Source organism: Enoplosus armatus, chromosome 7, assembly GCF_043641665.1.
Source record: "Enoplosus armatus isolate fEnoArm2 chromosome 7, fEnoArm2.hap1, whole genome shotgun sequence".
In the NCBI taxonomy this organism is placed as follows: Eukaryota; Metazoa; Chordata; class Actinopteri; order Centrarchiformes; family Enoplosidae; genus Enoplosus; species Enoplosus armatus.
In genome coordinates, this window is record NC_092186.1 from 2,383,491 (window position 1) to 2,491,053 (window position 107,563).

The window sequence follows — 107,563 nt, forward strand, 5'->3', positions numbered from 1 at the left end:
GTCTGAGTCAGTCACTATAGGAGGAACATGAAAATATGAATATATTATCTTCTTCTCCCAGGAGGAAACTCACCTGCCATCTTTATTTCACTACAACAGTTTGTTTTGTTTGTTTTTTTTATTCTCCACCACATGTTCTTATTGCTAAATTGGCAGCAGGTGGGGAGCGATACATGTAGCTGCAATTTAACCAATTACAGTAATGATGGGTGAGGGCCGTGTCTCATTTCCCACTGTAATGGGCTAAAGTGAGCACACCTCACCAAACACACTGCATACCAATGGCACACCTGAATTTCAGCAGTTTCCAGCTCAGGTTCAGGAGCGGGGTGTTTGTACTGTTAAGTGTGTTGCAGGGAATCCCTATTTATTCCAGTTATGGTTGCCATGGGAACCGTTGGCCAAAGGTTAAAGTGAGCTATGCCCTTGGCCCCCTCAGAGATTAATGGCCCGTTCGGTCTACTACCGTTCAATTGATTTCCCCTTCTTCCTTCACATCAATATTGGCACAGCCGTCTTTACCGTCTTCACAGTTAGATTAATGCAGTCTTCAGCCCCCGGTATCAGCATCGAGGATCTGGACTCTGCTGCTCTGTGGTGCTGGCAGAGAAGATGGACAATTTCTATGGAGACTTTTCCAAATGTGATATGATCTGGTTGTGCACTGGTACTCCCAGGAAATAATCACAACCTCGCATGAGCAGCGTGACGTGTTTTAGCTTGGTTTAAACGGTGCGGGTGGCGTCTGAATCACACATGTTATTTACCGTGGCTGTAAGTCCACGTACTCGACCAGACCTGACTCGACTCAGCTGCTGGAGATACCAGCCCTCGTACTTACTCACTGCTCTCAGGGTTAAAGATTCACGGTTCAATTTATTCATCCATTAAAACATAGACAGACTGCTCCCATCCTAATAAACCAATGCTGACGACCAAAACATCAGAAATAAATACCCATAAAATAAAACCATAGATTAAAACAACTTCAAATGATAGTCCATAATAAAACTGTTCAAATTGTTAAAAAGCACCATCCAAAAAGACTAATATTAAAAACTTGTGCTTGTTAGCTTGTGGACACAACTGCTGCCAGTCGAGTTAGTTAGACTACATGTAGCACGTCTCAGTGTTAACGTGAACCACTAGCAGCACGAGGGAGGAATGTTTTTACGAGTGGGTCCGTGTTTTAGTTGCATGAGGACGCACACGCACAGTCCTCCCTCCGGTTTCAAGCCATTACACTGATCAGCAGCTGGTGGCCGTGACGTGAAAGGAAACACACTAACGCACCAACAAAGGCAGAGAAGCAGAAGACTGCTAGCTCCATTTGTTAGACCTCAAGGCTGCACACAAAACTCACGGCACCTTTAATAATTGTTTTGCATATGAATTTAAATATTTTCATCATCTCCATTTATGTATTAGCCCCTCTACTGTCATGATACAGCGTACATACATATTCATAAGTTTTCGTAGATTTACTGAAAACATAATACACAAGTAGATATACAACGAGGCAACATAACACTCAAACTTCCCGGCGCTGCTGCAGTGTTGCACTGTTTCCTTAAAATCAAAGGGAGCACATTATGGAGCGTGCGCTCAGTCCCAGACTGCATGGTTGCTGCCTCTACTGTCTTATATTGACTTTGTCTTTGCGGTAATCTCATTGGGATAATGGACTGTGCAGAATACTTTCAGTCTATTTTCAACCTGAGGCTTATTCAATCATTTTGTCCAGTAACTCGGTTAGAAGAGACTTGTTTTTTATTATCTTTATGGATCGCTATTGATGGGATTAAACGGGCAAAAGGTGTAACGGAATAAACTGATTCAACAAGACGCTGAGTGATGTTTATGTGGAAACTGTTTAATGAGGGGGTGGAAATTGAGCTCTTAAACAGTTGACGTTCTGGAGAGTCTCTCCCAGCTCTGACCACCGAGGCTGTAAATCCACAATCTTTTCTTCTGGTGTCACCGAGGCCACTTCATGAGAAAGACGACACCACTATCGCCGCCTCTGACTCCTCTGACTATTGAACTGGCTGGTGGAAATGTCAGGTGATGCATGTTAACGCACTGGCATTTCAATAAACAACAGGTCTGAAGAGGATCGTGGCTCATCATGTTCCGCGTCCTCAAAACGAGGTCTGCCGCCTGCACCGCAGCTACAGTATGTAATAAAATAATAATTATAATTGCAGCGTGTGGGAGGTCCTCCACAACATCACTAATGTGCTCTGTGAAACCACTGATAATGATATTTATAATGATGATAAGGTGTGTGAGCATACATTGAAACAAAGGGTATAATTTGTAGATGAGAGAACATGTAGCGTGGACTAATAATGATTTGATAATTGGATGATTCAGAATTACAATGAGTCTAATTTTCATTGTTACATGAGAGGAGGCTGGCTTTTCGTCTAGTCAGGTGGTTGAATCGGTTTATGTTTGACGGATTCCTCCGTGGAGCTGAGCTATCTGCGCTCAACCAGGCACCTCTCGGCTGGTGTAATTTTCTGTCGGATTGTTTGACTAATTAAATTGGCCACGCTGTCTGTCGGCAGTGACAGACAAAGATCAAAGCCCCGAGGCTCAGAACATGGAGTGCAGACATGAAACTCCAACGTGAACTGACTTGGGTGAGGATGTGAGAGAAGTGAAAGAAAGCTGAGACGACGGGGACAAGCGGAAATTAAATCAAGAAGACGCTGCGTTGATGAGGTATTCTGTTGAAACAGAATAAGGTGGGAATGAGCGGCGATGTGAGAGACATTTAAAACAGCTACAGAGGAACTCAAACCTTCATTAAGAAAAACACTCACGTGACAACATTACAAGTGGCCCTCGCAGGTGGAATCAATTAATATATGGGCTTGAAATCAGTGTGACATTAGTCTGAAGAGGCTGATCACATGATCTGAGTATAATCAAATCCCCTCTTGTGCAAACAGCTGAGGGAAAACACACACGAAGTAATGAGGATGGAAAGACAGAAGAATTAAGCTTTATGATTAGGAGAGGAGCCAAAGCAAGACAGCACTGAAAACCTGTCAAGTTCCAACACTTATGTATGAATATGAGCATATAGGAGCATGCTGAAGGTCTAGATCAGCTGTAACTACTTGGTTCAGGTTGGGGAAAGATCGTCTTCATGGTTCAAAGAAAGCAGTGACGACAAGAGTGAAGGATTTGGTTTCAGAAGTTAGTTTTTCTTTCTTTTTTTATTGTTGAAGAACCCCTATGTGAATGCTATTTATTTACATGTATTTATAGTAAATAGTTCTGCCCTCCAGAAAAGTCTAACAAATAATTAGAAATTGGACCCTGAGATGATGCTGAATGAGAATGTAATAAAACAAAACGTGCATTACAAGCAATTCTTGAAAAAATGATTTTAAGAAGTGGAAATTAGACCTTTGGCTGGTAGAAGTCTGTATGTCTTTAAACACACACACACACCACCCAAATACATCCCCCTTGAATAGAAGGACCAGCGTCGGGAAGTGGTTACGCAGAGTAAAATCATCTGTGTTTCATTTCACACCCCAGTGAAGATGTAATTGATGCTCCATGATCCCACTCCAGATGATGATGTCCAGCCTCGGGCTGCGGCGCAGTCGACTGCTGCTGCTTCTACTGTACGTGTCTCTGCGGGGCTTGTTCAAGCTGCAGGGGCGACTGTAACGGCAGCGAAACAGGAGCTCCGCTGAGATGCATCTCAATGAGAACAGAAGATGTTTTTCTCACATTTTCACTCAATGCTCACACCGGGAGCTACATATTTACCTCATAAATACTGCGCAGTGCCTGTTCCCTGCAACACTACCCAGTAAAAATCATCACCAGACTGAAAACCTCGAGCATAGGAGACTCTCAGCCTGTCGTCCGCATAAACATCAACATCAACAATGTGGAGTTTCAGTTAAGGCTGACTGGTCATGTTCAATGTGACGGTGAAGACGGTGTTAGCATCAAAATACACAGTTATAGACAAGCAACGGATACAGATAGTAGTGATGGCGTCCCGGTAGCCTCGCGGTTAAGGTGCACACGATATAACCGTGTGACTCTGGTCCCTCTCCATCTCCACATATTTCCTGACTCTCTCTAAATTGTGGATTGTCAATTAAAGGCCATCTTATCAAAGGATAGTGCAATAGTTCGTGTAAAATAAGCTGAATTTACAATTGTCATTCAAATCTGTTGACAAGTTGTTGAGATAACAATCAAACAAAGAAGATGACATTGACTGCGAATACAACATGAACAGGTTCTGTGATTTCCATGTGTGAACGTTTAGCTTTACCCGCTTTAGCTTTACAGTAAATATGGCATTTCCAAATATGGAGGCTTCAACTTGTTTAAACTAATCTGCTGTTATCTGAACCACAGGGACTGAAACGCATCCTGTTCGTACCTCCCAGCAGCAATAAGAATCGTTTGTACTGCCGACAGAAATCACATAAATGACACACCTCCGAGCAGCACCTCTCCCTTAAACACCTCTTGAACTGAAAGGAACCGGCATCACTAAACCCATTTAAGAGCAGAGCAAAATGAACAACTAACCTTCGAGCTTTCATGAGCCCAGAATCCCTCAGCAATTCAGAGCTTTTGTTCCCATGACAGCAGCAGGAGGACTCTGCTGTGAAATTTCACTGATGAGGCCGATATGTACCACGTGTGCCCCGCAGCACAGTGGATGCTCTCAAAGGTGAGTGTATATGTCGTGCTTCCCTGTTCATAAAACTAGCACCTCGCGTGAGAGCCAAATCAGGCTTTTATTTGACAGCCGCAGCTCGTACAAATTATTGAGATGATGAACCGAATGCAATTTTGACTCAGCGACGTGATTGCACCGCCAGCTTAGAGACGAAGAGGGAGAAAAAACAAATCAACAGGGTGGGAGTCGAGGGGAGGGAAAACAAGAATTCTGGGCAGCAACATCCCAGGAGTCTGGTTGGTAGACAGACACCGATGTTGAAATTCAGATCACACACACGCCTGCAAACCACGCTGCTCACCAGAGAGGGGAAGGATGAGAGACATAGGGGGGAGAGAGCAGAGAGGGGGGAGTCAGAGAGGGACAGAGGTAGAGGCTGTATGACAGCATACAGAGGAGGAACCTTGATGTACATGCTTATCACATACATATAATCAGACGACTTCCAGCCAAATCTGCATCAAAACAATGAAGAGTCCAGCTGGATTCATGTTAGAAATCTACCCAAATGAGAATTTACACATATAATCTAATAATCTATATAGTCTCACGTTGTACATTTATCTTTAATGTTTGGATTTGAAGCAGTGAAGCTAAACAGCAGAGGGACTCTGTCTTGATGAAGACTGAGTGGTGATTTAAAGGCCGGGTTCAGGCCGCACGATATCAGCCCGATATTAACCCGACCCGACAGACGAAGGGCGCCAGGAACAAAAAGGGGGCGTTGTTGGAATTTATAGTTTTATCCCGTGTAGAGTATCACAGTGGACGACAACCAACACCACCTCTGGATCGCCTCCCTACCAATGTGTCAGAATTGACAGCCAGTATCATACACATTTGTTTGCCTTCTCGTTGGAAGTCGGTCGCTTGCACCTCCTTCCTGATGACATGGCGTAGGTTGTGAAAGACTGCGGTTCACACCTGGTATTAACATGCGTCTAGGGTGATCTGATCACAAGTGGAGTGAATGCACCCAAAACGCATCGAGGACACATTGAGATCCGATCGCTCAGACCAGATTCGGGGGTGGTTATTTAAGGTGGTTATTTAAGCTTAAAGCTAATGCGACCGCTAGCTGCACGACTAGCAACACGACTAGCAACACGTACATCAGAGGGAAAACAGAAAATATTTTCTCCATAAAATATGATCCAGTTTCACCAGAATCAGTGAATAAAGTTATAAAGTTGTGATCAGTGAGGCACGGCCCCCTGAAACACCTACAAGTGGTCACTCGGAGACGCATGCGGAGACCTTAATGCTGTTATGTCTCTTGGTCAAGTTACGGCAAGAATGACAAGGTGACTGCAGTCACTGTCATGAACACCTTAACAGACGAAAATACTGTGTCGTCTGCGTAACTGAGATATGGGGGATTGTTTCCATATTAACAGCTGGAACATTCAGACCGAGCTCATTTGGATGTAAAATCAACAACAACTTTTGTTTCAGGCCAAGAAAGTCAGTGTCAGTAGATCAATTTGTCAGCTCAGTATTAGTAGAGTGGACACACTACTGTTGGGTCAGTTATGATTTAGGCTTCCCGAATGACCAGACCAAGCTGGACTGAGTCTGTTCCAGTTCCAGTTCCAGCTGGTGTTGACGGTATATTCATACAGGATTAACTGACCACTAAATCTACATTTCAAGTTTTGCATATTTTCCCTGCCAGCCACAAATACTCAGTTTACACCTAAAATGCAACCTGTATCTCGATATGTTAATGCACGCAGAGCACAGATCAGAATGAGATCAGATCAACCAGACCACATCTGGATTTCTTCTGGCTCGCGTTTTGATTGGATCTTATCAAAGATCTCATCAGTACAGCATGACCCCATTCTTTCATTCAGAAAATAATCCGACTCCATCTCTTCCTTTTAACTCAAGCAAGCCCGGCAAAAGCTACATCCAGTCGCAGTCTTCGCTCGCAAAAGATGATTTAGAAACCTGTTTGTGGCTCATTTGCAAATTGAGATCCAATCACAATGCAGGCACAATCAAGACAACGAGGACGCGTTTTGCCACCAGAACTGAATCAGATGCCATTATCCAGATACAGTGCACATTCCCATTCCCTAATTAGTCTCTCAGTATTTATTCCAGGTTCATATATTTCCACCTACTCCTGCCAAGTGTCTCTTGAGTCTTTCAGTCATGCAGTTTGAGCCTTTGTGCATGTTTCTTGCCTGCCATGTTTTTTTTTTAACCCTGTCGGCCTTTTTGGACTTTTGTCTGATATCTTACGCCTCAGTTATGGACCGGTTCTGATGACCTACCTGTTGCCAACCTCCGCCTGTCTTTTTGACGCAGTAAGACCAAATAAAAACTTCTGTGAAACATGTGGGAGCTTGCTTTGTACTCTACATCCCTGAACTGCAAGGTCACATCACTCACTCCAATCTCAAGCCCCCTTATCAAGACATATAAAACAGGAATCACTCTCTTGGCAGTGTGTTGGAGTTTACAATTGTAATGTGAAAAGAAATGGAAGGTGTGACAAACTGGGCGTTTAGTTGCTCTTTAACTTCTAATTGTTTTCTTCTGATCCAGTCACTTATTTTAAGAATATTTTAACTAGAAGTAGAATCAGAACCATTGACCTCACGTGGCAGAAGAAACAATATCTCAGCAACTGTCTGATAATAGCAAGCAAAACAGTGTTGTGTGTGTGTGTGTGTGTGTTCATCATGTTCAGGTGCAGACCTGGAGCTCAGCTGAAGGTTGCTTCATACAAATTCCAGCATGAACAGCTCCTTTCTTCAGTCTCAAAGGGATCATACCAGGGACGTTGCAGTTATGTGCATCTCAACCAAGTTTTCATGATCGTAGGATTAGTTGTCTGTCTTTGAGAAGATCCACTTGCCTTTTCAAAACCGTTGGAAGAGCGCTTCCACATCAAGACTCTGACATCTCAGTTGTCCTGTGTCACATTTTTATAACGTGGCGTGGTGACAAATGTGCACACAGAGTGAAGGTAAGTGCATACAAACACAGGCAGGTGAGAGAACAGGGAGGCTGGCAGGAACGAGCCGGATGAAGAGACTCACTTGTTTGCTTACTGACTAAGGCAGATGGGTAAATGAGTTTGCCGGTGCAAACACACACCCAACACGCACACACCTGAGAAGCTCTGAGTTGATCAAAATGTCGGTGTGCTCATGTCAGTCGCCTTCAGTTGCCGTGCGCTCACAACAGTTAAGCTTTACAGGCAGTAGCAAGCGATTGTCACACTTTTTGCGCCCTGGATTTTGCCTCTCAGGCAACATACAAGCAGCCCTTCCTGGTGGAGGTTGTTGGGGCTGTGGAAGACCCCCCCAACTCTTAAAATAAAAAATGAAAAATAAAAATAAAAGGACGCTAGAACTGATCATCCATCAAAGAGCTCTGTGCAGTAAAGATAGAAATAAAACATTATGTATTGATTTAAAGGTTCATTGTTGACAATTTTATATAGCATATTAATATTAATTATATTGTTTCTATCAAGGAAATAATAGGTGCTTACTGTGCAATTTGTGTCTGTGTTATGTATTATTATGGAAAGCATGACAACCAATTTAATAGTTTATTATTTGTTAGATGATATAAGTTTATAAGCTATATATATAATAGCATTTTACTATTTTTGTCTTTACGGTCAAATCCCTCGTCCATCGCTCGTCCTCTAGATGCTACATGATGTTGATTATGTGTAAACAGCTGCTCTCTCCTGCCAACGGTCACACAGCGCATTAGCTCAGCAGAAAAGGCAAGGCATGATGGGTAGGGGAGGGTTTGTACCAACCTGGCATGAGGCACACTTTGCCATTTGTACCCGCTATACATACCACCTCATCCGTGCCCCGCTCCCCCCAGCTCTTGTTTTGGTGTTTGTGCTTGTTCTTTCCGGGTCAGAGGTGGTTAACAAAAAGGGGGCTTCACTCAGAGCCCCACTCAATGCCCTCAATTGATCTGAGAGAAGGGGGGCCGAAAACACTTTTAGCTCCTTTGTCTGGAAGAACAACAAGGTTTGATCGTGGTTATTTGTTTACTGTCATGCAATATTTGACTCTGTGCCGTGTGTGTTGGGCCCCCGCATGAGATGCAGGGGCCCGGAATAAAAACGATGCTGCTATAAACAGAGCAGGGAGGAGGGAGGAGGGAGGAGGGAGGTATAGTAATGAATTTAGAAAAGAGAGGCAGAATAGAGGGAGGGCAGAGGACGCGGTGATTTGTAGGTGTGGTTGAAAAGAAGATAAAGAAAGTAGAAAGAACTCAGACTGAGTTGAAGAAGTAATTATGACTTACAGTTTCAGGGGGGCTGACCCAAGAAGATTCAGTTCGAAGAAATAACGCTGTTCAAACTGGAAAGAGAGGAGCAGATGCTCTGGGTCTGGGGGGGTCACTTTTAATTAGAAAGTGTCACTACACTCCAGTCTTTCAGTCAGATGTGAGCTCGGAGATAACAGTAGGTACAACACGGATCAGCAGACTGTCGGATGATGGCGCTTTCTCGAAGGCAAGAAGTGACTCATTTTGAGAATCTGTCCCTGTACTGAACACCTCTAGTTTGAAGTCATACGTCTTTGTACAGCAGCAGGGTTTGTAAAATCACTCCAACCACCTGTTTGACCATTCATCCGTTTATTTATCAGTAAACACTTTGCTCTCTTCCACGACTTAAAATGGGGGAAACTTGCAAGACACAATCAATTAAAATTTTGCTTTTACACAATATGTAGATGACAAAATCGTGTATAAAATGAAGGCTGTCGGCTGTTTTAAGGTGTTTGCATTGCTGTGGCTCTCAGCCTCAAACCCACTGAAGACGTAAAGTTTTGATTATTGGTGTTTAATATCTGCCAAGAGGCTCAGAAGCATTTAATGAATGAACTGTAAGCTGCCCATTATCCTGAGGTATTATATTTATGTTGATTCCACAACGTTCACTGTCCACGCAGGAGGAAGTGTTTCATTTATGTCCCTCTTTAGCGAGGTGGAAAGGTCTGTTTGGTGGACGGGTGTGCAGCACATTAGACTATCATGCAGTTAATGTTCTGTCACTGCAGGTCTGTGACAGATGTCCCACTTTTCATTTATTTTTTAACCATAGCTACAATCGATCTCCTTTCCTTAAATGTTGTAATTGCATATGTTTGTCAAAAAATGTAGAAAAGAAGCCAGAAGAGTCCTCAGTGTCCAGATGTTCAAGTTTGAATTTTTACAATCCAATTTAAACGACTTCGAGATCTGAATGACAGATTACATTTTTAACAACTTAAAATACTGTTTTTGTTCAGTTTTGGATAATTAAAGTATTTTTGTGAACCATAAAAAAAACTTTTTATACACAGTGAACATTGGATAAATGGTTTAAAACACACTTTAATATAGTTGTAAGGAGATATAGAGCAACCCCTTTCATACATTATTATAGAAATACAGATTATAGACACTTTAAAATCACATATTTGAAATAGCAAAACTTGTTGAATTCAGATGGATTTCCAAGTAAAATATTTGAATGCTCTGAATCCAGTCGAATACGATGGCTATTATTTGCTTCCGTACAAACACACACATGCGCACTGCTCAACACGCACTTGAACACCGTGTCACACTGCAGCACCTACAGGTCACTAATCACTATGGAAACTGACTAGGTCCACATTTTCCTCTGAACTGCCTCGCCTCGTTCAGAATAAGAATCATTTCCCAGCATGGCGTACTCAGCGCTCTGCCTCTCTGTCACACATGCACTCTGAAGAGAGAATATCGCAGCCATCAGTTGATGGTGTCTTTGCTGTTATTTGTGTTGCAGCGTTCGGCTCCGTGTCTGTCATCTAGCAGAGTGTAGCTATTCATAGAGGAGCAATCAATGCCAGCCAGCAGGAAGAGTGACAAAACAAAGCTTAATGACGTGTGAGGCTGCTTTTGATAGCATGTATAAATAAACTGCTCATCAGTGAGTCTGTTCAAAACAATTAAAGAATGAAAAAGGACAGAACTCAGTATTTATCAACCCCGAGAGAAATATGTCAACAGGTTAGTGTGAATGTATTAGTAAAAGTAATATTGATTATCAGTGCGCTACACTTCTTAATCTCAGACTGAGACTAAATGCTGCATTCATCTTTTTTATTTTACCACTGGGAGCACAATAACAAAGAAACAAAATGAAAAAAGCAATCATAAATATATTATCCATTAACTGTTCGGTCTGCACATTACCAAGTTACCAAGTTCCCATCGTGACACCGTAATGTCTAGTTTTGTCTGGCCAACAGCCAGATAATCAATTTATTTATAGATGATTCACTCATCAAATCATAACAGACTAAGAGAAAATATTCAAATTTGAGAAGCTGAAAACAGTGATTTATTCCAGCGATCAAGAGATTATCAAAGTGAAGATTCATTTTCAGTTTGAAACAAGACCAATTGTTTCAACTCTAATTGTTTGTCTTAACTCCTGGTTTCCCGGAATTGATCTTTTATATTTTAGAATGATCTTTTATTTTATATATATATATATATATTATATAATATTTATATAAAAAGGTCTATAAGGTAAAGTTGTGATGTATCTGAACAAAGTAAAAAACAAAAAAACACGATATGGATTAGAGAATGATAACATACTCTAATCTTTCCAACTGCTTTTTGTCCTTTTTGAGGACTTTTGTCAGCGTCAGATTTCATTGGCTGCAGGCTGATGAAGTGTGCGTGTGCAGCGTGAGAGAACTGCTTTGGTTCAATGCCGTCCGAGCGCACAAACAATTAAACTAATTCTGTGGGGAAGTAATGGCCGTATGTGCTCCCAGTGGGCGTTCGCCTGAGAGGATGATGGCTTGATAAGTCCGACACTGCACTGTCAGTGAGAAGGGGCAGTTTTACACTGTAAGCAGGTAGACATCCAGAATCCAGTGGTAGAAAGTAACTAAGTACATTTACTCAAGTATAGTTCTATACGTATAATGTTGAGGTTCTTATACTTTGAGTATACACTTTATACTTCTACTTCACGACAGCTCAGAGGAAAATAATGCACTTTTAACTGCACTACATTTATTACATACTTTTGTACTTTTACTGAGTAAAGTTTTGAATGCAGGACTTTTACTTGTAACAGAGTATTTCTACATTGTGGTATTACTGATACTTTTACTTAAGTAAAAGCTGTGAGTACTTCCTCCACCGCTGCCAGACTCACGTGTCTGTATGTTTCTGCAGAAACAGGCTGAGTGAAGTCCTTGTTTCTGTGTCGTGTCTGCGATGATCACTTTCCATGATGATCCTAATAAAACACAGTTAGAAACAACATCTAACACTCTCTTTTGCCCCAAGGAGGATCATTTTCCAACCACAACAACCACCTACTCACCCCCACACACACACACACAGTGAGCAGTCACAACCAGTCTGCAGCCCCCAGGCTGGCAAAGTAAATGAGGTGGAAATGTATGAAGCCTAAAACATCCCCAGGGAGACGTTATGTGAAAGAAACACCATTTCACTAAGGAGAGAGGCCACACAGGGCCGACAGGGAGGAGGAGGAGAAACAAAGCTGAGAGGAAAACAGAGGCTGCTTATGTTAGCTGAGAATTTACCATGTATGCAAACATTTGAGGCTGATGTGCACCACAAACCACTCAACTGTCATGGACTCTCATTTGGATTTGAAAAAGAAAAGCACACTCACTGCTGTCGCCTCGGTAAGCTCAGATGCATTGACTGGGGTTGCTGCTTGTGGGTCAACCCCGCCAGCAACGAAAGCAAATACCTGCAACTTGAATTACATCCACTGGCAACTCCTGCCATAAATACAACCTTTCTCTTACCTTAACCACAGAGCCGTTGCCATGCAGATACTGTAGATTCAAAAAACGTAATTCAAGGCTTTGCAGAATCGTCCAACACTGACCTTCTGCTCTGGTGACGGGGTTAATCTCTCTGTAGCTGTAACCAAGTTCGTAAACAGTTTGAACAGTTTGAAAAATGCATTAAATATAAGATTCAGCGTGCTGAACTGTGTTTTGTGTTTCTTTGTTGTCTCAACAAGATGAATGTTACGGGGGGGGATAATGCCGAACACTTTCAGACAGTCTCACCTTGAAGGCTTCATGGTGTTGCACTCACTTGTTCACACAGAAAGTGACATATGGTAAGTAGACCGTACAGTAACTGTCTGAAGATCCTGCCTACGTTCACACCTCCACGCATCAATCCAGTCTCTGCGTGAAGAAGACTGTCTGAAGATTGTTGGATTGTCTGTTTTGGAAAATCACAGAACCTGCAACAAAAGCTATTGCTAATGTAAATTAGCTGTGTAATAAAACGTAGCCAGAGATGACAGTGTGTTGCTTGTGAAATACAATTCAGTGACAGTTGAACACTTGCAGTGTGTTTCAGCTACAGATTCATGCATGGGGGGGGGGGGTTAGAAAAGAAACAAAGGATACTCTAGAGCAGATCGCAACACAACAAGAGGTTTAGAGGACCCAAAGTCCTCTTTGTATTTAACCAAACAGACACATAAAAGAAACATTTGCAAAACAGCCTTTCAGTCTCACAAGAATCTATGAAACAATAACCACTCCTGGACCTCTGACAGAATTTCAACCCTGCAGCCATCTGCGGATGTATTTCTCTGCTTCCTCTGACAGTAATAAGATTATGTATTCCCGCAGGCTTTGTGAACAACATGCTAACTGTCTAACCCCTGACCCCGGTCTCCAAGGTGCTCCTTTTTCACTGTCACTCATCTCCATGGAGCCTGCAGGGGCAGCTGTACCTGCCAAAGCCCCATCAACCCCCCTGCTGCCCGGCAGCCGGCACCTCTCACCCCCCAGCAACACCTTCCACCACCTGCTGGCATTCAGCAGCTCCAGCCAAGATATTTAGGGCAGACGGAGCTGGGAAAAGGAAAAGAGGGAAGTTTGTGTGTCGGTGTGTGTGCAGTTTGTATTACACTCAAATGTTTTGATGCCAAACTGGGAAATTATATATAAATATATATATATATAAATATATATGTATACACATATAACATAATACGTGTGTCCTAAATGTCTTTCATAGTGCAATAACTTGTTGCAAGATGAGACGGAGCGAAGCCCTCAGAGAAATAGGTATCCATGGCAACACTTAGTGTCAAGCATCACTTCTCAGAAGTTGCGAGCCGTGCACACCACTCAGCTCGACATGAGCATCCCTCCAACACAAGACGATTCTCCTGTCCGGTGACACTTCAGACCTGCTCCTGACCCGGCCAATCAGCTCCACGTGCATCCCCACGGAGCCAATCAGATCACAGAGAGACCTGCGTTGATAGTTTAAAGAAAACTAACATTCAGCAGTTGTTTATGCGTCTCCTTACCAAGCCATCCTTGGTGCTGCCTTCTGATAGAGACCTAGTCATAGTTGTAGTATTAGATTATAGATCGTTTAATAGAAAGCCACACAGAGAGTTGAGAAGTTGCTTAATTCACTTCTCACACTGATTCTCCATGTGGTTCTCATCATCAGGCACCTAAAGCAGAGTTTACAGAGAGGCAGCTGTTTTGTTTATTACGTTTTCCAAGATAAACAACATAATGCAGCACAAGGTCAATGAAGAACAGGAAACAAAACAAAACAAATCTTAAGATAACCAGAATAAAATAACAACAGACTAAAAGCTCCTCTAACGGTGGAGAACAGTAAAGCCTGCCAATGCAAGTCCACATCTTCTTATGTAACCACTCTCCAAAACCTTTTTCTTTCCCAGAAAGGAGAAACAAAAGAATCACACATTAAATTAAAGAACTACTTGCTTCCTTTTGACTCCTCCAACTGTAATTCAGTCCCATTCTTTGAAGTTCAGCTGGTGTGTTATAATACCTCTGTATCATTTGTTAGTGTGTAAATTTGCTGAGTGCATCTCTGACTGACCACCACTGTGTTGTGTTTGCACTTATTTTATAAAAAACTGAGGCTGACTGATTGACTCTTTGGTACATTTAAATCGGATAAATGTTTGGTTTCATTTTCACTTAAGAGGCGCTCTCTTCCTATTGGGCATTATAGCAAATGTATGGAGCCCCAAAACGGACAAAAACTCAAACTTGTGACTAAATAATACTGTTAGTTGTCAATTGTATTTGTTATCTTCTTGGTTTTACTTTTAATTATTTATTTGTTCCCTATTTTCCCCCAAGCAACATTTCACTTAACTTTGGGGATAACCTTTTACTGCCTTTTGTTGGTTTCTGGGTAAAATAGGTCATCAAAATTGAACTCAAGACCTTGAATAAAGTCCAAAAAGGTATTACGTGACACCGAGTGAGCTGATTCTAGGGAAAGAAAGAAATGTGGAGTTGACCTCAGCTTCGATACCTCTGAGAGAGTGACAGCGGGGGGGAAAGACAGATAGACAGACACAAGAAAAGACAGAAAAACAAGAGGTGCAGGAGAGAATAGAGAGACGAGGAGAATGAAAACAAGCAGCCTGTCCTGTCGGGTCGCCATGGTGAACATCACGACAGCTTGCGAGCTCCCGCTGTAGCTCCTTAGAGGAGGAACACGCCTCCTCTCTGACAGCAGATTTAGTTTGCTCCTGCACGCTTAGTCCCCGCTGATGTCTTCTTCTTGTGTTCGTATGTCACCTCCTGTTTGTATATCGTGTTTACAGGGAGGTGCATCCGATCCGGCGTACTGTATGTGTGTTACCGGCCGTCATGTCTGCGGTGGAAATCCAGGCAGGCAGGTCAGCAGGCAGATGGCCAAACAAGCAGACAGACCATCGGTGGCGGGGATTGGATTAACATGAGGATCTAATTGCATTTGAGAAACCAGAGAAAGCACATAAGGAAAAATGAAAAGCGGCATCCAAATGATGGCTCAGTTACATAGCAACAGAAGAGAACTTGTGTAATTCTGGACGTACTGGGCCATTTATTTCTGGATCGAAAACTACACATCCACAAATGGGGAAAAATGACTCGACTCCAAAATAAACAGGAGATAAAAAAAAAGTTTAAATCATCGTTTTATCAACAAAATCCTCAGATAATCTCGTAAAGCCCGGCGGCTGAGGCGGCTCTGCAGGCCAAGAGTGCACGTTCCTCCATGAAACACTCACCAACACAGACACATTTATTAAGTGTTACCAGAGGAAGACCTCAACTAACAGGCGGACTGCAAGTCTGTTAGAGCTTTAAACCAACATTCAACCTTGTCTGAACAATGTGTGTCCCTCCGTCTTCAGTTCTTTTGTCGCCACATATAAATACTTTGGCAAGCAACGCTGTTGTTATGAGGCATGACGGCTCTTACGTAACGTTTTACATTGAATCAGCGTTGATGGTTCTGTTTTGTCTTTTCTTGAGTCCTTTATCTTTCACTTTTGTAGTCCATACATCTCGTTAGACTACAATATCCAGGTGTGTCAGGGATACACAGATGTTTTGCATTAGGGCTAATTACTGCAATGTCTATATATGCAGTTAATTGTTCTTTCAGTCTGATTTTGTTCTGTGTGTCTGAACAAAGTCATGTGACCAAAGCGTGTATGTAATTAAATAGAGTGCAAATAGAGCCCTGAGGGTGTGGAGGCTCTTTTGGAAAAGTACGGATCAAACAAACATATACATGTTAGCGAGTGAGCTCAGACAGAGCCAGGCTAGCTGTTCCCCCTGTTTTCAGTCTTTGTGCTAAGCTAAGCTAACCACCTCCTGACTCTAGCGTTGTGGGTAGGTCTATTTATCTTTTACAATTTTAACATTTTAAAAGCATAAATGCACGCACATTCTTCATGCCACCCCTGCATGAGTCAGTGCCCCATTTGTGCCACCCCAGTCAGCCTGGACACGGCACTGCTAACAGGAAAGACATTGCTCAATAGGATGCTTATGTAATAGTGTCTGTCTGTGTATTTGTGCAAATGCACTTCAATCAAACTGCAATTAAACACTGAGTTTAATGTAGAGAAATGCACTGAATAAAAACATTACCTATGTAATCACGTAATCATCTGTGTGCACATGTACCTGCATTATACCTCCCATACGTTTACTGCCCCCCCTCATGTATGTGTGGGCTCCATGTGTGGAGTACAGGTGAACATTATGACTGTTTATTTCCTGCCTTGGTCTTCTCTCCTGTAATGCTGCTGATTCTGCGTTTCTGTGAAGCCTTGGAAATGATGATGTGGTCTCCCTCTGCCTCCTGCAGTGGAGCACCCTGAGCTGAGCCGTGGAGGCGGGAGGGAGATGGGGGAGGGTGGGGGAGGGTGGATTGTGTGGCTTTTGCTTTTGAGGAATGAGCCCTCTCTTCTCTCTCCCTGGAGCAACTGGGGTGGAATAATTACATAGCATGTGCAAAATTGAACTCCAGTCATTGTAAGAGAATAGAGAGAGGGAGCGACAAAGAGAGAAATGAAGCAAGAAAAAAAAAAAGGAAAATGGCCGCCAGTTCCTGTGGGTAACGCTGAGCCCTGCACAGCAGTTATCACATTATTTACAGCCGAGGATTTAATGCATCGTTCAGTAATGAGCAGCCAGCCAATGGCCTGTGATCTGAAGCTCACTTATTCACTCGCCGGGCTGAGCTCCAGGCCGCTGAGGGCTGGAGGAGTCCCCATGATATTCTTCACTTTTGCACATGTGCCTCGTGTGGATGTCTGTATATCTGTTCGTGTATATTTTGAGAATTCACCCCCTCATGTGTTTCTCTAAATTTCAAAGTTAGGTTAGGGGTTAGGGTCAGGCTGAGGTTCCTCTCTTTGTTTGACATCCCATCATTCCTTGTTCAGCACTGGATTCAGTATTACGCTCTGAAGCATATAATCATGTGAAGCGTCATTTGACTGATTTGATGAATGAAAGATGCTTTTTTTTTCTTTATGTTTGTGAGACATAAAGGGGGATATGAATGTTGCCCTCTTTCTCATCAGAAAACACAACCGGCACCCTTCACTCACATCTGCTCATTGACTGTAAAAGCTAACACTGACACCTTGTGGCCATCCACTGAAAATACACAGTGCTCTACAGACTGTACATCAACGTGTGTTTACAGGTCTCGGAGAGTACTACTGCATTATGTGAATACTGTAGAAAACCTTCAGTGTCGGATCAATGTCCTCATGTGATGTCACTTGAGTCAGTGTCAGTTGGAAGACAGACGTTTGCTTGTAACTTGACCCAACCAGTCGAGGTTTTTCCTGGCTTGCTCATGGTGGGAACTGTTGGGTCTCTGTAAACAGTATTATAAAGTACAGTCTAGACCTTCTCTATGTGTAAAGTGTCATGAGGAAACTTTGATTGGCGCTATATAAATAAAACGAAACTGAAGTGAAATTGCTATAAAAACAAAATTGAAAGACAACTGAGACATTCTGTAGTTGATTAAGTGGATTTATTGACATTAAAGTCTTCAGTACTGCAGCATCGTCTGAAAGACAGAAAGGCATCAAACAATGATTTTCTTATCTTATCTTCTTCTTGCTGTTGACGTCCCTCTTAAATGCAAATAGAGAAAAAGTGGTGAAACATCCTATCAAACGTCAAAAGCAAATCATGAGCAAAAACAAACCTGTTGTGAACTATACATGTTGCTTCAGCTCACTTACCAATGATGCCACTATAAACCTCTGTTTCACCAGGATCTACTCTGCATTTTAAAGTTGCTTTTATTAGTAAAAGTTGCTTTATGTTCATCCATCTGTACGTCACAACTGTGCTTTTTCTCTGACGGAAACTCACGTCACTGATCCACTTGGTGAAGGAGGAGGTGCGAGTGAACACCGTGGGCTTCTTGAGGGTGTTGCATCCTCGGGAGGAGACGAAGCTGGTCACCCCCTGCACGTACCACCTGCCGTCACGCCCCCTGCAGTTCAGAGGGCCTCCTGAATCCCCCTGCAGAGACAGACAGAAGACAAGTGAAGGCGAAAGACTAGAACAGTGTGAACCTGCAGGTCTCATCGTGTTGGGGTGACCGGTGCGTACATGGCAGCCAGAGCGGATGTCACCACCACCACAGATCATTGTGGGTTTCACGGTGCTCCCCCACCAGCCGCTGCTGCTGCAGACGCTGTGGCCCACCACAGGAAGGAGAGCCTGCTGGAGCTTAGAGGCAATGGGACCACCACCTGCAAGAAGGGCATAAAATTAAAAACCCAGAGCATCGTCAGATGGTGTCACATGACGCAACCAAAGGGACACCATCGAGTTTACAAAAACGCTTTAGAGCCTTTGACTTTTCAGATGCCAGGAGAGTCAACAACAACAAATCAGCCTCCAGATGTTGTCTGAGCTCCATACTATGATAACATGGTTTTAAATCTGAACCCAAATCTGCCATTTTACATCAACTTAATTACAGTAAAATGGTGAACATTCATGAAGTGGCTGAGACACTTATTGCTGCACTGCTCAGCAACATTTCATGTTTTAATTGGACTCTACAGCCACACGGTGGAGTTTATAAAGGACTGTAGATCAGCATCAGTGTGTTGTCCCATCACAAGCTCTTACTGTAGAGTCTCCCCCAGCCGGTGATGTAGCAGGGGTCATTGTGAGGAGCGACCTCTCCGCCCTTGGGCACGCAGGACGGCTGCACCTTGTCGTTCAGAACGGCAGGTGAGGCCAGTTTGATCATCGCAATGTCGTTACTGAACAACAACAAGATCATGTTAAAACACCGAGAGGCATCGCATGGAAAGAAACCCTAACCCCAAACATTTATACAGCACTTTTTAAAACAAAGTCACAAAGTGCTTTACATGGTTGAACCCAGATTAAAACATTTCAGGAGGAAATGAGGCAAATAAAATCAATTGAAAATAATAAAAAAGTAAAATGGAATAAAACTCAACAATAATAAAAGATTAAAAAATTATAATAATAAAAGAGACATGTTGGACATAAAACAGTTAGCATTAGCATGCTAGCATTAATAACAGCTTTTTTACAAAGATACGTTTTGAGAAGATGCCACTGATTCTGCAGCTTCAGATCTCCAGGGAGTTCAGAGCTGAGGGGTCCTGGTTCAGGACTATAGGAGACCTGGTTTAACAGTCAGGACCCAAGAATAGCCAGAGCCCTGCCTGAGGGTCAATGTATATGTATGTATGTGTTGCACTGAAGTGTATGACTATATATGTATTGCACTTAAATATGTATGTGAATATGTATTGCACTCTTTATCATATCACTTGTTTTTCAAATGAAAGGTCACTGTCAAATGTTTGTGGCTGCAGGTCTGACGTCTGTAGACAGGGAGCCGAGAGGTTTAAGTAAAACTGATTTCAGATTTGTTTTCTTTTACGGAGAAAGTTTTGGGACATCTAGCACTTTATTTCTGACAGACAACACAATAACTGATGAAAGTTGCCTTCTTCACTGGTTTATAATGAAACATACATCACGTCATCTGCACAACAGTGGCCGAAAAATATAATGAATGCAGCTTTAGATTTGTTTTTGAGATGTCACTGTCTTTGTGTGAAACTGTTTCCTGTACAGCTCTTTATTAAATATGAAACTTGAAGCTGTTTGGAGGAGTTATGTTCCCCTTACCCACAAGACAGGCAGTTATCATCCCAGCCGGGGTGAACCACGATCTTCTCCACACTTCTGATCTGCTCATAGCTCTCCTGTTTGGTGAGGTCGAACTCGCCCAGCACCACGCGGTAGGTACGAGGTCTGACACACACACACACACACACTTCAGATAAAACCTTCATCCCACATCATGAGATAAAACAAGCGCAGCGTGAGAGGAAACTGTGACCCACCCGATGCAGTGTCCAGCAGTCATGACCCAGTTGGGAGCCAGCAGAGTTCCTCCACAGGTGTGACGGTACGTGGAGCCGCTGAGATACTGCAGAGAGATCTGTGACACACACAGAGACACACGTCACTTACAGCCAATAATTAGCCGTCTTACACCTTAAATAAAGCTGACTTGATGACCCTGGTTCTCGTCTTAAAGGTGTTTACTATCAAAAAGTCTAAATGAGGCACAAAAACACTTTTTATTGTATGCATTTCTGTTATAAGCAGTTTTATATATAGTGATATAGAATGTTTTATGGAAATTTTGTAGAGAAACTGTTTATAGGTGAAATAACCAGACAGGAATAGGTGTACTGAATCCTGAATGTCTGTGCCTCATGTTATTGTCTTTCATTAATCACTCTGTTATTTCACTGTAACTGTAAACAAGGTGTTCCTTAAGACACAACTGCTTTAAGAGATATGAAACGGTAACATGTGAAGCAGTTGGCAAATCTTTATCACCTCATGGTAAGTTATTATCTACTCACCTGCCAGGGCCAGCTGTAGGGTCGAGCATCTTCCCCATTCACAACTCGACTCACGGAGGGCGTATAGGTGGGTGAGCCACACCCGTGAGCTGGGCCACAGAAAGAACTGCATGTTACAAAGGCTGTAACACTTGGCTACTGTGACCCCAGTACTTCTTTTTCCTTTGCAAACTTCAGGGGGAAAAAACTACTTGTTATTTGCAGCAGTGGGCTGCATATTCAAAGGTATTGCAGTGGTCTGAAAGACGTCTACTGTCTGCATGGGGAGTAAACCCAGCTTTGGTAGTCCGGTGCAGGATTCTGTGCAGAGAGCAAACATCTGCAGGATCACAACAACAACTTGCTGCTGGACAAAAGCTTTTTTAAAGACAACATTTAGCTTCCACTGCTGAAAATAGTCCCCAACCGAATTTTGTCTTGTTTGCGTAACCTTTGTTAAAAATGCACAGTGGCCAGCTGTTTTAGGAAAGTACCAAGCCTCTTCTTTTCAAACGATATACCTGTGGGTTTTTAGAGACATGGGACATGTTGGTAATAAGAAAAACACAGACTAACTCCACACTAATCCTTTAACTCTAACCCTGATAGGAGATATGCCTCTTTTAAATCAGGTAGATGAGACTCACCGTAGGCAGCAAACAGCAGGACAAGGGCCGCTTTAATCATGATTCCTCAGAGTGGACTGTCTGAGCGTGTCACATTGCTTTTATACTCTCCAAATTGAACAGTAATCAGACACAAACACACACACAGTCCAGTCCAGACCTGGGAGTCTACGTTCCCTGCTCCATCTGTTTCACCTGTCCTTACACAACCCCTCCAGAGCCAGAACGAATCAGCGGTCTGTACAGAAATATAGCAAAATATTTTACCCCAAAATACCTTTAAGGGTACTTAATACTAAGTACGAGGGAGTGGGAGTGTAAAATAACTATCCTACAGTAATCAATAAAATGACACCTTAATGTAACGGAGCATTAAAGAATCCACAATGCAGAACTGTCCAAACGGGATTTCATTTTATTTCCTTCTTGAAACAATCTTCAAACTGTAAGTTTTCTTAACATCATCTGAAGTAACGTACCACGTTGTAAATTTAAACAAATCTTACAATGAAACATTTGTAAAAAATACACGATTTGAAAGAAATACACTCTAAAATGTGACCACACAATCTGACATATAACCTTAAATTACTGCTGAGTTAATATGCACTTTATACACTTAAATTTTATGTTGGCATTTTATTCATTTTGTTATTTTTTAAGTCTTTTTTAACTATTTATTGTGTTATTTCATGTGTTTTTATTGAGATCTGACTGCTAGTTCGTTGTTTTGCACTAAACTCTTATGCTTATAAGTTGATTTATAGGTTGATGTGTATGTTTTAGCATGTTTTTCTGACAGTCCAAAGCAGCTTCCTCTCATTTTGACTGGTAAAAAGAGACTCAGGAGGCCTCAGTGTTCCTGTGTAGACTACGTTCTCAATGTAAAAGTCAGCGATTTAATAAAATGCACTGCAGCTACTTATTCTATGTCATGTCTGATGTAATATATGTTTGTAGTATTGGTTTTGTTGTTATTATACAGTATTAAAATGAGTTTGTGTACGGCTATATTATGTTGTCATGTTAGAGGATTTTAAGTATATTTTGGTCTTTACAGGATGAAGAAGTGTTATCCCTGTTATTGACAGTGTTCATTTAAAAGATTTACAGTAAAACAAAAGAGTGTTACTGTCAGTGGGAGATGTAACGTCATGTAAACCATGCTTTGGTATTTTTCCCAAAAGTCTGTGTCCTTGATATTTCTGTCAGGGAAATCTGTCCAGCAGGCGCAGGTGGAAAGAACGGAGGCGTGCCAGGATCTCCTCCAGGGTGGCAGGAGGAGCCAAAACACACAGCCTGGGAGGGAGAAGCAACACACAAAACACAGCATTAACATATGCATGTGGACACACCAGAGCTTAAAGCAGGAAGAATGGACCATTAATTAAACATTCATTAATATTCAACAGGCAAATACACGGCACTCATACACCAACATGGAAACACTGGGCTCCTAAACTCTTGAAAAAATGCTGAATTAGATAATAATCATGATAATGTCTTATCAGCTAACGGTTGTGACACACAATCACAACCTCACCATGAGAAAATGGAAATAAAATAGATAAAAATGTGAACAAATGCAACAACGGCTCTTAAAGGTCCTTCATATATAGACCTTTCCAGCACTTTCCAGGATGTCCTGATTTTCCCAAAATGTCCTCATGTTCCAAACAATACAATATCTTCTCTTCCCAGAGATGTCCTCTCTGTGAAGGGATAAAACTCTGTTTTTCTTACCGGATGTGGTGGTTCTGATCTTCTTGTCCGTTCTCGCAGCCCGCTCCCAAACACAAACCTTCCTCTTCCAGTAACCTCCGACAGTAGAGCACATCCGCCTCCACCCCTAACATCTAAAATTAAAAACAGCAACTGTGAGGGCCGCTGAAATGACAGCTTTTTAATGCATAATACGAGATTTGATGCACATCAGTGATTCATATTGAATTGTGTTTCTTATCTCCAGTGATATCTGTGACTTTAGAAATACAGAATGAAAGAAAGTCATTAAAAACACACAGAAAACATTAAAGACACAATCATTATTTTGCTGATCTGACCTTGGCCTCCTCTATCATCTGAGGTGGTAAATGCAGACGGGGATAAAGAAAGACTCCCGCCATCGCTGGCTGGCAGTTCATCCCTGGTAGATCATTCAGGAACTCACAAGCACGCTGAGCATTCTGGGACAGAGTGGCCTGAGTGTGAAGAATCTCCTTCCATTGAGAAAAAGGGCACTCGCTGGTTAGCAGTTGTAAAAGCATACAAGCCTGAACAGTCGCTTAAAAAACACCGACAGAAACTTAAAGCTGCACTAATGAATATTTTTATATTAACAACAATGTGTAATGTGGAAGGAGTCACTCGTAGTGACGGACCAGCAGAGAATTGCAGTTCCCCGCGGCTCTATGGAGCGTTTTAGCATCCTTCAGCTCATTGTTTTGGTTTTTCACACCTCATTGATTGTGTTAGTGACAAGCTGGGGAACATGTTGGAGCATCTAACAGCTTTTTTCCCTTGGAGCAAACTAAAACAGAGGTGAAAGTTGAGTGAATATTGAGGTTAGATTTGTACATTTATATGTTACAGCACCTGATGTAGGTAAAAAATAAATTAATGGAGCTTCAGTGTTAGAATAGCGAGGTTACTGATGTTAGAGAAATAATCAATTAATAATAAAAATACTGTGTTTGCCTTTAATCCTTTCTGATGACAAGTTCCTCTTACCTGTGTGTATGTCTTATAGGAAACATCTCCAGGTGAGGGTGGATTGACCATGACCTCCAGGGCGAGCTGTGGTAGAACCGGCGGGCTGGAAGTGGCCTGCATCTTTCTCAAATACGTATTGACTGCTGGGTCCATGTTGATGACCTCCATGTATCCTCCTCTCAGACCACACCTAAGAACAGTACAATGAGTCACCTCAGGCTGAACTTCAAGTGAATGTTTCACCTGATCTTGTTCCTTTTATAGCCATATCACATGTTTACTTGGTTCACTGGCACACACTTCGTATGCCCGACCATGTCCAACCATCAGGCTTGTTTGGTTGAATAATAGGAAAGAACGGGGTTTGGTTAGATACTTTAAAAGGAACCGTCTCATGTCCTGTTGAATTTCTTAATATACAACCCAGACCCAGTGTTACATATGCCTAAGGAAATGTAAAGGTGTTTCTTTTTCGTGCGTGTGCTCGTACGATCTACGGTCTTGCACAATCAGTGGGATGATTGGATCCAGACTTTGTTTCCTGGGTTGTCTGCAGACATCCTTGAGAGCTCGAGCGTGCCTGTAGAGGTGTAACCATGTCACGTTTGCCTTGTTCACATGAAGAGTCCACTGTTGTTGGATTCACAACTTCCAGAAAGCTCACAAGTCGTGACGAATCCTGATGTTTATAATAAGCTGAAGCACACCAAAATTTACATTTATTTTTCTATTAATTTCTTCCTCATTCCTAACATGACAAAGAAATCTTATGGAAAGGTATATATAACATCATCTTTCAAGGCTTTGTGAGTTCAGTATAGCAGAGTTTGGGTCACACATTGTGAGGAAAGGTATGTTCTTACAGAAACACCAGTGATACTCACTCTCCCGTGCAGGCGTTGGATATAGAGTTGAAGGAAATCAACTCCACGTTCTCTGAGTACTCTTTGTCCATCTCAAACAGGACTTTCTTATAGGAAATAAACTCTTTGTCCTGTCCATACACGCTGTCCTGATACACCTGGAGGGTGCAAGAAGACATGAATAACGGGAGCTTGTGTAAGACTGAAAACTGATTGAAGTCTTTTAGATGCCAGTTTCTTCGTGGGGCTTGTAATCACCTCTTCAGCCAACAGGACGAGGCCCTCGGCTGCAGCGAAACGAATCACTTCCTCTATTGTTTTCCTGTCTTGCACGTGACCTAGCAGGACAAATAATAGTGAGTATCAGAGATTATAGTGGGGAGATGTGTTAACGTAGCCGTTGCTTACCTGAGGGGTTTCCAGGATTGCTGATATAAATGGCTCTGGGCTCACAGCACCCCCTAGCGGTCTTTAAAGCGTGTCGCAGCTCGTCCAGGTCTACAGCCCAGCCGCGGCCCTCAATCAGCTGGTACGGCGCCAGTGTCACCCTGGACAAGTCCAGCAGCGTGGGCAGGGTTTGTGGGCACGGCATGGGGGTCAACACACCTGTCTGAGTCTTCCCCTCCCCACTGGCCATCAGGTGCAAAACCAGCTTAACACAATAAATAACAATACTATTAATAACAATATGCTTTTACTCCACATTTAAGTACTTTTTCTGTTGAGGATAAGTGTGTTCAACTTCCTGTCTTTATCAGTACTGTGTCAGTTACTTTGCAAGGTTATAATTACAGCATCGTAAGACAGATGTAACAGTTGAGGTTGACGACTGGTTTTTGAAAATTAAAAAGTAAAGTAAAAAAGGCAGTGGTTAATGTTGTAAATATTTTGCTAATAAAGATTTAAGTGGAATTTTCTTAACATTGTGAGTGGTTGTTATGCTAACATGCTCATCATGACATGCTGTTTAACATGCTGATGTTCAGCAGGTACTGTTTAGCATGTTCACTATCTTTGTTTCGCATGTTAGCATGCTAACATTTACTAACAGAGCATAGCTGCGACTGATGGGATTGTCATTTTGGGTGTTAGACATTTTAACTTGGCAATGGCACTAGCTAAAAAGTCCTAAAGTCCTCTTAGTATCCGTAACAAAGCACAGGAGGTCTGTCAAGCCTTCAATGGACATGCCAAAGAGCAACACACACAGTTTTTATCATACCATGATGATTGAGGCTCTAGAGAGGGCAATGTCAGTTGGTCGGTCCATGACTTTGGTCTAGTGTTGTTAGATTCACGAACAAATTTTTCTTTTTGAACAACTCTTAACTCGATTCACAAGCGGGAGTGAATCCAAAATCCTGCTTGTGTACTTGCATGTGCAGGTGTGCATAAGAGCCAGGTTAACCTCCAACTCTGAGAGTCTCTCTGAAAGGACCAAAAAACAGTTACCTCTCTGGGAATTCGTCGCTCGACTTTTACTCTATCACCACCACGAGGTTGATATTGAAAATGTTTTAATCATACCGACAAAGTCTTCTGAGAACCGCTAGAGAAGATGATGTCCTCCGGGTGTGACCTCACTCCACCATCTCGCCTGGTGATGAAGTCGGCGACACTTTTCTGGACGTGTGGTATTCCGCAGGAGGTTTTAGAGTATGAACCTGTCATCGACAAAATGGATAGATCAGCCATGAAAGTAGAGGCGTCAGTCAAAGGAGTTCTATGAAGTACTTTGGGCCAGATGTTTTCAGATCTATACTAATGACTTAATATTGTTTATTCTCACCCACGCTCCCTCCACAGGCCCCCAGAAGCTCCTGTGCTCTCTGCCTGACATCCAGAGGAAGGCTTTCTTCTTTGAGGAGCTCAGGGTACAAACATGCCGCCACAACCTGATTAAAACATACAGGGGACAGACTGATCACCCGGGGGCAGGAAAGCAGGACCAGCAGGTCAACAATCACACACACAAATAAGGTATAAAACACTGACCTGGCGAACAAATGAGATGGGGGCCATCCCTGCCCTTTGGGGATCACCTGAACTGATATCAATCACCTTCTGGAAGGGTTTCTTCACTCCCTGAGAAGAAAACCCAGAAACTGCAGAAATGAAGCTCTGTTTTAAACTCCCCAATCGATTCTTTGTGGATTTTAACTCTGCAGCACAGCCAACATATAGAAAACAACAACATATAGTAAGCATCTAACAGGGCTATGTTGGGAAGAACTAGCTGTCCGATCTGTAATACTTGAGCTAATTATCATACTGCAGGGACCTGTTAGCTGTGGCCTCAGTCTTTTAGCATGATATAATGTACAATACGTAGCCATTAAGTACAGCAGGAGAGGTTTTAAACCAGATAGACAAGCTATTTTAGCTAAATCAAGGAGAGAGCAATCCAAAGCATCCATAGGCTATTTGACTCATGTCAACAGTTCATTCAGGTTGGATCAGTTCCTTTGAAGTGTGAGAACAAGAGAAACTGTGAGGGGCAGGTGGGTATGGAGTAACTCTGGGTTTTTAATTATGCAATCAAAAAATACATTTGAGAGCAAGATTAAAAATGTCGCCCGAAAGCCGAGAGTTTTGTTTGCGAATCCAAATGTTGATCTGAAATCTCGGGGGTCTCTTGACAACTTGGCAACATCCACTAATCAACTGCGTGAATAGACGGAGATGGAGTGGCCAAGTATGAGCCAGTTTTATTTCTAAAGCTTTTGGAAATTAAAAGAACCCGTGAGGGCTGGGCATCTGTTGATACCACATTGATATCAGAATACAGACCTCCAGCTGAGGAGATTTTTTTGGACATCATTTAGGTTTAATCTTGGGGTTAAGGCAAAGATTAGGTTAATAAACTTTTAATTTTATTTTATAAAGTAGTTCAGATGAACTCAACCACCAGCAGCTCCAACAGTAAAATGCTCCCGATCAGTAACAACAATACTACATGTATATGAGTATTTCACCTTTGATACTTTGATACTTAAGTACATATTGCTGGTAATATGCCTACTTCACGGACAGTAGGAGTTTTGCCTGTGTTAGATGTTTTCACATCGCACTGCTGATAACTGCTGATGTCGTTTATATAAAAGATGAAACTCTGGAACAAGATCACACTGTGTGATGTGCGGTCTCCTTGTTCTCTGTGCTCCTGGTGAACTAAAACAGTATATTAATATTACACCTGCGACTCACCTGTGTGATCTCCTCTGTGATGCGTGCAGCCAGACTCTGCAGGCTCGTTGGGGCTCTGACCCCCCGCACCCTGGGGTTCACCTCCTGCACAGAACTCATCTCGGTCTCTGCTCTGTCTGACGGATGAGGTCTTAATGAGAAGCTCAACACCGAGACCTGAAAACACCGGGGGGGGGGGAGGAGCGCGTGCACACCGCGGGAGTGTCATCAGAACATCTGAACTAATGCGCCATAATATATAACTGTGTACTACTACTACTAATGATACTACTACTACTACTGATAATAATAATAATAATAATAATAACAATTTTATTTTTGGCTATGCACTCAGTGGTGAGAGAGGCATTGAAGATTTCACTTAAAAATACGAGTAAAAGTGAAAAGTATTCTCGAGTATTAAAAGTAAAAGTACTCCTTAGGCAGCAGGATGATCCTCGTTCCTGTTTTTATATTATTGGATCGGTGTTATTGACGCATCATCGCGTGAGAAGCATTGTAATGTCGCGGTTGGTGGAGATGGAGCTCATTTTAATTGCTATATATTCTGATTGGTGGTTTAATGTGTAACAAGGCATCATATTTTTAAGATGGTCATAATGTTGTGTCTCAATCTAAGAAGTAATCAGCAGGCGCATGTGAGTCATTCCTGCCAGCAGATTATTGAATAATAGACACGAGATGTCTCCGGCTTTGCTCCACGTGTCAGTTCACCAGTTAGTTTTCTAACATCAGGAAGATGTTTGACTTGAATATTTGATTTGTATATGAGGTTAGATTCTTTTTTCTGCAGCAGCAAATTTACACAGGAGCACAGGGAAAGGTAAAGCCCCCACTGACGTTAAAACTCACAGTGTACTGCAGACGGAGCAGAACCGGCTCTTCAGGTATCTCACTCAAATGTTAATGAATCTGTCGTTAAGTCCAGGAATGTTTCAACTATCAGCTGGTCTGATATTCAGCAGAAACATTTTAGTTTATTACTGAAATATATCAATAATATGTTTGTTTAGACATTGTGTTCGTGTTATTTAGACTTCCATGTTTAGACATTATTTAGGACACTCTTGTGTATCCATTAATGAGGGCACTCTTTTCTACATGTTTGTTAGTTTTTAGTTGATGTACAGTATACAAGAATAAACTATTTTATACATTTGAAAAGATTCTTTTATTTGCATTTTGCAGAAGACAATACTGGTTTTGCACATACATTTTATGCCTAAATAAACAACGTATGATCTGATCTGCAGGCTGAAACATTTGAAACTTTTATCTTAATTCAATTTGCTGAAGTCATGAAAGTTGGCCGCCAAAGGAACTGTTTAAGAATTTCAGTCTCCCTTCGAGCAAAAAAGCTCAAGCCTTTTAAGATTGTTTTCTGCGTGATTGACAAATCTAATTTCTGAGATTTACACTTGAGTTGAGGATCTGCTAATCTCCACAGAGGGCTTCATGTTGGGTCATAAGACGTTGCCCCATGTCCTTCATACCTCCTCAGCGTGAGGAAGTGCTCCCAGGAGGCGGAGGTGAAAAGAACCGAGGCGAGCCAGGACCTCCTCCAGGGTGTCCGGAGGAACAAGGACACATAACCTGAGAGGGAGAAAACACAACACAGTCACTTTTGGTGAAAGTGAAACATTTGGCTGATGTCTCTCTCTTCATGTCTCTGACCTCAGATGATGGTTTCCAGTTGTTTCACCATAGTGACATCCTGCTCCCACAAACACGCCTTCTTCCTCCAGTAACCTCCGACAGTACAGAACACCTGCCTCCACCTCTAATATCTAAAATCAGAGACACCTTAACTTGCTTAGCGGATATGAGATGCAATCTGATGTACTCATGAGTTTATTTGACAAAATGCAAATTAACTTCATATTGTAAGTCTACATTTTGGCGTTTGGGAATAACAATCAAAATGTATATATTCAATAACCCCACATCTTTTAACATAGATGGCACCCCTTATAAAATGCCTTTTACAATGAATATTAAAGTGAACAGAAGCTAACACGACCTCTAAATGGCATAAAGTTAAACATGACACATTTCTTCAAATTATAAAGCGATCTGTTACACTTTCAAAAAATAATTGGGGGGAAAAAAAGTTTGGGAACCGTGTCAGTTAGTGTAACTCCACCTCGGGTAACTATAACACATCGTGGAGCCACTTAAGAGTCTTTCAAGTCTTGCTTTTCCCCATTCTTATCTATAAATGCTTCACCCTTTTGTTTGTCCAAAGCAGATTGTTCCAAAAGGTTTGCTTTTGCACATATTCAGCCGCTTCATGTTGTGTTGAGGTTGCAGGAAAGGGTTTTTTCTTGCAACTCTGCAATGTAAGTCTTTGTTGTTTAAAGTATGTTGTATTGTTGTTCTGTGAACAAGTAGACCTGCTGCTCTTTTGCAGTGAAGTGTGGGTTCTTCTGAGGATTTCTTGCCTGTCTGACATTTTTCTTGGTATTCGAGATCTGGCCTTGACGTCATCTGTTCCAGCTTTCTTCCATTTCCTGATAATGTTTCGGACAGTGGAAATAATTTGTTTGAAACAATAGAGTTTATTGTAGCCTTGTCCTAGTTGGTGGACACCAGCTAGAACAGTCACCCTAGCTGGATCCTTTAGAAGGCATGGAGTTACTAAAGAATAAATACTTCAGCCCTGGACTTATATTCACCTGACTCATTAAAGCCCTACTGAGTAAATCACCTGGGTCTGGGCTTTAGTAATCATTGTTGTTATAAGTAACAAAGAAGAATCCAAAAGGCATCCCAAACTTTTCCACAGGGCATTTTTCTTTTTTGTTATTACTTTGAAACTGTAAAAAATTAAAATGAAAAGTAATATTTAATGTTTAACTTGACATAGAGGTCAGGTTAGCTTCCGTTCACTTAAACATTCATTGTAAAAGGCATTTTGAACTGTGAAGGGCAAATGTTGTGCATATTTTAGCTCATTTGCTAAATTGTGCAGTGAAACGTATAAATAACGTGACTTTGACGAGAGTAAAAGCAAAGATAAATGTGTATTAAGATAAAATGTGGAAGTCAAGAAAATATGTTGAATGTTATTTTGTATGGAAATGAATGGAAAAAACACTTTAAAACACACTAAAATTGCTAAAACATGCGAAACCTTTGGTGTAGTCCTCTAAATATCAACCGTCACCACATTGTTCTACATTGTGCAACATGTACATGAAGGTTCCTGTAACGTGTTCCCACCTCTGCCTGTTCTATAATCTCAGATGGTGAATGCAGGCGGGGATAGAGGTAGATCCCCCCCATCACTGGCTGACAGCTCATCCCTGGTAGATCATTCAGGAACTCCTGAGCCCGCTGAGCATTCTGGGACAAAGTGGTCCAAGTGAAGAGAATCTCCTTTGAAAAACAGAACAACAGAGATTTGATTGTAAGTATTGACACAACAGGACAGGGACCTGTACTGCAGGGGCAGACATCCTGATACATACGTCTGCCTGAACAAATGAGGCACCACTCTTTAATAATCAAGCCCGAAGAAGTTCTGCAGATGTGTCACCTGTGTGTATGTGTCATAGGAAGGGTCTCCAGGTGTTGGTGGGTTGACCAAGAGATCCAGAGCAAGCTGTCCTGTGACTGGAGTACTGATATCAGAACACAGCATAGTGTCAACAAAATGCATCACATCCGGGTCCATGTTGACCAGCTCCATGTATCCTGCTCTCAGACCACACCTGGGGCACAGATACAGAGGTCATTTGGTTATTGATCTTACAGCCCAATTTATTTAATACACAGTCACATCCACATTCATTGTTTCATGGTTGTTGTTGATGCTGATGATTCTGACTTTTGTAGAGGAGGTTTAAAATCAAGCGATCGGTAGTTCTTGCTTGTTGGTGTGTTTGCTTCTGCGGCGGGACGTTGCAAACTTGTGCAACTACTTTTCCATTGTCCAAATAATGAAAATGACAGAGATTCATATATGCAAGGATACAAGATGCTGTTGACAAGTATAAGAGACAGAACTCACTCCCCCATGCAGGCGCTGGACAGAGAGTGAAAGGAGACCAACTCCACGTTCTCTGAGTACTTTTTGTCCATCTCAAACAGGACTTTCTTATAGGAAATAAACTCTGTGCCCTGTCCATACACGCTGTCCTGGTACACCTGGAGTGCAGAGGAAAGGGTGAGCAGAAGGCTGCCAGTTACTGAATGAAATCCCAATGTGAAGATGCAGTTTGTGATCACCTCATCAACCAGCAGTAAGAGTCTCTCAGCTGCTGCAAACTGAATCACTTCCTCTATTGATTTCCTGTCCTGCACATGACCTAGGAGGACAAACAGCAGCATTCAAAAAGTGATGACAGCAAGGAAGTTTAAACAGGTGGCTCTGATGTATGTGGTTTACCTGAGGGGTTTCCTGGGTTGCTGATGTAAATGGCCCTGGGCTCGCAGCGCCCCCTAGCAGCCTTCAAAGCTCTGTGCAGCTCACCCAGGTCTACAGCCCAGCCTCTGTCCTCAATCAGCTGGTACGGCACCAGTGTCACCCCGGCCTCATCCAGCAGGGTGGGCAGGGTGTGTGGGCAGGGCATTGGGGTCAACACGCCCGTCCGAGTCTCCCCCTCCCCACTGGCCATCACCTTCACAACCACCTTCACACAACACATCAGTATACAAAACTCCATAATTTCACATTCTGGGCTTTAAGGAATAATTCCAACCAGTTACGACATGTGTCTTGTTTTTGGGGAGTTTTGGCCAATATTTCTATCAGTTATGGTGACATTTTACACTCCGAGATATTTGCTGGGAATTCAGCAATATTACTAAGAAAAAGTCCAACAGGGCAACAAACACAAGCAGTCAGATGATCAGAAAGGATGTATTATTGTGAGTGTGTAAAAGTGGACAGACTGACTTGCTAGTTTTGTCCACACGCAGTTTTCCTGTGATTTTTATCTTCCCTGTTAAAAATATATATATTACCATAACTGATAAACATGATGGCCAAAATGATCCTTTAATGTCCATATGCGTGTGATATCACCTCAGAGTGATATCTGGACAATGAATAGTGGCGGCACAGTAACAATGACAGTGTATTCATACCATCAGGGCCCTTTGAGAACCAGCAGAAATGAAGATGTCTTTGACGTACGAAGGCACTCCAGCGTCTCGTCTCATGATGAACTCAGCGATGCTTTTCTTGACATGAGGCATGCCAGAGGAGGCTGTATAGGAACCTATGGATCAATCATTGGATATGCTGTTTCTGTTTCATTTTAAAAGTCAGACAGATTTTACAGAAAAGACCTTTTTCCAGTCCTCACCCACACTTCCTCCATCGCAGACCTCCAGGAGCCTCTGAGCCCTCAGACTGACATCCAGAGGAAGACTTTTGTCTTTCAGCAGCTGAGGGTACTGACATACAGCCAAGACCTGAGGAAATAGGCCAGATTCAGAACAATATAGACAAGAAGCTAGAGAATATTTATACACATTTGTTTAAACAGGTCAGTGCCTTGCTGAGATGAAAAAAAGGAGTTTACAGGAATAGAAATCAGCAGCACAGAGAACATGGTTACAAAAAATATAAACTTATAATAACGTAGATAAAATATGGAGGGAGTAATTAAGGATCAGCTGATAACTGATAACATAACAGCAGTCAATAATCCATTACAATGACTACCAAAAAGATATGCATGAACGTAATAAAATTCTTAAAAGCCACCTCACACAATGGATTACAAAAAAAACAGCCTCCCAGTCATGAAGAATAGTTTTAAAAGTGTGAGAGGAGATCTGAAGTTACTGAATCATATAAAAGCACAATTGACAAAACTAACCTGGCGCACAAATGAGATGGGTTTCATTCCTGCTTTGTGGGGATCACCTGAGCTGACGTCTATCACCTCTCTGAAGGGTTTCTGCGCCCCCTGCAGGAGAACACGGGAATGCAGGAAAGGAGCATGTCCAGTCTGGACTGTATCTGAGACCCTGTGTCCTCATATGAAGACATTACATTTTTGGCTTTCTACACCATGATACTTCATTTTTGAAAACTTCGACCCATTGGCCTCATTTAGAGACGCTGCCCGCACCAGCTAGTGGTGACATAACGACATACACCCATTTCAGTGAAAGCAAGATGGCAGGAATACCAACAAGAACTTTCTACAGCAAAAATCCAAATCATATTTCATGGTTGAAACTAGTGTATCTTTGCACAATAACGTCTGTAGCTTCATATGGCATGCAAATTTTACAAATTTTAGCAGTAGTAGCAAACTGCTACGTCGCTAAACATGAAGTACTCGTTTGAGGACATTGGGACTATTTTACGTTATTGATTGTGCCATCAATAACGCATGTCTAACACATGTCAGACAGAATGATAAGCTACTACAGAATGAGTGTCCGCACCAAGAAGTGGACAATTCGCATGCTGATGCACTTCACGGATCTTGCTCTTGGCAACAGCTGGCTGCTGTATCGCCAAGATAACCAGAAAAATGGTACTCCAAGAAAGGCTATCATGAAGTTTCTTGAGTTTCGCATGGTAGTGGCTCAGGTATTCCTCAATAAGTGTGACGTTCTTGATGAAGATGCTCATGTCGCACATGCAGAGGAAGAGAATGCACACCTTCCACAACCAGGCAAAAGATCTCGGATCACCCCAGTCCCACATGTCTCTGTCCGCACATATTCTGCTGCTCACCTCCCGGAGATGGCCGACCTGAAAAATCCAATGCGTTGCCGAGGACAAGGCTGTCCTGGGAAATCCCGTGTGCGGTGCATGAAATGCAATGTGTTCCTTTGCTTGCAAAGTGAACGCAACTGCTTTGCAGCATTTCACAAAGGCAAGTAGGGCTGTTCTGGACAGGCAGACAGACTGCTTTTGGGAGAGGAGCTTGTTAGAGGAGGCTTGTTAGAGAAGGTTAAAGACAAAAGGCTGTTCAGGGAAAGTAATTGACATTATTTTGTATCGTTTTTTATTTATTTTGTTTCGAGACAAATGTGTTCAGGCATTGAAATGAATGATAAACTAATCTGTAACTGTTTTGCAGCATTTTACAGGTGTTGCGGACTGTTACTAAAAACAAAAAGTACACTGGGTAATTTTTGGTTTAGTGTGCACTTTTGTTGTTTTGTATATCCATGTTTAGGGCTTGAAATAAACAGCTGTTTGCACTTTTGTTATTATACCCTAATGTTTACAGTTTGAAATAAACTGGTTTATACTTTTTTAACTAATGGTGTCTTTACTGTGTCCTGCCCTGCATGCTTTAGGTGTCTCCCTGCTCCAACACACCTGATTCAAGTGAATGGATCGTTATCAAGCAAACGATTACAGTAAGATCGACCCATAGTCCTCCTATGAGGACACTGATTTTTGAGAGAACTACTTATCATAGAAAGCTGAAATTTTGTTTTTAGAATAATTGGGACCTTCTGATACCACATAGCAAAGAAAACATTTAAATGCAAAAATAAATCGACTGTCCTCATATGAGGCCATACTTTTTCTGAAAAACTACTTCCTGTACAAAGACAAAGTTTAGTTATTATACTAATTAGGTCCTACTAATCCCATATATCTAGGATAAATAAAAAATGCACACCAAAACAAATCTCGGGTCTCAGGAGGTTAAAATGAAGGAGCTGGTCTTCATGACTTTATTTACTACATTACATTCATTAGTGCATATAATTTCAATGTTCTCTTATATTTTGCTTTTGGTGTTAATGATAAACAAGATATTCATGATGATCATTCATCGTTGGTTTGATGGAAGCTGCCTTCGCTCCACATCTTAACTTGCTTTACATCAGGGACCACAACAGACACTTTGACATTTTTGGACATTTTTGGACATCCTTGCCCAAAAGTCACTTTTCAATTTAAAAATATACAGTTATTTTCCCCAGAATACACAGATTGAGTGTGAAGCTAGAGAAATAAAGACAGATTACTGGCACTTACCAGTGTGATCTCCTGTGTGATGTGTGCAGCCAGACTCTGCAGTCGACTGTGTGATGAGACTCTGATCCCCCTCACCCTGGGATTCACATGTTGCAGGGAACTCATCGTCTTATAGCTGAAATGATTTAGATTCCCAAACTATTCACTTAAAACTACTGACTATAATCAGAGGAGCTTGGTCAGACAGACACGGGAGAGGCTTCAGTCAAAGTTGCAAATTGAAAATATAATATTGAAATACACCTTTCTGCAAAACTCCTGTCTTACATGCACAAGAGAAAGGTGAATGGCTAACTAGTCTGTCGCCCTCTCTGAAAATGTAAGCGTCACCCGGTCCCCCTGTTTGATGAGTAATCCTTCATGCTCATTTTCTGCTGCACTTCAGTACAAACATGTGATCTCTATGGTGGACTTTGTATATCTGAAATTCCTCCAGAAACACAACGGAAATGTAAAACGCTCCTCCACTGTGGCACCTGATGGATTTTTAGATGTGACACGATACAATAAGGCTTATAGCTGTATTTATTCCTATCAATATTTATTTCATATTGTTTTTTATTTATTTACTTAGTTGTAAACACTCTAAGGCTCCAATTATAGGAAACATGACAAATTCAGTTCTTCATTTAAGCCAAAAAGGCTCCACTGTGTTAAGACTGTGAATACAATGTACCTTGTTGGTGACTTTATCAGCACAGCCCAGCCTTTTGGCCTAAATGAAGTACTTTCTGTACTTCTAGCTATACTTAAGATATATTGTGTCTGCGTTTCTGGTGTGATGGCTGTGAGGTGTGGCACAGTTTCTCTTTAGTTTCAGCGTTCCATATTTGATTTAAAACAAGAAACTGTCAAATTAATAGACAGCAGAATAAATGTTTATTGTTGACTCTGTGTGAAGTTCAAAGAAATACTCTTCAAAACATAATTATCTCACAATCGCACCTACAAAACACAGGATTGTCCATCTTGACATTTCCTCCGGCCCAATCACCTGTCAGTGTACCGGTAGAGGGGCGGGCTGTAGCTGAAGGTCAGGCCGCAGCAGACGCAGCGACATGGCCTCTGTTTTTATCTCTAGGACGTCAGTGAATACGTCCGTATCTCCGGTTAACGCGGAGATCTACCACCTGGTTGAAGACGTAAATCCATCTACAGAAGGTAAACACGCGTGTTTGGGTTCTTTACGCAGTTTTGATGCTAATCGCGGTTAGCTTGCTAGCAAGCTAGCGTCATTCGCATAGCCTATGTATGTTGACAGTTATGAGCCATCGCGAGTGTTGTTGGCTAGAGACGAGCTAAAGCTAACTAATTCTGTATGAGATGTCAAATCTTATTTTTATTCGATTGAAGTGACTTGAGGAGACGAACATTTTCACTCGTTACACACAGAGGAACAGGAGACTCTCCCTGTTGCCGCCTGCCAGGCCGCCATTTTGGACTTCACCCTGAAGTCTAGTGACGTGTCGGTCGCGAACGAGCCGGTTCAAAGAGCCGGCTCTTTTAAGTGAACGATGGGAGTCGGCTCCCGTCCGCGACCGAGCCGGTTTTTTTTTTATTTTTATAAAGTAATACAGAGCAGAATGATATGATATGATTATTGATATTTGTGACAAAGGCTCGGACAATGATGCTTACCTCGTTGTTAGGCAACGCCCTCTGCACACGGCTCGCACCAGTCTGCAGGCAGAGTTAAGTTTTGTTTTCCCACTTCTCACCTGGTATCCATGGAGACGGCAAAACAGCTGATTGAGCTCGTTTAACACAGTTCGTCAATGACAGCAGAACCACACCTACTGTAGCGATCTCTATTAAGTGCTTGTGCATCTGCCTTTAAAGTGCCTGCTTCAGAAATAAACCGTTTAAAGCATGTCCCAGTGGAGCTTTCCTACAATATTAGAAAATGTAATTTTTACTTTTGAATACTTCAGTACAAAGTGTGAAGTGATATATGTGTACACATACAAATCATAAGTCAAAACAGCGCTAGATTTGGCTGAATTATAAAAGGTATAAGTGGTAAAATGAAGAGCCGTTTGGGAGCCGAAAGAGCCGGCTCACTAAAAAGAGCCGGAATTCCCAGCACTAGTCCTCTCGGTCTTTCCCGCCATTCCTCGTCCTCTCTTCGTCTTTCTGTCGCTCAAGCTTCAGGTGAAATCATGAATATCGTGGACTTGTGAGTAATAACTAGAACTTGCATTTTATTTTAAGAGGGCCATTATAGGAGTTCAGTACACGAACAAACAAGTCTTTAGCACCAAATCTTCAGACTGAATCACAGTTGTTACAGAACGAATTGGCAGCTTTTATAATTAAAGCTCCAGTCATTGATAGTCAACAGAAAGCACTGTTTTCAGCTCAGCCTTGATACACAGTATGTTACATATCTCATTGAAAGCTTATTAAATGACCGAGGAAGCCGCATCGATTATTTTATTGACACAAAATGAATGGGCATCTATTTTGATAAAGGATTCATCGTTTTACATTTTTTTAAGCAAAAACCTCAAACATTCTCCGGTTTCAGCTTCTGCAATCTGAGGATTTGCTGCTTTTCTGTGCTTTATATTATTTTATACTGAATATCTTAGGGCTTCGGGCTGTTTTCTGTTATGCAGGCATTCAAAGACGTTGCTGCAATCAGCACGAATGTCACAGCGTTGCGAACACTGTTGTTTATGTGCTGTTGTACATACAGAAGTTCAATTGTCCTCTGATGCAAACTAAAAACAGACATAGTCCACGTTCTTAAAGACGTCCATACATTAAAAAAACATTGTGACTACAAATGTTTGAACACAACTGAACGAAGACATTAAAATCCACAAAGCCGTTCATAATTTCCACCACTGCCAAGCCACTACTGAGGCCTGCACTTCAGCTTATCTGTATGAAGTAAATGTTATGGCTGTAGAGTAATGACACGATCGGCGTCATCACCATTGACGGAGGAGGCGAAGAGGGATTTTAAAAGTGAGGTGAATCTCTGACGGGCATTGATGGAGAGAGCGCCGGGACTTGAGAGGTTTCAGTTGGTATTATTTCTACTGGATCAGTAAGCAACAAAACCTGCCTACTTATTAATACTCCTGGGTGTTTTACTCTGCCTTTATTGTAACACAGATCGAGGTTTGTAGTTCAGATTGAGATTCTTACGGTTGTTTCTTTCTGTGGACGGTAGTGAAGCAATACTCAAACTATGTTATCACTCAATATAAAATTATTATGACAATTTCACTTGAACATCTTCCTAAAATGTTGGCCTATCCTTTTAAAGTTGCTGACATTGTTCATTTTTTCTTTTTTATTTATGGAAAGCAGCTCAGGTTGCTCCTTCTTCGATTGTAAGAAACTCTGACACTTCTTTCAAAAGTATTCTTTGTCAGCTAAGGTTCATTTTTATCTTTCTGCGTTCTAGGATGTGAATAATTTACTACAGCCAGTAGGCTGAAACCCTTTTATATCTGTATTCATATCAATATATATCAAACTATGCTGTTCTGGGTATGTATTTAACATAGTGTACCAACTTGTACAACAACTAGATCAGAATCCAATACATTCCTGATTATTTGAATTCTTAAAAGACACATATTATGGTTCTTTCTTGAAAGTCAGTCACCGTGTCAACACTGCTCATTCATTTAAAGCCGTCAAATGCAGTTCACTACAGTAAAAATCAATCATTAGCTGTAGATTTCACAGGTGCTACGTGAAATTGTGGCCCTTTCTCACATTTTTAATTCTCTGTCTGTTAAAGAAATGGCTTTTAATCACTCTCCTCACTGTTATTTCCTACATTCTTGCAAAAATACAGCGCAGACAGGAGTACATGAAAGAGCTTTTATTAAATGGAAACTTGCACAGGATTTGTAATGCAGAGTAATAATACTGGACAGTTAGCATAGATACGGAGAGAAAACACAACTTGAGTCAAATCGCCTAATACACAATGGCTATAGGCCAAGAAGACGACCTTTTGCATAGAAGTCGCTACCCAGTGCAACTGTAGCGTAGAGAGAAAGAGAGGTTTGTGTCTATGGGGACATTTAAAGGGAGCGCCAGGGACACTATTAATTTCTACATGAAGTTACAGTATCTTCAATCTGAAGTCCATTATCATTCTTCTGGTATGTTCTTTCATCTATTAAAACAGGATGTACATCTGTTTGATAAATAAAAGAAGTTATATACAATGAGAAATTAAACGGGGGGGGGGGGGGGGCTACAGAAGGGGGAACGTTAAGAGATATGAAGCCATGCAGTGGGTCGAATTGAAGCTGCTTTTGGCAGATCCAGGACCAGTTGAGCCACATCTGTTGATTAGTGCCAGATGATGGGAACTGATCCTGGTCGTGTGGTTCAGATGTGAGGCGAGAAATCAGAGCCGGCAGGTAAAAGAGTTCTTTGCTAATTTTCTGTGATAGCCCTTGTTTGTCGTGAATGTGTCCGACTGTGACGGATACACCTGAGCCCCTGTGAGGTGACATCCAGGGGGCGCTCACCTCCTCCCCTGCTGCTCTCATGCCTCTCTGAAGGTAGTGTAGATATATTTTGAGCCCTTTTGAAGAAGTATTAAAAGACCTTCCTGGTGTGGTTTGGTGAGGATTTGTTCGACACAGTTCGTCCAGTTTGTGCTCTCTCAGGTAAAACAGGAACGTCTGTGACAGGAACCCCCGCCACCTGGGGGCAGGGTTCATGTGATCACCCAAAAAAGACCTTGTCTTGATTAGGAGGAACAGGTGTCAGTCTTTAAATTCCTTTAAACCCATTTCATGAGTAGTGGTCCGAGCCGAACGAGTGAATTCCTCCTCCAGTTTTAGTAGTTTTCCCTTAAAGGGCCACTATTCCAGTTGTAGAGAGAGCCGTCAGTTTTCTTTAACTTTGTTAAACTCTACAAAACACAACATCAAAGGCACAAACATGATATTTCCTTCTTGCTACGTGTGCCCTCTGCTCCCTTTTCCTTCCAGATATCAGAGTTTTTTTTAATTCATCCATCTGTGTAACCTGAGTTTTCTTCTCCCTTTTTATATCCCGTTTTTCTTATTAAAGACCAAAACACAGTAAGAGTGAACTTGTTGAGCTCCACACTTAATTTCCAAAGCATCTGTTGCTTTCAGTTAAGTGTTGTGGCCTATCGGAGCTAAATCAGACCTGATCCATGTAATCTTTATGCTATTGGACAGCATTAATCTTTTGTTGTAAAAATTGACAATGTCCTGAAAATGTCGATTTCAAATATATTTGTTTTTGATTTTTTTTGTTGTTGAGGCAGTTTGCCGGTAGCACATTTATGATAATTAGCTTAGCCATTACTGTCATTATCTAACTACTTGTTTGGTCCATAAAATGTCAGTTTAGTATTTCCTGAATCTCAAGGTAGCGTCTTCAAATAGCTCGTTTTTCTTCTGTCCCAATTTAAGATCACATAACACAAAGAAAAGCAGCAAAGGGAAAAGCAAATGTTTGGTATTTTTGCTTGTAAAATTACTTTATCTATTAATCAATTATCAAAATTGTTGCAGATTAATTTTCTGTCTAATCGTTTCAGTTCAGAAATCTCCTGCCTGCGTGTCTCTAGTTTGCTCTTAATGTGTTTCAGCCTCCATGATTGTTTTTATAGCTTAGTTTTGTGAGGTTTTGTTTTTTTTAAGTCCATGAGATGCTTCGGTTTATCACTTAGGCCTTCACTTCTTCCTCTGCAATAAAGTCTCACATTTTTTTGTGAAGGAGCATGTTTTTGTTTCCAGTTATGAATGGATTGCATGTCGCAGCTGTAGAGAGCCTGTTGTCTTCTGAGGCCGTCACTGCACAGCTCCGGTGGCGGCGAGCATCAGGCTGCGTTTGCGTTGCAGTGTAGCGCTCTCTGGTGGACGGGAGGATTAGCTGCGCTTTGCTGCCACCTGCTGCCTCAGCTTCTCCCTCCTCTTCTTCTCCACCAGCCTGGAAAAGCAGAACAAAAATATTAGTTTGTACATGAAAGGTTCTGTTACTTCCGTACAATGTCATCCCTTGCTTGTGTTTGTGGACATTTGTCAAGTCTTATTTTAGGATTAAATGTCAAGTGTTTAATAACAGGGGAGATGGGGAAATTTAGGTAAAATAAATATTACTAATTTTCACTTGGAGATGCCTCAATTTGAAGTAGCACTCTACTAAAAACTATTTAATATTCTGCCAGATAGTATATCTTACACGGATACATTTATACAAGACTTAAATTGAAAAAATAGCGCTGAAACAAGTAAAACGATCAATTCATCGCTAAGCAGAAATGGCAGAAGTTCAGATTCCAGCTTCTCAAATGTGAATTGTTTTAACAATATTATTAGGAAGCTGACTTATCCATACACTAATAATAAGTAACATAATATTAAATATATAATAAATAAAAATAAAAATACATGGAATTTAAACAGATGTCTACATAAATCAATGAATCCATGCCTCTTTACTAAATCTTCTTCAGTGATCAATCACCTGCGGTTTCGAGCCTCCACCAGCTCACTCAGCTGGTCCTGAGCCGCTCTGAGCTCCTCCAGACTCTGCTGGTAGCTGAGGTCCCCTGAGCCCGACCTCTCCAGGAGGGAAACCTGGTTTGACAGCTCGCTGGTTCGATCCCGCAGCCGCTGGATGGACATGTACAGGTTCTCGTCGTCTTCCTCCTGCAGCCACAGTGGGGATCGGAGAACAGCAAGGCCAGAGTAAGTTACAGTTTGTGGATGGATGTGCGTATGAGAGGTGGCTGGTGATGATTCAGTATTATCATTTATTTAATTTCAAAAAGTTTTAACAACATTATGCTGTACAATTTAATAAATCCAAGAATTAGAAACTAACTAACTTAGTTATAAATAATATAATTGGGAAAGAATAATAATGACAAGGTATGTTGCCATAGCTGTAAGCAAGAGAAAGAAAAAGAGTGACACCTTTGCATTGACGATCTCTATATGGACCAGAAGTGACGCCAGCTCCAGCTCTTCACTGTAACTGTTTTTCAGAGGGACGCTCCTGTAGCCTGACAAAACATAACCCAGTCAACACGTAGAATAAACACTGGCAAGAAGAGCTTTGGTTTGAATCGTCCAAAATCCGTACGAGTTATTCCACGCTTACCTGTTCGTAGCAGACGGACTGGGTAGGTCGCCTGTGCCAGGAAGTTAGGATCACTGAACATGTCCTCCTCGTAGACAGTGAAGCGCAGAAAGGAGAAGGTGGGGTTGTGGATGTCAAACACTAACTGCTTCTGCACCCACACAGGATTCAGACCGTTATCAGCTGGGGGTGGGGGGTCAGGAGGAAGAGACAATTAGTACACAGCCATATTTCAACATGAATGCAAATCAAGGGAGTTGAGGGTTCACATGTTGTGGCCACGAAGCAGCGGCTGTCTTACCTACAACGTCTGTCTTGCACTTGCAGCTGTCGTAATCAGCTCCACAGATCTCCACCTCCACAAAGGGACAGACGATGCTGCGGCCATTTTTAGGCAGATGACGAGCTCCCACCACCTATCGGAACATAATCAATCCCATACTAGTTCAATCCAGGCTAAAGAAGAGGTTTTCTTTTTGTTCTCTCTGTGATCAATCTGACCTGTAACTGGATGGTGATCGGCTCCAGATGTAAGGTGTCCTTGTCGAAAGGGTCAAAGGCGTCGTCCCTCATGATATCAGGCTGGGGAACGTAGCCGCTGCCACCTCCGAGCATGAACAAGGCCTGGTTCAGCTGCATGGGTTTGTCTACTCACACACACACACACACACACACACACACAGTCACTTTCATATTTATTCAGTATGTATGTTTTTCATAATTAAGCCCAAAAGTAATGATGCTTTCAGACGCTCCTTGTCACCTAGTGAAGTTAAACATTTTATGCGTCGTTGCTACATAAAACAAAGCGATCACATCACATTGTTTATCATTGTGACCAGTTGAACCAAATAGTTGATCTTTCTTCTCAGATAGTTTTATTTGAATAATCTGCCTGAAGAAGCCAAAGGTTTTTCTCTAGCAGAATTGTATTTTTTCCTGTTAACCAGTAACCGTTGCAGTATATCAATATCTCCCCCTGGTGGCCACTTTATTGCAGGAATTTGAAACAGGAGGCGTAACGTGATGATCGGGGTTAACTTGCCGATCAGAAGGTGGACAAGAAAATGTTTTGAGTTATTGCTACTGAACTAGTATTTAACAACTTACTAATTTTATCTGCAACTATATCAGTGCTAATTGCACATTCTGATATTACAACTTTCTTTCTCCTCTTTTCTTTCAGTTTTATGCATTTGTGTCTGAGATCAGTAGAAAAAAAGTACCTGCTGAATCAACTTAATGTCTGTCTCTCTGTAGAAGAGGAGAGTGTACATGCTACACATAGTACCCGGTATATTCACACACTGACCTGGGGTCTGGAAATTGAGTGCAACCAGCTGGGAGCCACAGAGCCACATGGGCAGCGGGTCGTAGTTGGACGAGTCCAGCCTCTGTCCTCGGGGATAAACTCTGGAAAGCTGGCGGCGATTGTACTGCAGGAAGCGTTTCCCTCGGCTGCGCGTCGCAAACTTCTCTGCCTTCGTCTCTGGGAAGGAGGACATGTCCCGGTAACACGCCCTCTCCGTCCCGATCTCTGGAAGCAGCAGCGAATTAAAAAGTGACGCACAGAAACTGTTGAAGTGAGGCGAGAGAAGAAAAGAGAGCAGATTGATCCTTACTGTCCTCGTTGAAGGGGACAGGTCTACAGTAGACCACAAGCTCAGACAGCTCCACCGCGATCTTCTTCCTCCTCTCCATTTGCTTCTCCTCCTGCATCTGTTACCATGGAGATAAGCCAACCATACGGTACATAAAAATCCCCTTCAGATACTGGATTTTGAGTGAGCAGCAAGGGAAAAAAATGAAAAGTTCTAACATTTGTTCAGAACTGTTAGAATGAAATTTGAAATGATTTTTAGAATAAAGATCAGACGGCTGCTGCAGTGCTGCATTCAGGAATATTTCATCCGAGATGTAGTTTGCATCACTTTGGATAGACGAGACAATAATTACTGACCCGGGCATCAGCGTTCTGCGTAGCCTCTCTGATCTTGCTGACCCAGCTGTTCAGGTCCTCCAGACTGTCGGCCGCCACGTCCAGAGTCTGAACCGGGTGAGACGACAGCTGCTGGGAGTGGATCGTGCACACGTAGGGTCGCGAGTTCTTCCCATCCTTATGCACCACTGGACAGATAGACGGAGTGAGGGATGATGGGAGGAGGGCGGAAGAAGTGAAGTGCCAGAGACAGTTTTGTGTGAAGGGCAGATGTTTTTTGAGAATTTGAGAATAGATAATTAGATGTTGGTCTTTAGGCAGTTTGTCATGAGGGATAATGGATAACAAAACACTGCAGATCTGCTCATAGAGCCATATAAAAAATTAAAACAGGAATGAATCAGTTTACTAGGAATTACTTTTTTTTAAATTTTTTATAAACAGGTAAAATCACTCTTGCCTAAAAGTGGAATTTGCTACCTTTTGCATAACTCTGCAAGTTGTGAGTCAGAGAGGAAAATTTGACTGCTTTACGACCAACGTGGCCAAAAGTCCTTTGAGCTTGAAATGTATCTGCAAGTACGTTTTTGTTCAAGCTTTGGTTGGTTGAAGTGGAAAATTGCAGTATCCAATTTGACAGTTCAATGTGGAAATATTGTGTAGTTTACACAAAAATAAGGTAAATAAGTTTACAAACAGTTTAAATTGTAAATTGCTGCTGGATTGTAAGCTCGGTCGGATGTCTGGGTTAAATAGTTAATAATAAATGAGTTACCACCTGTTTGCCTCAGGAACAGGTTTGTTGGTGGGACTCACCTACATGGCAGGTGGGTACATCGATGAAGCCCTTGAGAAATGTTCCGAGAGGACTGTTCTCTGTGGACTGAGACCGCAGAATAATACAAAGAAAATAGATTATTATTGGAAAAGCAAGTTGGTCTTTTGAAACTGGGCTCCGTGTTGTGAGAATCAGAACTCACTACTTCGTCCAGCTCTCTGGTCGGAGAGCTGGGAACCTCCTCCACGTAGTTTGCAGGAAACCACAGCTGTTTCTTTCCTCCGTAGTCACCTCGCCACCTAAAGGCAACACAGCAGGTTCACGACAAGCCGCTCTTAATGTGAAGGAGGCACACAGGAAGTCACGTGTCCACTGAGACTCACTCACCAGCCGCCCTCCTGCTTATCCACGTTGAGGATGAGCGCCTGTTTGGGGAAACAGAGCTCGTCTTCCCTCTGAGCTCGATAGTCGTACAGAGCTTTGACCGTACACTGAAACACAGCAGCGAGGAGCGCCATCAGTCTTTCAACTCCTCTCTGACACAGTGTGTTTTAAATACGACCACTGGGGGGTGCCAAAGTCAGAAAGATTACAATCATATACATAGTGTGTCTCCCTCACCCTCGCTGTTGGCATCTTATTGGCCTCCACGTAGAAATGAGGAGTGCGGACCTCGTACAGCGCCCCATAGTCCAGCTCCTGACAAATACACAACAAATAATGATCACTGCCATTGAACTCATAACTCCTGTTGTTTGCTTTTATCTCATAGATTTAATGTTGAAATGGTTGATATCATGTCATGATATTTATATGGTTAAATGACTGTGTACTGCTGACAGTCTTGAGCCACTGGTTTGTATTCTATTCATTTCACAGTGGTATTAAAAAAATCTACTTTCAGAGACATTCAACTTAAATTATGTGAACCATCACAGTGAAAACCATGTAGGACTTTAATGTCTGCGACGTTATTATGGCATGGTCAGAATTCAGTTCAAGAAAAGTCTGCACTGTATTGTCAAGCAACAATAATGTAACTCTGACTTCACTGATTAATTAATCCACAAAAAGAAACAACAAGTTTGATAAATGATTATTTATGTCCAAAAAAAAAACAACCACTTTAGAGACGACGTCTTGGACTTTGGAAACTAATTGAAGCCCTAAACTCTAATGAAAACAATAGCAGATATTAAGTCAAGTTTGTCGACTTTCATATGGTATGTAAATGAATGGAAACCATTAAAGGTGTGCACTTACAGCAGTAATGCGAACGTTTACTATGTGATTCTTAATGCAGTAAAACACATTTTAACACCGATATGTGTCTTTCAGCTGAGCTGTGTCTGACTAACCGTGGTGCCCATCCGGTCCAGAGTGTCCTCGTTGATGGGGTACCGGAGCCTCATCTTGCGGTACAGAGGATGTTTCTCGTAGTAGCTCACGAGGTCGACCAGACTCTCGAACTCTGCCGAGCTGCCCAACATGAAGAGACGGCCCTCCTGCTGGATACGACAGTGTTTGATCTTACCCTCCGCCCTACAGAGAGAGAGAGAGGGACGCGTTTTCTTTGTGGTGGTTTTAAAATGAAACTCAAAACTGTTTTCACACTCAGAACAGAGTTAATGTCATCGTCATGCGATTGTGCCTCAGTGTTTGCGTCTTCTACCTGAAGGAGATGGCGTAGGAGTTGTGTTCGCTGCGTTTTCGCACCAAGAAAGCTCCGTCTCTGGGAACACGCATCAGCATGTGTTCAGCCTGAACACGGGACAGACTGGAGTGGAACCACCTGGAAAACACACAACTCTTTTATAACAAACTAATATCACTAATGACCTCTGATGTCTCTGCGGGCTTTGATCACCCACTCTCTGCTCTCGTGGGCGTTGGGCTGAGGTACAGGGCTGCCCAGTCTCATCTCGAACTCGTTGCAGCGCAGAGGCGTGTCTCTGTAGTGGCAGATGAGGCGGTACAGGCTGTCGAACACCAGGTTGTCAGTCAGGTAGAAGCGGGTGGAGCCAGACTCCTGACGCGAATGGATCCTGCAGTGCTGGACTCGACCAGAGCGCCTGGGGGAGGAGGAACAGGACTGAGTTAGCGCGTTGATCTCCACTCATCTGTCGTAAAACTCATTCAAACATTCAAATTCTTCTAGAATTTGCTCAAATTTCATCCAGATTGCAAAACAAAACAGCAGCTTTAACATCCAACTTTATTTGTTTCAGGAGCTTTCAATCACATCTTGTGGCCTTCCTCACCCTGCATAGGTCACATGATAACAGCGAAACCATCTCCATGACAACTGAGCAACTCCATCCACAAGATGTGGTTGAAAGCTTCAGAAAACTGCACGTAAACTGGACAGTTTACAAACATTTTCCTTCATATTAATATTTAGTTATTGAGTGATTGTTCTAATAATTTGCCAGACAGCGGACAGATGTAGTGGATGACTTGTGCATTTGATCCATTTTTATATTTAAATTTACTTTGATTTATTTTATTTAAATAAAAATGGGAATCTTGCTAATACTGTTAAGTGTAAAAGTTATTTTTTCAGTTATCAAATGTGTATTTCATCCTTATTTTTTCCATTTATTTCATGTTCAGTTCACTTCAGATTGACCCGGTTTGCAGCTATGATTTTTCTTCTACCTCTATCTTATAAATGTGTCACTACATTCCCTCTAACTCTTCTCTTGTTCCCATTTCTCTCTTATCTCGTCTCCACTGACAGAAAGCCCAAAGAGAGGCGGCTGAGGTCCCTTTCAGGAGACTTCCTGTGTGCTGTTACTGACCAGAACGAGAGGGTGTAGTCGCCGACAAACGTCTCGCTCTCCCGGACCAGGAAGGTGCCGTCTTTGGCCCCGCCCTCGCAGTACTCCTGCAGGAGCTTCTCGGCCACCTGTCGACCATCGCGACCTCCACCCAGCTTCCCGTGGAACCAGCGCTCCGCACAGTGCTGCTCGTTGTTGTTACACTCCTGAAGAATTACAGGAAAAACAGCGTCAGCATCGTCTTTACATGATTAAAACCCCTGTCCTCATCGTCGTCATCTCCATACCTCTTTTCCTTCATCCTCCTCCTCTTCATCAGCTGTCTGATAGTGAGACGTCTCCTCCGAGTAGTAAATCTTGTTACTGGTCAGGACAAAATAGTGTGGAGTCCACGTCTGTAAATGACACAGAAGCACACTTCAGTAGAACTACACACTCCACTGACTGCATGTCTCCCGCGTCATCACTGGGACACACTCACGTGGTCGATGGGGTCTTCAAGATAAAGGATGCCGTTCTTCAGAGAGTTGCTGATGTCGTTCTCAGAGTAGCTGGCTGACGTCACCTCTTCATAAAGCGTGCCTTCCACCAGTTTCTTGTGCTGTGACAGAGTGATGTACACCAATGACAGCTGCTCAGTTTCCTTTGTGATCACTAAGACAATGTGGGAATATTTCACTGCCTCCATGCACCGTGTTGGGCCTCGTGACGTGTGTCCAAAAAGTTAACAACTTGTCTGACCAACTTTATCTCATCCATGGAGGTCAGAGGTCCTGTTCAGGGACATTGTAACTTAGGTCATCAGGGTGAGTGATGGTTGGTTGAAAGCTGCCTTACAGCCAAACTAGACAAGAGCTGCATCCTAATTCAGTGCTTACATCCTTACAAGGATGTAGGCCACAAAAGTGGGTCCTTTGGAGGGCCTGAAGCCTGCACTGAGCCTGGACCTCCTCTCCAGATGACATGGTCTAGCCCAGTGGTTCTCAAACTTACAGGTGCAGGTACGTACCTTGATGAGGATCTTCCTGCGGAGCTGGCAGGGTGACGGGAGCTCCTCCGCGTTGTTGTCGACTGGCTTGGTGAGCAGCAGATCTCCGAACACCTTCTTAAAGTGCGTGGCCATGTTCCTCTGCTGGACCACGCTGCAGTGGTCTTCGATGGACAAGATGACAGGATACCTGCGCAGACACAACAGCAGCTCTGGTGTTTAAGAGGTAAGAAATCTATTATTTCTCAGTACTGTCAGCCATCAAACAGTTTCACCACACTACATCAGACAGAAGAATGATAATTAAAAGAAATGACTTTAAAAACCAAATCGAGGGGGCTGATGCCTGCTGACATCGAGCTTCATGTCGGCATCATCCACTTACTCTGACGTGACGAAGGCGTGTTCTTTGATGGTGTGCAGCACATCCAGGAATTTGATCTTGGAGGTTAAAGTGTGTCCGTGGTAGATGATTGGCAGGTCGTCGGGTCCATCCCAGCAGTCCACTAAGATCCAACAACACAGATTTAAGAACAAACCTCGACTATTCAGACTACTGTAGTCGAAATAAAGTCAGACAAGACCAGACCAAAACAAATCTGCCGCTTCATATGTGACCAGTGTTTAAGGAAGTGTTGCAGAAGACATTTGAATGAGCAGCAACTAAACAGTAAGGAGCCCAGTGGGTCGCTGCTTAAAGCCACATTATTCCATTTTCTTTTTTTTCTTTCAAACGGTTGGAGACTTGCGTTCAATGCAGCGGCAGCCCATCCTCAGGCAGCGGGCGTAGGCTTCCAGAGATGACTCGCTGGAGAACTGGTCACCTGTCAGGTAGCTGGAAGTTCACAAGAGCAGTGACACATTTATTAATCCCATTGGAGGAGATCGGATTCCTGGCTTAAACAATTACTCAGTTAAAAGGTGGTGTTTCTGTTGATCTACTGAAACTAGTCGGCTAAATGTTTCAGCATTACATTTAATATGAAGGTAACATGTTTAGTTGAAAGACTAAACGGGGGAAACAGCTAGTCCAAAAGAAAAAAAGCCTTGAACTCTAAAACTGTTAGCAGGAAGTCTTAAATACATTCTGCTCTGTGCAGCTAGCTTTTATTGGCTTCAGTGTTTAAGCTAACTGCTCATCAAACCATGTGTTATTTCTAGATGTGTTAAACTCACATATACAACACAGACTTGTGCTAAGCTAAGCTAGGCTGAGCTAAGTGTCATTGTCATTCTCTATTCTTTCATGCAACTCTTAAATGTTTCCTAAACGTGGAGTGTTTGAATTATTATCTCCTTAAAGCTCTTTTCAATACAATAACTCGTCTTACAGCTGAGACAAGCTTCATGTTTGGGTCGACGTGTCTTCATGGGGGTCTAACAGACGGACATTTAGGGACATTTGGGACACACGTTGAGACCTACGTGTTGTGTGAAGAGGAGATCCAGTACTGAGACAGCGGCCTTTTCATGTCATCGGGAACGACAGGGGAGAGTCGGGGGTCATACACAGAATTCTCTTTGGAGAACAGGAATGTCAGGAACTGGAAACATAAAGTAACACAACTGTAAGGTAGGAAAAAATCTCCACAGTTCATTTGTGTTTATTTGTGTGTCCTTGTAGTGCTTCACCTCATCGAGCTGTAACATGGGCTCAGGCTGCGCTCCACCCCTCATGTACCCCAAGAGGAACTCTCTGACACGACTCAGATCCGAAGCCCAGGAGTCCTGAGGACAAGCCGGATAAAGAAGTGAGCGCAAAGCAGTTTTTAGAGAGTGTGTGTGTGTGTGTGTGTTGTGCTGACAGGGGGAATCTGCTCAGTACCTTCTGGTCCATCTGTAAAAACTTCTGGAAGTCGTACAGGGAGATCTGACAAAGCTCTGGTCTGTCAACATTCCTACAAACAGACAACGATTTTCAAGATGTCAGAGGAGTGGAAGTTAAAGAAAGGTTCAACTTAATGGGGGAGGAGGAGAAATGAGACATTAACATACAAACGTTTGGCAACAAACCTATGCCAGTTCTAAGTATGCCATTTTTTAAGGTTTATGTCCCATAACATTAAGAAAATGTTTCCCATCCCGAGAGCCAAGAAAGAAACATTTAAATACCATTAAAATGGCAAAAACACATGGAAATGTTTCCTGAAAGCCAAAACCTTCCCTGGGACACTGATAAGTGTGTTTTAAAGAGAAGTTGGACAACAGTGGGGGACATGAAGACGAGGGAGTGGACACTGAGGAAGACGTGGAGGTGGAGGGACTCACCGCAGAGGGAAGGAGAGCTCCAGCTGCTCAATAATCTGGGAACAAAAGGGGAGGGGCCAGGTGACAGACAGGTGGGAGGGAGCCAGGTGAAGCATAAACAGCAAAGGACAAAGTGACGGAGTGCACAAGTGCTCAAATACAGAAGTGACGAGACAAGATCCTGAAATGTTGCTGATTACAAATCTTGTATCTCGACAATAAATTGTGAAAAGCAGCATGTTGTTGCAGCTCAGCGCCACAGTGACATACAGACACTCAGCATGTGTGAGTGTGCAAACCCCAAACTGACACTCACACTCTTCTGTGCGTCAAACATCAGTGTCCTGTAGAGCTGCGAGAAGTTGGGGTACGACAGGTCGCTCCTGGCCTCCACCTCCTGTGTAAACGGGGAGGACGTGAGTTAGTGTGACACCGGATGTTGGTCAGAACATCCAGGAGAGGACGGACAAAGACATGTAAAAGGAATCCGAGTCACAGTCTGCTCTGACCTGTAGCTTGTCTTTGAGGAAGCGCATGTTGGGGACTCTGTAGTTGACCTGAGGCAGCAGAGCTTTCACATCCTTCACGGTGATGCTGAAAAAGAAACGAGAGAGGAAACATTAAAGGAGTTTCTATCTGAACACGCCGTTTTTAGTCCAGTCGACTTCAGACGTTTAGAGAGCCTCTCATTGAAGACCCAGTGATATTGTTTTCACCAGGAGATGGCGCTGTGTGGTTTGAAGAGATAATGTCAGTGTCAGGATTCGATATTTCCAGGCCAAGAGCGAGGGGACGGCTGGAAGGGGGCATGTCTTGTCCTGGACACAGATTTCTACACTTTTTACACTCGACTCCGTCTCATTGCTTAAAGGATGAGACTGGAGTCAAAAAGTCATTGGTTCCTACTGAAAACGTTCATTCATTCATTCTTAAACAGCTGGTCGCTGTGGTTTCACCCAAACAGAAGGAAGCAGTGCATTTATTAGGGACTCAGCAGCGGATTCATAAACGTTTAGTTTTCTAGTGAGTATTTCCAGAAGCAGGACGGTGTATTTGGGATTTGATTGAAAATAACCTGCAGGAAGATTTCCCCCAGTAGTTTTTGGATGTTCTCGTACATGTTGGCTTAAAAGTTTATCTGTTCCTAAGGTGACGATTGAACCTCTACGCTTGACCTATAAGCTAACACAGAGTCCTTAAGATGCTCAGAAAAAAACAAACAACTGGGCGAACTCCATCTGCTGATGAACATTATGTGATGATGATTAAAAAAAAGCTCCAGAACAGCTAATAGCTGGTGGTGAGATTGTTTTGTCAGGTTTTTAGTATGTCTGCACATGAGTTGCTGCAGTTGCTGATGTCTTTACCTCCACTTCTTTTTCCCCAGGACAAACAGCACATGGATAATCACTTCTACTGATTGACAAAACACATGCAGCCGTCAGCCGACGGCAACAGAACGAGGAAGGAAGCGAGAAAAGCAGGTAGAAGAAGAAAAAAAGAAATCCAGGTCAGTTCTCTGAGGCAGAGAGGATCGGGGTCAACGACCGCCGTCGCTGCCAGCTCTGATTCTCTCCACCCACTTCCTTCTGTCTAGCTACTGTTACTGTTACTATTTTCACAGGAGACAGGAAGTTGCCCTCTCCCAGCCCAACGCATCACTTCCTGCTGCTTATCAGGAGGTGGCAGCCTTGTCCTGGAGCGGCTTCCACCCAAACAGAAGCCTGGACTTTATTAATGCGAGCACGAGAGAAAAGAAAAAGACAGAGAGAGTGTGATCTGTGGATGTGTGTGTCAGCCTGTGGATGTTAGGGTCAGGCCGGATCCCTGACGGGGGTGTAACACGCTCTTTGATGACATCTGGATCTGGTTTCACCTCCACCTTCCACCTGCTGTGACGGAGCGGCCAATGAGCACGCATCACGGGCCGCTGTAAAAGCTGCGAGTGGGTGTTGACGTGTTTGTGGCGAGTCACCCACCTGCCCTCATGGCTCCTGTCCATGGCTTCAAACTGTTTCCTCAGCCACCTACAGAGGGAGGGAGGGAGGGAGGGAGAACCAGGGCCATTATTACAACTGAACTTAAGAATAGAAATCACACGTTTCCTGGAGAAGATGTGTGTGATTGCTGACAGCTGAAACTGAAATAAAACGTACATTTTGTTAAGAAATCGCTATAAAAATCCTCAGCGTTTGTTCTGAATTGTGCACTTATTTGGTCAAATTTGTAATTACCCAAAAGAAGAACTCGTGGCCGTGAATGTCAGCACTGTAGTTTATTATGTGACTGTAGTTTATTATGTTTGTGTGGGCAGCAAAGTTCATAACGTCACGCGTTTTCACATGGCACATATGAAGTTTACAGTGATAACGGTGGCAGATTCACCACTTCCAATTCTAATGAAGGGCGCCGCAAGACCATTTCATCGGCAATAGCTCGCTAATTAAGATGCAAAAGAAAAACAATGCACTCGATGGCTACATACATGATATCATGCTATCATGCTAAAGCTAACAGTCCAGTTGTAGAGGACATGGAAATAAAGAAAGAGCAACGTTCTCGTCCTGCAGTGTAGAGCTAGTTAGTCCTAGCAATATTATTATGATAAGGAAAAATGACAGATCAGACTGTTATTTGATCCTAACAAAACAGTTTGAATGCTTACATTCAATACTTGTTCATATGTTTAAATAAAGTCTTTTGCCATCACCTGAACCCATAAACCAAAGACGGCTAACACTGGACAGCCTGCTCTCTATAACGCAGGATGAACACTGACTCCGCAGGTGTTTAAATAACATGAATCCAAAAGTATCATCCAAGTGGAATAAAAATAAACAGCCTGATGTCGACGGCTGTAAAGGGACAGACGTGGCTAATACGGCGCCTTGTGTCAACTTTCACATACGATTGTGACGTTCTCCAGTCAGCACATCAGTCAGCCGCTGCCCACCAGGAGGCTTAAAGCTTACACAGTTTCCATCAACACGTCCACAAACATCTTTCTCCTCTTTTGTAAAATGGAAAGATAATACGCACAATAGCTGTAGTATCATTAGAGTTTATATATAGCTCAAATGTCAGTTGGACTTTGAGCAACAAGTTGTGGGTCGACACTCAGGTCGAGTTTGAACTGCGGCCTGTCTGTATTTGTCACATTCAGCCGATGAATCTGCTCCCCAAACAGTTTACACAACTGTCATAAACAGACAAAATTAGCAATTTCATTTCCTCTGACCATTTCCAAACATATACGGCTCACATTATGTCAACAAGAGAACTCTCCTACACATCCTCACAGCCTCTCTCTGTTCTCTGTTCTCTGTTCTCTGTTCACGCCACAGAAGCCAGAACTGCCTCCGCACATTCATCTGGAGTAAATATTTTCATCCCAAAACAAATATTTGTCCTCTGCTCCGACCGGCACCTCCCTTTCCCGTCCAGGTTGATTCTTCTTTTGATGCGGCCCCATATCACTGCATGGCTCGTACGGGGGGTGGGGGGGGGGGGGGGGGGTTAATGACTTGGCCAATAAAACCAGTCACCACGTTTCTAACTTTGACAATACAAAGTGAAAGATGTTTTCAGTGATGGCTGGAAAAAGACAATGCCTCCATAAGAGGATGTACCGTTCATTCAGAAGAGAACAATTTAAGGAAATCGGAACGCTCACACAACTGATTCTTTTCACTGTTGTTTTGTCCAAAACTCAAAGATATTCAGTTTACAATCATAGAAGACAAAGAAAACCAGCAAATGTTCATGTCGAAGTAACTAACTACTGATGTTTTGGCATTTTTACTTAGACATTCGATTATCAAAATCGTTGCCAATTAATTTTCTGTTGATCAACTACTCAAATCAACTCGTCGTTTCAGTAAAAGGAGCAAGTTACAAACTATTCAGAGCTGCTCTCAAACCCACGCGTGGTGAGTTTTTGATCCTCAACAGAAACGATAGATATTCCTTTCAGTGCATGAATACATGCGACAGTCGTACGCGTCCACACACACCTGTCTATCTGCTGTGGTGCGGGCGCTCTCTGAGTGTCAGCCATCAGCCAGTTGAGTCCAGTGATCCACATGTTGACCTCCTCCTCACTGAAGGCTGCAGAGACACAAGGAAGGAAAGACTAAACGTACGTGACTGTGGTGACTCCTAGTCCTGCAAATATCAGACTGTAAATTTAGGGAACAAGCAGCTAAAATAAATGTTTATTTAAAGGATAATTAGGTCTTATTTCTGTAGTTTTGTCCATTACTTTCATGATAACATTGACTGAAAGTAATAAATGAGATGTGGAAACACGGATACATCACTTCGACAAAGTCAGACTGGGCAGAAACACAAGCAGATTATCTCGACCAAAACTGTGCACACGCTACGGCAAGTACAGCAGGTCCAATTCGAACCACAAGGTCGGTCTGCAGCCTGTAATGTTTGGATAATAACTGATTGTGTGACTGTTCATTCGACCCATTACAGAGATGTTACTGTGTTCCAGGATCCCAGAAATCAATCATGACGATGATGATGATGATGATGCCAAAACTACAAAACATTAGACTCAAGGTGTGATAAACCGAATGTGTCCTTTAAATAAACGTTTAACTCTGGAAATATGTTCTGAGACACTGATGGACAGAAAGATCGACAGATTCAGAATTTGATTGGCGGATATTTGTCAAATGAAATGGGGATGTGGTGTGACCTTTGACCTCCAGCGCTGTGGTGGACAGGACTGTGAAGAAAATCTCCGAACAACCAGTAACTGTGAAAATACATTCACCAGCGAGCACACACACACACACACACACAGTATATACACACTGACCAGCCACGCTGAGCGTCCTGAGGCGAAACTCCAGCCCATAGAGGACGATGAAGCAGTGGGCGGAGTCCAGTTTACGGGCCTCCTCCGGGTAGCGCTCAAAATCGCGGGATCCCTTTCCCAACCGCAGCTCCCGGATCTCTCGTATGTCGACTGGAGGAGGGAGGAAGGAAGGAAGGAAGGATAGTGTTGCATGAACACAAATATGCACGACCATAAATCACAGTTTGGCACGTTGTTCGTTTCCCTGGCAAACACAGAAATCTGCTGCAACAAATGCACTCTGTGTCCGTGTGTGTGTGTGTGTGTGTGTGTGTGTGTGTGTGTGTGTGTGTGTGTGTGTGTGTGTGTGTGTGTGTGAGTCCAGAGACACACACAGGCAGGATGCTCCAAAAGTCTGCAGAGGTTTTTAGCAGCAGCAGCCAAACAAACTCTCGCTTTGACTCACATTTATTAGGAAAAGGAATCCCTAACAGCTTCGAGACGTCCCTTAAACGTTTGATGGAATAAGTGTTGAAACAACTGAATTTGACCCCTAGAAGACAAAATAAAGCCCATAAAATGTTGCTTAAGCTCCTCCGTCTGTTTTTGCAATAGTGATTCAGGGTTTTAATGACTTAGTTGTGCTAATTTTACTAAACATGTTTATTGAGTCTGCTTTTCCTTATAGCCCCAGTTTGTGTCTGTCATGTATTACCATTACAATCAAGTCACAGAGTTAAACCTCTTGAACTGACAAAAAAAAGTATACATTATATATATTAAATATATTAATGACCTTCATTAAAACAACACAGCTTTAAAAGGTCAGTCTGGATTAAAACAGAGTCTACAGCCTTGTTAGCGTTTGTGCTAAATGCTAACGACAGCATGCTAACATAGTCACAATTACAATGCTGATGTTTAGCTATAATGTTGATGTTGATCATCTTACTCATCATATTAACATTTGCTAATTAGCACTAAATACAAAGTACAGCTGAGGCTGATGGGAGACAAACAGGGTTGCCAGATTACTTTAGTCCTAAATTCATGCTACTTTCTACTCTTGAATGGGAGCACTGGTACTGTAAAACTTCCAGTAAAGTATTTCTGTATGTATACTAGTCCATTTCAGTCTGGACCATCAGTGGTGGACCGACCGACCGGCCACACCGCTAGCTGCGGCTAAAAATACACAAATAAAACAAAAAAAATAGATTTTTAACCTGTTGTAGTTCTATTTCAACACATGCAGATGACAACATTATACCTGCTTTCATCCGCTTATCACTACATTTAATAAGTAATCCATACATCAACGACCAGCTATTGAAAGCTTGTGTTGCAGCAGAGGGCTTAAAGCCAGAGCATGATGTAAACTCTGGGCTCCACTTTGACACTTGCACACAGCAGCCGACACACACCCACAAAGAAAGCGTTGGCCTTATTGACATAACAGATGTCTTGTGCAAACACACAAACACACACTCATAGATGCACAGGCCTACTATAACACACACACACACACACACACACTCCTGGATGCTATTTTCCACCACAGAGAAGCTTCAGCTAAATGAAAACAGGAATAAAGTAGAGAACAGAGACTTGTTCCCATTTGATATCAACACGATCTGCCCAACAGGTAGAAAACAAATGTATATAATCCTGAATCAATCAGCCGAGAGGAGAAATCTGGTTTCTATCGGAGCCTCCTGCATGTGGAGATGACAGGGAGCACGTTTGGCATGAGATTAAGAGAGAGGTCCATTATCCTCAAATGGAAACGTGTCCGGGCTTTGCTGAAAGGCGGCTCAGAGCTGGAAGCAGCAGAAGAACACGAAACTGAATCTGAGTTCTGCAACAATTCCCACAAACACAGAACATCAATGCTGCACAGCACAATAACTTCCTCTAACACGTATTGATATATCTTCTATGTATAGTATCTGGGGGAGTAAGTCAAAATAAATTACATGAATCCGCCGCTGAAAATAGTCCCCAATAAATGTCCTCCTGTTTGAGTAACGTTTGTTAAAGCCACAGTGGCCGTCTGTTTTCTTAATGAAACTATTTGTGTCGTAACCTGTTTTTAAAGATTTACGTCTTCAATGGGTTTGAGGCTGAGAGCCACAGACAGGGTGGGGACGTCAGAGAGTATTGAGAGACGGACTAACACATTGTTGGTTTTGGTCTTTCCATGGCAATAAAAGAAAACATAAAATAATACCAGCTTTATCTTTAATTCATCAGAAAAACTCCTCCAATGTCTGTTTGATTACTAAACTTCTGGAAATAAAGCTGCAGAGCGTCGGGACCAAAATCCATCCAACTTAGACACCTGGGTTGAGAGAGATTTTTCACAACCTGGCAACCCAAACGTTGTTCTTATTGATGGCTTACAACAAATCTATTAGGCTTTGGTAAATCATTTATTAGCCATTACAGTACATTGAACTTTGTGTTAAGACTTGAAGCTCAAAACTGTTATTAGTTTTCAACTTTATTTCTTTTCTGGCTGCTTTGTGTTGAGGAATTCGGAGGTTTTGTTGAACAGAATATCCAGCCAGAACAAAGCTTGATGTTAGTACAAAGACGGTCACGGTCAACGTTGACTAATCATTGAAAATGACCCAAAAACCTGGTATTGGTTTTTCTCCAGTCTTTCCTTTTATTACTTCCTGACAGTTAGTCTGGGCGTCGGACAATAAGGCACACAGATGCACCGCTCGCCCAACGTCACACTTCGTTCACCATGACTGTGTTAACACACACCCTGCCTGTCTCGCTCCACAACACACAGACACTGATAGGTAAGGAGAGTATACACACACACACACACACACACACACACACAGCATGATCCCACTGCAGCCTTTAATCCTGGTCCAGGCTGTAAACATGGTTGTGATAAAGACACACAACTGCTTCGGAGAGCGGCCTGAAGTAAACTCTGACGGCCAGGAGGGAGAGGTGAGGGGAGTCACACAGAGGCCCGACTGGAGATACATCAGAGAGTAAGATACTCAACAGTCGCATTGAAGTAACATAAAAAAGGAAACACAGAACCGTCTTTCTTCTCTCAGTGCTGGACGGGCACTGCTTAGACTGAATGAAAGTTCCTGAACGCACCACGAGTTGTGTACACTGCTGACCTGAAACCACCAGCCGTTGATAATTGCAGTGAACTTCCAGTGAGACAAACTGTTCCTGGTACAGCTGGTGAGCTCACTCCCTACCAGATGGCAGAAGTCTGCTCGGAGATTATAAATTACAGGGAAGCAAACGAAGGGAGACAAGAATGAAACACAATCTCTGGGGCAGGTTGTAAAATGGAAAGACGAATGGACAGAAGGGATGCTGACTGAAAAGTGGTGAAATAAAGTTGCTAATAAATAGCAGGGGGTCAGTACAGAGCCTGACGGAGACTGACTCTAAACCTGGATCAGGGCTGTCATTTCCTATTCGAAAAACAACACGTCAATATTCGAACTGTAATGAACTTTTTGATTCATAATTTACAGCCTTATGAGCTCAACGGAACATAAAGCTTGTAAAATAACGCTACATGTTCACAATTCAAATGAATTACGTGTTGGTTTGAATCCGTTAAAACTTGACTTTTTGAAAAAGAGACTGTTCCGACCTGGATTAGTGCACAACGGTTTCAAAAGTGGTGCTGCATGTTGCAAACACACGGTGTCACAGACATGCTATATACAGTTTTTACATTTTTGGAGGTACTTTTACTTCTGCTTTAGGCAGCCATTGGTTTCCATTCATTTTCTTTCTGTACAATATGAAAATCTGAGCCTTGTTGCTGTCTGCCAGTTTCATCACTTAAGTCAACCTACACGTACGTTAAGTTTTCATGACTGAGGAGCATCAAGCTATCCTGCAGTGCCTCTGCTATACATTCAGGGCATACAGCTGCCTCGCAGGGAAACAGCAGGGCTGCTCACCACGTTCGATCGCCCAACCAGTCGTGCAAATAATGACGCAACATGACATATTAGACAGTAGTGCATCAAAGCGATATGACATGGAGAGAGTTGCTCTTTAACTCAAGCAAGTCTTAAGAGACTCATAACTGATTATTGTACGGAAATAAATGGAATCCAATGGCAACGAAGGAAGAACAAAATACATGATATGAAACGGTTACAACACAGGATCGTGGTTTGCGGTACATTTGCTACAACATAGAAAATCCCAGTATGGTCATTTCGGAAGAAGATGGAGGACTATTGTAGGTGGCCGACTTCCCAGAGAGGAGGTTCTGATTATTCAGATGTCCACATGCAGCAGGTTGTTATTTCTTGTCGGTATTTGTTTCTTTCCTCTTTTCGTTTTCTTTGGTAGTTTTGGATGAAATAAGAACTTTAAGTATCACTATGACATTTGTCTTTGGTTTGAATAAAATGAAAAAAAAACTAGGGTTTATTTAACAAGTTATTTTAAATTTTGGATCCAGCCAAGTCTAACCGAGCTGTGGTTAACCCCGATCGCGCTTTAAATTGCTCATTGGTGCAAACCGCCCCGAGTGTCTCAGGCATCCAGCGCCTCATTTGTGGTCCATGTCTGCGCTTCCTGCAGAAGATGCTGGAACTTTTGTTTTCCTGCAGCCAGCCAGTCCTTCAATGTGAGACAGGAAGCGAGACACTCCCTGATAACCCCACACTTCCTGTGCCTCGGGATTTAATACCTCCACTGTTTGCCAAAGCGCTCATCTCAAAGAAAAACACAAAAGTGTGTGTGTGTGTAGCAAAGCTGAGGGAGAAACTTTATTTTAAAGCAAACAGTAGAAAAAAAAGTATCAGGCAACAAAAACAAAGGAAGGAAAAGCAGGAGAGAAGAGGGAGGTGAGGAGGCAGAGTGAAGGGGTCACTTAGATAAATATGAGTGAGATCTCTGAGAACAAAAGAACAAAGATGAACGACCCTGACTTTCAAACAGAAAGTGAAAGAAAATAGACGAGAAAGTGAAATGGGAGGTCAGAGACAGGCTTGAATGTGCTTGGGTGTGTGTGGGGGAAGGAAAGTGGGAGAGGACAGCTGGGGGAGGAAAATGGAGAGGCGAGAAGGGAGGAGAAGGAGGGGGGGGGGGTCTGAGAGATAGAGCTGTGGGAGATAAAGTGAAGGAGAGACCCGCTGAGTTCCTGGAATGTACTGGTGGGTTTGTCCAGAGGGAGGCTGTTTGTGAAGGGGTTATGAAAGCGTGTGTGTGTGTGTGTGTGTGTGTGTGTGTGTGTGTGTGTGTGTGTGTGTGTGTAGAGTCTGACTGAGGGGTGGAGGTGTTCGCTGTGGTTTCGTGCACGCTCAGACTCGTAGTTGTTGTCCCCTGGACTAACGGAGGCGCCGTTGACGCGGTTTATGATTGTGGATAAATAATTGATGAGGCTCCCTGAGCAGAAACAACACCTACATGTGTGCAGCGGCCATTAGTCTCACAGACTGGCGGGGGGGGGGGGGGGGGGGGGGGGGGTTACTGGAGATGGAAAAGAAGAGAAAACAGAAGAAGTCCTCAGAGCTACAAACACTGTAAAGAGATAAAACGCAGAAATCGTCTTCACCAGTTTGAAGACAGAAACGTGCTGCAAACCCAGAAAGTTTCACAGAACAGAAGTGAAACTGAGGACAGAGAGCGATGAACTCACCTGGACTCGTGAACTGTGTTCCTGAGGTCAACTAGCTGTCAATGCTGCTGGCAAATGTTCAATTAGAACGAAGGATCAAGTTTACTTCAGTTTAAACTGTGTGCGTCGGTTTCAGCGTCCCTTCAGAAACTTTGCAGCTCAGATCTCTTCTGTTTGGGCTTTCTGTGTTTTCAGCACGTTTCATTATGATGCATACACGTCATCAAATTGGTGAACGTCTTTCCTAATTTTCCCATGTTTGAAATGCTGCGCATGTGTTAATATGATCACCTTCAGTTGGGTGGTGAGAAAACAAACCTGAGCGACTCCTCACTAAACTTATTTCTATCTGGTGGAGTCTTTTTCTTCACGCAGCGTGCTACCATAAAGTCTGCGAGTTAGAATAACACATGGCAGACAGAAGGAAACTCTATCATGCCAGTTGTGAAAGCCGTAAGTTTTCTCAGTGCTAACAGACACTGTAACAAATCCTCCCCCAGGCCACAGAATCCAGGGCACAGACAATAGCCTCCACACCCCAGACAAGCAGGACGGTGCTCCAACAGGCCGCTCCACAACAGCCTGCTGCTTCAAGGGTGCCACTCCACTCCACTCCAGTCCAGTCCAGTCCAGCAGGCTGCTTCAATCGCCTCAGCCCACAACCAGTCAGACAGCCAGGCAGGCAGGCAGGCAGGCAGACAGGCAGGTGGTGTGTCGGGCAGACAGACAGGCAGACAGGCGGTGTGTCTGGCAGACAGACAGGCAGCTCGGGGCTGGGCGAGGACTCAGATCCATGCGGCAGCAGGATGCACGCTGGTCTGTCTGGAGAGTTACCGGGAGGCTGACATGGAGGAAGCAGAGGTCACGGGGTCGTGACGCGTCTGTCCTCTGAGGAGGCCGTGACAGCGCCTCAGCTGCAAGGTCGGGTCAGGAGGAGGGAGGGGGCGGGGCGGCCTACCACAGCAATACGTCACACGCAGTGAACCTCATTCTTACACCTTTACAGCCGGCGTACACTCAGAAAAGACCAAAACCAAGCCGGGTGCTGTCTGTTTAAAAGGGCCTCTTCACCCCAACTTCAGATAAACAGGTTCTCCATCTCCCATCCGATATGATACCCGAGGTTCAGAACTTTTTATTGGGCGTGAAAGCTACAATTCTGACATTCAGTGCCAACTTCTGTTACTTTAAAGTTTTTGATACTGTGTTTTTCAACATTTTACAGCTCAGGAACAGTTCATCCTAACGGAGCAGAGCAGAGTTACAAACCTCTGACACACTTTCTTCCCGTTCGTCTGGATGATCCACAGACCTCAATGTGAACAGTTTGAACTTTTTCAAATGAAGAAATAGTCCTGATGAAAGCGAATGGCACTGAGGTGTGCGGGTAATCTGAAGCAAACAGAGGAGATGGTGCCGTTTAGTTTTTCGTTCATCTCCATTATTCTGGGAGGGCTGCAGAGGTTTCAGGGACCAATCTCTGCGACTGATGAAGGGTCACGAGCCAAAATGTTGGAACTGCTGCTTTAAAACATGCTCACACTGAAGAAGAAGCCGTCCCTGGTGTTCTGCTTCTGTGCTCGTCAGCATTTTCTCAGATTTCAGCCTCTGACACAGGATCTGAGACCAGCACACAATATAAATGATGTGCGAGAGGGGTGTCGTGTACTGTAGTCTGTTAGGCGTGAACGGACTGATAATGGGCTCCCGACCCCCGTCTTACATAGGAGCAAGACCCCCAAACTGAAGGAGGGTAGTTGTTGTCTTGTTCTCTGTGGTCATGTTTCGTCTCTTTATAGTTGTTTTGAGTTTCAGGTCATTTGGTGAACTCGCAGGTGCTGCTGAACTAAAGACTACAGCTGAACTTCAGTGTTCAGTTCAGGCTGCGGATGAAGACACTGACCCCTCTGACGCTCCTCTGCACACATATCAAATTAAATACTCCAGCACACAACACAAGTAACATATTAAAGCATAAAGCAGGGCTGTTCTGCTGTTTTACTAATGTTACTGTATTTTAATGAACGTTTACTGGAGCCTCGGCTGTAACATGAAGGAAAACATGACACAACAAACTAAGGTTGGATGGATCCCTACTTTTAACTGCGCTCTGTAACTTTCCAACAACACATGTTAACAGTCACTTCATACAGAGGCTCTGTGTGAGGCTCGGTGGGCACCGGCCCAGGTCTCCAGGGGTCAGGGGGTCCCTGGGCCTGTGCCCAGTGGGCCCACCCAGGAATCAATTCATGCTTTTCTGGCAATACTCACGCTCTCCTTCTACTTTGTCAGGGTTTCGGCTCCACACTATCTGCCGCATGTCCTGCTTTATCTGGAAGGTTCTCCTCTCGGGCCGCTGGGACTTCTTCTGGTAGAAGACGGTCATCACCGTCCCCATCTCCAGGCTGTGGAGGATGCGGGGACCGGCTTCTGTCCAGTCCAGCATCCTGGAGGCCGTGACCGGACCAGCAGCCCCCGCGGCTCCACCGGCGGCCTCCTCTGCACAGCCATTAAGGCAGCCACTGAACCTGGCTGCACACATCTTCACCGCATAGCTTCGAGGAAGCCTTGCAGAAATCTGTGCTGGTTCCCGGGTGAGGATGTCCTTTAACCGCTCACTGAATGCACCAGTTGTCCCACATGTCCAAAGCACTGGTGTGAAGAGGAAATCTGGTCGTGAACACTGACAGCAGGCAGGGGTTTTAAGTGTCAGTGAGATTAAAGCACTTTCACAGTAAAACACAAGCTAAAAGGCATCAGCGCTGAAACACTGGAGGGTCTGAGATGTGAATTATCCTCTGGAGGGGGGAGTGTATCCCCGTGTTATCCTTTCCAGATGCGTCTGGCAGCACACCAGCGAAATCCACTCGGAGTGAGCTCTCATCACCGCTGGACTCAGGTTTCCACCCGCTATGTGTCCTCCCGCTAGTCCTCCAGTCCACGACAGCAAAGGCTTTAAGTCCAGACTTTAAGTCCAGACTTTAAGTCCAGACTTTAAGTCCAGCTCAGCGGCCGCCGCGTCGTCGCCTGCTGCCGCCGCCTGCTGCTCCTGCTGCCGGGGCGGCAAACAAGACGTGGCGGTCCCGCTCCTGCCGTTAAAGAGCGGATTCAGTGCGAGCGACAAAGACGCCGAGTTATGTGAGGAGGGGGCAGCAGCAGGGCGGCGGACAGGATGACGGGCATCGGCGGGCGCTCTGTGGCGGCTTCACGGGGACGGAGAGACGCGCGGACGGGAGAGCACGGAACCATTCCGCTCTCCCCTCACACACTCCTCCTCCCAGAGCGCATCACCCCGCCGACAGGACGCATTATCCTACGCAGTCGCCCGTTTGGAGGAGCCGTGCGGGGGCGTGCGGGGTCGCGGTGGTACCCGTTAATTGCCCCAGTTTCCTGCCTGCGCGTCCCCTCAGCTCCAACGCCAGAAGTCTTGAGAGGAAATTAGGGCTAGCAGACCGGAAAAGCTTGATCAGATTTTTTTCCCTTTCTGTGCTGTAGTATATCTGAGGGAGGATGAGGGGAGGGAGAGGGGAGGGGAGGGAGAGGCGGCAGAGAGCAGAGCGACCTCTGCGGGTCTCCAGGAGATCTGCAGCTTTAGAGGAAAGAAAAACAAATCCGCGTTTAACTGTGCGGGTGATGAGCCGAGTCAAGAGGTCACAAAGGTCACCGACATGTCAGACTTCATCAGCTGCAGCCTCAAACCACTTCGAGCAGAATGCAGGGATTTTTGATAATAATGATAATCGTAATAGATACTGTTGATGTATACCTAAGAAGGATAATACAAAATAATAATAAAACACGTAAACTCAAGACCTTGAGTTTGGATTTGCTGCTCAAATAATAATGAGACAAAAAATGATAATGAAAAGATCGACGACTCGATGAGCCGTCTGTTTCAAACCCGTCAATAATCTGAAACTGTGACGTCAAATTCTTCCAAATAAATTCTTGTCATCAGTTTGTTGCAGAAGGCCTCATGTTTGCAGCATTATGAGGAACGATACAACTTATTTTAAAGCATTTTAAAGTTCACGGTTGGAGAGAAAACATGAATCCCTGCTGAAGCGAGAGCCCCTCCCAGCTTCAGGACACTGTTTTCTACTCATGAACCTCCTGCAGGAGGAAATCTCTCCATGAATATCGTTACATGATCATCTGAAAATAAAGAGTCTGTAAGAGACTTGAATGGGAAGTAATTAGAGGGAAATATTGTAGTACATAAAGTATTAGTTGATTAGTTGATGGACAAATAATTAACTGATAATCGTTTGTCATTTATCAAGCAAAAAGTCCAAAAAAAGGTTTTGTACTTTTATATCCTTGTAAACAAATTAAGGAATTTGAAGATGTTATTTCGGCTGTAACGGACGATTAATGGACATTTTATAGACTAAACAACCTGTTAATAAAAATATTAACTGATGGGAGTGATAATGAAATGAGCTGAACCCTTTTTAATTATAAAGGATAAATATTGCCCTTTCTACTCCACTACATTTATTTTGACAGCTAGAGTTACTCTGCAGATGAGGATTAGATGCATTTTAAGAAATAAACCAGCTCCAGGTTCAGATTTGCTTCTCGTCCACCAGCTACAACATTAAAATGCTGCTTACATGTTAACGCATAAAGAGCGCTTCAATAATACATGTATACACACAGTGTACATACCAGCGTTCAACACGACACTGTTGAAGGGTGTTTAGTATATTTGATGATTTTACTTTTAAGTGCAGGAAGGAAGGACTTCTTCTGAGTGTGTTTACTTTGTGTTATTTCTACTTCTACTCAAGTAAAAGTTCTTCTTCCAACACGGATGATGAGTATCAGTTACGGGACTCCTCGCCGGCTCTGAGGCTGTAAAAGGACAAACCCGTACTGAAGGCTGAGTGTGTGAGATTCACCCTGAGGGTTGTCTTCCTCACAGAGCGGAGACAGTCGTGGATGACATCACAGCCTCTCCATGTCTAATCAGCTCCATATGTCTGCTGGGTGTACCGCCACTGGTCAGCAGCCAGCCAATCAGAATCCAAAGAGACGCTTCTCACATGTCCGGCAGCGGAAAGGCAGCGGGATGGAGAGTATTATAGAAAAGAGTTTTCATGACAGAGTGGAGAGGGATGAAGAGGAGTAACTCTTCAGTCGATCACTGAAGCCTCCTGAGTCCCAGCGAGGTCAAACACAAACCAGACAAGAGCAAATATCAGCTGCACGCTGTCAGGAGGTTTTACATGACAAAGAATGCACCTGGAACTAAACGAGTGGGAGGCACGACACTCCCACTACACTCCCACTACACTCCCACTACACTCCCACTACACTCGCCATGTGAGCTGACTCAAAGCCACTATCTGCTCAAGAGCTATTCTGCTGGCCAACGCTTTGTCTGAAGAAAAGTAGGACAATCCTGGTGACAATGAGTGCAGTTTTTTAGCAGTTTGCATCTGATCTGATTGCAGTGATACATATCTTCTTTTTTTCCCCTTTTCTTTTATCCTAAATTGTTTGTGTGATTATTTACAGATCTAGGTACATTTCAGTTTTTCACTCCCACTGGAGGGCAAGAAGTTTAAAAGCTTTAATGCCAACAGCAGCTGAAAACATTTTTTGGTCACTAAAACACAGCGTTGACATATTTTGAAGACACCGAGCAACATCATCATCGCCTGATGAACGAGATGTTCTCTCTCCGTTAGCTCTGTCTTTGGTCTCCACCGTCTCCTGAGGGAAACATCTGTCTCTGTAGAGTACAAGTCAGTTCATATAAAAGGTTTTTACTTCACTTTAACAGAACTATTACTATGTCAAAGGAGCACACTCCACGCTGAGGATGGCTGCCAGATGTGGCTGAAATCTCCTGAAGAGGTGGATCTTGAGTGTTCTCTTGTTTTTCTTTTGGTCAAACTATTGTTTCCGAGTTTTACTCTCTTTAGTGACTTAAACAAAACTTTTACGGCTTTGTTTTAGCTGCTGTCTGGTGTTAGTTTGTGTCTCACAACACCTGTTGTTCAGCTTGAGGGAATTAACAGGTTGCAGTTCTGTGTTTTGATTTAAAGCTGTGAGGATCTCAGACTGCCCTAAACCAAAAACAGAGGCAAAGAACAAAGGTCAGGGCCATTTAACGGCTTATCTCGACGTCCACATCGACCTGACAGTGTAGACAGTGTGACTGACACTGTGTGGCTCCACAGTTACATTCTCCTTCAGCTTGAAGTGTTTGTCAGCCTCTTGTTGAAACCATCAAAACCACAGTTTTCTGCAGAAAATAAATCCGAGTTAGACGGACGCTCTGTTTTCATTTGCCTCCGTCTGTCCTCGCTGGACTTCCTGTAACTCTGTTTTAGAGACGTTAGCTCTGAATGACACAGGCCACAACACGATTGTGTATTCCTGTATTTGGAGAGTACGGCGTTAACACTGTCAGAGTTCATTAGGACCATGCTCTACAAACATACTTTATATACTTTGGAAAAGAGTGTAAATAAAAAGACTAGAGCACAGGAGACGACAACACAACAGTTGTCTCGGATTATCTTTAGTTGGCTAAAAGAAAGTTGCTGCTGTTGGAGCTTCCTCGTCGAATCTCTGCGACGAGTTTGTGGAGTTCCTCTGAGAGCGCCACCTGGAGGGAGAGAACACCACAGACAAGAAATAAAAATCTTATACAAGCATACATAGTTTCTGTCTGTGAGAAGGTCTGAATGTTCCTGTTAATGTGTCCACTACAGATCTTGAGTGTGAGACTCACTGTGTAAGAGTCCGGCTCCTGCAGCCTCTTATGTCGAGGGTGCAGAGTCTGGAGGGATCCCTGGACCTTTGCTCTAGTTTCTGCAGCGCTGCACAGAGGGTGTGTGACCTAGAAAGAGTGGGACACACATTCAGAAAGACTACACGCCTACACAATACAATACAATGCCATATTGTCTTGTTATGTACTCTTCAATGCCTCCCAAAACATAGTTTACCATAAACAACAGTTATCAATCTGTCTTTTTATTAAGTATGATTCTTTAAGGCAGTATAATAGATGCTGCTGCTGTTATTGTATTAACTGTGTTTATTGTTAATAACCCTAACCCTGAGTCTGTGCACAAGTGAATGTCACACAGAGCACACAGGATGCCCTCTTGTACTTTAAGGCCCACACAAGGAAATTCATATTTCAACATCCTTGAAGTTGCTGCTTTCAGACGTGGTTTATGGTTTAAGTGTAGGGAGTCCAAATTGCAGACTTAATGGGTGTGTCGTCCCCATGACGCCCAGAGTGTCTACTGCTGTTCAACATATCGAGACTTCTGCTCCCCCTCTGGTGTAGCACTCGCCAGACCTTATTCAGATGATGACCCCCAAAACGAGCAGCAATATGGACGTCAGCAGCAGCTAGTCTGCTAACGTAGGTGAGGCTGAACAGATCCTCACCTGTCCTTTGGCGAACACCTCCTGACGCAGACAGGTGACCTGAGCTGGAGTGACTGAGACAGAGGAGGTATCGTCACACCCCAGAGGGTAACAGCTCAGAGAGACTCCTGCCTCTGGAGGAGACTCCACAGCGAGACACACCAGGTCCTGAAAGGGATGCCCTGCAAAGAGAGAAGAAGAAGAAAGGTTTACAGGTGCACTAGCAGCCTCACCACTGCATAATAAATCATTTGATCATTTGTAGCAAGGGTGGTGCCAGTAGAAAGGCCATGTACTATAATAAATTGTCTAGAAAAACAACCTTAAAGGGATGGCTACCACGGCATAAGACAAATCTACATGGTCTTAGCTGTAGCTCCGTGGATGTTGATGTTAATGTTGTGCAGCTAAAAAAGCAGCCAAAGCTCAAGTAAGGTAGTGACAGAAACACAGAGAGGGAAACAAGTGGGTGAAGTTGGGGTGAAGCAGGGAGAGAAGACGAGTTCTCACCCTCAGCGTCTACCAGCCTGTAGACCGCTTTCCTCCCAGGGACGGTGCTCTTCTGTGGGTCCTCACTGATCTTCATCCTGGGCCTCCCCCTCACCTCCACCAGCTAACACGCACACAAAAATGGCAGCATACAAATGTTAACATGATAGGAGAAGTGAGTTCAGGACAATTGGAGAGACAGTTCAGTGCACTTTTGTCTCCGTTGTTACCTTATACACACAGCCCAGAGAGGGTTGTTTTGTGCAGGTGACCAGATGTGTTCCAACACCGACCACATCGATCTCATTCTCCTGAAACAACGATACACAGAACATCAGGGGGGGGGAGGGAGTAAAGATGACAGACAATAAAATGAGCTTCTTGTTCATCCTAAACAATCCACACGTTCAGTCGAGCTACCTTCTTGTTGAGCTCCGCCATGCTTTGCTCTGAGATGTTATTGGTCCCGACGATGATCAGTGAATCGAAGGTGGAGATGGAGAAACTGCAGAGACGAAGCGAGCAGAAGGAACAGATGAAAACAGGAACATCTGGAAGATATATTCTCACTGTAAGGTTTTAAAGACATATTGATGCACACATACAGCATGGCGCCTGACTCACTGCTCTCTGCAGAGTCTGAAGACACGGCGGACATCAACTGACTGCCTGCAGAGGTCCCCGCTGTCCAGACGAACTCCTACAGGCCTGTAACCCAGTTCACACAGAGCCAAGGCCACAGCGCAGAAGTTCAACAGGCCGCTACTGAAATCACACACACACACACACACACACAAATGTCATCATGAGGTTAGATGAAGAAGATGTTAAAAGTTCAGGGAAATTTTCCACCATTTTCTCAGAAGAACAGTGTACTCACTGTCCACTAGTGACACCTAGTGGTAACAATAATTTAATGCAGCATGAAAATGTAAAAGTGGGTAATAATACACCTACAGGAAGACTGAAGTAAAGAGGGACAACATTAATGAAGGGTCTTATACTACAACCTGAAACTCTGTTTGTCATGAATCACATCACATCACTAGTTACCAGCCAACACTGTAGCTGTCGATCACAGGGAGGAAGTTCTGAGGGTAGGCGATGGCGTAGGATAAAAAGGCGGCCAGCTCGCCCTCGCGGATCTTCCCGGGCTCCGCTCCCAGAAGCTCACACACGCGACTCAACCAGCCCTTCGTCAACGAGATGAAGTCCACTGGATCGGGGTCCCCGTTCACTGCCACAAGAGTCTGAGAGGAAACATCGAACAGGGATGTGTTATTCAAATGTCAGAGTGTCTTTGAATGCACCAACAGAGAGAGTTTTAAAACTGCAGAACTTAACATTAACAACCCACTTTTTCTTCTCAGTTTAAAGGTTTTCTAGCACTGCGCTCCTCGTCACTATCAACTCCACTGTTGGCGACATGCTTCCTGCAACACTCATGACGCCTCCAGCTGCTTCTTCTTCTACGCCATCACTGACACAGATGCTCCACTGAGGTTTCACACTTTGCCACTGTGCTCAAATTTGATTTTTTCTGATGTCTGTTCCCATATATGTCATATTGTAAATGTAAAGTTTCAAACTTACAAACTAAATTTCTAACTAGCTAAAAGTCAACCAGAGCTGTACCCATTTCTAGCTAATTGGACTCTTATGGTGTATGTGTATTGGTGTGTTGTGGTATACTCTGAGGTGGTCTGTCCCATTCTCTAACAATAACATGACAACAAAGAAATAAAGACGGTAAAATGTTCACCGCCAGCTTTGGATGTCGTCCTTTGAGGACGACTGGGGGGGGGGGGACACATACTCACTTGTGGCCAGACCTCCTCCAGGGAGGTAAAGGAAGTGACATATGAGTGCGCCATGGTCCCTGCGACGGGGATCCCAAACAGGAAACCAGCCTGAACGTTACTGGTGAGATCAAACCCTGGAAGACAGATTCTAGTGTCAGTCTGAGGGTGTGTCAACATTATCAAGAGACAAACTCAGGACACACTCAGCTCATTTAGGAGCATTTAGAAACAGTCTCTGTTGGCTCCTGTTCAATTGTTGTTCATACGTTATCATGTAACTGTAATTTTGCAGCTCTGACATTGGTATTAACTTCTAACCACAAGAGAAAAAGCCCCTTTTCTTTGTGTACGTTCGCTACTTGTTGGAGACCCACTGTGCAACACTCATTCCTCCACATTTCAGCCGTGGAAATGAAGGTAAAGTTAAATCATTCTTTCAAAGTTTTCTCAGCTTCTGGGGTTGGTTAAGGCTCTTTATGTGGATCCAGATCCACGAGGCCTCCTCTCAGTGAGACTGCCCACATCTATGAATGTTTTGTTGGGGAGGGAAAGTGATGGTGGTTGTAATCCTACCCCAGAGGGAAATGGCCTGGATGGCTATTTGAGTTTTATATGAAAAAGAGAAGACCTGTCAGAAGTTTGACATAATGAGAGTCAGAACATGAATGTTTGACAGACCACACGGCATTCACCTCCAATGTGAGTGTATCGTGAGGCGGTGAGGCCTCCATCTGGTCCCTGAGCCCTCCTGAGGCCCATCTCCAGCAGCTTCCTCCTGGGCCCGGCCGCCAGGCGGAACCGGGCTGCGTTACTGCACACCAGACTGACAACAGAGAAGAGAACAGAGTCCAGACCTGAAACAGGCTGCTTTATGTCGTGTTATAAAACGCTGAGTCATGATTCTTTGTATGTACAATTTATATACATTTCCTCATAATTCAAGCTGAAATATTTGGTATCTTTGGATAGTTTTGAATCTGAAATAGACTTCAGGACCACAAAGAGGTTACTAAATATAAAAATACTCAATTACAAGGGAAGGACGTGACATCAACAGTAGCCGTGGACCATTCAGGGATGAGTTGACCAAAGGATTAAAGTGTGTGTGTGTGTGTGTGTGTGTGTGTGTGTGTGTGTGTGTGTGTCGGTTGTTACCTGGCGTAGTTGACCAGACACAGTAAGCTGGTCTCCAGCAGCTGAACCACAGCCAGAGGACCTGCCACCTCCATCAGAGGCACCTGCAGATGTTTTAGAGACGCAGCACAAGTTACTCCCTCTGACCCCCCACAGATCCTGTATTTGACCTTTGACCCTGGCAGCTCACCCTGGCAAACACCACAGTGCCCTCTGGGACGGAGCGGAGGGTGACGCCGGAGCAGTCCAGGCCCCGCAGGAACTGGAAGAAGGCAGGGTCGGTGGCGGGGGGCAGGACGGAGCGCAGAAACTCCACATCTGGATCCACAAAACACAACGTTTACACAACAGCTGGAACACAACAGAGGGCATCCTTCATCCTACAACAGATGTGCTCCCACACAGGCACGTGACCTCCATGTGCCCTCCCTCACATGTCCTGTCTCACCCCACACACACACACACACACACACACACACACACACACACACACACAGTAATAGAGCTAAATCTAATAACTTTCTGTACAGTTAATCTCATCCAGCAGATACCAACAGACCCTTCTTTGGTGTGACTGTGATGAAGTTTAGACTAAACATGTTTGAATGCGGCCATGACAGCTCACTGAGTGCAGTGGTGGAAAGTAACTAAGTACTTTACTTAAGGAATAGTACCAATACAGCATGTAAAAATACTTAAACGTAAAAGTCCTTTATCTAAAATCCTACTCAAGTAATCTACATTTTGTTCTCTTCAGATGAAGACTTTACATAAAAACATCTGTTTATGAAACATGACTCGTTGTTGTAGATTAAACTGACCAGCGGTGCTGTATTTAAAGTTACACCATTAAAATGGTGTTGACATGTTCATTAATCTGTAACAATACTCCAGCAGCACAACATATTCAACAACACAACAACACAAAGCGCCTCTCTACATCATGAGTACGTTTTTGAAACGAAACTACTGAAGTAAAAATACCTCTGAACTTTTACTGAAATAACTCTTTGACACCAGATACTGAATGTTACAGAATATTTTACAGTGTGATATTTCTTTCACCAGCGTCTACCTCACTAAGTACATTTACTCCAGTACATTGTTCTCCTTCTGGTACTTGTACTTTACAGTTTATATCTCTACTTCACTACATTTCAGATGTACTTTATCTGACAACTACAGCTACTTTGCAGACTCTGGTGCATTCTTACATATGAAACTACCCAACTGTGTATAAAGTACCAGTTACAACTTTAAAATACTGCTTCCATGTTAATCCATCAGTGATAACCGACGCCATAATATAATAAGTGTTGGGTAACACCGTGTGCACAGACAGATAACCTTGTATATGATTTCAGGCTGTGCGCTGTGTGCCATGTTGCTTCATGTTCTGATCCTTCCAGCACGCCGGAGATTACAGATTATTCTTGTGTGCTGAAGTTTGGAGCTAAACGTCAAAGTTCACTGAAAGCCCCCCCCCCGGCGCTCGCGCTGTCTCATTGAACCCCTCGCAGGGGTCGCGCGGTGAGGTATTGCGCAACCACAACGGAATGCGTAAAAAGGAGTTTGGAGGAAAACAACGTCAAGCCGATCTGATGAAATATAACAGTCATTCATCACGTTTGGTCTTTTGCGGCCGTTTGAACAGTAATAACGGAGATCATTCGGGCCACGCGGACTTCCTCACCTTCGTCTGTGAAGCGAAAGCTGCGGAGGAACAGCCGGCAGTCGTGCAGACCGGCGAACAGCGAGAAGCCGCCGCCGAACGGATTGTCCCTGAAGAAGAGCTCGAACACGGCGGGCTCCTGGTGCCGGCCGGCCCGCCAGTATGCGTACGCCATGGTGAACTGGTACAAGTCCGTCAGCAGCGGGGGGACCCGCTCCCGGATAGACCGCTCCATGACCCCGCATGTGTTGCTGGACGGCGCTGCCATGTTATTCAAACCCTGGTTCCAAGTTAACTGGTGCAGAGATCTCTGGGACTTGCAGTTCCCCAAAGCCCCGCTGACTCCTTCGCCTACTGAGGCTGCAGCAGAGCGGAGGCGCTGACTGACACCGCGAAGGCAGAACCGCAGGAGGCGTGATGGACTGTGCTGCGATCCCAGTTCCAGCTGACACTTCAGAGAGCAAACCTTTGATTAGACGGCGTGTCATTTATAATCTCATCCATCCTGCTGGCTTCATCTCGTTCAGGAGCAGAAAGAAAATGTCCAGCAGTAACTTGAACAAAGTGAATGAGGGACAGTTATCCACGTGTTCCCGACCGACGGTGGAAGAAGCACTACAAACCTTCACTGTGGAAAATGTCAAAACTATAACCCCTGCAGTCAAAATGGAATACAGTAAAAGTACATATAACTTGGCAGTAAAGGTACTTAGTAGTAAAAAACACTCAGTTAGGTGTAACTTTACTGTTGGATAGTTTAAACTGCAGCAATGATTAGAACATCAGTTTTCTTCATCTGCACAGTAACCACTACATCAGTCAGATGAATGAGGAGTAAAAGTATAAAACAGCACTAAATGGAAATAATTAAAGTACCTCAGAATGCAGTACCCTGTTTGAGTGAATGTACTTGTGTGCCGTCATCTCTGCGTGTGACAGAGAGTGTTCACATCTGAAGTTTCACTTCAAACCTTTGTATCAAGAATGTACCAGAAAAGAAAACACTTTATTTAGCTTAGTTAGTTTATTCTGAAATACTTTTCATGAGGTGTTTTTTTTTCCCCCTTCACACATTTCAGTTGCCAAAAGATATCGTCGTGCACATATAAATAAATATTGTATGGTTCAAATGTGTATTTTCTATGCAAGCACACCAGTATGTCGATTTCCAACACTTAATTATGTATTGAGTTTATTCTGTGTTACGCTCTGCTGCTGCTCTGTAAGGAGACACTAGCTGTTTTGATAATATTAAATGTTCTATATTTGCAGTGTATAGATTATTCTGGGTATGTTCTGTTGTTTGATGTATAAACGTCTGCACCTCAATATGCAAAGTAACTGTTCTCTTCAGCAAATTTGGGTTAATTAAGGTTTCATCTGAGAATCAGATTTGCATGTGACTGAATCTTAAACATGTCTGAGCTGAAAGGGCCGTGGTGAGGAAAGTGTACTTGTTGAATGTGTGTGACGACATTAAAAAAAGAGCTTACTGTCTCTCAACGGCTTTATTAGTCTCCGACCTGGGGGTCAGGATGATAAATACAACATGTTTTCAGATGATCAACAGGAAAGGAAAGAAAATGGACATACTTCTGCTACACCCAGTTACAATTACTGGGTAGTTAAACCTGTTCAGGACCATAAATATGACTTGGATTAATCCAGAGAATCTTCACCTGCAACCTGTAATGAGGCGTGTGCTTTGTTTGAGGGGTCTCAAGCCAAAAACATTTTAGAGCAACTGCTTTAGCCAATGAATTAGAAGCAAACACATCGGCCCAGGCTTCAAATCACATTGTGATCACAGCTGTGAGAAAGGGGACACTGATGATGTCCACACATCAAAATCTAAAGTACACCTTTGACCAGTTCTGTCAAAGCCACTATCCCAGTTCTCCCTGCTGCCCGCTGCCCTCCTCCACAGCGGGGAAGAATCCTGCGAGCTCATTGGTTAGTGCGTGCTTCTGTCCTCCCCGGAGAAAGTGCGTGGGCTGTCCCGATTGGCCGTGCTCCGCAGCATAAACAAAGAAAGGGCTGAGCTCGATGGCCAGAGCCGACCTGACCAGGCCGACCCCCCCTCCGCGCTCTGAGCAGGGGTGGTAAACTCGTCCACTGACAGGATGCATGTACAGAGCCTCCGGGCGGAACGGGGTGGACAGCTTCTCCGCCCCGCCGCAGTACGACAGCAGCTCCTGGTCTCCCGTGATCCCTTGTAATCCTGTAGGACTCTGCAGCAGGTGGGTGAAGACCAGAGGACGGTCATCGCAGCGCAGGAAGTTCCTCTCCCTGCCACACAGGGACAAGAAGGGGAAGTCCTCCTCATAACGGCCGCTCTGATTTGAACGCAGACGACTGAAGAAGAAGACCAGGAACTGTTTATCTGGTAATAAAGAAACAGGGATGACGAGGAGCTGCTGAGCAATAAAGCAACAGAAAGATCATGCAAATATGAGTTTTGCTCTGTTGGCATCAGCAGTGTTTTCACACTTTAACCTGCAGTCAGGGTCAGGTTTTAGGTCTGAGTATTGTGTGTGTGTGTGTGTGTGGGGGTCAAAGCCTGATATACAGTATCTTCTTCCTCAGTGCCACAGAGCTCCATTGTTGTCCAAAAACATGTGATTTGTTGACAATAACAAAATCAGAGAATATTGCCAGCATTAACCTTTTGAGAAAGTGCCAATCCCAGTTTTAAAACTCAAGTATTTTAGCAGATACTGTGATTACATGATGCATATTCCTAAACAATGTTGAGATTTATGGGATTCCCACACTGAAAACCTGATGCTATATAATATTCCAGGACAGCATTACTGTACACAACGCAGAGAGACTACATTTTGTCCTGAGGCCCCAGAGCAGGTTCATCCTGACATGCTGAGTGTACTGTTTGTTTAATACACATCAATACACGAGGATGCATGTGGGGAGACTTATGAGCTATTCATTCTTTTGTTAAATAAACGCTTTATGTGTTGTGTGTGTTCAGTTTTACCTTTGAAGCAGGTGACAAAGTTCTTCACTTTGGTGTCATCGAGGAAAAGCTGCACATGGAGCACACACCAACATGTCACGCCAGCAGGAGAAACTAACGTTTCATTCTATTTTTGAAGGTTTTGTATTGTGTCACTTCATTCACTCACCTGTCCTTGGTGGTCAACATAGTAGAAGTATTCTCGGATACGTGGTTCCGGGCTCTGGCCCTGGATGTATGTAGCGGTGGTTCTGCAGGTGGTGTAGCCGATGGGCAGGCAGCGCAGAGCGGTCAGACCTCTGCAGCTGAGAGCCGCAGTCCGGAGGAACAACATGGCCGAACAGGAGCCCGGTTTCCCAGTGAGTTTACCGGGAGTCTCTACTGTTGAACGAAGTTACACAACTTCAGCTTTGCCCCTATGTTATTGTTTACGGCTGCATCAGAGAAGAAGCACAACCCGGAAGAATTTAACAGTTGCAACATCGTCCCTCGCTGACTGTGGCCCCCTAGTGGACATTGATGATACCGTTGTTTTGTAATGGAAAATATAGATAATATACTATTATCTCTATTAGATAATCATAGATAATAATATGGAAATATTTAGAACTTAATACAATACAAATTCAGTACATTGCATCGAAGGTCTAATAATGTAGAACAAAATAAACATAAAAAAGTAAAGTACAGGGTTTACATGCAAAAATAATCATAGAAAGTTTTTTTTTAAAAGCTCCGTTCCTCTTATTTTAAATGAATGAGGAATTTGAATAAAAATGCAAATAATATGAAAGAAAATACCAATGATTAGATGTAGATTTAGATTTGAATTAGGTGCTGGTCTCTCTCCTCCTTTTCCCTGTTTCATCTTTTGTTTTTGTTTTTTTTTACTTACTTTAGACTTTATCAAGTCTTTTGTTAAAATCAGTTAATCAATCGAACTTTATTTTATAGCAGCTTTCATAGGACAAAAACAAAAAACAAAAAGATATTCAGTGTACTGTCATGTATGACAGAGAAAAGCATCAAATCACAACACAGGAGAAGCTGCAACAAGCGAATATTTGTCCTTTTTTTCGCTTGAATAATGACTAAAACGATTAACTGATGATCAAAGTATCAAATCATAGTTTTCTGTCGAGTGAATGATCACCTGATCGACTAATCGAATTGCATGAATGTGAAAAGGCCTATTCAGCAAGAAAATATATGACTGCATGAGCCATGAACAGTGTGAGCAGCCCACATGTTGTAGAATAACTTGGGATGTGTGATGGTTCATTCTTCAGGGAGCTCCATGTAAACCTCTGGATTATAAAAGAAGCACATAAACAACAGCATTCCTCTACAGCAGCAACAGACAGACAGGCAGGCAGACAGACAGACAGGCAGACAGACAGACAGACAGGCAGGCAGGCAGACAGACAGACAGGCAGGCAGGCAGACAGGCAGGCAGGCAGACAGGCTGCTGCTCGTGTTAAAACAGAGTATGACCAGAGGCTTCTCTGGCTCCACAGATGGGACTGACCGCACACGAAGCTCCAGCTGTGACACCATCCACCTACCTGAACCTGCATGTTTCCCTTCCGCCTTCCTCCTCCTCCTCCTCCTCAGGTAGGGTGGAGCTGTTTCCACCTGGACTCTGGCGTTGTAGTCGGACTCTGGAGTGTTTTAATCGACACATATTCACAGTAAGTTGATCTCTTTCTTATCTCTGACTCTTAACGGTCGAATTAACTCTGCGCAAACGTTAAAAGCGAATTAAACCAGCTCACGTTTCACGAAGGCGACGAAGCGACGTTTTTCTTGTTTTACCGCTTTTGAAACCGCAAAGCTGCCGCGCTGCTGCCTGTCAGGACGGCCAGACGTGTTGCTCGTTGAGACAAAGAGTCTCTTTGGTGTGTTTTTCATTATAAATAGCCTTCGATGATGAGAAGAACATACGCCATTTATGTTGAAGTCAACGTAACTTAACGTAACTTAACGTTCCAACGTGAGCTAACGTCAACGGTCGCTAGCTTCTTCAAGATTATTTGAAATTAACGTCACAAAAACTAAAGTAATATTTCTTTTTGGTGTGATAATCGTCGTTTCTTGTTTAGTAACTTTAACTTTATCGTTCAGGGGTGATTTCTGTGTCCAACCGTGACGCTTTCGATCAGCAGGTATGAGCCATCCGCCCCGTTCAAACCGGGGCCACCGGGAGAGGAACGGAGACCACCGACATCACCGGGACGATGACAGGCGTTCATCCCCCGACAGGTGCTGTTCATGTACCGTCAGTGAATATCACAAAATCCTTCCTGTGGATGGAGTTAATGTCAGTGCTGTTTTTAACTAGTTTAAGCATCTTTGCTAATTCCTCTCAATTAGTTCTTTGAACTGTTTTCAAATAAAATAATTTAAAGTCTCCATAAACACAAAGAAACCTTTTAGACATCCTAACATTACCAGGAATCAAACACTAGAGTCTGTATTACATAGATAGGCTTCATATCAATGTACATGTCCATCCATCCATCCATCCATCTAACTAGGGACAAGGTTACCCACATTATTGCTATAACTTTTAAAACCACAACAGTGAAAGAATGGCTTTGGGTTTTCACCATTTTGTTTCAGGAATATAATGTTTGTTAAATAAAACAACTTTTTTCCCTTCGTTATTGTACTCACAATAAAACTGAGCATGGAAAGGCTCAGTGCTACAGCAGGACCAAGTGTTGTTGAAACTTTTTCTATACAATTCCCAATACAAATTATACAAATTAGAGGAATAAGTGGTAGATGACCTCCTCAGTGTCATGATGCATGTGTTTCTATATCCCAGTTCTTCCTCTCGACCCCCATACTACCCCAGGGAAGCCGACTCCCCTCCCAAACATGTGCGGGAAGTCCCTCGCGTGGAGCACCATGAGTCCAAATGCACACACATTTGCTCCAGGAGAGGTAAGTCAGGATCAGGGTGGAAGTGTCTTCTGCGTCACAGGGCGGACTTTGGTTTCAGTCTCGTTGCAGCTCAGTTTTTCCTTCTGTGAATACTGGACAGACCGGTTTTCTGGTGTTTACAGGCCTCAGAGTAACATGGTGCTTTGATGAATGAGAAAGCTGACAACCTGATATATGATTCTAATGGATTAATCACATGCTGCTGACCATTTTCATGTAACAAAAGAGTTGATCCTCTAGGAATGTTAATAACATGACACAGAAAAATAACATCAGTTCATTGTTTAAGTCATTTATCAAGCAAAAATGCTTCACCAGTTTTGGTCCCAGCTTCTCAAATGTAAGGATTTGTTGCTTTTTTCATTTAATTTTGTCAGATTAAATGATCAATTAAGAATACGATCAAGAATAACTTTTATTGCTCAATTTTTTATAGTGAGGTTACGATTAGCATTATTAATATTATTTGTTTATTGGCAGATTTGTGGCCAGGTTAATTTGTTAGGAGGTCAGGGTCAAAAATGCCAACAAGTTCCAATTATTAAAGTGCACACAGCAGATTACACATGGGATAATAATGGCCACAAAGATCCAGCAACCAACCAGTACACATGCTGGGATACTGCCTAGCCCAGGACTTGTGTGTGTCAGTGGTAATTTGATAAAACTTTATTGATGAACGTGCACTGTATAACACCAATATAAACTCAATAATTAACTTTTACACAAGGCTAGGTAAGGCTGACTTCAAGAAAAGGCCTCATGATGAGATAAAATACAGGACCTGCCTTTGTTAACATTGTACTTTTGTCGTGCAGATTTCCAAACAACTTTGCAGTTATTCATATTAAACAAGGGGAACTTGGCAGTAGCCCAATTTGCCCAGCTGGTAATCCCTCCTTGGACAGACTGAAGGAACACAGTTTCTTTCTGCTGTATACAAAGTACTGTATATGGAGAGGATGACAACAAACTGTGCCTGGACCTGATTTTGTGATTTCATTCCTCACCTGTTTCCTGTTTTGACCCCCTCTAGGCATCGTGCTGATCTGCTCTGTACTGACCAACAGCCTGGTGCTGATCTGCGTGGTTGCAGCCCAGATGGTGTCATCAGGCATGTCGTCCATGGGCGGGATCGGCGGCTTCAACATCAACTCCAACTTCAACCTGCAGGGCACCGAGCTGCAGAAGGTACGAGAACTGGACATGCAGTACAGCCAGATGAGGGCGCCGGGCATCTACGGCGGCATCGCCTTCACCCTGACCTTCGGGGTCGTCTCGCTGCTGTTTGTGGTTGCCGGGAACAAACCACCACACCTGATGTCCCGGAAGCTTCTGGTCGGAGCGCTGGTGTTCCAGGCGGTCGGCGCAGTGGCGTACGTGGTGGCCGTGGGGCTCTACCTGCACTTCATCATCAGGGTCAACTCCACAGATGTGTGTAAGCAGCGCGAGAGGCTGTACGCACGGAACGGCTACACCTGGATGAACTGTGATGTTAGCGGGGCGGACGCAGCCGTGGCTCTGTTTGGGCTCATCACGGCCATCCTGTACACCGCCGGCACGGTGCTCACGATCCAGACGATCCGAAGAGTGAAGCGCTACCTGCAGGAGCGAAAACGCAGAGAGGCAGAAAAACAGCAGGCCCGAGCCCACCCACAGAGAGCCCCCCTGAGGGCTGAAACCACCTCCCTGTGAGACCTCTGGGGCCCGTATCGCAAATAGGATTAGTGGGTTAACCAGCTCTCTTTGGGCTTGACTGAGGTTTTCTGGTATCGTGAAGCTGGCTGGATTTTGACCAGCGTAGATCACCATGGAAACCTATGCTGCCTCAGCACCCTACGTTCAGAGCATCAGATCAAAACCTGATCCAGCCCACCCACTGACCAATCAGATCACTGAGGAAATGGAGTCATCATTCCTACAGGATCCAGTTTACAATAATGTGACATGTAATGAAGAGCAATAGAGACATTTTTATAGGTTTTGCACATTATGGACACAAATTCCCAAAGGTCACGTTGTTTTGTGTTCCCTCCTAAGATGATCACTGGAGATAAAGTATACCCACTGTCATCGTTTATCTGGAAAAAACTAACCTAACTCTGACCACATGCACTGTTGGTTAGCTCACTGCACTAATCTGCTCGGCAGCCATAACTGTACTGGACTGCTTTGAAGTGTATCACATTCTAGTTGTGTGATTTTATTGTATATATATATATTTTACCTGGATACTCCACTCATGGTTCGGATGATGTTGTCGTTGTTTTAATTTTCTGTGAATGCCCTCGTGGCTGCATCAGTAAACTGAACCAGTTAATAACCAGCTTCTTCAGGTTATCCACGATCATCCATGTTTGGTCCAGTGAGACTAAAGTTTAACTTGCTTCGTGATACAAGTCCAGTCTGGGAGTAAACATGTTGGATTACACTCTGACAGGGATTTATATATTTGTTTTTAACATGTATACTAGTATAATTAATGTGTTTTTATCTCAAAGTTTGATTTTATAATGCAACGTTTTTGATACTGAAACTGTTCAAGAATGTATTTACACAAATTAAACCTCCATCAATGTGATCCTATTCAAGACTGCTCTGTTTCTGATTACAAACGGCCTATAGGGGGCGCCAGAACTCTGAACTAGTCCTGCTGTTGTGGTCGCTCTCTGTCCCCTCCAGAGGCTTCCTGCCAGCCATGACATCACTGCTGTGTGTCCCCTCTCTGCTGTCACACAATGGGCCACACATTCAAAAAGGACACAGCAGTGATGTAACTGTTGGACTGTTCAGTCAAGACTTAATTAGTAACAAAAGAAATTCTCCAGAGTGCGGTAATAACCCAAGTTCTAATTTTACCATTTCAGATAACACAATGCAGTGATTGTATCGCAGCAGCACAAACAAGACTACGTGACATTAGCTAAGAAATACGTTGGCTGCTTGTCGTTCTTAACAAGTACAGTTTGTTCTGTAAACATCTTTAAAACTGTCAATGGATACAAAAAGCTATTTTACAGGCATCAACTTGGGCTTTAACAAGTGATTTTTCACTACATTTTATATCAATATAAAATATATATATCAATCAGTGAATTGAGAAAGTAATTAATAAAGGAATCAATCATGAAAATAATCATTTTCAGCCCTAGATTAATCTGACGGTTATTGTCTCTGTTAATCTCTATTCATAATCATAATAATAATACAAAAAACAAATATATATATAAATAAAATGCTCATCACAATTTCCGAAAACTCAATGTGACATCTCCAAATAGCTTTTGTCTGACCACCAGTCCAAATTCCCAACATGATTCAATTTACAATGATATAAAATAGATAGGAGCAGTAAATAGTCACATTTGAGAAGCTGGAATCAGAAAATGTTGCTTTTTTTTTTCTTGACAAATGAGTTAAAGTTCGTTAATAATTCATTTTCTGTTCCCATATCGACCAATCGTTTCAGTTGTAGAACATAATTTAGATGGTTTTACTAAAAGCGGAAGTCAATGGTAACTTGTATTTCTAGAAACAAGCGTTATATTAACGTACACCGCCCCTGTCCCCTCTGCGTTACATTAACACATGCACCCCCTACTGGACACTTTATCTGGACACTTTATTTTGGTCACTGCACTGTTTGTTATTTATCTTATCTTATTCTTTTACCTTTATATTTTTACGTTTGTTGTCAGCACCATCAGATCACAGCAAATCCCTTGTAATGTATGTTACTTGGCAATGAACAGTTTCTGATTCTGATTGTTACTCAAAACTAAAATTATCTGCGTGGATCAATACCAAGAGGGTTACGTGAGAAAATGTCTTTTTGGTCATTTGTGTGAACTGTAAATGTAAAAGTACCCCCCCCCCCCCCACCCCTCCACAAGAAGTCAACATGTTGTGATTATCTGAAAACTTTCATTTATTATATAGCAAAAGTAGCTCTCTTGTGCGAGTTGCCGTTGTCAGGAAGTCTGTAACACTGTTCTGAAAACATTCATTGAGCTGGTAATAACTGTAGGAACCCCCCCACCCCCTCAGCATTTACTCACCACTGCAGCACCACTCTGAACTCTGCACACCCCCGAGAACACGAGAACACAACCCTGGAATATCAGCCTTTTGAAAATAATCATCTTTTCTCTCAGAGAATATTAGTACACTTCAGTGACTAGGTCACTTTAAAGTATTAAACTCCTAGGAGTTAGTTGAACAGTTTTACTAACTCCGACAACTGTAAGGCCATGAGCCACGACAAACGGGGGAAATGTCTGCTACAACACAAAAACCGAACATGGTCCATATCACAAAGTACCATTTAACATAGAATTAATTTCAAAAATCTAATAAAAAGCATTCAAAGTGCTTCTTCAAATTAAAGATATGGTAAAAATCAATTACATGTGAAGATTTAAACAACATAAAGTGTTATAAAAATTGCATTGCGTTTCAAGGGGCATAGAGTTAACAGTAGAAAATAAAGTAAATAACGGAAACCATAACAGATCCGTCTCTCTGGTCCATCCGCATGTTCAGAATACTCTGAGGCTTTTGGAGGGAGCGTTACGACAGTGCAGAGCACCAAGACCGACAGTCCTGATTCCACAGTTCTGAGATCCTGTATGAGAAGTTGACACCAGCTGTTGTGGAGGGGGGGCAGAAGTTAGAGGGGTGTGACGAAATAGTCTGCAGGTTTCTGGTAGCTGTGTGCTTGCTGGTTGTGTGTTTGAAGCTGTTCCTGCTGCTGCTGCTGCTGCTGCTGCTGCTGGATGATCTGACGGACTTCCTCCTCCAGCTCTGGCGGGATGATGAGCTGGTCGTCGGGGTCTGGCTGGGCAGGAGCGTTGAAGTAGCCCCCCTGCTTCCTGACCGGGGCGTCGGCCGCCTCCTCTATGAGGTCCTGGTTCCGTCCTTGGCAGGCTACGGAGCCGTTAGCTCGAGCCCTGCGGCCAAGAGTCCCCGACAGGGCCTCCCCGCTGAGGCAGGGAGAGGAGGGAGGGACGGGGGAAGGAGACGGGGAGGAGAAGGGAAGAGGTGAAGGCTCATGATGCGAGGCGACAGCGGGGGGGATGTTTGTGCTTGGTTGAGTGTGAGTGTGTGTTTGGGGTGCTGGGCAGTCATGGCGGTGCAGACAGTGGACGTCAGCCTCCACCTCTACGCGGCTGCCGTTAGAGAAGACGCCAGCGATGGGCTCCTCGTCCTCGCTGTCGACCCCGTTGTCAGACAGAGCTCCGGAGAACTGCCTCTGGAAGCTCCCACCTCGACAGACGGGTCTCCGTACGCCGGCTCGCCCCGGCAGGTTCAGGTGGGACGTCAGGGGCTCGGTCTGAGGCGGCGGCTCCTCTGAGGACGCCGTGGATCCCACTTCGCTGCTCATCTCAGACGTACTGAACTCGCTGCTCAGCTCGCTCACTGTTCCTGAGGAGGCCGGTGGCAGCGGTATGCCGCCATCACCACTTGCCGAGTAGGGGTGTGTGCTGGTGTGTGCACCCAGGCCGGGGCTGGGGGGTGGAGGTGGCGGCTCGCAGAAACAGCAGCAGTCTTCTGTGATACTGAGCTGGACGAAAACAGCGCTGAGGCTGTCAGAGCAACCGTAGCTCTGAGCCAGAGTCACCAGCTTCTTAGCAGCAGCCAGAGCGTCCGGTACATTCCTGACCGCCTCCACCGCCTCGCTGGGAGACAACATGTCCCACAAGCCCCGGCTGCCCAGGAGAAAGAACTCGTCCTGGGGGGTGAGGGTCACTGTGGAGATGTGGGGCCTGGGGGTCACAGACGGGCACAGGAAGGAGTAACCCATAATTCTGGTGGTGTCAGTTACACCACTGACTTTGTTGTCCTGCAGAAGAATAGGATGAGGGGCAGTTATCTAATGCTTTCAGACAAAACCTCAGATGTACACATTAGGGCTGCAACACTGATGTTTGTCATCAGTTCATCTATTACAGCGCTGAAACAATCAGGTGACTGATAGAATTTTGGTAATCAAAATCAATGTTTTTGCTTAATGAATGAGAATTCATCTATAATCAACATTTACTTGCTGTCAATCAGAAAGTCTATTAATCAACCGGTCGTTTCGGCTCCAGCGCACACAGTTTGTCTTTACCTCTGTGATGATGGCGTTGTGCTGCCGGACCCTCTGATACTCTGGCTCCTCTTTGACAGTGTGTGTGCTGGAGAGTTGCATAGCTTTGCCGTCGCGGCACAAAACAGCCTGACACCTGCCGACATTGGCGGCCTTCAGGGTGAAGCAGCCGCCGTGCTCGCCGGGAGCCACCGGGTCGTGTCTGATGTGACACAAAGCCGCTGAGCCGCCCATCCTCTGGCCTGCGGTGCCCAGTTTCCTACAGGAGAGCAACACGGAAACACTTAGTTTCTACACGTAGTTCTAAGTACACTTAGAGTGTGTGGGATTGTTTTACTTCTGTGTGTTGTTCAAGGAATCATATCAAGGTGTGTGTTTACCTTTGCATGGTGAGGAAAGTGTTGGTCATGTAATCTTCATGCCTCTGGCCCCTGTGAAGCTCCTCCGCTAGCACGTCTCCCATGGTGCACTGCAGCAGGTAAGGCACCTCGACGTTCCTGTCTCCGTCAAAAACTCCATACAGAGCTTCACGAATCCCACAGAAGCTGTCCAGGGCCAGAGCAGCCACACACAGCCTGAGAACAAGATCAACCAGTTAATCTATGCCGACAGCTCGGCCAAGAAATACAGCCGATCGAATCGTCGCTGCCTTCATCTAAACCTGCCTACGCGAGTTAAGTCTGAATATACATGTATATTAAAAAAATATTAAAATAATAAAAATGCCAGTGAGTAGATGGATAGGAAGAGAAAGAAAGGGGGGGGGGGACTGACTTGTTTTTGACTCCAGAGGCCTCCGTGTAGCCGTGGCTCCAGACTGCTGGGGCCCCGTGGCTCTCACTCACACACGGAGCTGAAGGAGATGGATCTACCCTGAAACATTTGATATTACTGTGGAGAGGAGCAAAAAAAAAAAAACAAGGGTCAGCCAGCTGGTTTCATGAGTCAAACCTATTTCATAGATCATAACTGCTGCAGTTTCTCTCAGGTTCATACTTGAGGAGCTCCAGGCTCTTGTGGTCCAGGTTGAGGCGAGGGTTGCCTGTGAGGTCCAGCTCCTGAAGCTTCGGAGGAAGCGTCTCCGGCAGCGTCACCTCGGTCAGCTCGTTGCAGCTCAAGTCGACACACTGAGGAAGCAAAACACAGGAGAACGACAGACAAAGGGTCAGTTCACAGAGAGAATCTCTCGCCTCGCTTCTCAATTTGATTTCAATTCCATTACAAGACGATTCCAGATGATCTTGATTTATCTCAGGTTTTGATTTCCATACTTTTTCTTACTATATGACCACATGCCCAATAGCGTAATCAAAGATATACTGACATATTCGGACATAATGAAAAATTCAGATCCACAAATGTATCATTTAGAGTAGATTTTGCAGTTTCAGCAAAGACTCGGATGCAAATCAGACGCGATGATTCGTTTCGCCCGTTCTCAAAGGTTGTGTTCGGTATCAATAACAAGTCGTTTGTCCTCCAACAGTGGTTGAAAATGTGATTTCACTTGTTAGTTGTGTTGCAGAAATAGTTTAACATTACATGACACAAACTGTGTTCTTCATCACATTAACATTTCTCCTCTATAGGCCTTTTTGAGGGAACATGTCACAGCAGGAGAAACACAGTTGTAAAGACTAACATTGATGAGAGTTGTATTCCATTTAGGTGAGCCAGTTCCTGGTTTTGGTATTGTACATGCTGGCTCACTAGAGAGGCTTTCTGGGACACTTATGGAATAGAGCCATCATTAATGTCAGTAGTTCCACCTGTGCTTTTCTTGCTGTAAGTCAAAATGTTATTAATGTTATTAGACATATTCACAGCTGTACTTTTCCTTTAATGAAAAGTCCAAATGTCTGCTGTGCATTGCAGGGAGCAGGTCTGTTGACAACACGCTCCTCTGCATGTGATGTCTTAATGTTACACATTACTAGTTGATATTAAATGTTTGGCTAGTTTTGTGCATCAATACAGAATAATTGAAGGGAGAATCATGATGCATCTATGAATTCATCATCTCGTGCTCAGACAGCAGTACAGAACCGTCATTTGAGTTGAGAGAAAGGCAGAGATTAGGGAGTTACTGGGAGATTACAAAGGATTTCCTGATCTGGCCCAACCCAATAAAGATGAACAGAGAGGTAGACAGATAGACGGGGAGATAAAAGGGGACAGAAGGAGGACGTTTTTTTGTCATCAGAGTAGAATGACACTGATTTTCATCCTTAATTTCACAAACAAATTTCACAAGGCACCTTACTCAGACAACATCTAACATTGATGTGAAGGACAAGAGAGTGTGGGGATGCTTTGTGTGGATGTGTCCCTAGAAGGAAGAAAAATATATAGATTTACATTAACAAGCTGCAGAGGAGCATCACAGCTAAATGAATGAAAGGGAACGGTACCTAAAATACCTGGATATGTCAGACTAACCTTGATCTCAGGCAGCTGGAGAACCTCAGGGAACGCGCTGATGCAGTTGGAGTGGGCAGAGAGTGTGTGCATACGCTGACAGCTGAGGATGGTGGTGGGCACAGCCCTCAGTCTGTTGCCGCTCAGGTCCAGCTCCTCCAGCTGCTCCAGTCGGGCCAGTTTACTGCAGGAGGTGGAGGTACGGTTATATCAAGACTGTAAACTGTATTTTTGGGAACCACATTTATCAAACTCATCTCTCTTAACCCGACTCTGAAGCAAGGCTGTTGTTTTAGAATGGGTGATAACGTAAAATGTACCATGTTTCTAGGGTTAGGACAGCTCATAAAAGAAAAAGGAATGTGAGTTAATGTAAGCTTGGGTGGGCCTACAAGCCTGCAATTAGGTGTTCTGCAACCTAACACAGCCAGAGGTAGCTTCAGATCTCAACCTCAGCGTGTTCGAGGAACCTGAAACTCCAGAACTTTAATAACTACTGAAACGCTTCAGAGGGTGACAGCGTGTCTACCTGTGTTTTCTGTTTCTTATCTTGATTTGACCTTCACTGCAGCACGATTCAAGGTATAAATGTGCCACTTAAATGTACTTGTCATACATTGATTTACTCTTTTGCACGCTTACCTGGCAGTGAAGGTCTGTAGCTGGTTGTAGGCGAGGTGCAGCACCCTGAGGTGGCCGTGTCCAGTCAGCAGAGGGACACATTTGTCGGACAGGCTGTTATTGGTCACATAGAGCTCCTCTAGGCTGCTGGAGCTGTCCTCTGATAGGCTGGCTGCGGGGAGGTTCTCCAGCTTATTGGCCGACACATTTAGGTATCGCAAGCTGTGATGAAATCCCAACAGAGAATAAAACGTAGTTACTTGAGCAAATGACTTATAATAAAACTGACAGATGGTAAGGGAAAGACAATATAGAGCCATAAATAGATGGAAAGAAGGATGTGAAAAACACAGAATCAAGAACATGGGGAAAGAAAATGAAAGGAAGAAAATGGATGTTGTGTTACTGTGTGCACCTCTGCGCTTTGATGAACAGATTGTGTGGGAGCTCAGTCAGATGGTTGTGTTGGAGGTCCAGGACCTCTAACTGGGATCTCTCCAGTCTCTCAGCCAGCCGACACACTTCGTTCCAGCCTGCCAGCAGTTTTCTCGGGCTCCCACTGGACATCAGCCTGTAACACACAAACAACACGGCAAGCTCAGTCTCTCTGTGTGCACTGTCAATGTGTCAGTGTGAACTCTGTTTCACCCTGATGAGGACACACAGCAGTATGTTACAATACGTTCACCTTATGCTGAATTAACCCTGAATCATGACTCGCTAGAAGGAGAAGAAATGGATAAATGCTTGTCTTTCAGTTGGAATTGCATTTGCGCTTCATGTAGCCTGTAGCTGGACACAACGACCACTGCCATCATGCATGTATGCCCCCAAAAGCTATGATCAAACTGTCTATGAGGGCAACTGTACATGTAGTTAGTTACACAGACTGAAAATAGCACTGTATCAGTGTGGGCGTGTTGCTACAGGTACCGATGAAACCTTTAGGAATAATACGCCTAAACGTTTAAAGACTTATCAGCACTGTTCCTATCCTGTGTATCTGTATGTACAGTGCATTTCCACTTAACGTTGCAGTAAAAGAGAAGCGTAGTTAAACTTTTCTGACTGTGTTTTTTGCATCAGTGCTCCCACTGTGACAACCCAGAGATCTCTTTAAAATGAATGAGGAGGCTGCATGTTCTGACACAGTGATAATATCTGTCTGAAAGCAGGCTAAGAAAGAGCTTTAGCCTCAAGAGGCATACCTTCTCCAAGCTTGATGAGTCTGATTTACAGCTTTGTGTTTGATGCCTTTCAGAGGTCTTTAATTATGTGCCACATGAGCTATTAAACTGTTTTAAACGTTTACATAGATAGTAAAGACCCACCTGTCCTTTGGCAACTTCTTTCTAATGTGTCTATGCGGCAGGTGTGTGTGTGTGTGTGTGTGTGTGTGTGTGTGTGTGTGTGTGTGTGTGTGTGTGTGTGTGTGTGTGTGTGTGTGTGTGTTGCTCACCGTATAGGCAGCTCTGTAACAGAATTATGGTTGATGTCCAAGACCTCCAGTCTGCTGCTCTCACACACCCACTCAGGGACACATCCCAGCTTGTTCCTTTAATAAAACAAATACAGTCAGCAACCAACTTAGAACAAGCACGCAGCCCCCCCCCCCCGCTCCCCACACAGTAAATAGGACAGTTAAGTATTCATAGTGTCTTCATACCAGGACAAATCCAGAACAGTCAGATTCTCTGGCACCGGCTGCACCTCCAGCAGCCTCAGCTCTACAAGCACAAACACAACATGCATAATTCTTTATAATCTGAGTGAATGTATAAATAGCACCAGACATCATCTGTTTAACATCTATACAACATATAATAAATGTTAGTACCGTTGTGTGCAGCGTGCAGGCTCTTCAGGGCGTGGCCACCGACTCTGAGGAGGGAGAGATTGTTTCTGTCACAGCGGAGGAGCTCCAGCCTACAGAGAGGCCTGACATCCAGCTCCTGTAAACCAGCGTCCCTCAGGTCCAGCTGGACGATGTGGACTAGCTGCTCTGAGTCTCCCATGGTCACCTTTTGAAGCCGATTCAGCCTGTACAAAAGAGAACATAACGAAAGAGGGTAAAAACGTTTACTAATCAATGAATTAATTTCATTTCAGCAATTTGAACCTTTGTTTCTGCTGCCAAAAGAACTTTTATGACTTGGTGTTCAGATTTCTAAACCTACGGAACAAAGAGACCAAATCAGGCAGTGATGTAGAAATACAGAGCACATTCTTCCTGCAGCATCTTGGGAAGTGTTCTATTTCAGATGAGCTTCGTTCCAGTATTGCGTCTAAAAATGTCGGAGTCCGTGTGGATATGTTTACCTGAGATCTATGTGGCGAGCAGGCAGCCACTGCAGACCGGCTATATCCAGGACAGAGAGCTGGTTCCCTGCCAGACAGAGTCTCTCCATGCCTCTGAGCTTCTCCAGGACGGGGGGGACGCAGCTAAAACAGTTGAAGGACAAGCCGAGGTAGGTCAGGCCCTCCAGAGAGCCCAGCTCCACAGGCAGAGAGCTCAGAAAGTTACCATCCAGGAGGAGAGTCTGCAGGCTGGACACAACAACAGGAGAGGGGATTTTGAAGCGTGATGATGTACCTCACAATAAAAGTGAGTTTATGAGGAAAAAGTAGGCCTTAATTCTTCAAAGTCAAACTGAAATTAAAATGTACTTTTGCCAAGTAATCAGTATATATATATATATATATATATATATATATATTCTTAGTGTTTGTATTGACTTTGTACTTCTTTGGTCAAAACTGTAATTACCAAAAGGAAGAATTTTAGGTTTGATGTATTTTTCCACATTAGTGTCCAGTAGAAATGTTTGGTTCAGACTGACAAAGTCGGCAGTGTAATTTGATTGGTCCAACATCTGCATGGGCAGACACTAAAAATAGTTTGTCATGTCACTTCAGTTTGAGCAGCCACACAGTTGTTAGCCGTTGCTTAGCCCCATCTGGGATTTCAGCACTACCTCGGTGTTGAATAACATGAATCAAAAGTAGCATTGAATGGAAATCACTGTTAACGTCGGCATGCTACGCTAACTAACGTCCACTTTCTGAGTAGAATACAAACGTCTTGTGTCCAACGTTTGTTGGAAACATCCACCGAGAGGCTTAAAGGTTTGATGTCGTTTCCAAAATATGTCAGTGAGAACAGTTTGCTGGTGGACATACTACTGAGCGCTTGACCCCAAAATCCCTGTTAATGCAGGGCAGCATCAGCATGACTCTGCACTCTGATCACCTGGACAAACCTCCGCACTGTCAGGACAAAAGTCTGGTGCACAGCCAGTTGTTCACTTAATACAGAGAGGAATTAATCTGCACTGATGGAACCACGATGACGACATCTCTGTCAGCAAAGCTCAGGTCACTGAGGACACATTCTGCTCTCAGGCAAATACCTGCTAAATTATCATCACCGTTATCATTAATAGCTGCACCCCAGAGGTCATCACTTTCTTTCAGCCCACTTACTTGTGCATGGTTCCTACTTCTGCAGGCAGAGACGAGAGACGATTTCCAGACAAGTTTAGCTCTGTAAGCCAGGAGATGTCACACAAGGCCAGAGGAAACTCTGACAGAGCGTTATTTGACAGACTGAGGCTTCTCAGTTTACAAAACCTAGAGAGAGTTAGAGAGAGAGGGAGAGAGGGAAAGGGAAAGGGAGAGAGGAGGAGAGAGGGAGAGGAGGAAAGAGGGAGAGAGAGGAAGAAAAGTGCAGACACAGAGGGGCAAAGATATTAATCTCTCAGTGCTATAATCAGACTTTGGCCTTCTTCTGAATTTAAGCTCCAAGAAAAACAAACATTGTGAAAAACTTTTTTAGTTACACAACACCTGTCTCATAAACAAGGAGAATTACAGGAGAGGAAGCCTGCACAAGGTCTCGAGGATACAGCACCATAACACTTCCAGTACACATACTATTTAAAGCAAAATGTTTACACAACTAAAAGTTTTTGCCATAACAATGCAGCATGCGGTTCAGGTAGGAGCTTGTGTGTGTCTTCCCTGGCTAACCTAGTCCAGTTCACAGAGGGGTCAGGGCGAAAGGCTGAACCGGACCCACGTCCTTCCGAGGGAAAGTCAGAGGCACACCACGCCAGGGAAGCGTGTGTTTATGGAGGAACAATGGCTGTGTATATTGTATACTGCGTTCCACTGTGATTGTACCTTGTGTGATTGCATGTGACAGAATGTACTGATTGATTGGTTGATTGTATATACAGTACATATGTATTAATTTCCATAAAGTGAATGTCAGGCTTCAACATAATGTTCTCTTGACATAAAGTGGCTGTAAAGACGACAAAATCGAAAGAGACAGAAATTGCAAATACAATGAAAAGACCAAAAGCAACAATAAATGTATCTATCGACTAACAAGTATTGTGTGTGCATCAAAGCCTGATATATCTCATTCCTCTGTGCCACAGAGCTCCATCAATGAGCCACGCTGTTGCACTGGGTGGCATGTTCCTTCATCACCATGAACACACACACACTGTAGTTTATTTTGACTCAGTCCAACATACACCGTCCTGCTGCCACATATACTCACTAGAGAATCCGCCACTGAAGACTGTCCCCAACAACATTAGATTTGTTTTAAATCAAAGTATAGATTTACATCTTCACTAGGAACCAATGGGCTTGGAGTTGAGAGCCACAGACAGGAAGTCAGAAAGTATTGAGAGATGGACTCATTGCAGGTTCTGGTCTTTTCATTGGGATTTGTTATAAATAAGAAAAATTTAGAATATTGCCAGCCGTATGCTTTAAATAGCACAAGAGCACAATGTTTCAAAATGACACTGCCCATCTTTATCTTACTCGTGGGTTTGGTTCCTGTTTCACTCTTATTTTGCTGAGATGCTGTCGTTAAAAAGCAGATGGCGAAAGGTAGTGAGCAACTGCACTGACGTTCTCTTACAATAAAAATGACGCTGCTACATAAGACTGTGACATCAGCGACCAATTCGACAAGCTGATCTGGAAAACCTGGAAAAGCCTTCAGTCCCAGAGGTCAGGTGGCTGGATGTCAAATCTCTCATCACCAGTGTAGCTCTCTTTTAATCATCCAAACCACACACACACACACACACACACACACACACACACACACACACACACACACACACACACACACACACACACACACACACACACACACACACACACACACACACACACACACACACACACACACACACGTCATCTGTAATTTGATCTAAGCTGCTTCCTCTTTAGACCGTATGGTAGCTCGCCAAGACAGTAAAAACCACTGAGGGCCATTCAACATCCAAAAGAGAGAATAACAAAAGGAGAACACACACAGGATGGCGGTCGCCTCAGTGAAGTGTGTGCAGAAGTGTTGGTGACAGAAACTCACCTGGTGAGTGCCGGAACACCTTTGTGCAGCGAAATGAAGTTGTTTTTGAGGTTGAGGTGTGTGAGGTCGTGGCTGTAAAAGAGCTGAGTGGGCAGCTCCTCCAGGCTGCAGCACGACAGGTCGACTGAGTTCACTCTTTGGGACGCAATCTGACAGAGAGGGAGGGGTGGACAGGACGCCAGGATGAGCAACAACAAAGAGACAGTAAAGATGCGTAAGATCCTGCCATCTTCATCATGATCAATCAACCTTGAATGTGACAACAAAATTAATCATGGAAGCAAAAAGTGCTACCGTGGACACAAATACATACATATGCTATAACACTAAGTACCTTTGAGGCCGTCCTGTGCCAGCGGAGGTGCTCTGTGTAGGAGTCGTAGCTGACGTAGTAGGTCTGACTCTGAGGACCAGCTGAGCTGAAAGCCAGACAGTGGCTGTGTCTCCTCACTTCCTCCACCTGCAGCGTAGAACACATTTCAGTACGCCTGCATCTTTTCATTAAACAAATCTTACAAAGTCGAGCCTGAGGTTTCAAAAAGATGGCAGAATCAAAAACGGCTGATATAGCACAAATCCATCTTTTTCTGCTGGGCAGGGGTACATTCACACACACCGAGGTGCATGTGAGTGTGACTTTTCAATCATATCCATCCAAAACTAAAACATATTGCACAGCCCTTCTCAAATATACCATGATGTTTCAATACTTCTTGAGTGTCTAAAATCTCATTATAAAAACTAAACAGTTGATTTAATGTTTCACTGGAGCAAAATACTGAGATTCTTTCTTAAAGGAATAGTTCGACATTTATATACATTCATTTGCTTTCTTGTTGAGCGTTAGATGAGAGGACACAACTCTCATATCTGTACGCTACATATGAAGCTAGAGCCAGGAGAGGGTTAGCCCAGTTTAGCACTGGAAACCAGCACTGGGGACACAGCAAAGTTCAAAAATATGAATACAAGCAGCTCTAAAGCTCACCGATAGGAGGATTTGTGTGCTGGAACTAATTCCTGAAATGAATTATAACATAACTTCACCACAAATTTTTTTTTTTTACCTTTGGACAGAGCCAGGCTAGCAGCTTCCCCCTGCTTCCTGTGTTTATGCTAAGCTAAGCTAAGAGGCTGCTGGCTCTAGCATCATATGTACTGTACAGACATGACCGTTTTGTAGCTCAGAGAGGAATTCTGTCTCTTTAAGGCAGATAAACGGGTACCAGGCCAGAATACTAATCATACAAATTAAAGACATGAAGCATTTCAGAAAGTACCTTTCCTCCGATGAGAGGGAGGATGTGCATCTTGCCGGTGTGGGCGTGTTTCACAGATGAGACAATGAGGCAGGTTCCACTCAGTGTGACCTGGCGCTTCGACCAGCGGTTCACCGGCAGCGCCAGCTTCCCTTTCCGCACGTTGAACACCCCAGAAAGCTGCACGCGCTCAGAACCACCCACACTTCGAGGCTTACCTGGACAGAGAGAAAGGACCTTGTTTTATGAGTCTGAATGAGATTGCTGATGATCATGAGCGTAGTGATCACTGCACACGCTGATTGTATTTTTCGTAATGGCCTTTTTGCACAATAGAACATGTTATTTTTAGCTGCCTGGGATTTTGTGAATCAACCCTCTCACACTGGGTCGTCTTTCAGAAAGTGAGAGCGACAGAGAGCTATGTGGTTATGTAAGTGAATTGTAGCTAATAGCCCGTGGGCTGAGAGAGTGAGCAGTCACTCAGGCGTGATTTGTCACATTAACCCCTTGCTGACACAAAAAGCAGCCACAGTTCAGTTACAGCCACAGGGCAACGCAGGGGATTGGCCAGAAACAGCAGACATGGTGTTTCCCTGCATTACCCTGCGTGTTTAAACACAGTGAAACCAGCTATGAACTGATTGATAATGTAGACTCTGTTATGAAACTGTGTTTTATTCTCCGCTGTGGTGATCACACACACCAGAGAACCAGAGAAAGAGTCTGAGCCACCGAGAGGCCCGAAATCAGATTAGCTTGTTATGTAATGTCTTATAACACCAGAACCTAGATCCTCACTGTTGCCTCCTCCAGTGACTTAAACAAAACAGCACTTAGGTTTCACTGGGACTAACAACTCCTGAGTGGGGCTGGGCATCAAACCTCAGTACTTTTATGTATGGGCTGAAATCTGTCCATGTTGAAAGCTGTCAAGTACCGAAAGCTGGAGTCTTATTTAGTTATTCTTTTGATCAGACAGCTGCATATTTTAATCATACGTTTGACAGTTTTAGATTGTATTGTATTCAGGCAAAATTGCTGTACAGCTTAGAACATGTGATTCTTCAAAGTAAGGTTTTCAAAAAAGAAAAGTAACTGAAACTCAGCTATTGTTTTTCAAAAAGTGTAAAAAAAAACAAAACATGAAATGATACCCAACCCAACTCTTGAGCCAACTGGAGTTCAAACTTTAGTCCCTCCCCATGCTGATTCTATTTCTATATTTACCAGGATCTAAATCTCTTTGTCAACTTTAACAAAATGGGAGCACAAGTATGTTACAAAGACGGATCCAACACACAGAAAAGTCAGAAAAAGAGGAAAAACTTAAAAGCAAGCCACTGAAACACACAGTTTCCTGAACAAATATTCATTACGCCTGCACTTTGGGTGGCTGCCATCCATAATTTCAGTGCTTTTTGTAGTTCATTTTGAGACGAAGGATCTGCCCACATGAAAACTCCCTTCTTTGACTTGTGAACGCACCCTCGGTTCAAACAGGAACATGGAGTCCTGGCAGTGGAGACGCCGATGATGTAGTAAATATAAATAAAGATATGACGGAAGCCACTGAAGGAGAACAATTCAACCTAGTGTCATGATTCAGATTTAGTCAAAGCCTCGACATAGACAATGTGTCCATGTGTTGTGTATTTTCACACATTATTGACATGGAATTCAACAATCAGTCGGTAACATTATATGGTGTCTTTTCAGCTTATGATTGGATAAATGTGATCAATAGTATTCTTTCAAACAGACCTCTATAAACTAAACAATAATGTGGAATGTGTATTGTGTGGGTCCACCCTTCCCCGAGCGGTGCAGGCGAGATGTAGTGCGTTAATATATACATGCCCTTTCCTTCCGTCTATTTCTCTGAGTGGGGAACATCCTGTCTCTCATCAAGCAGAAAATAGCAATTTCCTGTTCATGCTACGACAAAACTTTTTGGTGCAACTTGTCCCTGACAAGCCCCGCGTGCCTAAGTGCACCAAGCGTCTGACATTTCCATCCATCTTTCCTATTAGCAGCAGTTACAAGACTTTGCTTGAAGCTGTATTTTTGGATTTCAGCTGAAGCAGCATCTCAGTTCTTAAACAGCATCACTGAGCTGTGCGGCTGGCGTGGTGCCGTGACGGCCACACCTCGAGGATAAAATAAGAAGTTTGCCTTCACAGCCTGCAGGTATTTAGTGAGTTTTGGGCACAAGTATCAGACAAGTTTGCTGGGTGAGTGTTTAACCTTGTGAAGTGAAGCAGTGACCTCTGGGTGCTGCAGCTCTGAGCTGAAGAGGAGTCTGCTGCTGCGACTGTCTCGGAGAGATCCGAAACACTGAGGAGGTGAAATCTGAGTTCCACTAAGGTCACTTTTCTCTTACTGTCAGCACAGTGTGTGTGTGTGTGTGAGAGAGAAACAGAACACTTGGCAATGTACATTTTGCCACAGGGATTATGCTGAGTCAAACTCCTGTGGCTCGACTCTGAACATCACCATTAACAAACAATTCAGCAAGAGGACAGAGGGGAGCTAAAATATTTTCTTTTGAATTAATGGACAGTTTACTTCTTCAGGCCTATGAAATGTTTTCAAAAATAATAGTAATAAAAAAAGAAATAAATCACTCAACCAGGCTTTGTGAGTTACTTTTTAAAGGCTCACAAGCCAAGAAAGTTGGGAACGCTGTTTTACAATGGTTGACTTGTGGTAAATTATTCCAATTTAACTTGACATTTTTCATTTTGGCAACAATCACTTCATATCATCACACCACTTCTCCTCTGTAATTGTCCCTGTCATGCCAGCAGCCTCTCACCGCTTGTTTCATGGCTGTGTGTTTGTCTGCAGTAGCTGGAAGGGCCCCTGCTTTCAGCGGCCTAACTCTACGTCATGCTTTGTTCGTCTGTCATGTTACTGTGGGAGCCAAGAGCCAGGGGTGTAGGGGAAGGCAGGGGAATTTACCCAGCTCTACGTGTAACATTTTCAGGGTAGAGGACAGCCTGTTTTGTACTATGTCTTGAGTATATCTCTATGGTTAGTGGTATGTGTAGTAACAGTATGTCTAATGGTGTGTTTCTTGCTCTATAAAATAAAACAACAAAGAAGAAAAGAAAAAGTGTTCTTGAAGGAAGACTTGAGAAGGACACTCGAAACATTTCAAACAGGATTGAGACTGTGAGTTAAATCAACTTAGAATATGCTTTCAGTAAAAATGATTTTCTGTTTCTCCCTCCATCATCACACCACGACTCTTTATCCCCACCGTCTTTGCTGATGGTGTAAAAAACAAGGTCAAAAACAATATCCAGTTGTGCTAATCCCATAAGAGATCATGGCTGTTTTTCCATCCTCTTATGCTGCTTATCAGCAAAACAGGATCTTTATCAATAACAACAACAACAACAACAACAGCAACAGCAGAATAAGAAGAAGAGAAACAGAATCCATAATGCCTCATGATTTTGGTGACTGGTGTGCCGAAAGAGTACACCTGTTACCTCCAGATGTGTCTCCCTACAGACCTACACACAGAGGGGTTGGGTGAGTTTACAGGCCAAACACTGGGCATTGTCCCACCAGGACAATTGAATACTCTTGTTTAACTGACCGACTGACCAAACACAATGACAGCGCTCACGGTACACTGAGAATGGATGAACGATGAATGAGCAGAGACAAGCCGAGCACCACTCCAGTGGCTCTCTGAGAGCTATGCTACTGTGTAGTTGGAAAAGAATGATAATAAAACTGGATTTTCTCATAAACATACAGCACACGCTTACAAGTAGCTTGCTTTAGGAATAAATCATGAGAAAACGGTTTGAATTTAGATTTAGACTCACCAAAGTAGAAGCGTATCAGGCAGCCAATTTCTGGATTCATCCCCTCTCCCTGCACCCTCCAGGGGTCTTCAAACCCCAGATTAGTGAGGTACTCATTTAATATCTGCAGGGGCCTTTCATCATCTCCCAGCCGCTGCACAGCTCCACCATGCAGCTGGACAAAGAGAGCCGGGGTCGGACTAGTATTGATGGGCTCCGGCCATCCTCTGCTCCCCCCGGGGATCTCCAGGTCAGGCTGGACAGATGCTTGGCTGGTCAGGGGACGAGTCTGAGAGCTGCTGGAGAATTTAGAGGGAGGTTTGATTAATTTGGGGGCATCTACGTTATCACCAGCTCCAGCTTCAGTGTCATCTAGTGTGGTTGTCGCTTGGCTGGAAGCACTGCAGGGGTCTGTGGTAGGCAGGTCCGCATGCTGGTCTGCAGCAGAGTTGCCTGATGAATGTGTTGGAGAGGAGGTCAGCTCTACTTCATCTGAGGAGCTTTCAAACGGGTCAGGTCCCTCTGTGGCACTGTCACAGTTTGGGCTCAACACTGAGGAGTCTGTGCCCAAACCCAGCCCATCACTGAGCGAGTCCCGGCGCTCTGTACTTCTGGGTCCACCTGGGCTGAAGTCCTCGCAGGTGCTGCTCTCCATATCTGAACCAGAGTAGACTCCATAACAGTTTGCCACACTCAGGCTCAAATCCATCCCAATGTGATTCAGGTAGACCTCAGATGAGGAGTTACTGGCGGTTTTATCATCCAACAAGTTAGAGGAGAGTTTAGTATCAGGATAACACTGTTTTGTGTCTTCATTCTCCTCTGCTTTGGGGTTTTTGACATCCACACTGTCGCTAAGACTTTCGATTTCCTCAGTCTGTCCATTACTATGTTTACAATTATCATCTAAATCAACTAAAGCAGTGTTTTTGCTGTTAATTCTTAGCACTGCCCCAGCTTTGCTCCCCTCCAGCTTACTGGCTACCTCTTTAGCAGTGGTGTCCACCGTGCAGAGCACCGGCCGCGGGTAGGAGGGCGTGAGCCAGTCGTGGACGTGAATGCAGCCCCGCCGGAGGTCCGATCTCATCCATGTCTTATCCGAGGCCTGAAGCTGCTTTGACTGCTTCTGCCGAAGAAAAGTCCTCCTATCCAGGCTGAGGGTGCTCAGCGGCGAGGCTGAGGGAGCGGGACTCGCCGCCTCCGTGGAGGACACGCCGGGCGAGCTGCCGGTCGGCGGAGCTCCCAGCGACAGATTCCGCTTGTGTCTCTGCCGTCTCCGGCTCAGCAAAGAGTTCACAGAAGTGGTGCTGTTGACTGATGTCAGACTGTAAATGTTGGCTGTTTTGTTGTTTATATTTTTGGCCGCACCGCCGATAGCGTTGGCAACTTGGTTTTGATAAATCCCGTTCCTTATCGCAATCTGAAGAAGGGAGGTGGCTGCAAGTCCCTTCCCGAAGAGTTTCGCCTCTGCGCCCCCACCGTCATCCTCCCCGATGGAGGGTCTCTTTCCCGCTGACAGGGTTGTTAATCCACTTGGCTTCACTGAATTACTGTCACTGCCAGAATCAAGTATCCCCTGTGGTGTTGGCGAAGTTGAAAGCGCTCCAGACTCGGTTTCCTTCACACTTTCCATCATGTTAGCTAACAACGGCGGCGTCAGTTAGTTAGCAAGAACAGCCTGCAGGTGAATGCTAGCTTACGGCCGTTAGCTCGCTGTAGTTACTGGCTAGTTTCTCCTGGCAATGTGTAAGGCGGCTCCACGTTAGCTTAGCATGCTAAGGTACTGCGCTGTTCGTCCAAAGAGTTGTCCCGCTACATCATCCCATTCCATAATAAGCCCGTTAGCTCGCTCACGGGAGCTAACTGGCTGGTCGAGATGAGAAAATGTTTTTCTAGTTGGTCGCCATGGAAGCTAGCGCGAGTAGGCGCGACTGCTGCTGTACAGACAGATGAGAGTGACGGTCAGCAGTACACGGTGGCCAGGGCGGGGTCTCATTGGATATGAATTATGACACCTTCACGTGCCACCCAAAAGCTCGGAATATGTAAAGCTGTTTACATGACAGAGGATCCGACTTCTCAACGAGGGTTTCAAAACTTTTCCCACGATTTTGATTTAGAGAGCAAGAAAGCCGACTGCGAATCTACTGGTTTTAGCTTCTTAAATGTATGTATTTGCTGGTTTTCTTAGTCCACTACGTAGGTACATGTTTTCCAATTGTCCAAAACCCGAAGATGTTTCGGACCGTTGGTTGGACAAAAACAGCAAATGGAATAGGCCTATATCAACTTGGGAAATTGTGATTCTACAGGGAAATGATTGTGGTGGGGACAGGGCTGAATCTTGTATCAAACATAACAAAATGGTGTCATCACAACCACTCTCTAATTTGGAATAAAGACTTGCAAAATAACTGGTTTTACATCCACCAGATTTGCATCCACCGGATTTGCGGAACAGTCTCCAGCTCTTTGACTTCTGAAAGACTTGAGTGCCCCAAAAATGTCACCCCAAACTGAATTACAACAATTGTCCTAAAAATAAACTGAATTAGATCAGATGATGTTGTGGCCTGATGTGTATGAGATATCTGACGGTCCGTCATAATCAAAGTAATAACACGATGAGAGAGAGAGAAAGCTGTGTGCACCATCGGTACGCTGCTTTACGCCCAGAACGAGTTGGCTTTTACGCACCGTGTCGTTCAGGAATACGAGTTTAAATGAGCTCCTGAAGGCAACATAAACTGCAGTTACTTTACTTAGTCATCGAGATCAACCGGCCACATTTGAAGAGTAAGCGTGTAAACTAAGAATATGTTTGATGATTTGATAATATTTTATATCCTGTAAATCCATACAAACAAACTAACCCGACAATTCACCGAACAGTTTTGCGTTTCAGTCAGTAAACACACATCAGCTGTAACTCGTCTCCTGGTGCCATCTGGTGGAATAGAGGCCGTATCACCATGACGACCAGTCATTCCTGAAAGAGTTTTAGGAGCCACTTCACCTCTTATTTTACTCTCTACAAGTCAGTGGTGGAAGTACTCACATCCTTTACTTAAAGTAGCAACAACACAATATAAAAATAGGCCAAAAGTCCTGTATTCAATATATTATTTTACATTATGCAGCAGAATGACTCCTGTCAGTGTTCATTCTGTTTTCTTTATTTATCACTGCGGATGTATTACAGTGTAAGCAGCACATTAATGTTGTAATGGGTTATAACTACATTATTTTGTAGTTTAATCTGCAACAAAGCCTCACATTTTATAGGATGACCATACCTTTTGTACATAAAATTGTATCCACATAAAAAGTACAATACTTCCCATGCATTGATGTAGAAGTATAAAGTAGCAGAAATACTGGTAATACTCAAGTACAATTACCTTGAATTTGTACATAAGTACAACAGATGAGTAAATGTGTTTAGTTAAATTCCACCACTGATACTTAGCAAGATAATAAACCAGTCATATGATTCACTGCAGTCCCTCTCCCTTATCAGATGAGGGTCTCTCATGTAAAACGCATGAATTTGTGTGTCCTTGACATTAAAAAGTTGTAAAAAACCTATGTATTTCTAGGCTTCCCTGGAGCACGGATAGAGATCAACTTAATTAGCTCGTGTATGTGCCAATGTGCTTCAGAGAGAGAGGTATCAGTATGTTATAACTGTCTTTCTCACTTTCACAGTTTTTTTAATCTTGCACCGGAGTGGACTGCTGTCACATTACAGTCCAACAGAGGGCAAAGTGCACTGTGACAGTATAGTTTATCATGCTCTCTCTCTTGCTCTCTTTCTCTTCCTCCTTCCCCCTGTAAAGTCTCCACCTCGCTTTCTGTGCCAGTCACACACAGACTTTCACTCATCAGGCTTCACGCTGCCGTGATTTTGACTTCTTGTTTATTGCAACATCAGCAAAGGTAAGACCACTTCCTGTTGTCTAAAGTCTTTCATTTCTCTCCTTCTGCAGATTTACGGTAAAGTTTGAACTACAGAAAAGTTAATCTACTCCCACGAGGCTTCTCACTTTTTCAGAATAGCCAGTTCATTGTTCATTCTTGTGCGACAAACTGGACATAATGTCTCTCTTTCCTTGAATGTGTCCACATTTTGGTGTAGACCACCACTTTCAGTAAACAAAGGAGCATGTGATGGATGGTAAATCTGGGGGGGATTAACAGTGAAAAAAGTCTCCCTGCAGATGCACTGAGAGGGGAGATTAGCCTACTGACACATTAAGACACTGAACCCCAGGAGACGTGTTTCCACTGGGATTCAGTGCATTTTAAGAGGTCATTTAATCTTGCATTAAGTCTTAAAAGCCTACTTTTCTTAGGACATGTGACAAACCCTGCCAGCGGGGGTGTGATAATTGCACTTATTACCAATGCAAATGAACTTCCTACAAAAACTGCCTGAATCAAGTGACACGAATTTGATACTAATTAGATGGAGTACGAACCGACTGAGATATCTTTGACACAAGTACAATCAAATGAAATTACCTCACCCTGCCGGTGGATTTAATTTAATGTATTTATGAAAAAATAAGATTGTGCAACTCAATAAGGAGTCTCTGTGGGGACCAGGTGGACTAAAGGGAGATTAGTTTAGTGTTCTAATAAAAAGCTTTCAGGAAAACAGAGAAGAAGAGGATCTGAATGGAGAAGATTTCAGTAATCAGTATAATCATTTCAAATAATCTGTCAGTTGAATTACCGACCAACTGATGGCTTCATTCCCGTTGCATTTCAGGAGGCAGCGAATGTTTCTCTCTGCCAATTTGAAAAGAAAAAACAAAGATGGTTAATCCGTTTCCGAATGCCTCCTTTTAAAATGGGAAATAGAGACTATAATTAGATGTGGCTAGTTTAAGCTCAAGGACTTTGCTAAGCAGCTCTCCCTATAGCAACGCTTGAGTATATACACGTGAGTGTACGTGTGGTTAAGTCGCACACTTCCGTTTGTTTTGGTTCCTCAGGCGGAGCGCGGACAGATTTAGATTGCAGAAGTCTTAAAATGTTGAAAAACCACACCAGAAATACAGAAATACATAACTGGAGAGTAGTCACTCATTAAGATTGTTTGCCCAACCCTGTCAGCTGTTTCAGAAAGGAAACACCAGAAACTCCCACAAACAGAAGTACAGGAGGAGGAGTGCACGTTTGTATTGAAAAGTACATTTTTCACACATGTACCCGAACAGGCCTGGACCCCAGATGTGTACCGTCTGAACCCCCACATAGGTGGTAGTTACTTATGGTTCATAGTTTGTACCAGTTCAGCCTCAACTCAAGGTACTGTACAGTTAGTAATGTTGGCTGCAGCGCTTCTGTATTTCTAACTTTAAAGGTACAAACCGGGGATGTAAAATAGACTTACAACACTGGGTACCATAAAGTAGTAAGGTAACGTAGTGACAAGCATTCGCACCCCCAAACGTCTTATTTGGAGAATGATTTCATGATCAGTTTAATGAATTCAATTCAAATTCAATTCAATTAACTTACATTTTCCATGAGAAACTTCATTTGTGGACACACACACATATTTAAAAAAGAGATTACTTGACTACACTAGACTGCAGCAAATTAGAACATTTTGATGGATTGAATGAGCTCAGTTTTGATTGTGGATTTCTAATTTATTGTCTCTTCTTTGGAATTGGAATCAAAAACTCGGTCGGACCTGATGACCTGATGACCCTATTATAACAATGTCAATTTTTGGTGTGCGTGCATACAAAAAACATGGTTATCCATCATAACACAAGTTATACTACAATATTTGGTTCACTGTATACTATCAGCACCACTAACATAATGAATCTGCTCATATTAAAGATCAATAGTGATCAGACGATCCTGATCGTGACAAAATGTTTTAAACATTATGTAACAAGTTCTTTGACACCCATAACCGAGATGTCTGAGAGTGCTCACTGATGCATCTTGTTTTCTAAAACCCTATGAAATGGTGACTGGAGGGAGTGGAAACCAGTGACAGGATGAAACCTGAAGTTCAGTGTGTTTTCATTCATGCTGCAGTGGTTCCCAGTAGGTTATTCCTGTATGTCGCTCTGGTGAAAATGGTTTTATCGCTGTTTACTCTGCTGTGGTCACATGGCCAGGGTGAAGGCGAGGTTAACCGCCACTCTTTGTGGACTCCTCAGCTCCACTGTCTAGTGATCTCGCTCCCATACACATGCACTAACATGCGTGGAACTGCCTCGGTCCATATGCTAACACAGAGACCAGATACCACAGAATTACCCCCACCATGATTTACAGGAGAATGTGACAGGAATGTTTTGGACTTGGAGTTATAAAGTCAAAATAACAGAACCCTAAAGGTACTCTATGTAGACTATGTACAAACATGAGAGCGATATTAATCTTCTCATCTCACTTTCTGCTAAAACAGAAAAAGGTTATTTCCTTTCAGAGTTTGATCTTATTCGCTGTCACCTCCAACACAGTCACAGTAACTTTGAGTAATAATAACATTAATCATAAAGCTGCTCGTGGGGTAGCCAATATTAAAAAATCAGCTTTTCACCAAGTTCAAACTTGATAACTTGAACTCTCCCTTTGCCTCAGTGTCATTAACAATGCCTGTCATAATATTCTCAAAAAATCTCAAATTGAGCACAATTTCATGATCTTTCCAGCTCCTTTGACCTAATCACAGATAATAAGCTCATCAGGAGGCTAATCAGAACCTGATTGGTTCCCTGGGCTTTGTGGTTGGAAGTTTAGTTTATATAGAACCAACTTAGAGAATTACTTTTTTCAAATTATTGGACAATTAAAGCATACAACTTAAAATACACCTACACATGTGAAAAAC

At 43.5% G+C, this 107,563-nt stretch overlaps 8 protein-coding genes across 8 annotated transcripts; 1 reads left to right on the forward strand and 7 right to left on the reverse strand.

The window, feature by feature from the left end:
- Positions 1–18,133: 18,133 nt before the first annotated feature.
- LOC139288283 (proproteinase E-like) lies at positions 18,134–21,692 on the reverse strand. Its single transcript, XM_070909561.1, has 8 exons — positions 21,653–21,692; positions 21,027–21,115; positions 20,496–20,593; positions 20,278–20,403; positions 19,234–19,370; positions 18,706–18,848; positions 18,463–18,615; positions 18,134–18,151 (listed from the first exon to the last, which is right to left on the reverse strand). Exons 1-8 carry the CDS (start codon positions 21,690–21,692, stop codon positions 18,134–18,136), a joined length of 804 nt encoding a protein of 267 aa, XP_070765662.1.
- A 1,147-nt stretch (positions 21,693–22,839) lies between these two features.
- On the reverse strand, positions 22,840–28,512 carry LOC139288282 (alanine aminotransferase 2-like). Its single transcript, XM_070909560.1, has 11 exons — positions 28,414–28,512; positions 27,202–27,291; positions 26,996–27,101; positions 26,734–26,870; positions 25,615–25,858; positions 25,465–25,544; positions 25,228–25,364; positions 24,362–24,533; positions 23,695–23,850; positions 23,375–23,487; positions 22,840–22,930 (listed from the first exon to the last, which is right to left on the reverse strand). Exons 1-11 carry the CDS (start codon positions 28,510–28,512, stop codon positions 22,840–22,842), a joined length of 1,425 nt encoding a protein of 474 aa, XP_070765661.1.
- Positions 28,513–29,900: 1,388 nt separating this feature from the next.
- On the reverse strand, positions 29,901–36,487 carry LOC139288113 (alanine aminotransferase 2-like). The gene is made up of 11 exons (XM_070909372.1): positions 36,383–36,487; positions 34,245–34,334; positions 33,726–33,834; positions 33,505–33,638; positions 32,804–33,047; positions 32,644–32,723; positions 32,426–32,562; positions 31,952–32,126; positions 31,636–31,791; positions 30,088–30,200; positions 29,901–30,006 (listed from the first exon to the last, which is right to left on the reverse strand). The coding sequence occupies exons 1-11, from the start codon at positions 36,485–36,487 to the stop codon at positions 29,901–29,903; spliced, it is 1,449 nt and encodes a 482-aa protein (XP_070765473.1).
- A 5,454-nt stretch (positions 36,488–41,941) lies between these two features.
- On the reverse strand, positions 41,942–65,205 carry LOC139287318 (1-phosphatidylinositol 4,5-bisphosphate phosphodiesterase gamma-1-like). Its single transcript, XM_070908292.1, has 32 exons — positions 64,935–65,205; positions 57,050–57,199; positions 56,229–56,322; positions 54,195–54,242; positions 52,725–52,809; positions 52,532–52,612; positions 52,237–52,271; positions 51,794–51,866; positions 51,601–51,696; positions 51,394–51,512; positions 50,718–50,803; positions 50,354–50,474; positions 49,990–50,158; positions 49,462–49,581; positions 49,268–49,375; positions 49,002–49,186; positions 48,072–48,272; positions 47,873–47,992; positions 47,559–47,742; positions 46,822–46,899; positions 46,588–46,691; positions 46,403–46,499; positions 46,239–46,305; positions 45,444–45,610; positions 45,106–45,202; positions 44,796–45,020; positions 43,985–44,130; positions 43,785–43,899; positions 43,505–43,666; positions 43,318–43,406; positions 42,866–43,050; positions 41,942–42,328 (listed from the first exon to the last, which is right to left on the reverse strand). Exons 1-32 carry the CDS (start codon positions 65,203–65,205, stop codon positions 42,268–42,270), a joined length of 3,939 nt encoding a protein of 1,312 aa, XP_070764393.1. The 3' UTR covers positions 41,942–42,267.
- Positions 65,206–69,159: 3,954 nt separating this feature from the next.
- naprt (nicotinate phosphoribosyltransferase) lies at positions 69,160–75,426 on the reverse strand. Its single transcript, XM_070908293.1, has 13 exons — positions 75,180–75,426; positions 73,677–73,804; positions 73,508–73,590; positions 73,045–73,175; positions 72,371–72,486; positions 71,604–71,800; positions 71,175–71,315; positions 70,971–71,055; positions 70,781–70,861; positions 70,572–70,674; positions 70,083–70,243; positions 69,412–69,519; positions 69,160–69,285 (listed from the first exon to the last, which is right to left on the reverse strand). Exons 1-13 carry the CDS (start codon positions 75,424–75,426, stop codon positions 69,199–69,201), a joined length of 1,668 nt encoding a protein of 555 aa, XP_070764394.1. The 3' UTR covers positions 69,160–69,198.
- Positions 75,427–76,651: 1,225 nt separating this feature from the next.
- On the reverse strand, positions 76,652–78,536 carry c7h8orf82 (chromosome 7 C8orf82 homolog). The gene is made up of 3 exons (XM_070909327.1): positions 78,302–78,536; positions 78,154–78,202; positions 76,652–77,541 (listed from the first exon to the last, which is right to left on the reverse strand). The coding sequence occupies exons 1-3, from the start codon at positions 78,464–78,466 to the stop codon at positions 77,045–77,047; spliced, it is 711 nt and encodes a 236-aa protein (XP_070765428.1). The 5' UTR covers positions 78,467–78,536; the 3' UTR covers positions 76,652–77,044.
- A 1,170-nt stretch (positions 78,537–79,706) lies between these two features.
- LOC139288017 (MARVEL domain-containing protein 3) lies at positions 79,707–83,667 on the forward strand. Its single transcript, XM_070909251.1, has 4 exons — positions 79,707–79,823; positions 80,257–80,394; positions 80,963–81,081; positions 82,118–83,667. The coding sequence occupies exons 2-4, from the start codon at positions 80,300–80,302 to the stop codon at positions 82,774–82,776; spliced, it is 873 nt and encodes a 290-aa protein (XP_070765352.1). The 5' UTR covers positions 79,707–79,823; positions 80,257–80,299; the 3' UTR covers positions 82,777–83,667.
- Positions 83,668–84,985: 1,318 nt separating this feature from the next.
- Positions 84,986–102,328, reverse strand: LOC139287567 (PH domain leucine-rich repeat-containing protein phosphatase 1-like). The gene is made up of 17 exons (XM_070908665.1): positions 100,717–102,328; positions 96,893–97,089; positions 95,947–96,072; positions 95,613–95,761; positions 93,695–93,841; positions 92,531–92,758; positions 92,049–92,251; positions 91,878–91,938; positions 91,671–91,766; positions 90,627–90,782; positions 90,233–90,433; positions 89,612–89,774; positions 88,169–88,299; positions 87,947–88,063; positions 87,553–87,747; positions 87,194–87,431; positions 84,986–86,923 (listed from the first exon to the last, which is right to left on the reverse strand). Exons 1-17 carry the CDS (start codon positions 102,326–102,328, stop codon positions 85,751–85,753), a joined length of 5,193 nt encoding a protein of 1,730 aa, XP_070764766.1. The 3' UTR covers positions 84,986–85,750.
- Positions 102,329–107,563: the final 5,235 nt, after the last annotated feature.

What these genes read in the sequence shown, in the direction of transcription:
- LOC139288017 (XM_070909251.1), top strand. Translation starts at nt 80,300, where the DNA reads ATGAGCCATCCGCCCCGTTCAAACCGGGGCCACCGGGAGAGGAACGGA. An exon ending in AGGCGTTCATCCCCCGACAG is followed by an intron (nt 80,395 to 80,962) that starts GTGCTGTTCATG and finishes TCTATATCCCAG; the next exon opens with TTCTTCCTCTCGACCCCCAT. An exon ending in ACACATTTGCTCCAGGAGAG is followed by an intron (nt 81,082 to 82,117) that starts GTAAGTCAGGAT and finishes GACCCCCTCTAG; the next exon opens with GCATCGTGCTGATCTGCTCT.
- LOC139288113 (XM_070909372.1), bottom strand. Translation starts at nt 36,487, where the DNA reads ATGAGTTCCCTGCAACATGTGAATCCCAGGGTGAGGGGGATCAGAGTC. An exon ending in TCCAGCGCCTGCATGGGGGA is followed by an intron (nt 32,127 to 32,425) that starts GTGAGTTCTGTC and finishes TCTGTGCCCCAG; the next exon opens with GTGTGGTCTGAGAGCAGGAT. An exon ending in AGATTATAGAACAGGCAGAG is followed by an intron (nt 30,201 to 31,635) that starts GTGGGAACACGT and finishes CTCTGATTTTAG; the next exon opens with ATATTAGAGGTGGAGGCAGG.
- LOC139288283 (XM_070909561.1), bottom strand. Translation starts at nt 21,692, where the DNA reads ATGATTAAAGCGGCCCTTGTCCTGCTGTTTGCTGCCTACG. An exon ending in ACTGCTGGACACTGCATCGG is followed by an intron (nt 20,404 to 20,495) that starts GTGGGTCACAGT and finishes TGTGTGTGTCAG; the next exon opens with ACCTCGTACCTACCGCGTGG. An exon ending in ACATCCGCTCTGGCTGCCAT is followed by an intron (nt 18,616 to 18,705) that starts GTACGCACCGGT and finishes CTGTCTCTGCAG; the next exon opens with GGGGATTCAGGAGGCCCTCT.
- LOC139288282 (XM_070909560.1), bottom strand. Translation starts at nt 28,512, where the DNA reads ATGAGTTCTGTGCAGGAGGTGAACCCCAGGGTGCGGGGGGTCAGAGCC. An exon ending in GGCCTGTGGAGGGAGCGTGG is followed by an intron (nt 26,871 to 26,995) that starts GTGAGAATAAAC and finishes TGTCGATGACAG; the next exon opens with GTTCATACTCTAAAACCTCC. An exon ending in TCGTCCTGTTGGCTGAAGAG is followed by an intron (nt 25,365 to 25,464) that starts GTGATTACAAGC and finishes TGCACCCTCCAG; the next exon opens with GTGTATCAGGACAGCGTGTA.
- naprt (XM_070908293.1), bottom strand. Translation starts at nt 75,426, where the DNA reads ATGGCAGCGCCGTCCAGCAACACATGCGGGGTCATGGAGCGGTCTATC. An exon ending in TTCAGACTCTGCAGAGAGCA is followed by an intron (nt 71,056 to 71,174) that starts GTGAGTCAGGCG and finishes TCGTCTCTGCAG; the next exon opens with TTTCTCCATCTCCACCTTCG. An exon ending in AGGAGCCGGACTCTTACACA is followed by an intron (nt 69,286 to 69,411) that starts GTGAGTCTCACA and finishes CTCTCCCTCCAG; the next exon opens with GTGGCGCTCTCAGAGGAACT.
- LOC139287567 (XM_070908665.1), bottom strand. Translation starts at nt 102,328, where the DNA reads ATGGAAAGTGTGAAGGAAACCGAGTCTGGAGCGCTTTCAACTTCGCCA. An exon ending in GGCACAGGACGGCCTCAAAG is followed by an intron (nt 95,762 to 95,946) that starts GTACTTAGTGTT and finishes CCTCTCTGTCAG; the next exon opens with ATTGCGTCCCAAAGAGTGAA. An exon ending in GCCTCTGGAGTCAAAAACAA is followed by an intron (nt 87,748 to 87,946) that starts GTCAGTCCCCCC and finishes TCTTGTTCTCAG; the next exon opens with GCTGTGTGTGGCTGCTCTGG.
- LOC139287318 (XM_070908292.1), bottom strand. Translation starts at nt 65,205, where the DNA reads ATGTGTGCAGCCAGGTTCAGTGGCTGCCTTAATGGCTGTGCAGAGGAG. An exon ending in TGTTTGACGCACAGAAGAGT is followed by an intron (nt 52,272 to 52,531) that starts GTGAGTGTCAGT and finishes TTTTGTTCCCAG; the next exon opens with ATTATTGAGCAGCTGGAGCT. An exon ending in TGGACCGGATGGGCACCACG is followed by an intron (nt 46,900 to 47,558) that starts GTTAGTCAGACA and finishes TGTATTTGTCAG; the next exon opens with GAGCTGGACTATGGGGCGCT.
- c7h8orf82 (XM_070909327.1), bottom strand. Translation starts at nt 78,466, where the DNA reads ATGTTGTTCCTCCGGACTGCGGCTCTCAGCTGCAGAGGTCTGACCGCT. An exon ending in ATGTTGACCACCAAGGACAG is followed by an intron (nt 78,203 to 78,301) that starts GTGAGTGAATGA and finishes CTCCATGTGCAG; the next exon opens with CTTTTCCTCGATGACACCAA. An exon ending in CTTTGTCACCTGCTTCAAAG is followed by an intron (nt 77,542 to 78,153) that starts GTAAAACTGAAC and finishes CTTTATTACCAG; the next exon opens with ATAAACAGTTCCTGGTCTTC.